Source organism: Mustelus asterias, chromosome 24 (assembly GCF_964213995.1).
Source record: "Mustelus asterias chromosome 24, sMusAst1.hap1.1, whole genome shotgun sequence".
NCBI classification, from domain to species: Eukaryota; Metazoa; Chordata; class Chondrichthyes; order Carcharhiniformes; family Triakidae; genus Mustelus; species Mustelus asterias.
Window position 1 is genome coordinate 40,301,442 of NC_135824.1, and position 128,483 is coordinate 40,429,924.

The 128,483-nt window shown below is 45.8% G+C and overlaps 1 protein-coding gene across 1 annotated transcript; it reads left to right on the forward strand.

Moving 5' to 3' along the window:
• Positions 1–24,648: 24,648 nt before the first annotated feature.
• Positions 24,649–116,726, forward strand: LOC144511329 (uncharacterized). Its single transcript, XM_078241597.1, has 6 exons — positions 24,649–24,699; positions 24,914–25,039; positions 25,595–25,714; positions 106,630–106,734; positions 112,523–112,621; positions 114,579–116,726. Exons 1-6 carry the CDS (start codon positions 24,691–24,693, stop codon positions 115,761–115,763), a joined length of 1,644 nt encoding a protein of 547 aa, XP_078097723.1. The 5' UTR covers positions 24,649–24,690; the 3' UTR covers positions 115,764–116,726.
• The last annotated feature ends 11,757 nt before the right edge of the window (positions 116,727–128,483 follow it).

Sequence of the window (128,483 nt, forward strand, 5' to 3'; positions counted from 1 at the left end):
CATGGCGAATTCATGTTGGTGTCCAAATCACCAACAGACTGTCCTGGTCCCTCCATGCCAAAACTAAAGTTAAGAAAGCCCAACAACGCCTCTACTTTCTCAGGAGGCTAAGGAAATTTGGCATGTCCACTACGACTCTCATCAATGTTTATAGATGCACCATGTAAGGCATTGTTTCTGGGTGTATCACTGCTTGGTATGGTTCTTGCTCTGTCTAAGACCGCAAAAAACTACAAAGGGTTGTGAACAAAGCTCAGTCCATCACGCAAACCAGCCTCCCATCCATTGACTCTGTCTACACTACGCGCTGCCTCAGAAAAGCAGCCAGCATAATCGTAAAATCCCTACAGTGCAGAAAGAAGCCATTTGGCCCATCGAGTCTGCACTGACCACAATCCCATCCAGGCACTATTCCCTTAACCCCACCTTTTACCCTGCTAATCCCCTGACATTAGGATCAATTTAGCATAGCCAATCCACCTAACCCGTACATCTTTGGAGTGTGGGAGGAAACAGGATCACCCAGAGGAAACCCACGCAGACACGGGGAGAATGTTCAAATTCCACACAGACAGTGACCCAAGGCCAGAATTGAACCCGGGTCCTTGGCGCTATGAGACAGCAGTGCTAACCACTATGCCACCGTGCCACCCCAATGCAAGGACCCAACGCACCTTGGACATACTCTCTTCCACCTTTTTCCGTCAAAAAAAAAGATACAAAAGTCTGAGGTCACATACCAACAGACTCAAGAACAGCTTCTTCCCTGCTGCTATCAGGCTTTCGAATGGACCTACCTTGCATTAAGTTGATCTTTCTCTACACCCTAGCTATGACTGTAACACTACATTCTGCACTCTCTCCTTTCCTTCTCTATGCACAGTATGCTTTGTCTGTATCGCGCGCAAGAAGCAATACTTTTTACTGTATACTAATACATGTGACAATAATAAATCAAATCAAATCACAATTACTTTAGTACTTTCCAATTTATTCCCACGTATATCTCCATGTGATTGCATTAACTCTCTCAGGAAATTTTGATTTTCTTCAGGAAATTAACTTAGTAATTAATCCCAATTTCTGATTACTTCCTCATTATCCAATCTAATTTGATGAATGTCATTTTCAGAATCATCTGGATTTGTTTCTCCACTCTGAGTTGCAACAACTAACACATCTTCCTTCTGTTTTTCTTCCCTATCAAATACCGTTTTAATATATTAACATGGTGTGAGTTTTCCTTCTATCTGATTCTTATCAAATAATTCACCTCACTCAAGTTTCTTTTGATTTAATAAGGCCCACTAAGCCTTACTTTTAATGGTTCACTACCATTGGTATTAATACTCATACTTTATCCATACCAGCAAAACTACAAATTTTTGATTTCTTATTTGATTTTTTAAAATCGTATGCTTGTGCCACTTTTAAATAATGCTTAGTGAATTCACCAATCCTAGTTAATCTCTCCCCAAAATTTGACACACAATCCAACAATGTAGTCTCAGAACACTGACTCCCCAATTTCTCCTTGATCAGTTTAAGTGGTCTTTTTAACGCTCTTTTTGGCTAACCAAATAAACTAAATCAAATTAACAAAGGGACAAATTAAAAGGGGCAGCTCCCAAAAGGAGGGGAACCGCCCGAAACATAAGACAAAGTAGAGAGGAAACTAAAACATCAAATCAAAATGTGATCAAAGGGGTCAATAATGCACCCCAGTCCCTGCGGTGCCCAGTGGGCATGGAAGGCATTAACAGAGCCCTTGGACAATGCAATGCTCCCTCTCCAGGGACACCTGGCCGCGAATGTAGCTGCGGTACAGAGGCAGACAGTCAGCTCGGTCGCCCGCTGCCTGAACCTGTTTATGGCAAATTTTGCCAGGCCCAGGAATAGGTTCACGAAGAGGTCCTCTGCCTTCCGTGTCCCCCTCTGCACCGGGTATCCGTAGATCAGGAACGTGGGACTGAAGTGCAAACAAAACATCCACAGAAGGGTTTTGATAAAACAAAAAAGGTTGTGCAGTCTATAACATGAAACATAGACGTGGTCCATGGGTTCCACAAGATTACAAAAAGGGCAAGTCTCTTGGGAGCCTGTGAACCAGTGCCACCTATGATTGCATGGTACTGCTGCATGCACCACCCTCCACCCCAGGTCCCCAAGATAGTGGGGGAGGATCCTTCCATGGAGGGACCTCCACTGGGGAGCTCCGCTGCCCGGCGACATCAGGGCCCGCCAAGGTGCGTCTGGGCGACAGGCGAGGATGCGGTAGTGGAAGGTATGCGGCAGCAGACAGTATAGGAAACGCCTCTGTGCAGTGATAAAGGACACGGAGGGCATTTCCTTGAGGTGGCTCAAGCTGTGGGGTGCCTGACCCAGGAGGTGAGGCCTAGGCTTGGGGCCAATGTAGAATTCTGTCCGAGCAGGGGTATACTCGGGCAGGATCCCACCGCACAGTTGCACCTCCTCGAGAGCACGTATGCCTTCGGGTCCGAGCATAACCATCCTAAGGCCTTGGACAGCATTGGCTACACGCTGGACGTCCATCCCCGTGCGCTTGGCGAGCTCATGGGGCGTCATCCAGCCCACTCCTCCGCCACCCAGCACGTCCCCGATCCTGGTCACCCCGGCATTCCTCTCCGCCAGCCACCGGAAGTTATAAAAGGTGGAGGAGCTGATTCCTGAGCAGGGGTTCTCAAACGATAGCCACTACTCCAGACGGGGGAGGGCTATAGCGCGAGCCGAACGTGTTCCAGACTTTGAGAAGGTCCTGGTAAAAGACGGGCAATGTCTGCCAGGAGGTCCGAAGATCCTCCAGACTTATGGACAGGAGCTGCACGTCATAATTCAGGCCATGCACCTGGCAGAAGAAATACGTCGCCAGGGCACACCATCATGGGGGAGGCTCGACGTAAAGCTCTGAAGGCGGAAAGTCACAACCTGGGTGCGGAGTGGTCCTCTTACTTCATGAGCAAAAATCAATTCAAAGGGACTAATTTAGTTGATTCATTAGGGGCATTTGTAATTGTAAAAAGTACAAATGGAGTTCCTTTATGCCAATCCTCTGGATCATTCTGATTATAGGCTCTCAACATTGTCATATTGCGCAGAAAAGGCCCTTCACCCATTGAGTCTGCACCAACACTAACTCCCACTATAGGCATGCTAATCCCATTTGCCTGCACTTGTCCCATATCCTTTAAAGTTATATTTCATCCAAATATTTTTAAAATGTTATAGGTTTTCTCGCCTCCACTACCTTCCCAGGCGGTGCATTCCAGATTCCCACCGCCCTCTGAATGAAAAATGTTTTTTTCAGATCCCCTCTGAATCTCCTGCCCCTTACCCTAAAACTATGCCCCCTTGAGAACCTTAAAGAGAAAATGCTCAAAAAATCTCAGCAGGTCTGGCAGCATCTGTAAAGGAGAGAAAAGAGCTAACGTTTCGAGTCCAGATGACCCTGTGTCAAAGCTAAAAGGCAGAGAAAGTGGGAGATATTTATACTGTAGGGTGGGGGAATGAAAGATGAGTCATAGCTACAGAAACCAGGGGAAAAGGCTACTAATGGCAGGCTACTAATGGCAGCCCATAGAGAGCATAGAAGGTGTGAAAGGCCAAACGGCAGAGAAGCTAAAATCAGAGAGTAAACTGTGACAGATGAAGATGTGGGGGTAGGGGGGGAATGGGTGGGAGAGAGATAAAATTGAGAGAAAGGGGGAATTCCCCCTCATGATTGACCAAAGAAAAGCCAGGCAGCGTGCCTTAATGACTATCGTCCAGTGGCACTGACATCCAACATTATGAAGTGTTTTGAAAAGTTAGTCATGGCACAAGTCAATTCCTGCCTCCCAGACTGCCTAGATCCACAACAGTTTGCCTATCGCCACAATAGGTCCACACCAGAAGCCATCTCCCTGGCCCTACACTCAACCTTGGAACACCTAGGCAACAAAGACACCTATGTCAGACTTCTATTCATAGACTGCAGCTCAGCCTTTAACACCATTATTCTACGAGACTCATCTCCAAACTTCATGGCCAGGGGCTCAACTCCTCCCTCTGTAACTGGATCCTCGACTTCCTAACTCACAGACTGCAGTCAATAAGGATAGGCAATAACACCTCCTCTACGATCATCCTCAACACAACCCTACAAGGCCGTGTCCTCAGTTCCTTATACACCTTTGTGTGGCCAAATTCCCCTCCAACTTGATTTCCAAGTTTGCTGATGACACGACTGTTGTGGGTCAGATCTCAAACAATAACGAGACACAGTACAGGAAAGAGATAGAGAATCTGGTGAACTGGTGCGACAACAATAATCTCTCCCTCAATATCAACAAAACGAAGGAGATAGTAATCGACTCCAGGAAGCACAGTGGAGGGCATGCCTCTGTCTACATCAATAGGGACGAAGTAGAAATGGTCAAGAGCTTCAGGTTTTTAGGTGTCCAGATCACCAACAACCTGTCCTGGTGGCTCCATGCTGATGCTATAGTTAAGAAAGACCATATCACCTCTACTTTCTCAAAAGACTAAGGAAATTTGGCATGCCCGCAACAACAATGGCAGAACTCTTAAGAGTATGTGAGCAGTTTTGGACCCCGTATCTAAGGAAAGATGTGCTGGCCTTGGAAAGGGTCCAGAGGAGGTTCACAAGAATGATCCCTGGAATGAAGAGCTTGTCCTATGCGTATTTGCGTGGGTTTCCTTCGGGTGCTCCGGTTTCCTCCCACAGTCCAACGATGTGTGAGTTAGGTTGATTGGCCATGCTAAATTGCCCCTTAGTGTCCTGAGATGTTTAGGTTAGAGGGAGTAGCAGGGTAAATACGTGGGGTTATGGGGATAGGGCCTGGGTGGGATTGTTGTTGGTGCAGACTCGATGGGCCGAATGGTCTCCTTCTGCACTATAGGGTTTCTATGATTCTATGAACGGTTGAGGACTCTGGGCCTGTACTCGTTGGAGTGTAGAAGGAAGAGGGGGAGATCTTATTGAAACTTACAGGATACTGCGAGGCCTGGATAGAGTGGACGTGGAGACGATGTTTCCACCAGTAGGAAAAACTAGAACCAGAGGCACAACCTCAGGCTGAAGGGATGATCCTTTAAAACAGAGATGAGGAGGAATTTCTTCAGCCAGAGAGTGGTGAAACTGTGGAACTCTTTGCCGCAGAAGGCTGTGGAGGCCGGGTCATTGAGTGTCTTTAAGACAGGGATAGATAGGTTCTTGATTGATAAGGGAATCAGGGGCTATGGGGAAAAGGCAGGAGAGTGGGGATGAGAAAAAAATCAGCCATGATTGAATGGCAGAGCAGACTCGATGGGCCGAGTGGCCTAATTCTGCTCCTATGTCTTATGGTCTTACGGTCTTATAGTATTGACAGGCAGAGAGATCTGGGTGTACAGGTATACTGGTCACTGAAAGTGGCAACGTAGGTGGAGAAGGTAGTCAAGAAGGCATATGGCATGCTTGCCTTCATCGGCTGGAGCATTGAGTTTAAAAATTGGTAAGTCAAGTTGCAGATTTATAGAACCTTAGTTAGGCCGCACTCGGAATATAGTGTTCAATTTTGGTTGCCGTGCTACCAGAAAGATGTGGAGGCTTTGGAGAGGGTACAGAAAAGATTTACCAGGATGTTGCCTGGTATGGAGGGTATTAGCTATGAGGAGAGGTTGGAGAAACTTGGTTTGTTCTCACTGGAACGACGGAGGTTGAGGGGAGACCTGATAGCAGTCTACAAGATTATGAGGGACATGGTCAGAGTGGATAGTCAGAAGCTTTTTCCCCAGGGTGGAAGAGTCAAATACTAAGGTGCTAGGGGCAAGGTTTAAAGGAGATGTACGAGGCAAGTTTTTTACACAGAGGGTGGTGGGTGCCTGGAACTTGCTACCAGGGGAGGTAGTGGAAGCAGATACAATCGACACTTTTAAGAGGCATCTTGACAAATACATGAATATAATGGGAATGGAGGGATATGGTCCCCGGAAGGGTAGGGGGTTTTAGTTCAGTTGGGCAGTATGATCAGTGCAGACTTGGAGGGCTGAAGGGCCTGTTTCTTTGTTCTTTGAACTCTCACCAACTTTTACAGATGCACCAAAGAAAGCATTCTTTCTGGTTGAATCACAGCTTGGTATGGCTCCTGCTCTGCCCAAGACTGCAAGAAACAACAAAAGGTCGTGATTGAAGCCCTCACTCAAACCAGCCTCCCACCCATTGACACTATCTACACTTCCCGCTGTCTTGGAAAAGCAGCCAGCAAAATCAAGGACCTCATGCACCCTGGACATACTCTGTTCCATCTTAATCGGTTGGGAATAAGATACAAAAGTCTGAGGTCACATATCAATCAACTCAAGAACAGCTTCTTCCCTGCTGCCATCAGACTTTTGAGTGGACTTACCTTGCATTAAGTTGATCTTTCTCTACACCCTAGCTATGACTGTAACACTACATTCTGCACTCTCTTGTTTACTTATCTATGAACGGTAAGCTTTGTCTGTTTAGTGTGCAAGAAACAATACTCACTGTATACTAATACATGTGACAATAATAAATCAAATTAAATCAAAATCTCTCCTTTTAGCTCAAACGCTCTGTCACAGAAACATCTTGGTGAACCTCCTCTGTACCCGATCTCGTGCTTCTGGTAGTGAGGTGACCAGGACTGCACACAGTACTCCATCTATGGCTCTGCACAACTCCAACATTACTTCCTTGTTCTTATACTCTATGCCACGACTGATAAAGGCAAGTGTCCCATATGTCTCCTCAATTATCCTTTTCATGTGTTCCTCCAAATTCAGGGATCTGTGAATAAGTACCCCAAGGTCCATCTGATCGTCTGAGCTCCTCCGTGTCCTGCCATCCATTAAATACTCCCTGATTTTGTTTCTTCTTCCAAAGTGCATCACCTTGCACTTATGAGGGTTAAATACTATCTGCCACTGCTCTGCCCATCTGACCAACCCGTCTATATCTTCCTGTAAACTTCAACCATCCATCTTCTTCACTATTAACCATCCGACCAATCTCAGTGTTGTCTGCAAACTTGCTTAACATTCCCTCCTATTAATAAATCAGCTTCTGATCCATCTCGTCAAGTTTCCCTGAATTCCACTTGCTTTAACCTTCTCGAACAGTTTCCCATGAGACCTTGTCAAAAACTTTGCTGAAATCCAGATCAACTACATCAATTGCGCTTCCCTCATCCACTCACTTGACCACATTTTTGAAAAATTCAATCAAATTTGCTAGTATGACCTCTCTGTAACAAAGCCATTTTGACTATCCCCAATTAATCCATGGAGAACAACTGGAGATTAATTCTTTCCTTCAGGAGTTTCTCCAATAGTTTCCCTACCACTGCTGATGTGAGACTCACCTGTCTTGAAAAGTAGAACCACATTAGCTGCTCTCCATTCCTTTGGCACTTCCCCTCTGGCCAGAGAGGAACTAAAATTTGCATCAGAACCCTTGCAATTTCCTGCTTCACCTCCCACAGCAGCCTGAAATTCAATTCATCCAGGCCTTGGGATTTGTACATTCTGAAGTCTGTCAGAGCCTCCCAATACCTCCCCATTTCCCGTGTCAAACTACAAGTTCCTCATAGTCCCTTTTCCTGAATTCTGTACCTATGTTCTCCTTTTCCTGAGTGAAGATCGAAGAGAAGTATTCATTCAACACCCTTCCAATTTCCTGTGACTTCACAAACAGACTGCCCCCTACTCTTTCCCTTGTTAACCTCTTCCCTTTAACATATTTATAAAATATCTTAGAATTCTCCCTAATCCTGCTTGAAAGTCCTTTCTCATGCCTCCAAATTGCTCTTCTCAGTGCTTTCTGAAGTTCCCTCTTGCAATTGCTCCTTTTGGACTTGCTAACAGTCTTTCTCTTCTTCCTCATCCAGTCCTAAATAGTCCTAGACACCCAGGGTTCCCTGAACTTATTGGTCCTACATTTGCCCCTAAAGGGTTTGGATTTGTACTCTCCTCAGTTCCTTTTTGAATGTCCCCCACTGCTCGGCTGTAGATTTACCGCAAGGAGCTCTTCCCCGTCAATTTTGGTCAAACTCTGTCTTATTTTAATAAAATCTGCCTTCCCCCCCAAATCAAAAGCCATCTTTTGTAGGCCGTATTTCTCCTTGGCCATAACAAACTTGAACTTGTGGTCGCTATCTCAAAAATGCTTCCCCACTGCTACATTAAACACTTTTCCACTTTCGTTCCCCAGAACCAGATCCAGCTCTGCGCCATCCCTTGTGGGGCCTTCCAATTGATAGTGATACAAAAAGCTCCCCTGGATACACTTCAGGAAATCCACCCTGTCTAAACCCTTAACACTATGACTATCCCAACTTACATTGGGAAAGTTGATTACCCGATTGTTACTCTTACACACACACCTCTGTGAACTGTCTGCATATTTGCTCCTCTATTTCCCACTGACTCTTTGGGAGCCTATAACACACTCCCACTAATGTGACTGCCCCTTTAGCATTCCTAAGTTCTACCCACAAAGCCTCATTTGAAGATCCTTCCAAGATATCATCTCTCCTTATTGTAGTAATTGACTCCTTAATTAATAGTGCTACACCATCTCCCTTTTAACACCCTCCTCTGTCTCACCTAAAGATCCTATAGCCTGGAATGTTGAGTTGCCAGTCCTGCCTTTCCTTCGACCATGATTCTGTGATGGCAAAAATATCACACTTCTATGTATCAATCCACACTTTTAACTCATCAGTCTTACCTATCACACTCCTAGCATTAAAGACCATCCAGTCTTGTCTTACTCGCTTGACACTCAACATAAAGGAATTCACTCTGACTTGCTTCCTTTGCTGTAGCATGATGTGTCTCGATTTTACTAATGTTCTGTGTTCCCTCCCCTTGTGGAGATGCCGGCGTTGGACTGGGGTAAACACAGTAAGAAGTTTGACAACACCAGGTTAAAGTCCAACAGGTTTATTTGGTAGCAAAAGCCACACAAGCCTTCGGAGCCTTAAGCCCCTTCTTCAGGTGAGAATCTCTCACCTGAAGAAGGGGCTTAAGGCTCCGAAAGCTTGTGTGGCTTTTGCTACCAAATAAACCTGTTGGACTTTAACCTGGTGTTGTTAAACTTCTTACTGTGTTCCCTCCCCTTGTCAGGCTAGTTTAAACTCCTCCCAACAGCATTAACAAATCTACTTGCAAGGATTTTGGCCCCAATGTGGTTCAGATGTAGACCATCCCACTTACATATGTCCCACCTTCCCCAGAAAGGGTCCCAGTGATCCAGGAATCTAAAACCCTCCCTCCTGCACCAACTCTTGAGCCCCCATTCATCTATCCTATTTTCCTATTTCTTTACTCTCTAGCACGTGGCACCGGGAATAATCCAGAGATTACAACCACTGAGTCCCTGCTTTTTAATCTGCTGCCTCGTTCCCTGAATTCTTGATGCAAGACCGCATTTCTCACTTTGCCCATATTATTGGCACCAACATGTACCACAACCTCTAACTCATCACCCTCCCCTTTCAGGATGCCCTGCAGCCATTCAGTGACATCTCTGACCCTGGCACCAGGGAGGCAACACACCATCCTGGAGTCATGACTTCGGCTGCAGAAATGCCTGCTTGCTCCCCTGACTAAAACATTCCCCTATTACTCTTCCTTTCTTCTCTCCCCCCTCGTGATTGACCCCTCAGCCAAGGGGAGCAGCTGCTCCCTACGCACCCTGTCCATACCCTTCATAATCTTATACACCTCAATCATGTCTCCCCTCAGTCTTGTCTGCTCTAAAGAAAACAATCCAAGCCTATCCAATCTATCCTAATAGCTCAAATGCTCTATCACAGAAACATCCTGGTGAACCTCCTCTGTACGCCCTCTAGTGCTTCCTATAGTAAGGTGACCAGAACGGCACATATACTTCAGCTGTGGCTTTGTACAACTCAACATTACCTCCTTGTTCTTATACTCTATGCCACGATTGATAGAAGCAAGTGTCCCATATACTCCTCAATTATCCTATTCATGTGTTCCTCCAAATTCAGGGATCTGTAAATAAGTACCCCAAGGTCCATCTGATTTCTGAGCTTTCTCAGTGTCCCGCCATCCATTAAATACTCCCTTGTTTTGTTTCTTTGTAATCCAGCGATTACAACCATTGAGTTTCTGCTTTTTAATCTGCTGCCTACTCCCTGAATTCTTGCCCCCACCTCCCGTACACTCAAGCTGGTGCCAGAAGCTTGGCTCTGACTGCACTCCTCTGAGGTCACCAGCATCCTCATCAGCTTCTGAATGGAATACTGGCGAGTGAGCATGACAGCGCAGAATCGCTGAGCAGAAACTGATAGCCAGGTTCCGCACACATGAGGACAGCCTAAACCGGGATGTTGGATTTATGTCACATTATCAGTAAGCCCCACAGCTTGCCCCTGGTCTTGCTGGCTGTCCTGTCCGGAGACAATACACATCTCTTTAACCTGTGCTTAATGCTCCCTCCACTCACATTGTCTGTATCTTTAAGATCTGATTGGTTGTAGGGATTCGCATTCTAATCAGTATTCTGTAACTTGATTTTGTGTCTCTGTGCCCTGTTTGAGAGCAGATTTCCACTCCATCTGACGAAGGAGCAGCGCTCCGAGAGCTAATGGTATTCGCTACCAAATAAACCTGTTGGACTTTAACCTGGTGTTGTTAAAACTCTTACTGTATTTACCCCAGTCCAACGCCGGCATCTCCACATAGTGAGCAGGACCCTGGGTGATTCCTGCACTATCTGCCTGTTCTTTCTGATTGTCTGGTGGTCATGCATTCCCTCCTTTCCTCTAATCCCTTGAGCTGTGATGTCAGCACCTCTCTAAACATGCTATCCTCGTAACCCTCAGCCTTGCGGATGCGCCACAGTGTCTCCAGCCGCTGCTCAAGCTCTGAAACTCGGAGCTCCAGCTTCTGCAGTTGGGAGCACTTTGTCACATGTGGTCATCTACTCGTAGCATCCAGGAATCCACACATAAGACAAGCTACACATTCTACTCGGCTGTCCTCACATGACATGTCTTAAATTTACAATTAACGACTTAGACAATAATAAATCTAGTTAGAGATAATATGTAACACATTCCCAATAAATTATGGGCAGAATTCTCCGGCCATGCTGGTGTAAAAGCTGGAAATTCCTGCCTGACCATCAATGGCGTTTCACATTCTCTGCTACCCACCCGCTAAAATTCCAGTGGCGGATGGGATGTGAGAATTCCAGCCAAAATGTTTCTTTTAGCTTCAGCTATTTAAACACAATCCCTAATATCAGTTACTCACATGATCTTCAAAGTTTGATGCCACCGTTCCAATGCTCCCTGCGATTCTGGATGGTATACAGTTGATTAAAATTGCTTTACTCCTAAGCTATCCATAACTTTCCTGAATAACTTTGATGTCAAATTTGATCCCTGAGCTGATTGTATTTCTGTGGGCTGGGCAATCCGTATCAGGGAAAATATTTAATCCTTTTAGCATAATGGAATGGCCTCCGGAAATCTAGTAGACACATCCATTATAGTCAACAAATACTGATTCCCACTTTTTGTTTTAGGGAGGGATCCTACACAATCACTTAGGACACCCGTAAAAGGTTCCTCCAATGCTGGAGTGGATATGAAGGGTATTGGTTTGATTACCGCTTGAGGTTTTCCTATTACTTGACATGTGTGACATCTATGACAAAATTCAACTATATCTTCATGCAGTCCAGGCCAATAAAAAGGTTTTTGTGTTTTTGCTCGAGTCTTCCTTATCCCTAAATGACCTCCTACTGGAACCTCTTGCACTACCCGCAATACCTCCTTTCTATAATCCACCAGAAATACAACAGTGGTTAGCACTACTGCCTCACAGCGCCAAGGACCCGGGTTCGATTCCCGGCTTAGGTCACTGTCGGTGTGGAGTCTGCACGTTTTCCCCGTGTCTGCGTGGGTTTCCTCCGGGTGCTTTGGTTTCGTCCCACAGTCTGAAAGACGTGCTGATTAGGTGCATTGACCCGAACAGGCGCCGGAGTGTGGTGACCTGGGGAATTTCACAGTAATTTCACTGCAGTGTTAATGTAAGCCTTACTTATGACTAATAAATAAACTTTGATTTGATAAACCTGCCCATTTTTCATCTGCCTGAATATGTAAAGGTCTCCACTTCCTCAATAAGACGTCATTAATGATAAAAAAACATAGAATCGTATAGAATAATAGAACGTAAAATATCATAGAATCATAGAATCTCTGCAGTGCAGAAGGAGGCTATTTGACCTATTGAGCCTGCACTGACAACAATTCCACCCAGACCCTATCCCTATTACGCCAGTATTTATCCTGCTAATCCCCCTGACACTAAGGGTTAATTTTAACGTGCCAATCAACCTAACCTGCACATCTTTGGACTGTGGGAGGAAACCAGTGCACCCGGAAAAAACCCACGCAGACACGGGCAGAATGTGCAAACTCCACACAGACAGTGACCCAAGGCTGGAATTGAACCTGGGTCCTTGGCGCTGTGGTGCAACAGTGCTAAACACTTTGCCACCACGACGCCTCCACCGGCTCTTGTTCTTTCTCACCCACCTGGTCAAAAATGGTTTCTGATAACTGAAGCTCAGTCTCATTACCTTTATTCTTTGATTTCTTCCCCTGTCCGAACCTATGGCTTTCTGATCTTACCACCACACAGTCAGGAAAAATCCCAGGATATTCTTTCTGCAACACATCAGTTGTTCGATTTTCCACTGGCTTTTGAACCAGCGTAGGCACCACTCCCTCCTGTGATCCAGCTATATCGTTACCCAGGATAATCTGTACCACTGAAAAAGGTAATTTCTCTATTACTCCTACCACCACTTCACTTTTCACTGGTTCTCCAACCTTACCTTACATAATGGAATATAACTCTTTTCATCCTGAATTCCACATACTATCATCCTTTCTGGCAAGACTCCTCCAAGCTAATCTCCTCATCTCTCACCATTAAAGATTGGCTTGCTCCCATATGTCTTAAAATCTTAATGTCTTTACCTTAATATCTTGGTATACATGCGTAAACTTTAACAACACAAGTAAATTCTTTCAAGAGACCTGGCTTATCAACCAACCCCTGAACATGCTGTACGTTCTCTTGCACCTCTTTAGCTTAACTATGGTTTCCTTTACTCCTTTAACAACCCCACTGGCTCATCCTGATTTACACTAAACTCTTTTAAAAAGTACCTGGATCTAAACCTTAAGTGTTATAAATTACAGGGCTATGGGCTGGGCGGGATTAGAAGATTATGGGAAGATGGGATTAGAAAGGGCACCTGGGTCACCTCAGGCTGGCATGGACAAGATGGACATAATGGCCTCCTTCTGTGCAGTAACTTTTCTGTGGTTCTATGGATTGAGACTACTTTCCCAATCACCACTCTTTCCGATTATCCTCCCCAAAACATCTCTCCTCTGTCCACACAACCTTCTCTACCCTTACCCCACCAACCACCCAAACCGCACCCCAATCACCAATTGACTTTCACAATCCACTCCAACCAACTAGCTCCCCCCTACCACCCCCCTCACACACACACACACGTATCTTACCCACTTAACTGACACACTTTTCTTCCTCCTGGCTCCTCCAAGTGACTGGACCTTTAAGTCAACCTGCCTTATGGCAACTAGTTCCATAAGGTGTCTTCCGTACCTGAAAGATGTCCAAATGGCTGTACTGCACTATTCTCACATTGCCAATGTTGGAAAGTCGGATGGAAAAGTTGTGATAAGTAAATAGGAGTGGAGTGGCAATCCCACTGTGATTGGGGATATACGTGATCATTCCCCAGGCTTGGAATTTGTAATGATACTGTGCCTTTAAGAAATGTATTTGAGTCATGTTTCTGTGAAGGTTTTTGTGTAACTCTGTTCTAACACTGGTGCCCCTGGGTCTGTATCCAGCAGCCCTGTATTACTGCAGCAGCATAATTGTTCCTAGTTGCTAGAATGTTTGTTTTAATCTGGACTAATGCTGTTCTGTTGTTTTAGTGTTTTCCCCTGAGGCTTTGCAAAGTAGGACTTGATTAGATTGATTGATAGAAAAACCTGGTGACTGGGTGGGAAAAGCCAGGCTTACACAGAGAAATAATGCTCAGTCTGCTGATTGGGATCTTTAGAGAGAAATTGTTTTCGCTGTATCTCTTTCTCCCTCTGGAGTTGGAGATTGGAATCTGCCAGGAAATAAGTCTCTTTCTCTCTTTCTCTGTGATTTTGCTGTTTGGGGGTTGATCTTTCTCAGGAACTTGTAGTATGAGAGTCAGAAGACAGGTGTCTATCTGTCTGGATCTCTGTCCAGCATCCAAGTGAGAATATCTGTTTTTGGTGCTAACTTGTTCTGAAGATGGGATTTGTGTCGATAGGGTACTGCTTACTTTCGAACTGTAGAGATAGCTAATTGTTAAGAATTATAGCTTGTCATGTTTAAGCATTTCCAACTGGTAAAAGTTATGCTGATTCTTTTTGTTATATCTTAACTGTTGGTAAAAATAAAGTTTGTTTTGATAAAAGCTTCATAGAGGGTCAATTGAATCATATCTGGAGTGAAACACCTTATGCTCATCCTAATGCCAAAATCAAAAAAAGGTGTGGTCTAGGTTAACTCCATAACATATCTTTGAGTTTCTGATCTAGTCCCTAATAAATAGGGAGCTCGTCCGGGATTAAAATCTATAATTCCTGTTTGGTTTAGGATTATTGGACGTAGACAGTGAATGGTGAGAATTTATAGTTTCCTCTCAGGTGTTGCATTCAGTCAGTTTGTCATAGAAATCATAGAAACCCTACAGTGCAGAAAGAGGCCATTCGGCCCATCGAGTCTGCACCAACCACAATCCCACCCAGGCCCCACCCCCATATCCCTACATATTTTACCCGCTAATCCCTCTAACCTACACATCTCAAGACACTAAGGGGCAATTTTAGCACGGCCAATCAACCTAATCTGCACATCTTTGGACTGTGCCTTACTAACCTTATTGAGTTTTTTGAGAAAGTGACCAAGGAGGTGGATGGGGGCAAGGCAGTGGACGTGGTATATATGGATTTTAGTAAGGCGTTTGATAAGGTTCACCATGGTAGGCTTCTGCAGAAAATGCAGATGTATGGGATTGGGGGTGATCTAGGAAATTGGATCAGGAATTGGGTAGCGGATAGGAAACAGAGGGTGGTGGTTGATAGTAAATATTCATCATGGAGTGCGGTTACAAGTGGTGTACCTCAGGGATCTGTTTTGGGGCCACTGCTGTTTGTAATATTTATTAATGATCTGGATGAGGGTATAGTTGGGTGGATTAGCAAATTTGCTGATGACACCAAAGTCGGTGGTGTGGTAGACAGTGAGGAAGGGTGTCGTAGTTTGCAGGAAGACTTAGACAGGTTGCAAAGTTGGGCCGAGAGGTGGCGGATGGAGTTTAATGCGGAGAAGTGTGAGGTAATTCACTTTGGTAGGAATAACAGATGTGTTGAGTATGGGAAAAGCCAGGCTTACAGTATAGGACTTTGAATAGTGTGGAGGAGCAGAGGGATCTAGGTGTATGTGTGCATAGATCCCTGAAAGTTGGGAATCAAGTAGATAAGGTTGTTAAGAAGGCATATGGTGTCTTGGCGTTTATTGGTAGGGGGATTGAATTCAGGAGTCGTAGCGTTATGTTGCAACTGTACACAACTCTGGTGCGGCCGCACTTGGAGTACTGTGTGCAGTTCTGGTCCCCACATTACAGGAAGGATGTGGAGGCTTTGGAGAGGGTGCAGAGGAGGTTTACCAGGATGTTGCCTGGTATGGAGGGGAGATCCTATGAGGAGAGGCTGAGGGATTTGGGATTGTTTTCGCTGGAAAGGCGGCGGCTAAGAGGGGATCTTATTGAAACATATAAGATGATTAGAGGTTTAGATAGGGTGGATAGTGATAGCCTTTTTCCTCTGATGGAGAAATCCAGCACGAGGGGGCATGGCTTTAAATTGAGGGGGGGTAGTTATAGAACCGATGTCAGGGGTAGGTTCTTTACCCAGAGGGTGGTGAGGGATTGGAATGCCCTGCCAGCATCAGTAGTAAATGCGCCTAGTTTGGGGGCGTTTAAGAGATCCGTAGATAGGTTCATGGACGAAAAGAAATTGGTTTAGGTTGGAGGGTCACAGTTTTTTTTTTTACTGGTCGGTGCAACATCGTGGGCCGAAGGGCCTGTTCTGCGCTGTAATGTTCTATGTTCTATGTTCTATGAAACTGGAGCACCCGGAGGAAACCCACGCAGACACGAGGAGAATGTGAAAACTCCACACAGACAGTGACCCAAACCGGGAATCGAACCCAGGTCCCTGGAGCTGTGGAGCACAGTAAGAAGTCTCACAACACCAGGTTAAAGTCCAACAGGTTTATTTGGTAGCAAATACCATAAGCTTTCGGAGCACAGCTCCTTCGTCAGATGGAGTGGATATCTGTTCTCCAACAGTGCACAGACACAGAAATCAAGTTACAGAATACTAATTAGAATGCAAATCTCTACAGCCAGCCAGGTCTTAAAGGTACAGATAATGTGGGTGGAGGGAGCATTCAACACAGGTTAAAGAGATGTGTATTGTCTCCAGACAGAACAGCTAGTGAGATTCTACAAGCCCAGGAGGCAAGCTGTGGGGGTTACTGATAATGTGACATAAATCCAACATCCCGGTTTAGGCCGTCCTCATGTGTGCGGAACTTGGCTATCAGTTTCTGCTCAGCGACTCTGCGCTGTCGTGTGTCGTGAAGGCCGCCTTGGAGAACGCTTACCTGAAGATCCAAGGCTGAATGCCCGTAACTGCTGAAGTGCTCCCCCACAGGAAGAGAACAGTCTTGCCTGGTGATTGTTGAGCGGTGTTCATTCGTCCGTTGTCGTAGCGTCTGCATGGTTTTCCCAATGTACCATGCCTCGGGACATCCTTTCCTGCAGCGTATCAGGTAGACAACGTTGGCCGAGTTGCAAGAGTAGGTACCGTGTACCTGGTAGATGGTGTTCTCACGTGAGATGATGGCATCCGTGTCGATGATCCGGCACGTCTTGCAGAGGTTGCTGTGACAGGGTTGTGTGGTGTCGTGGTCACTGTTCTCCTGAAGGCTGGGTAGTTTGCTGCGGACAATGGTCTGTTTGAGGTTGCGTGGTTGTTTGAAGGCAAGAAATGGGGGTGTGGGGATGGCCTTGGCTGTGGAGCAGCAGTGCTAACCACTGTGCTACCGAGTTTAAATAGGAAATGCCTTGTGGAATAATGGCTTTTTCATAGAAATCATAGAAACCCTACAGTGCAGAAGGAGGCCATTCGGCCCATCGAGTCTGCACCGACCACAATCCCACCCAGGCCCTATTCCCACATCCTATACATTTACCCGTTAATCCCTCTATCCTACTGTGGTTAAAGTTAGTGGCTAAAGTTTTCCTGGGAGAGGAGAGAATAAGTCGGTTAGGATTGTATTCACTGGAGTTTAGAAGAGTGAGAGGGGATCTCATAAAAACTTATAAAATTCTAACAAGGTTAGACAGGGTAGATTCAGAAAGAATGTTCCCGATGGTGGGGGAGTTCAGAACTAGGGGGGTCATAAGTTTGAGGATAAGGGGTAAACCTTTTAGGACTGAGGTGAGGAGAAATTTCTTCATCCAGAGAATGGTAAATTTGTGGAATTCAGTACCACAGAAAGTAGCTGAGGCCAAAAGATTGTATGATTTGAAGACAAAATTAGACATAGCTCTTGGCGCTAAAGGGATCAAGGGATATGGAGGAAGAAGGTATCAGGAAATTGAATTTGATGATCAGCCACCATCATAATGAATGGAGGAGCAGGCTTGAAGGGCCTACTCCTGCTTCTATTTTGAAGATTGCCCACATTGGCTTTGACCTGCATTCCTGTTCCTGCAAAGTTTGACCCAGTGTTCTCTAAGCCTGCAGGCTTTGCAAATGTCTATGTATGCAGGGAATGTACATGGATTGTCAGAGTGTCCATAGTCACTGCACAGCAAGATGTTCCAGACCCTTATGCTCACAAACACTGTCTGCCAGCCACAATGGCCTTGTGTCTGCGTACGTCCTATAGTATGCTCTCCGTGCTTTGTCCCTTCGGCTTCTACAGTAAGTTTCCCTGGAATGCCTTAATAGGAGTAGAAGTGATAACCAACTCCATAGTTCATTCTGATAGTTCAAGAAAAGAGAAGTCTTGGGCTGGAATTTTACTGGCCCGCCCGCCACGGGAATCAGAGCAGGCGAGGAGTGGACAATGAAAAGGTCCGTTGATCTTGGACGGATCCGTAAAATCCCATCCATTGTCTTTTATTTTCTCTGAATTGGTTAACAAAGTCATCCAAGCTCTCATCAGTTTTCTGTCTATAACAGAAGAGATCCTGGTGATGTACTCCGAAATTAACTTTAATTCTAAGCTGATTTTCTAATGTTGATCAGAGCTTTGATGGATGCCTTTGGTCAGCTACATTTAAATTGAGGTATGATTCTGTGCAGACCTTTGTTTCCTATGGCAATCTGTCATTTTATAGCCTGCTGTTGATAGTTTCAAAATCAATAGTTTTAGTGCGACAATCATTCTGTAGCCTGAATCAATATTTTATTTAGCGTAATAAACATAGCATTGTCAGAAGCCATTTTGAACTAACCTAGAAGACATTTTTAAAATAATGTTTTATTGAGAATTTCAACTTTATATTCAGTACGTTACACAACAAAATTCCCAGCATTCAGCACAGTATAGAACGATCACAGATACACAAAGAAAACTAGCTAAGATCAATACAAATAATTCAAAGAATCAGACATCATAATTCCTGCCATTATGGTCAGCACCTCCTTTTGTACAGATATTGAAAGGATAACAGAAAAAGTGTGGGTAATTGGGAGAACAGGAAAAGGCCATGAAAACATGGCACTTACATGGAGCAACAAAAAGTCTCCCAGGACAAGAAGCACTGGAAGGCACCATTGAGACTAGGGATACCCCTAAATGCAGCTCTCTACTCAAGGGGATGTCTGTACCTAGGGATCTAGGTGGGCTTTTTACAATCCAACATGTTCATGGGAACTTTCTTTAATGGTTTTTATTTGATTTGGTTTATTATTGTCACATATATTAGCATACAGTGAAAAGTATTATTTCTTGCGTGCTAACCAGACAAAGCATACCATTCATAGAGAAGGAAACGAGAGAGTGCAGAATGTAGTGTTACAGTCATAGCTAGGGTGTAGAGAAAGATCAACTTAATGCAAGGGAGGTCCATTCAAAAGTCTGAGGGCAGCAGAGAAGAAGCTGTTCTTGTGTCAGTTGATACCTGACCTCAGACTTCTCTATCTTTTTCCCAAAGGAAGAAGGCAGAAGAGAGAACGTCCGGGGTGCGTGGGGGCCTTAATTATGCTGGCTGCTTTGCCGAGGTAGTGGGAAGTGTAGACAGAGTCAATGGACAGGAGGCTGGTTTGCGTGATGGATTGGGCTACATTCACAACCTTTTGTTTCTTGCAGTCTTGGGCAGAGCAGGAGCCATACCAAGATGTGATACAACCAGAAAGAATGCTTTCTATGGTGCATCTGTAAAAGTTGGTGAGACTCATAGCTGACATGCCAAATTTCCTTAGTCTTCTGAGAAAGTAGAGGCATTGGTGGGCTTTCTTAACTATAGTGTCAGCATGGGGGGGACGAGGATAGGTTGTTGGTGATCTGGACACCTAAAAACTTGAAGCTCTCGATCCTTTCTACTTCGTCTCTGTTGATGTAGACAGGGGCATGATCTCCTCTACGCTTCCTGAAGTCGATGACAATCTCCTTCATTTTGTTGACATTGAGGGAGAGATTATTGTCACTGCACCAGTTCACCAGATTCTCTATCTCATTTCTGTACTCTATCTCATCATTGTTTGAGATCCGACCCACCACGGTGGTGTCATCAGCAAAGTTGAAAATCGAATTGGACGGGAATTTGGCCACACAGTCATAGGTGTATAAGGAGTATAGTAGGGGGCTGAGAACACAGCCTTGTGGGGCACCAGTGTTGAGGATGATCGTGGAAGAGGTGTTGTTGCCTATCCTTACTGATTGTGGTCTGTGAGTTAGGAAGTTCAGGGTCCAGTTGCAGAGGGAGGAGCCGAGGCTAGAGATGAGTTTCGTAGGAATAATGGTGTTGAAGGCTGAGCTATAGTCAATAAATAGGAGTCTGACATAGGTGCCTTTGTCATCTAGGTGTTCTAGGCTTGAACAGTAAGAAGTCTCACAACACCAGGTTAAAGTCCAACAGGTTTATTTGATAGCAAATACCATAAGCTATCAGAGCGCTGCCCCTTCGTCAGATGGAGTGAAAATCTGTTCTCCAACAGTGCATAGAGACACAGAAATCAAGTTACAGAATACTAAGAATGCAAATCTCTACAGCCAGCCAGGTCTTGGGCAAGGAAATGGCAGATGGAGTTCAATCCTGATAAATGCGAAGTGATGCATTTTGGTGGGAATAATGTAGGGAGGAGCTACACGATAAATGGAAGAACCATAAAGGGTGTAGAGACGCAGAGGGACCTGGGTGTGCAAGTCCACAGATCTTTGAAGGTGACGTCACAGGTGGAGAAGGTGGTGAAGAAGGCATATGGCATGCTTGCCTTTATAGGACGGGGCATAGAGTATAAGAGTTGGGGTCTGATGTTGCAGATGTATAGAACGTTGGTTCGCCCGCATTTGGAATACTGCGTCCAGTTCTGGTCGCCACACTACCAGAAGGACGTGGAGGCTTTGGAGAGAGTACAGAGGAGGTTTACCAGGATGTTGCCTGGTATGGAGGGGCTTGGTTATGAGGAGAGATTGGGGAAACTGGGGTTGTTCTCCTTGGAAAGACGGAGGATGAGGGGAGACTTAATAGAGGTGTATAAAATTATGAAAGGCATAGATAGGGTGAACGGTGGGAAGCTTTTCCCCGAGTCGGTGGTGACGTTCACGAGGGGTCATAGGTTCAAGGTGAAGGGGGGGAGGTTTAACACAGATATCAGAAGGACATATTTCACACAGAGGGTCGTGGGGGCCTGGAATGTGTTGCCGGGCAAGGTGGTGGAGGCGGACACACTGGGAACGTTTAAGACTTATCTAGACAGCTATATGAACGGAGTGGGAATGGAGGGATACAAAAGAGTGGTCTAGTTTGGACCAGGGAGCGGCGCGGGCTAATTGTTCCTTGTTTCTCGTTTCAAGGCTTCATTCTATGATCATCTTGCTGGTGCCAGTACAGAGCGAGACTGCGGATAGTTGGGAACCTGTCTCGGGGGCAGGGAATTCATATGGTGTTCGTGGAAGTGGAACTAACTAGGGTTGGGAAGCATTTTCCGATCAGGGCCATTGTGATCTCCTGGACTCGTTTCGATCGCCTCAGGGGGTCGGAGAGGAATTTCCCAGAATTTTTTTCCCCATATTGGCCCTGGGGTTTTTCACTCTGGGTTTTCGCCTCTCCCTGGAGATCACATGGTCTGGAATGGGGGGGTGGGGGTGAGTTAATAGGTTGTAATGAACAAAGCATCGTAGCTGTGAGGGACAGCTCGGTGGATAGGATATTGGTATGTAGATAGGCTGGAAAATTGGGCGGGGATCCTGGATTCAGGATTCAATCCTGGACCGGGGAGCGGCGTGGGCTTGGAGGGCCGAAGGGCCTGTTCCTGTGCTGTATTGTTCTTTGTTCTTAAAGGTACAGATAATGTGGGTGGAGGGAACATTAAACACAGGTCAGAGAGAGGTGTATTGTCTCCAGACAGAACAGCTAGTAAGATTCTGCAAGATCAGGGGGGAAAGCTGTGGGGGTTACTGATAATGTGACATAAATCCAACATCCCGGTTTAGGCCGTCCTCATGTGTGTGAAACTTGGCTATCAGTTTCTGCTCAGCGACTCTGCGCTGTCGTGTGTCGTGAAGGCCGCCTTGGATAACGCTTACCTGAAGATCCAAGGCGGAATGCCCGTGACTGCTGAAGTGCTCCCCCACAGGAAGAGAACAGTCTTGCCTGGTGATTGTCGAGCAGTGTTCATTCATCCGTTGTCGTAGCGTCTGCATGGTTTCCCCAATGTACCATGCCTCGGGACATCCTTTCCTGCAGCGTATCAGGTAGACCACGTTGGCCGAGTTGCAAGAGTATGTACCGTGTACCTGGTAGATGGTGTTCTCACGTGAGATGATGGCATCCGTGTCGATGATCCGGCACGTCTTGCAGAGGTTGCTGTGGCAGGGTTGTGTGGTGTCATGGTCACTGTTCTCCTGAAGGCTGGGTAGTTTGCTGCGGACAATGGTCTGTTTGAGGTTGCGTGGTTGTTTGAAGGCAAGAAGTGGGGGTGTGGGGATGGCCTTGGCGAGATGTTTGTCTTCATCAATGACATGTTGAAGGCTCCGGTGGAGATGCCGTAGCTTCTCCGCTCCGGGGAAGTACTGGACGACGAAGGATACTCTGTCCACCGTGTCCCGTGTTTGTCTTCTGAGGAGGTCGGTGTGGTTTTTCGCTGTGGCGCGTCGGAACTGTTGATCGATGAGTCGAGCGCCATATCCTGTTCTTATGAGGGCATCTTTCTAGGGTTGAATACAGGGCTAGGGAGATGGCGTCTGCTGTGGACCTGTTGCGGCGGTAGGCGAACTGTAGTGGATCCAGCAGTCCGGGAGGCTGGAATTGATTTGTGCTTTCAGCTTTTTATCACATTTATTCAGTTTAAATGGAACAGAATTTACATTCTCAAACTGCCATGGTAGGATTTGAACATGTTCTCTGGATTTGGATGTGTTTTTTGGATTTTTAGTGAAGTATATAAACACTACACTGTTCTGAGCTTACCAACAAATTAATGATTCTTAAAAGTTTAGATTTGTCTTGTCTAGAAACACTGTGCAGAACGTGCACACTAGACTAGGTGCGTTTGCTTTGGCCAGCAGGGGTAAGAGTTCCCACTTCATCAGAGGGAAGATGCCTGGTTTAAACTATAGTTCACATTGTTTATCCACCGCCTGTTCACTCATTCATTCCATCAATCAGCTGATGCATCAATTCCTCCTTGGAGGTACTCTCCCTCCGGGTCTATCAATCCCATCGCTGAGGTACCTCTTCTTACTGGGTGTAATTGTCCAATTTCCAGCATTATCTCCTCCTCCCACTCCTGGGTCTACTTTATTCCCCTCCCATATCAACCATCTGTCCCCCCACTCTTTCTTCCAATCCTCCATATACCTCCACCCCAACAATTGTGTCTCCTCCCCCCAGCTGTAGCTAACCCCAGGTGTAAATAACCCCCCCCCCCCCCCCCCAGGTGTATTTCTCCACCCCCATGAATAATTATCTTCCCAGGTCTATTTCCCCACACCCCCGCCCCCAGAGGTAATTATCCCCTCAAGGTGTATTTCCCACTGCCAGGGTAACTAACCCACGAATGTAACTCCCACTCCCCAGGCGTATTTCCCCACCCCGACACTCCTGTGCATCTCTCCCCCACTCAGGCTTATCTTTCCCACCTATGTCTATCAGCTCCACCCTCGGGTGTTGAGCCCGATATCTCCCCTCATCTCGAGGGGTATCTCTCTGCCTCAGTTTATCCGGTTATCTCCCCTCCCCTCCCCACACCCCATCCCACCCCTGCCCCCCACCCTCTTCCCCCCGCCCCCCCCACTCCCATCCCCCCGCCCCCCCAATCTCTTGACCCCCGCCCCCCCACTCCCATCCCCCCCGCCGCCCCAATCTCTTGCCCCCCTCACCCATCCCCCTTCACCCATCCGCCCCACCACCCCATCCCCCCCCACCCATCCGCCCCACCACCCCCACATCCCCACACCCCCCTCCCCACACCCCATCCCACCCCTGCCCCCCACCCTCTTCCCCCTGCCCCCCCACTCCCATCCCCCCCCACCTCCCAATCTCTTGCCCCCCCGCCCCCCCACTCCCATCCCCCCCACCCCCCCACATCCCCACCCCTATCCCCATACCCCCCCACATCCCCACCCCTATCCCCATACCCCCCCCACATCCCCACCCCTATCCCCATACCCCCCCCACATCCCCACCCCTATCCCCATACCCCCCCCACATCCCCACCCCCCCATCCACCACCCCCACAACCCCCCACCCCCCCACCCCCCACATCCCCACCCCCCCACATCCCCCCACCCTCCCCACATCCCCACCCCCTCCCCACATCCCCACCCCTCACATCCCCCCACCCCCCCACATCCCCCCACCCCCACCCCTCACATCCCCCCCACCCCCCCACATCCCCACACCCCCACCCCTATCCCCATACCCCCCCACATCCCCTCCCCCACATCCCCACCACCCCCCTCCCCCACATCCCCACCACCCCCTCCCCCACATCCCCACCACCCCCTCCCCCACATCCCCACCCCCCCACCCTCCCCCCCATCCCCACCCTCCCCCCCATCCCCACCACCCCCCACCCCACCACCCTCCCCCACATCCCCACCCCCCCACCCCCACCCCATCCCCATCACCCCCCCACATCCCCCTCATCCCTATCCCCCCCACCTCCCCCTCCCAACCCCTCCCCCACATCCCCCTCCCCCGGGCTGTGACTCACGGGGAGGAAGCTCCGATTCCGCTCCCGCCTCTCACAGGATGCTGCTCTGGGCCGGAGCTCAGAGCGAGCGGCTGCCATGGGAGAGGTAGGGGTGGGGAGTGGGGAGCAGGGAGCAGGGACCCGGGGGGGTGGGGGGTGGGGGGCGGGGGGGGGGGGGGGGAGGAGAGGACCCTGGAGGGGGAGAAGGGACCCGGAGGGTGTGGGGTGGGGAGGGGACCCAGGGGGAGGGGGGTGGGTGAGGGGAAGGGGGGCTGGGACTGTCCGCCGGCACCCTCCCCTCACTCTGTCTCTTTCTCCAGGATGGCGGCAGTCCGCGCCAGGCCGGCTGGGTCCGAAAACACTGCGGCCGAACACTGCTCGGGGGCGGCTGGAAGGAGCGCTTCATCCGCCTGCAGAGAGGCCGCCTCCTCATCTTCACCCAGCAGGTAGCGGGGGAGGGGGATTGGGGGGGGGAGGGGGTAGGGTGGGGGAGGGGGGGAGGGGGTAGGGTGGGGGAGGAGGGGGGGAGGGGGTAGGGTGGGGGAGGAGGGAGGGGGGGGTGGGGCGGGGGAGGGGGTGGGGTGGAGGAGGGGAGGGGGGAGGGGGGTAGGGGGGGGAGGGGGGTAGGGGGGGGAGGGGGTAGGGGGAGGGGTTGGGGGCTGTGGGAAAGAGTACGAGATAGGATAGGGAAGATGGGGAGGAAGGTACGGGGAGGGTAGAGGCTGGGGTCCAGAGAGGAGAGGGGATTCGGAGTTGTGGAGTGGGGGAAGAGGGATGATGGGGCTGTTGGGCTGTAGGTGGGGTGATGGAGCAGAGGAGGGGTGATGAGACATAGGGAAGAAATGGTTGGAGGAAGATGATGATTGGGATGAAGAGAGTGAGGGAAATGTAGGGACTGGGAGGTTGGGGGAGACGTGGGAGTTGGGGGAGATGTGAGGTGGCTGATAGCAAGGGAGCTCAGGGAAGTTGGTCTCACAGAAGTAAATTTGCTGCTGTTTCAGGATGATGCCCAATGTGAGGAGAGCGTGGAGCTCGGGAAGTATCAGCGATGCCAGGAACAACGGGGATTTATGAAGAGGAACCAGTTTAGGCTGGTTCTAATCCGCCGGTCAGGTACAAAGGTGAGTAACTCGTTTAGAATGCTGCAGATTGAGCATGGTTGGTTCTCGAGTGGTAAGCTTTGTATCAGCAGTAGCAATGTAATTGCGTTTATTCACAATAGCAAGCTTTATTGTTGAGTAGTAATGGCAGAGCTGATCTGATCTCCAGTGTGAAAATCCTGTGCTGTGTGGGAACTCCAGGAAACTTCCTGTGTTTTGGACAACTATTTGTGCTGGAAGTGTCATGAGTTTGCACTCCAGCTTATGGATCTTGAGCAGCAGTTGACAACAGTGGCCATCTATGAGGTTGAGAGCTTTGTGGATTGCACGTTTATAAACGTGGTCACCCCACATCTTCACAGTATGCATGGTGAGTGGGAATGGGTGTCAACCATACTGTCAGAAGCAGGCAGATAGTGCAGGAGTCACCCGAATGCATCCCACTGTTCAACCAATTTCAGTTCTGAATACTGATGGAAAGGATGCTTCATCTGGAGAGCACATCCCAGCCAACTTGATGGCACCACAGGTGGCTCAGATGCAGAAAGAACACTGAAAGAGCAATAGTGATTCGATAGGGCAATAGACAGGCATTTCTGTGAGTGCAGATGTGTATGGAAGATAGTGTGCCAAGGACGTCACTGATTGCAGAGCACCCTGAAGGGGGAGTGAACAGCCAGTAGTTGTGGTCCATATTGTTACGATGTCAGAATTTAGGACAAGAGGTGGGAAATTAAGACCCGAAAAGCAGTAACCTCTGGATTACTCCTGGTGCCATGTACAAGTATATAAATAGGAAAATAAAACAGATGAATGTATGTCAGAAAGCATGGTGCATGAAGGAGGGTTTTAGATTCTGGTCAGACTCCATTTGGAATATTGTGAGCAGTTTTGAGCCCCATATCTAAAGAAGAGTGTGCTGGCCTTGGAAAGGGTCCAGAGGAGGTTCACAATAATGATCCCTGGAATGAAGAGCTTGTTGTATGAGGAACGGTTGAGGACTCTGGGTCTGTACTCATTGGAGTTTAGAAGGATAAGGGGTAACTTACAGGATACTGCGAGGCCTGGATAGAGTGGACGTGGAGAGGATGTTTCCACCAGTAGGAAAAACTAGAACCAGAGGCACAACCTCAGGCTGAAGGGATGGTCCTTTAAAACAGATGAGGAGGAATTTCTTCAGCCAGAGAGTGGCGAATCTGTGGAATTCTTTGCCGCAGAAGGCTATGGAGGCTAGGTTATTATCTCTGTCTTAAAGACACTCAGATAGGTTCTTGATTAATAAGGGGATCAGGGGTTATGGGGAAAAGGCAGGTGTGGGGATGGGAGAAATATTAGCCATGATTGAATGGTGGAGCAGACTCAATGGGCTGAGTGGCCTAATTCTGCTCCTATGTCTTATGGACATTGGGACTGACTCCAGGGAAGATGCAATCTGTACAGACTGAACAGGTGGCACTTGAACATAGTTGAGACTGAACTAGTGTTGTTGGAGAGAGTTTAAAGTACTAGACAGGTGTAGGAACCAGGAATATTAGAGATGAATACAAAAAAGGTACACAATATACTGAGAGAGTTAGGTAGCACTAGAATATGAAATAGTAAATTATTGAGTGGGCTCAGAGCAAGAGAGAAAACAATAAAGTCTAAATCTGGGTCAGCGTGCATCTATGTGAATGCATGGACTGTGGTAAATAAGAATAGTGAATTGCAGACACAGATTGCCATGTGGAAATTTGATGTTGCAACTCAAAAGGACAGGACATTAAATATTAAATATTCCTGGATACAAGATGCTTAATTAAGTTTGGAAAAGATAAGGGAGAGGGGTGACAGTATTGACTAATGTGAACATTGCATTTTTGGATGGAGATAATATCCCAGGGGGGTCCACAACAGAATCTATTTGGATTGAGCCAAGGAAGAACAAAGATGCAATTACATTGCTGCATGTAGGCCACTAACAGTGGAATAATGTAGAGGAATAAATTACAGACAGGTGCAAGAAATATAGAATATTTACAATGGAGGACTCTAATTGTCAGTATTGACTGGGATAATAGTGTAAAGGACAGAGGGGCAAGAGTTTCTTGTGTGTATTCAAGAACACTTTTATATGACGGTTTGCTTCTAGTGCTAGATCCTGGGATTGAGTTGGGCCAATCAAGTGTCAGTTAAAGATCATTGTATCATAAGGTTTAGGCTGACTGTGGAAAAGGACAAAGAACAGACCAGAGTAAGAATAATTAACTGGGAAAATGTTTCTAGCCAAGATAAATTGGAATCAAAGGCTGACAGTAACTAATTAATGGCCGGTATTTAAAGAAGCGATAGCTCAGACACGCTCCGGGTATATTCCCATGAAGGGGAAATATAGAACAAACAAATCCAGAGCTTCCTGAATGACAAAAAAAGTGGTGAAGGAGATGTGTGCTTGTGACAGATGCCAGGTGGGTAATATAACCCAGAACCAGGCTGGATATAGAAGGTCCAGAGTGAAAGTGATAAAGCAAATAAGAAAAACAACAAGTATGAGAAGAGACTAGCAACTAACAGGAAATCCAGAAATCTTCAATAGGCATAAAAGTGGGAAAAGGAAGAGTGGGGCTAAATAGGGACTAGAAAGACTTACTGATGGAAGCAGAGACATACTGAGCGAACGAATGAATACTTTTGTTTTAAAAAGATGTGCTACCTAGGACATGGTGAAAGTAATTCTGACACTTGGAGTTTAAAATTGATAAGCAGGAGTTATTGGATAGACTGTCTATACTTAAAAGTTGACAAGGCACTAGAACTGGGTGAGATTCATCCAAGGATACTGAGGGAAGTGAAAGTGGAAATTGTTATAATTTTCTCGTCTTTCTTAGACCCAGGCTGCTGCAGAGGACTGGAGAATTGCAAATGTTACACCTTTTCCAAAAAAGGGAGTAAAGATAAGCCCAGCAATGTAGACCACTCAGTTTAACTTTGGTGGTGGAAAAACGAGAAACAATACAAACACAAAATGCTGGAAAGTCTCAGTCAGCATTTTCTGTTTGATTCCAGCATCTGCAGTATTTTGCCTTTATTCTAGAAACAATAATTTGAGACAAAATTAATCACCACTTGTTAAAAGGAAAATCATGTTTCAGTAACTTGGTGAGTTTTTTTGAAGAGGTCACTTAGAGGGTTGAGGAGTGTAATGTCTGTTGATCATAGAATCCCCACAGTGCAGAAGGAGGCCATTCGGCCCATCAGGCCTGCACCGGCAACAATCCCACCCAGGCCCTATCCCCATGACCCCACATATTTATCTTGCTAATCCCCCTGACACTAAGGGGCAATTCAGCATGGCAAATCCACCTAACCGGCACTGGTTTCCTCCCACAGTTCAAAGATGTGTGGGTTAGGTAGATTGGCTATGCTAAAATTGCCCCTTAGTGTCAGGGGGACAAGCAGGGACAATGCATGGGGTTATGGGGATAGGGCCTGGGTGGGATTGTGGTCGGTGCAGACTCGATGGACTGAATGGCCTCCTCCTGCCATGATCTTTTGGAATGTGGGAGGAAACTGGAGCACCCAGAGGAAACCCACACAGTCATGGGGAGAATGTGAACACTCCATACAGACACCCAAGGCTGGAATTGAATCCGGGTCTCTGGCGCTGTGAGGCAGCAGTGCTAACCACTGTGCTGCCCAAATTGAAGTGGTATGCATGGACTTCCAAAAGACATTTGATATAGTGCTGCACAACATTCATGTGGACAAAGTTTATAGTTCCTGGAATAAAAGGAACAGTAGCAACACGGTTATGAAACTGGCTGAATAACAGGAAACAGAGTAGTGGTTAGTAGATGTTTAGTAGATGTTTTTTTGGGCTGGAGAAAGGTTTGTAATGGAGTTCTGCAGAATTTCAGAAGGACAAAACAAGTTGTTAGAATGGGTGGACAAAAGTGGCAGATGAAATGTGAAGTGATTCGTTTTGATAGGAAGAATGAGAAATGGTCCAATTCTAAAGAGGGTGCAGGAGCAAAGGGACCTTGGTGTGTGCATAGGCAATTGAAGATGGTAGATTTTTAAATGTTTTAATTGGATGTGGGTATCGCTGGATGGACCAGCATTTGTTGCCTATCCCTAATTGCCCTTGAACTGAGTGGCTTGCTCAGCCATCACAGAAGGTAGAGTCAACCACATTGCTGTAGGTCTGGAGTCACACGAGGACAGCAGATTTCTTCTACAATCAGAGAGTTTCATTGTCACAGTTACTGAGACTAGCTTTCAATTCCATATTTTATGAATCGAATTCAAATTCAATTGTCTGCCCTGGTGTGATTTGAACCCATGTCTCCAAATTGTCTCTGGATTACTAGTGACATTTACCACTATGCCACTAAGTCCTGAGGTTGAGAGTGTGGTTAATACAGCATAGCATATTCTAGGCTTCATTAATAAGTGCGTAATGTACAAGAGCAAGGAAGTTCTGTAAATGTATAAAACACTCACTTGGCCTTAGCTGGAGTATCACCTCCAATTCAGCAAAGATGTGAAGGCTTTAGAAAGGGTACAGAGATGGTACAGGTTATGTTGACAGATTGATGTTAGGACTGCTTTCCTTGAAGAGAAATCTTAGAGGAGATTTGTTAGAAGTATTCAACATCATGAGAGGTCTGGACAGAGTAGATGGGGTAAAAGACTTCCCACTGGTGGAAGGATCAAGATAATTTGCAAAAGCAGCAATGGAGACGCGAGGAGATATCTTCTATCAGAACGAGGGGTTGGAATCTGGAATGCACTGCCTGAAATTGATATGGAGGCAGATGAATCCAAAGATGTGTGGGTTAGGTTGATTGCCCCTGAATGTCAGGGGGACAAGGAGGGTAAATATGTGGGGTTACAGGGATAGGACCTGGGTGGGATCATTGTCAGTGCAGGCTCGATGGGCCAAGTTACCTTCTTCTGCACTGTAGATTTTATGATTTGAACTTGAGGGAAACATTATCAGAAGAAAGAAAGAATGTGTAGGATTACAGAGAAGGCAATGGCTCTCAGTTCATTGCTCCTTCAGAGAGTTAGCAAAGTACGAAGGCCAAATGCTCTCCTGTGGTGTCCTATAATTTTACTAGCCATCACTGTAAACTCCCCTCCTCCATGCACCTCACCCTTTACTCCTCAACCCTTCCCTTAGCCCTCCTCCGTACCTGTCCCTTAGATGCTCACTCAGGAAGGACCAGACTTATTAACATTGGAACCTCTGACCCAGATTCTGGTTTCACACCTCACAAGCTATCAATCACCACTTAGCCCCACTCTTGCTGACATTACACCCATTGCTCTGCAGTTTCTTTTGATTTGTCACCTCTAGGTCTCACTTATTCATAGTTCAGTTGCACCACTCAGCTTCACAAGTATTGTCATCAAGGATTCTTGGCAGAAAACACAAGAGCTAGGAGCAGGAGTATCATGAGTGATTTCTTTTCTCACCTCTACTTTCCTGTCCACTCTCGATATCCATGGATTTCCTGAGACCAAATATTTGCCTATCCCAGCTCCAGTCAAAGATGGAGCAGCCATAGCCTTCTGGTGTGGGGAATTCCAAAGATACACAACCCTTGAAGGAATTTCACCTAATCTCAGTCCCTTATCCTGAAACTGTATATATTCACCAGCTGATGGAAACATCCTTTCAGTATCTACCCTGTCAAGCCCCTTCAGAATCTTGTATGTTTCAGTGAGATTACCCGTCATTCACACCAGAGTGAAAGGGCCCCAATTTACTCAGCCTTCAATCATAGGACAACTCCCTCATCCCAGGGAACAATCTAGTGAACTTTCCCTGTACCACCCCTCTAATGCAAGTACATCCTTACTTAAATGTGGAGACCAAAACTGCACACAGTATTCCAGTTGTGGTCTCAAAGCCCAGTATTACTGCAATAGGAACTATTATACTCCAATCCCCTTGCAATAAAGGCCAACATATCATTTGCCTTCCTAATTGTTTGCTGTCCCTGCATGCTAACTTTGAGTTCCTTGTATGAGTACACCCAAGTTTCAGCAAATATCAGTATTTATATGTTTCACACCTTAAAAAAATTCTCCTTTTGTATTTCTACAATCAGTGAATACAGACTTATACATGTTACATTCTACCACCATGTGTGCATTCAACTAATCTATATTTCTTTACAGCCACTCTGTGTCCTCCTCACAACTTAAAATTCCACTTAGCTATGTGTCATTCTGAAACTTAAATATGTTAGTCTCTATCTCTTCATCTAAATTATCAATATTCATAGAATCCTGTGTTTCTTCAGAAGGGACTCTTCAAAATGCAGCTAATGAAAATATAACAAAACTTACTTCAACTTATAAATCAAAGAAAGGATTTAATAAAGAAACATCATTACTCCAAACCTGGGGCCTTGTCACTCCAAGCTCTTCACAATTCTACATAGTTCCTTATTTATAGTGAATCAGCTGGTCAGCTGACTATTACATCACTCTGTAATTGGTTCCATGATTTACTGGGTCAGCTGACCTTTACATCTTGTTCTCATTGGTCATGTCTTTTCACACCAACCAAGTAAACGAACTCAAATTAACTTAGGGACAAATGAAAAGGGGCAGCTCCCCAAAAGGAAGGGGGAACAGCCCGAACCAAAAACAAAGTCGAAAGGAAACTTAAAACATCAAACCAAAAGGTGATTATCGGGGTCGATAATACACCCCAGCCCCTGCGGTGCCCAGCGGTCGCGGAACCCATTGGTCACATTATATCCAATACAAAGTTGTCACCGATTACATTCTAACATCCTGTAGTGTGGAAGGAGGCCATCTGGCCCATCAAGTCTGCACCGACCACAAGCCCACCCAGGCCCTATCCCCATAACCCCATGCATTTACCCTAGCTAGTCCCCCTGACACTAAGGGGCAATTTAGCATAGCCAATCCACCTAACCTGCATATCTTTGGACTGTGGGGGGGAACCAGAACACCCAGAGAAAACCCACGCAGACAGGGGAAGAATGTGCAAACTTCACACAGACAGTGACCCGAATGCAAGTCCCGGGTGCTGTGAGGCAGCAGTGCTGCCACCCCAGATTGCCAATAGCTGAGGCCCCAACACTGATCATTGTGGCACACCATTGGACACAGCCTGTCAACTTCAAAATGCCCTAATTAATCCGACATTTGTTTCCTGTCTTTGAACCAGTTCTCTATCCATGCACAATACACCAGCTTCATGCCCCTTATCTTTCCTATTAACCTCTTGTGTTGCATCTTATTGAATGCGTTTTGGAAATGCAGGTATATTACATCTAGTTGTTCACTTTTATTTACCTTACTAATTATACCTTAAAAAACTCTAATAAATATAATATCCATAGGAACACACCTCATATTTTTGTCTATCGATGAGTGTACAATAGGACAGTTTTCTGGAATTTCCTATTTAACACCATCATGGATACCAGCACCATTGGGCGGCACAGTAGCACAGTGGTTAGCACTGCTGCTTCACAGCTCCAGGGACCTGGGTTCGATTCCCGGCTTGGGTCACTGTCTGTGTGGAGTTTGCACATTCTCCTCGTGTCTGCATGGGTTTCCTTCGGGTGCTCCGGTTTCCTCCCACAGTCCAAAGATGTACTACCAGCAACTTCTCGAGATGACTCAGGTTAAGCAATGCTGTGACATTACCACATCGCCAAGAACAAATATACAAAACAATGCTATTCACGCTAGCCTCTCATCCTCTGCCTTTTAGAAACTCCAGCTTTCTCAGCAGCCAGCCACCTGTATCCTGTCTTGCACAGTCCCCTCTGTGGCAAGTTGGTGCTATTCTGCATGGCTTTGGCACATTCTGCAGACACTTCAACCTCTTCTAGGCCTCCTAGCACTGTTTGAGCCTTTGCCCCACTGTTGCTCTTTGACTATTTCTGTCTTATTTCTCAGTACCCCTGTCCTTTATGGACTACTGTGAACCCCCACCACAACTTACAGAGAGCTTTCCAATTAGTCCCACTCGCTCTCCCTTTCTCCAGAACTGGCACATTTTCCCCCATTAAGCATTTGTCCAATTCTCTCCTGAAAGTTACCATTGAATACAAACCTATATTTTCTGGTTCGTGCCCCTTCTGTTGTAGCAGTTTCTTCTTAAGTGCTCTATGGAAACCCTTCATGATTGCGAACACATCAAAACAACCCTCAAGTCTTCTCTGCTGTAAGGAGAACAACCCCAGTTTCCTCAGCCTCTCTCTAGTTGAAGTCATCCTAAAAAGAGGTCTCTAGTTGAAGTCTTTCATTCCAGAAAATCTTGCAAGCTCACCAAGGCCTTGTCAATATTCCTAAAATGTGGTCCCAGAATTGGATATAATACTCTAGCTGAGAGTGAGCCTGTTTTACAAAGGTTTACAATCACTTCCTTGCTTTTGTACTCTGTGCCTCTGTTTTAAATCTCAGGGTCCAGTCTGCTTTTTTTAAAGTCGTCTCAACTTGTCCTACTCCCTTCAACCCCCGAGAACCTCTATTCCGAGGTACTTCCTTTAAAATTTATCATTTAGTTCACATGCCTCTCATTCTTCCATTCTTCCAATCATAATTCAGTTCATCTTCTTCAGAATTAAGTGTCATATGCTGTGTTTCTGCTCACATCACCAGTCTATTTACATCCTCCTAATCTCTGATGCTAGCCTCCACACTGTTTACCATAGAATGTGGTAAACTTTGAAACTATGATCTGTATATCCAACTCCTGGTCAGTAATATGTACCTTCAGTCTGAAATACAAGAATTCACCATTCAACTGTCTCAGCTAGGTTTGTATGCATGCTCTTGTTGCCCCTTTTATCCCATGAGTTTCAATTTTGCGGACAAGCCCATATGTCATACTTTGTCAAATACCTTTAGAAAAAACCTATTTACACGTCATCAACTATACTGCCCTCATCAATCCTCTGGGTTACTTTATTAAAGAACTCAGATCAAGTTTGTCACACAGGATTTGCCTTTAACAAATCTGTACGGATCTTCACTTACTAACCCATATTAAATGGATTAGGTTCCTTTTCAACTCACTGAAATTAGTGCTTCTTCAGTTGAGAATTCTGCTGAAAACATTAAATGATTTACAGCACAGAAGGAACCATTCAGCCCATTCTGTCTGTGCTAGCTGAGAAAGAGCTATTCAATCTAATCACACTATCTCGCTCTTGATCTATAGTGCTGCAAGTTACAGTGCTGAAGTGCAAATGCAAGTGCTTTTTAAATGTGATGAGGGTTTTTGCTTCTACTATCCTTTCAAGCAGTGAGTTCCCAAGCACCCACAGTTAAAAAAAATTGCTCCTCAACTCCCCTCTAATTCTGCCAACAGTTACTGATTAATGACCTCTCAGCTAAAGGAAAAATGTCCTTCCTATCCATGCTATTGAATCCCCTCAAAATCATATGCACCTCAATTGAATCTTCCCTTAGCCTTCCCTGTTCCAGAGAAAGCAACCCCAACTTACTGAGCCCTTCCTCATTGCTAACATTCTCAGTTTCTTGCAACATCCTGGTGAATCCCTTCTATGTTCTCTCAACTACGATCACGCCCTTCCTGTAATGTGGTGAGCAGAACTGTATGATGCACTCTAGCTGTGATCTAACTAGAATTTTATGCAATTTAGGCATAACCTCCTTGCCTTTATACTTGAGGCTTCAGCTAATAAAGGGAATGATCCAGTATGCCTTCTTGACTATTTTATCGACCTGTCCTGCTGTATATGCACTCTGAAGTGCCTCAATCCTCCATGCCTATCAATATCCTACCATTTATTGTGCATTGCTTGCCTTGTTTGTCTTCCCAAAACTCAACTCCCACTCCTCTGGATTAAAACTCATTTGCCACTTTTCTATCCACCTGGTCAGCCTGCAGCTTTCTTTTTAATGCTCAACCATACAGCAAATTGTTGTATGCTCTGCATACTTCTCAATCATGCCTCTAACCTTTGAGTCTAGATTATTAGCAATCCAAATACAGCAAGGGGCCCAGTACTAAATCCTGTAGAACCCCACTGGAAACAGCCTTCAGTCTCAAGAATACTCGTTAACTTTCCCGTTTTTTTCCTGGCATTCAGCCCACTTGGATCCACTTGCTCCTTTCCCCAGGATACTATAAATGTATTTATCAATATACCATGTGGGTCTTTGTCAAAAGTCTTGTTAGAATCTATGTACTATATCAAATGCACTACCATCATCAACCCTCCTTGTTACTTCCTCAATAAACTCAGTCAGGTTAGTCATATGTGACCTTCCTTGAACAAATCCCTGCAGATAATCCTTGGATAATCCATGTTTCCTTAAGTGATGATTAATGCAGTCTCATTTTTTTCCAATAATTTGCCCACCACTAAGATTAGACTAACCGGCATATAACTCTCCCCATCCCTTCCTCCCTTAATGTACAATGTTAGCAGTCCTCAGGCCTGTAGCCAGTGAAGGTTGGAAAAAGATGGTCAGGATCATTGCTATTTCTTGCCTTGCTTCACTAAGCATCCTGGGATACATTCCATCCAGGCCTGGTGATTTATCCACTTTCAAAGATGCTAAACATTTTAATATTTGCTCCATCACTGCTTATCCTATCCAATATTTCACACTCTTCTTAGTCACATGTCTGCTTCATCCCCCATGAGATTAAGAACCACATCTTCTGTTTCCACACACAAGTTATCTTTTTTTGGTCTCTAATTAGCTCTACTCCTCCAGTTAGTCGCCAGTCTTCTCCATTGCTTGTGCTGGGGTCACTTTTGATATTTTACACCTCTCCCTGACGATTGCGCTTCTTTAGGTCTCATCAGAAGCAAAAATGACTAAACATGGAATCACTGGTCTGATTCCATTTCTTCTCAATTGGCCTTCGATCTCCGAGTGCTTTTTAAACTCTGCTCTGTTGGAGCTCCGTTGTCTCACATTAATTATTTCTTGATACTTTTCCACTTTAAACCTAACAATATTGTGATCAGTATTTCCAAATGCTTTCCCACTGTAACATGATCTACTTCATTTCTGGGAACTACATCCAGCACTGCTTCCTTCCATAGTAAGCTCACTGATCTAGAAACTTTTCCTGAACACATTCAGGAATTTTCCCCCTTTGTCCTTAACACTGTTATTTTCCCAGTCTGTATTAGGATAATTGAATTCTCCCATTATCATCCCTCTAAAGTTCTCGCTTCTTTCTCCAATTTGCCTGAAAATGCGTTTCTCTTTCTCCTTCCCACTGTTTGGTGGCCTCTGGTTCACACCCAACAGGTAATAGCTCCTCTATTTTTCTTAATTCTATATTCTGTCTTTGAGCCTTCAAATACTTCATCCTGTCCATTGCTTAACAGTATGTTTGACCAATACTGTCACTACTTTTCTCTTCCTTCCTTATCTTTCCTGAATATTTTATAACCAATTCCTCTCCACTCTTTGAGCCAGCTCTGTTATTTCCACTATAATATGGCAATTTACTTTTAATTACTGCATGCCATGCTTTTGTGTGCATGCACTTGAAACCCATCCACGTCTGCCTCGCATTTCCCCATAAGATACCTCTTATTGCTAGAATACTCCTGACTTAAATTTGGTTTTTCACCCCCAGTTGCAAACTTGGATGGATCATCCATTGGCACTTCTGGCTGAAGATTGCTGCGAATACTTCAGCCTTATCTTTTGCACTGATATGTTGGGTTCCTCTATCATTGAGCATAAGGATATTTGTGGAACCTTCTCCTCCAGTGAGTTCTTCAAGTGTCCACCACTGTTCACGGCTGAATGTAGCAGGACTGCAGAGCTTCGATCTGGGCGTCACGTGGCACAGTGGTTCGCACTGCTGCCTCACAGCACCAGGGGCCTGGGTTCAATTCCGGGCTTGGGCAACTGTGTGGAGTTTGCACATTCTCCCTGTGTCTGTGTGGGTTTCCTCTGGGTGCTTCAGTTTCCTCCCACAGTCCAAAGATATGCTGGGTTAGGTGGATTGGTCATGCTAAATTGCCCCTTAGTGTCCAAAGAGGTCAGGGGGATTAGTGGGGTAAATACATGGGGTTACAGCGATAGGGCCTGGGTAAGATGCTCTTTAGAGAGTCAGTGCAGACTTGATGGGCAAAATGGCCTCCTTCTGCGCTGTAGGGATTCTATGATCTGTTGCTAGTGGGATTGCTTAGTTCTTGTCTATCACTTGCTGCTTATGCTATTTGGCATACAAGTAGCCCTGTTTTGCAACTTCACAGGTTGACATATCATTTTTAGGTATGCCTGACGTTGCTCCTGACATGTTCTCCTGCACTTTTCATTGAACCAGCTTGGTGGTAATGGTAGAGTGGAAGATCAGTGCTTCCTCCAAGTAGTGTTCAACATGGAGGAGTACTGATTCATCAGCTGAAGTGGGACAGTACATAGAACATAGAACATTACAGCGCAGTACAGGCCCTTTGGCCCTTGATGTTGCGCCGACCTGTGAAACCAATCTAAAGCCCATCTAACCTACACTATTCCAATATCATCCATATGTTTATCCAATGACCATTTAAATGCCCTTAATGTTGGCGAGTCCACTACTGTTGCAGGCAGGGCATTCCACTCCCTCTGAGTAATGAACCTACCTCTGACGTCTGTCCTATATCTATCACCCTTCAATTTAAAGCTATGTCCCCTCGTGTTAGCCATCACCATCTGAGGAAAGAGGCTCTCACTGTCCACCCTATCTAATCCTCTGAATGGTAATCAGCAAGAGGTTTCCTTGTCCATATTGGACCCAATGCCATGAGACTTCATGAAGTCCAGAGCCAATGTTGAGGACTCCCAGGGCAACTCCCTCCAGACTGTACACCACTGCCACCGTCACCTCTGCTGGGTCTGTCCTTCTGGTGAGACAAGACATATCCAGGAATGATGATGGTGGTGTCTGGGACATTATCCGTAAGGTGTGATTCTATGTGTATGACTATGTCAGGCTGTTGTTTGACCTGTCTGTGAGACAGCTCGCCCAAGTTTGGCATAGCCTCCAGAAGTCAGTAAAGACCCTTTGCAAGGTCAACAGGGCTGGGTTTGGCTGGTGCCTAAGTAGATGCTGGGTAGTCTGTCCAGTTTCATTCCGTTTTATTGCCTTTGGAGCTGTTGAATACAACTGAGTGGCTTGTTAGACCATTTCAGAGGACGTTTAAGAGTCAACCACATTGCTGCGAATCTGGAATCAAATGTCGGCCATAGAACCATAGAAAATTACAGCTCAGAAACAGGCCTTTTGGCCCTCCTTGTCTGTGCCGAACCATTTTTTGCCTAGTCCCACTGACCTGCACTTGGACCATATCCCTCCACACCCCTCTCATCCATGAACCCGTCCAAGTTTTTCTTAAATGTTAAAAGTGACCCCGCATTTACCACTTTATCCGGCAGCTCATTCCACACTCCCACCACTCTGCGTGAAGAAGCCCCCCCTAATATTCCCTTTAAACTTTTCTCCTTTCACCCTTAACCCATGCCCTCTGGTTTTTTTCTCCCCGAGCCTCAGCGGAAAAAGCCTGCTTGCATTCACTCTATCTATACCCATCAAAATCTTATACACCTCTATCAAATCTCCCCTCAATCTTCTACGCTCCAGGGAATAAAGTCCCAACCTATTCAATCTCTCTCTGTAACTCAGCTTCTCAAGTCCCGGCAACATCCTTGTGAACCTTCTCTGCACTCTTTCAATCTTATTTACATCCTTCCTGTAACTGGGTGACCAAAACTGTACATAATACTCCAAATTCGGCCTCACCAATGCCTTATATAACCTTACCATAACACTCCAACTTTTATACTCGGTACTCCGATTTATAAAGGCCAATGTACCAAAGGCACTCTTTACGACCCTATCCACCTGTGACGTCACTTTTAGGGAATTCTGTACCTGTATTCTCAGATCCCTCTGTTCAACTGCACTCTTCAGAGTCCTACCATTTACCCTGTACGTTCTTCTTTGGTTTGTCCTTCCAATGTGCAATATCTCACACTTGTCTGCGTTAAATTCCATTTGCCATTTTACAGCCCATTTTTCTAGTTGGTCCAAATCCCTCTGCAAGCTTTGAAAACCTTCCTCACTGTCCACTACACCTCCAATCTTTGTATCATCAGCAAACTTGCTGATCCAATTTACCACATTATCATCCAGATCATTGATATAGATGACAACAAATTTCCTCCCCAAAAGGGCGTTAGTGAACCAGATGGGTTTTTACAATTGAAATTGCTTCTGCGGTCATCATTAGTCTTTTAATAGATTTTAAATTCTATCACCTGCTTTGGTGGTATTTGAACTTAGGTCACCAGAGAAGTACTCTAAGTCTCTGTATTACTCATCAAGTGCAAGTCCACTGCATCACTATCTCCCCCTTTATGCCCCCTTAATAAAGCCAAGAATACGATATGCTTCATTAACTGCTCTCTTCGCCTGCTCTGCCACCTTCAATGATCTATGCACATAAATGCCCTCTGCTCCTGCACCTCTTAAGAATTGTACCCCTTACTTTATAATGTCTCTCCTTGTTTTTTGATTTGATTTATTATTGTCACATACAGTGAAAAGTACTGTTTCTTATGCGCTATACAGACAAAGCATACTGTACATAGAGAAGGAAAGGAGAGAGTGCAGAATGTAGTGTTATAGTTATAGCTAGGTTATAAAAATTAACTTAATGCAAGGTAGGTCCATTCAAAAGTCTGATGACAGCAGGAAAGAAGCTGTTCTTGACTCTGTTTTGTATGTGACCTCAGTCTTTTGTATCTTTTTCCCAACTGAAGAAGGTGGAAGAGAGCATCTCCTCGCATGCGATCCTTAATTATGCTGGCTGCTTTGCCGAGGCAGTGGGAAGTGTAGACTGAGTCAATGGATGGGAGGCTGGTTTTGCGTGATGGATTGGGCTACATTCACAACCCATTGTAGCTTCTTGCGGTCTTGCGCAGAGCAGGAGCTATACTAAGCTGTGATACAACCAGAAAAAATGCTCTCTATGGTGCGTCTGTAAAAGTTGGTGAAATCTCCAGTCCCGAGACTGCAGTACCGGATGCAGGTCACATGTGGGTGGCTGGTCCAGGCCAATTTCAGGTCGGGTGTCTCCAGAGTCCTAAAGGTCAGCATATCTGCAAGAGATTGAATTAGAGCATTGCTAGAGAGTTTAAAAGAGTTAGAATGAAGTTTTAGAAGCACTGAACGAGAGTAAAAGATAGAATTGGAAAGTATGCTGGGCACAGCTTGCAAGTCGCCTCGCTCTGGCGCCATCTTGGAATCCTGAGTTTTTCCAACCAAAGTGCATCACCTCACACTTCTCCACATTGAATCCCCGTCTTTGATTCAGTATTAGTTTCCATGGGGATTACCAGCATGCTGACCTCTTCCTCTACTGTAAATACAGTATGTGAAGAGCAAGAGGATAAGACGTGAAAGAATAGGACCTATCAAGTGTGACGGTGGGAAAGTTTGTATGGAACCGGAAGAAATAGCAGAGGTACTTAATGAATTCTTTACTTCAGTATGTACTAGGGAAAAGGATCTTGATGGTTGTAGGGCAGACTTGCAGCGGACTGAAAAGCTTGAGCATGTAGATATTAAGAGGATGTGTTGGAGCTTTTGAAAAGCATCAAGTTAGATAAGTCGCCGGGACCGGATGGGATGTAACCCAGGCTACTGTGGGAGGCGAGGGAGGAGATTGCTGAGCCTCTGGCGATGATCTTTGCATCATCAATGGAGACGGGAGAGGTTCCGGAGGATTGTGGATGTTGTTCCTTTATTCAAGAAAGGGAGTGGAGATAGCCCTGTTAATTATAGACCAGTGAGTCTAACCTCAGTGGTTGGTAAGTTGATGGGGAAGATTCTGAGAGGCAGGATTTATGAACATTTGGAGAGATATAATATGATTAAGAATAGTCAGCATGGCTTTGTCAAAGGCAGATCATGCCTTACGAGCCTGATTGAATTTTTTGAGGATGTGACTAAACACATTGATGAAGGAAGAGCAGTAGATGTAGTATATATGGACTTCAGCAAGGCATTTGATAAGGTGCCCCATACAAGGCTTATTGAGAAAGTGAGGGGGCATGGGATCCAAGGGGACATTGCTTTGTGGATCCAGAACTGGCTTGCCCACAGAAGGCAAAGAGTGGTTATAGAAGGGTCATATTCTTCATGGAGGTCGGTAATCAGTGGAGTGCCCCAGGGATCTGTTCTGGGACCCTTACTCTTTGTGATTTTTATAAATGACCTGGATGAGGAAGTGGAGGGATGGGTTGGTAAGTTTGCTGATGACACAAAGGTTGGAGGTGTTGTGGATAGTGTGGAGGGATGTCCGAAGTTGCAGTGAGACATTGATAGGATGCAAGACTGGGCGGAGAAGTGGCAGATGGAGTTCAACCCAGATAAGTGTGAGGTGGCTCATTTTGGCAGGTCAAATAGGATGGCGGAATATAATATTAATGGTAGAACTCTTGGCAGAGTGGAAGATCAGAAGGATCTAGGGGTCCGAGTTCATAGGACGCTCAAAGCAGCTGTGCAGGTTCAGGCTGTGGTTAAGAAGGCGTATGGTGTACTGGCCTTCATCAATCGAGGAATTGAGTTTAGGAGTCGTGAGATAATGTTGCAGCTATATAAGACCCTGTCAGACCACACTTGGAGTACTGTGCTCAGTTCTGGTCGCCTTATTACAGGAAGGATGTGGAAGCCATAGAAAGGGTGCAGAGGAGATTTACAAGGATGTTGCCTGGGTTGGGGAGCATGCCTTATGAGGATAGGTTGAGTGAGCTCAGCCTTTTCTCCTTGGAGAGACGAAGGATGAGGGGTGACCTGTTAGAGGTGAATAAGATGTTGAGAGGTATTGATTGAGTGGATAGTCAGAGGCTTTTTCCCAGGGCTGAAATGGTTGCCACAAGAGGACACAGGTTTAAGGTGCTGGGGAGCAGGTACAGAGGAGATGTCAGGGGTAAGTTTTTCACTCAGAGGGTGGTGGGTGCGTGGAATGGGCTGCCAGCAACGGTGGTGGAGGCGGATTTGATAGGGTCTTTTAAGAGACTTTTAGATAAGTACATGGAACTTAGTAAGATAGAGGGTTATAGGTAAGCCTAGTAATCGCTAAGGTCGGGACATGTTCGGCACAACTTTGTGGGCTGAAGGGCCTGTATTGTGCTGTAGTTTTTCTATGTTTCTATGCAAAGTCTTCTATCCTTTACTGTTTCTTAATTCTACATTTTTTGTATTCATTCGTGGGACATGGGCATCACTGGCTGGCCAGCATTTATTGCCCATCCCTAGTTGCTCTTGAGAAGGTGGTGGTGAGCTGCTGCCTTGAATCGCTGCAGTCCATGTGCTGTGGGTTGACCCACAATGCCATTAGGGAGGGAATTCCAGGATTTTGACCCAGTGACTGCGAAGGAATGGCGATATATTTCCAAGTCAGGATGGTGAGTGGCTTGGAGGGGAACTTGCAGGTGGTGGTGTTCCCATGTATCTGTTGCCCTTGTCCTTTAGATGGGAGTGGTTGTGAGTTTGGAAGGTGCTGTCTAAGGATCTTTGGTGAATTACTGCAGTGCATCTTGTAGATAGTACACACGCTGCTACTGAGCGTCGGTGGTGGAGGGAGTGGATGTTTGTAGATGTGGTGCCAATCAAGCGGCTGCTTTGTCCTGGATGGTGTCGAGCTTCTTGAGTGTTGTTGGAGCTGCACCCATCAGGCAAGTGGGGAGTATTCCATCGCACTCCTGACTTGTGCCTTGTAGATGGTGGACAGGCTCTGGGGAGTCAGGAGGTGAGTTACTCGCCACAGTATTCCTAGCCTCTGACCTGCTCTTGTAGCCACTGTGTTTATGTGATGAGTCTAGTTGAGTTTCTGGTCAATGATAACCCCAAGATGTTGACAGTGGGAGATTCAGTGATGGTTACACCATTGAATGTCAAAGGGCGGTGGTTAGAGTGTCTCTTATTGGTGATGGTCATTGCCTGGCATTTGTGTGGCGCGAATGTTATTTGCCATCTGTCAGCCCAAGCCTGGATATTGTCCGGATCTTGTTGCATTTGAACATGGACTGCTTCAGTGTCTGCGGAGTTGCGAATGGTGCATATTGCCTTATTGATATCTTACCAGCTGTTGTAATAGCATCTTTAGCAATATTGTGATTGCCCCTCTTTTTCCAATTTCACTCTCCCGTCTAAAAACCTTCTTATTGGTTACTTCTATGAGTGACTCTGTGAATCAACATATTAGATTTTTTGATTTGATTTATTATTGTCACATGTACTGGGATACAGTGAGAAATATTGCTTCTTGCGCTATACAGACAAATAAAGTACTTCATAAAGTAAATGGGAGAAAAGGATAGGGTGCAGAATATAGTGTTGCAGTTACAGGTAGGGTGAAGAAAAAGATCAGCTTAATATATGATAGGACCATTCAAAAGTCTGATGACAGCAGGGAAGAAGCTGTTCTTGAATCTGTCCGTATGTGTTTTCAGACTTTTGCATCTTTTTCCTGATGGTAGAAGGTGGAGGAGAGTATGTCTGGGGTGCGTGGGGTCCTTGATTATGCTGGCTGCTTTTCCAAGGCAGCAGGAAGTGTAGCGAGTCAATAAATGGGAGACTGGTTTACGAGATGGACTGGGCTTCGTTCACAACCCTTTGTAGTTTCTTGCGGTCTTGGTCAGAGCAGCAGCCATACTAAATGTGATACATCCGGATAGGATACTTTCTATGGTACGTCTGTAAACATTGTTGAGAGTTGTACTGGACCTGCTGAATTCCCTTAGCCTTCTGAGAAAGTAGAGGCATTGATGAGCTTTCTTAACTGTAGGGTCTAGGACAGGTTGTTGGTGATCTGAACACCTAGAAACATGAAGCTTTCGACCATCTCCACATCAGCACCGGGGTATGTCCTTCACTTCGCTTCCTGAAGTCAGTGACTAGTTCCTTCATTTTACTGACATTGAGGGAGAGATTATTGTCGTCGCAACAGTTCACCAGATTCTCTATCCCTTTCCTGTACTCAGTCTCATTGTTGTTTGAGATCCAACCCAGTACGGTGGTGTCAGCAAACTTGAAAATAGAGTTGCAGGGGAAGTTGGTCACACAGTCATCAGTGTATAAGGAGTATAGTAAGGAGCTGAGTACACAGCTTTGCAGGGCACCAGTGTAAAGGATGATCAGGGAGGAGATGTTGTTGCCTACCCTTACTGATTGCAGTCTATGGGTTAGAAAGTTGAGGATCAAGTCACAGAGGGAGGAGCCGAGCCCTAGGCCACTTCTAGCCCTAGTAGTTCGGAAATAGTTTTGTTGGCATTATGATATTGAAGGCTGAGCTGTAGTCAATAAACAGGAGTTTGACATAGGTGTCCCAGAGTTAAGTGTAGGGCCAAGGAGATAGAACATAGAACATAGAACATTACAGCGCAGAACAGGCCCTTCGGCCCACGATGTTGCACCGACCAGTTAAAAAAAAAACTGTGACCCTCCAACCTAAACCAATTTCTTTTCGTCCATGAACCTATCTACGGATCTCTTAAACGCCCCCAAACTAGGCGCATTTACTACTGATGCTGGCAGGGCATTCCAATCCCTCACCACCCTCTGGGTAAAGAACCTACCCCTGACATCGGTTCTATAACTACCCCCCCTCAATTTAAAGCCATGCCCCCTCGTGCTGGATTTCTCCATCAGAGGAAAAAGGCTATCACTATCCACCCTATCTAAACCTCTAATCATCTTATATGTTTCAATAAGATCCCCTCTTAGCCGCCGCCTTTCCAGCGAAAACAATCCCAAATCCCTCAGCCTCTCCTCATAGGATCTCCCCTCCATACCAGGCAACATCCTGGTAAACCTCCTCTGCACCCTCTCCAAAGCCTCCACATCCTTCCTGTAATGTGGGGACCAGAACTGCACACAGTACTCCAAGTGCGGCCGCACCAGAGTTGTGTACAGTTGCAACATAACGCTACGACTCCTAAATTCAATCCCCCTACCAATAAACGCCAAGACACCATATGCCTTCTTAACAACCTTATCTACTTGATTCCCAACTTTCAGGGATCTATGCACACATACACCTAGATCCCTCTGCTCCTCCACACTATTCAAAGTCCTCCCGTTAGCCCTATACTCAACACATCTGTTATTCCTACCAAAGTGAATTACCTCACACTTCTCCGCATTAAACTCCATCCGCCACCTCTCGGCCCAACTTTGCAACCTGTCTAAGTCTTCCTGCAAACTACGACACCCTTCCTCACTGTCTACCACACCACCGACTTTGGTGTCATCAGCAAATTTGCTAATCCACCCAACTATACCCTCATCCAGATCATTAATAAATATTACAAACAGCAGTGGCCCCAAAACAGATCCCTGAGGTACACCACTTGTAACCGCACTCCATGATGAATATTTACTATCAACCACCACCCTCTGTTTCCTATCCGCTAGCCAATTCCTGATCCAATTTCCTAGATCACCTCCAATCCCATACATCTGCATTTTCTGCAGAAGCCTACCATGGTGAACCTTATCAAACGCCTTACTAAAATCCATATATACCACGTCCACTGCCTTGCCCCCATCCACCTCCTTGGTCACTTTCTCAAAAAACTCAATAAGGTTAGTAAGGCACGACCTACCTGCCACAAAACCATGCTGACTATCACCTATCAATTCATTACTCTCCAAATAACTATAAATCCTATCCTTTATAATTTTTTCCAACATCTTGCCGACAACAGAAGTGAGACTCACCGGTCTATAATTCCCGGGGAAGTCTCTGTTCCCCTTCTTAAACAATGGGACAACATTCGCTAACCTCCAATCTTCTGGTACTATACCAGAGGCCAACGACGACCTGAAGATCAGAGCCAGAGGCTCTGCAATCACTTCTCTGATGGTGTCTGATGGTGTCTGTTGTGGACCCGTTGTGGCGATTGGCACCTTGAGTCCAGATAATCTGGAAGACTGGAGTTGATGTGTGCCATGACTAACTTTTCAAAGCACTTCATAATGATGAATGTCAGAGCCACCGGGCGGTAGTCATTAAGGCACGCTGCCTGGCTTTTAACATAGAACATAGAAAGCCACAGCACAAACAGGCCCTTCGGCCCACAAGTTGCGCCGATCACATCCCCACCTCTAGGCCTATCTATAGCCCTCAATCCCATTAAATCCCATGTACTCATCCAGAAGTCTCTTAAAAGACCCCAACGAGTTTGCCTCCACCACCACCGACGTCAGCCGATTCCACTCACCCACCACCCTCTGAGTGAAAAACTTACCCCTGACATCTCCTCTGTACCTACCCCCCAGCACCTTAAACCTGTGTCCTCTCGTAGCAACCATTTCAGCCCTTGGAAATAGCCTCTGGGAGTCTACCCTATCCAGACCTCTCAACATCTTGTGAACCTCTATCAGGTCACCTCTCATCCTTCGTCTCTCCAGGGAGAAGAGACCAAGCTCCCTCAACCTATCCTCATAAGGCATGCCCCCCAATCCAGGCAACATCCTTGTAAATCTCCTCTGCACCCTTTCAATGGCTTCAACATCTTTCCTGTAATGAGGTGACCAGAACTGCGCGCAGTACTCCAAGTGGGGTCTAACCAGGGTCCTATAAAGCTGCAGCATTATCTCCCGACTCCTAAACTCAATCCCTCGATTAATGAAGGCCAGTACGCCGTACGCCTTCTTGACCGCATCCTCCACTTGCGAGGCCGATTTAAGAGTCCTATGGACCCGGACCCCAAGGTCCTTCTGATCCTCTACACTGCTAAGAATGGTACCCTTCATATTATACTGCTGCTTCATCCCATTGGATCTGCCAAAATGGATCACCACACACTTATCCGGGTTGAAGTCCATCTGCCACTTCTCCGCCCAGTCTTGCATTCTATCTATGTCTCGCTGCAACTTCTGACATCCCTCCAAACTATCCACAACACCACCTACCTTGGTGTCGTCAGCAAACTTACCAACCCATCCCTCCACTTCCTCATCCAGGTCATTTATGAAAATGACAAACAGCAAGGGTCCCAGAACAGATCCCTGGGGCACTCCACTGGTCACTGACCTCCATGCAGAGAAAGACCCCTCCACAGCCACTCTCTGCCTTCTGCAGGCAAGCCAGTTCTGGATCCACAAGGCAACAGCCCCTTGGATCCCATGCCCTCTCACTTTCTCAAGTGTAGGGTTTTCTTAGGTATAGGGATGATGGTGGTCTTCTTGAAGCAGGTAGGAACCTCAAATTGGAGTAAGGAGAGGTTAAAGATGTCTGCAAATACCCCCGCCAGCTGGTCCGCGCAGGATCTAAGTGCTCGGTCGGGAACACCATCTGGGCCAGTTGCTTTCCGTGGGTTAACTTTCAAGCTGGCCGATCTGTGATGGTGACCCTGGATACTGGAGCGACTGAGGCTGTCAGGGCAGATGACGTCCTCCCACTGACCTCCTGCTCAAAACAAGCATAGAATGCATTGAGCTCATTGGTGAGCGATGCAATGTTGCCTGCGATTCTACTCGTCTTCACCTTGTAACCTGTTATATCATGTAGGCCTTGCCACAATCGATGGGCATTTGTGTGGCTAGCCTGGGGGATTCGAGCTTGGTCCGGTGCTGTCACTCAGCATCTCTGATGGATTTCCATAGATCATATCTGGCTTTCTTGTATAGACAGTAAGAAGTTTAACAACACCGTTGTTAAACTTCTTACTGTGTTTACCCCAGTCCAACGCCGGCATCTCCACATCATGACTTTCTTGTATAGGCCAGGGTCGCCTGACTTGAACGCCTCAGACCTAGACTTCGGTAAGCAATGGATATCCCAGTTCATTCATGGTTTCCAGTTGGGAAACACTCAGATTAGCTTCTTCGGCACACAATATTTTACGCACTTACTAATCAAGCCTGTTACTGTAATGGCGTACTCATTAAGGTTGGTCTCTTAGTTCTTGGATATTGAACAGTCCACCGACTCGAAGCAACTGTAGGAGATCATCTGTTGCCTCAGACCAACATTGCATAAAATCCAATAGAATCCCTACAGTACAGAAGGAGGCCATTCGGCCCATTGAGTCTGCACTGACCACAATCCCACCCAGGCCCTATTCTCGTAGCCCCACATATTTACCCTGATAATCCCCTGACACTTAAGGGTCAATTTAGCATGGCCAATCCACCGAACTCGCACATCTTTGGACTGTAGGAGGAAACCGGAGCACCCAGAGGAAACCCATGCAGACACGGGGAGAATGTGCAAATTCCACACAGACAGTGCCCCGAGGCCAGAATTGAACCCGGGTCCCTGGTGCTGTGAGGCAGCAGTGCTAATCACTGTGCCACCCTGGACTCTCCCGTTTGTTTTTGCTTGTAAGCGGGGAGCAGGAGTACAGCCTTGTGGTCTGATTTGCCAATGTGTGGACGGGCGATAGAGCAGGAGGTATGTATGATGTTTGTGTAGAGTGGTCAAGGATGTTTGAGTGTCTTGTGGGACAGGAGACGTGTTGATGGTATCTTGGTAGGACACTCTTAAGATTGGCCTGGTTGAAGCCACCGGCCATGATTAACAAGGCCTTGGGATGTTTTGTCTCAAGGCTATTTGTGGTGGTATATATTTAATCAAGCACAGTCTTCACGTCCGCATGGGGTGGGATGTAAACTGCTGTCAGGATAACAGGTGAACTCCTGAGGCAGGTAATAGGGGCGACATTTCAGTGTCAGGTATTCTAGGTCTGGGGAGCAGAAACTCGCCAGTGTTGCCACATCTGGCCACCAAGAGGTGTTGATTAGAAGACAGACCCCACCTCCTCTTGCCTTGCCTGAGGACGTGGCACGGTCGGAAGCTGGTGTGTGGGTAAAGGTTTTGTTGCTTTGGTCGCGGTTCCTGTGTAGGCAGTCAGGTCTATGTGCTCAGGCGTTCCCGGTCGCTGTCGAGCTGTGGTTTGACTTTGGAGGATGTCTAGATCACTCGCCGGCGCGAATGGGTCAGTAAGTGAATGAGGTCTCTGATGTCGCGGATGAGCTGATGGCCGGGTCCACGTGTTTGTGTTTTCCGGGTCACCGCCAGGTCGCCATCTACCTTCAGAGATCGGAGGATCTCTTGACCTGTAAGTGGATTTAAAAGAGCATTATTAGTAATGGAGTCAGATTGAGTTTTAGGAGTGTGGGGCAGTTATACGAGGTGGGAGTATAGGGAATGCTTAGGGCCTGCAAAAAGATGCGATGCTCCAAGTTGGATGGGTTGGTGGCTGGTGAGATAAAGGCCCTGTCTCTGCTGCTGTGCCAGCCGTCTGGCCCACGTGGTCGTCCATTCAGGTCACTTACAAGTCAGGAGTCTTCAGAGGCCAGAGGATCGCCAGATCTGTAAGTGAATTCAAAAGAGAATTATTAGACAGTTTAAAAGACTTAGAATTCAGTTTTAGAAGCAAAGAACGGTCATAAAAGATGAAGTTAGAGGGTATGCTGGGGACAGCTCGCAAGAAGCTGCTTTGCTCCAGCGCCATCTTTTTTTAAAACTTGAGGTCATACAAAACTGGCGCCTGTGTCTTAACTTGCAGCAAACCTCATGCCTCCACTCACCTGTCTGTTTGTTGACCGACAGTGGTTCTTGGTCTGGCAGTGTGTTGACTTCAAAATTCTTATTCTTGTTTTTAAATCCCCCATGGTTCCCCCTCCACCACTGTAATTCCCTTCAGTCCCACAACCCTCTGACACACCCGTGCTGCTCGAGCTCTTGCCTCTTTTGCAACCCCAATTTTAATAGCTGTATCTTGAGCAGCCCGGACTCCAAGCTCTTGAATTTCCTCTCCCCACCCTCCCTCTTCTCGTCTGGGATGCCTCATAATCTTTAAGGTGCTATATAAATGCAAATTGTTGTTTGTTGTGTTGTGAAAAAAATCTGTCTTCACTGATGTGAACTGTACTCTGAAGTGCTTGCTGCTCTTGGCTAATATGAATAAATCCAGAGGCAATAAACAGCAAGAAACTGTTTGTCCAGAGTATACTGTTCCAGGTTATTTTGCCACAAGTCCTCCTTTAGTATCGGTTTCTTTAGGGGAGCTGGTTTTTTTGTATGGGCCACAAGAAGTATTTTTAGCCAGCGCTTCCTTCCATTGGTATCAGTATGATTTGGCTGGTTCAGACTGTTTTGCCTACAAGTGTTTTGACCTTCGGCTGTTTGATGATATACGACATCTCCCTTTGCCTTATATTCTGTGCATCAAACAATAGTGGATATATTGTGAAATGATGAAGAAACACATTGAGTATTGAGCTGGTAATTTCTTCCAATATCAAACTCTGGCCTCCATGCTAATCCTGTTTGATACCATGTATTGATCCTGGAGACCAGACACTCCCAGTACTCGGGCATTATTGAACAGATGTTTTCACAGAGATTAGCCTTTGGAGGATTTAATTAGCTTCTCTGCAGTGTGAGCTGTTATATTTCTGTGGTTCAGGACAAATAATACTTAACTATTACAGATGCATTCCTATCCTTACAACAATGAAACAGTCACGTATAATGAATGTAGTGAACTGTGAGGAGGAGTGTAACCTTGATGACTTGTACACTTCAGGTGGCTGACGACATTGCCACTGCCAGTCTGAACCTGCTGCTCCTGATGCTGAGGGAAGAGATGTACTGACCATAAATACCAATTTCACCTGACCCGTCTTTCTCCATTCCCCCTCGCGCTCTCCCCCGCGTGTGGGGTGTGCGAGGTGCGCCGTGCGGGGTGTGCGTGGGCTGTCTGGGTCAGCAGCAATGCTGAGTTTATTTAGGGACGGTCGTATTTATATAAAGAAATCCTGCGTTGTGAAGCTGTGTTCACAGTTAGGCTGCAGATTGCAGGGTTCATGGCCTGTCCATGTGCAGCAATTAGTTCTCAGTTAAATGATCTTTGTGCCTCATATTCTGCTGTTTGCTCCTTAAGTTTAGGACCAAGTCTGCAGTATTTCTCAGTCACTAGATTTTCCAGGCTAACTTGGGTTGTGTATTTCACTGGAGGTAAAGGAGTTGGAACGAAAATGAGGAACCTTCTCTTTAGGAGAAGCGTGCTTAATTGTCACAATCACCAGTACTCCACAATATGGAAACATTGATTATAGAGAGAATCTGAAATGAGACTGACTGATGACCACACAGCAGAATCATCAGCATCTATAAAAATACCAACTGAAGAGCAGACTCGTGGTCAAGACTGAACTCATGATTTGAGCAAACTAACTATTTTAGAAGCAGCATGTTCATTTACGGCGTTTGAAACATTTAGTTTTTGGTTTTGACTCTGCGTTGATGGATTTCTATTGGCAAATGAACAAGAGACAAAAGATCCTTCACTCAGTAAGTGTCGCTGATGTGAAATATCCTGCCTGAACTGCAATGGTGGGCTGGATAGCTTCTTTCTGTGTTTTACAATTCTAAACATTCAGTAGCCCATTCTGTTTAAGTTAACATTGTTCCATCATGTATTGCTGTGCTCACAATTTCTTTCGGTATTACATCTCAAATCTTTTTACCATAACCTAAATCCATGATGCACATCCCCTCCCTTCCTGCCGCAGGTTTATTTTGAAGGACACACACCGGCCGAGAGCGAGAATTATTGGTAACACTCGATTCCCAAAACACCCTGGCAGTGAACAGAGGCTGAATCCCACTTATCTCATTGGACGAATCTATTCTCAAGTTGGGGTCAAATACTGCCTGGAAATTCCCCGTCCCACTCTCCGCGGGCATTGTAGCAGGCAGGACAGAAAATTTGGTATTTAAAGGTCCGTTGACCTCGGGGTATGCAGGGCCAGAAAATCCTGCCCATTGCCTCTGAACCATGCAGCCTCATGGGTTGAGATGACCACCCCCATCTCTGATGGGAAATTCATTAATCAGTTTCTTCAAGGCATCTGCAAAGAGGGCTTCTAGTATAACATGGAGAAGGTTTGTCTTTTGATATTCTCCAGACTATGTTGCTGCTATGTGAAGGCCCACATATATATATCCTCGGGTGGATGGAGCTATTACAAGGGGGCATAACTATAGGGTTCATGGTGGGAGATATAGGAAGGATATCAGAGGTAGGTTCTTTACGCAGAGAGTGGTTGGGGTGTGGAATGGACTGCCTGCAGTGATGGTGGAGTCAGACACTTTAGGAACATTTAAGCGGTTATTGGATAGGCACATGGAGCACACCAGGATGATAGGGAGTGGGATAGCTTGATCTTGGTTTCAGATAAAGCTCGGCACAACATCGTGGGCCGAAGGGCCTGTTCTGTGCTGTACTGTTCTATGTGGCGGCATGGTAGCACAGTGGTTAGCACTGCTGCTTCACAGCTCCAGGGGTCCCGGGTTCGATTCCCGGCTCGGGTCACTGTCTGTGTGGAGTTTGCACATTCTCCTCGTGTCTGCGTGGGTTTCCTCCGGGTGCTCCGGTTTCCTCCCACAGTCCAAAGATGTGCGGGTTAGGTTGATTGGCCAGGTTAAAAAAAAAAATTGCCCCTATTCTGAGATGCGTAGGTTAGCGGGATTAGCGGGTAAATATGTGGGGGTAGGGCCTGGGTGGGATTGTGGTCGGTGCAGACTCGATGGGCCGAATGGCCTCCTTCTGCACTGTCGGGTTTCTATGATTCTATGTTCTAGGTTCTATGTTCTATATTCTCCAGTATCTGCCAGGCTTTCTGTGGGTTTATTCTGACTTGGTCATTTGGGAATTACGTATCGCTGACTCTTACAGATTATGAGCTGGTTGAAAGTAAAATGTCTTCTTGGTTCCCCATTATAATCTTTGGACCAATGAAGGAATCTACTTTTATCTTTGTTTTCTATATGAACCCGGAATTCAGATGGTTTGTGGGACACATTCTGGTGTGCTGGTTTTCCTTTGGGTCAGGAAATTGTCTCATTGTTCCATCACTCTCAGACTAAAAGTAACTTCAGAGATGTAGAATCGACCCATTCTACATCATGTCTTTCTTCGGAGGTTTAGGCTGTGACTGGTGTTTCTGGTTTCCTGTATGAAGCAGTCCAGTGAAAACGGGTGAATAGGAGATGATTCGGAGCCACATATGTTACTCCATTTTGTTCTGTTTGAAAGGGGCTTTTACATCTGTTTTGTTATTCCGTCCTGCTTATCCTACAACTGGGTTATAATTCATGGCACACAGCAATATTTGCACATTTAGTTGTAACTGGAGCAGAGTATCTTGACAGATATTGGTACAGCTTGTATGCAGTATCATTCTGATTTCGTACAACTTCATTCTGCTCCTAAGGAGTTTGGCAAATGCAGAGGGAAAAAAATCTCTTTCCTAACTTGAGTTTGATTTTCATTCTAATGGAAAGCAACCAACAACTCTTCCCATGGTGTCTGTTCGTAATCTAGAGGAGGGGCCTTTTTCATTTTGGGGTGGGTGGTGGAGGCGGTACCTGATCAAAAAGGTGGGAGTAACCCAGTACAAAGACCCAAGGCTTCTTACAACCCACCCCAAATAGAAACTATAAAACCTTCCTGCGGGCCTCTCCAGCCCAGTGTTCAGCCTTTACCCAGACTACAAGCTACAGACAAATTTATTGGAGCTTAATGACGATAAACAATGAATGCTGAGTATCAAGAATGTATTTAAAACTATAAATGCTATTTCCTTCAGTCTAAGCTAAACACATTCTCATTTTTATCAGATCTATTTACCTGTTAACATTTGGGTTTGTGTCTACAAGTTCCAGCAGTTTAGTTCCAAGCGATGAAGTTAGATCTCTGGTTTTTCCTCAGTAAAAAGTCTCACAACACCAGGTTAAAGTCCAACAGGTTTATTTAGTAGCAAAAGCCACTAGCTTTCGGAGCGCTGCTCCTTCATCAGATGAGTGGGATTTCAGTTCACAAACAGGGCATATAAAGACACAAACTCAATTTACAAAATAATGGTTGGAATGCGAGTCTTTACAGGTAATCAAGTCTTAAAGGTACAGACAATGTGAGTGAAGAGAGGGTTAAGCACAGGTTAAAGAGATGTGTATTGTCTCCAGCCAGGACAGTTAGTGAGATTTTACAAGCCCAGGCAAGTCATGGGAGTGACAGATAGTGTGACATGAACCCAAGATCCCAGTTGAGGCCGTCCTCATGTGTGCGGAACTTGGCTATCAGTCTCTGCTCAGCGACTCTGCGTTGTCGTGTGTCGTGAAGGCCGCCTTGGAGAACGCTTACCTGAAGATCCAAGGCTGAATGTCCGTGACCGCTGAAGTGCTCCCCCACAGGAAGAGAACAGTCTTGCCTGGTGATTGTCGAGCGGTGTTCATTCATCCGTTGTCGTAGCGTCTGCATGGTTTCCCCAATGTACCATGCCTCGGGACATCCTTTCCTGCAGCGTATCAGGTAGACAACGTTGGCCGAGTTGCAAGTGTATGTACCGTGTACCTGGTGGATGGTGTTCTCACGTGAGATGATGGCATCCGTGTCGATGATCTGGCACGTCTTGCAGAGGTTGTTGTGGCAGGGTTGCGTGGTGTCGTGGTCACTGTTCTCCTGAAGGCTGGGTAGTTTGCTGTGGACAATGGTCTGTTTGAGGTTGTGTGGTTGTTTGAAGGCAAGAAGTGGGGGTGTGGGGATGGCCTTGGCGAGATGTTCGTCTTCATCAATGACATGTTGAAGGCTCCGGAGGAGATGTCGTAGCTTCTCCGCTCCGGGGAAGTACTGGACGACGAAGGGTACTCTGTCCGGCGTGTCCCGTGTACCTGACAAAGGAGCAGTGAGCGCTCCAAAAGCTAGTGGCTTTTGCTACCAAATAAACCTGTTGGACTTTAACCTGGTGTTGTGAGACTTCTTACTGTGTTTACCCCAGTCCAACGCCGGCATCTCCACATCATGGTTTTCCTCAGTACCCAGAGCTATGTTTAATTAATTGCAATACCTCTTAGGGTGCTGGTTGTAAATACTATTTATACTGGGCTGAGTTATTCAGGATATTATAGGAATATGTAAATAACAGATAGTAACCACCCACTAGCAGAAGGATGTGCATATTTTACCAATCCTTAACTCAACAGGAAACGTTCAAAAGACTGTCAGCAAAGCATATTAGGTACTTTTCTTTGTAAAGAATGCAAGAAAGCTATGTTAAACTTTTACACACCTTTGGTTAGACCTCAGTTGGGGTATTGTGGACAATTCTGGGCACCATATTCAAGAAGGATATCAGGGTCAAGGAAAGGATACTAGGATGATATCAGAGTTATTGGAGTTCTGTTATATGGAGAGTTTGGATCAGCTGGTATTGTTCTGCTTGGAGCAATGAAGTTTAAGCAGAGAGCCAGGAGAGGTGCAAATGGGGAGGAACTCTTTCTCTCTCACAAGGGGATCGACAATCAGAAATCAGCAATTTAAAATAATTGGTGACAGAAGGGAAAGGAGGGAAAAAGAATAAGAGGAGGGTTGAGATCTGAAACATGCTACCTGAAATCAGATTCCATAGGAATTTTCAGAAGGCAAATTGGACTTCTTTTGAAAGATAACTTCGAAATAATGGGGAAAAAACTGGAATGTGGGACTAATTGGAACAACCCTATGGGAAAACCCTGCACAAACTGAATGATCTTTCGACCTGTAGGATTCTATGGTTCTAATTTGGGACAATGGATTTTGGAGTAACTTGCATAGGCTTCTTGTGGACACAGGGAATGATTAGCATATGTTTCATATCCAGACCTCTAAGTTTGGAAATTCAAGCTCAGAATTCCAGTACCAGTAATAGGAATGGAAGCCAACAACATTGCAACATCTACATGAATCAAGTCCATCCAGACTAGCATTCATCGCTTTAAGCTACAACAGATCCGCATAATTAAAATCATATTTTGTCAACAGCCTGTACAAAGTGCATCAGTAATTGAAAAACATTTAACTATTGACTTGCCAGAGATCAGTAAATAGTGTAGCTGGGAGAAGACAGTTGCAAAACTGTGGCAGTCATAGAAATCATAGAAACCCTACAGTACAGAAAGAGGCCATTCGGCCCATCGAGTCTGCACCGACCACAATCCCACCCAGGCCCTACCCCCATATCCCTACATATTTTACCCACTGACCCCTCTAACCTACGCATCTCAGGACACTAAGGGGCAATTTTAGCATGGCCAATCAACCTAACCTAACAGTCGGTTCAGAACAATGTCTTCTGCTTTAGGATAAATTGGAATCTTTTGCAAATGTTAAGAACTGTGGGAAGCAGAAATTTATGGCTCCAAGTACAATTGATAAAAAGAGAAAATGTAGAACATCAGAGTAAACTAGAAAGGAATGTGAAAAAAAACATTTTCAGAGCTTTTGTAAATAAATAAAAAGGGAGAGAATAGCTAAAGTAAACATTGGCCCCTTAGTAGCAGAGGCAAGAGAAATTATAATGGGGAATGAGGAAATGGCATTGAACAAATATTTTTGTGTTTGTATGACACAAGTTTCATACCAGAAATAGATCATAACCTAGGGGGTAAAAATTGAGGAAATTAGGGAAATTAATATTCGCAGAGATCAAGTCTGGAGAAATTTGAGGGATGATAATCTGACTAATCCCTGGAACCTGATGGTCTACTCTCTAGGATTCTAAAAGAGAAAACTGCAGAGATAGTGAATATGCTGGCCATGATTTCCCCAAATTCCTTCAATTCAGGAACAGTCCCACTGGAGTGAAAGTTAGCAAATCTTACACAGTTTTTTTAAAAAGGAGGGAGAGAAAACAGTGAACTACAGGCCAATTAGCCTAACGTCAGTTGTTGCTAGAATTTATTATTCAAGAAGCATTAATAATGCACTTAGAAAAGTATATAATGACTAGAACAAGTCAGCATAGTTTTACAAAGGGAAATAATGTTTGACTTATGAATTTTTTTGAGGGTATAACTAATAGGATAGATAAAGGAAACATAGAAACTAGAAGCAGGAGGAGGCCATTCAGCCCTTCGAGCCTGCTCCGCCATTCATTTTGATCATGGCTGATCGTCAAATTCAATATCCTGATCCCCCCTTCCCCCATATCTCTTGATCCCTTTAGCCCCAAGAGCTATATCTAATTTCTTCTTGATATCACACAACGTTTTGGCCTCAACTACTTTCTGTGGTAGTGAATTCCATACATTTACCACTCCCTAGGTGAAGAAATTTCTCCTCACCTTAGTTCTAAAAGATTTACCCCTTATTCTCAAACTATGATCCCTCGTTCTGGACTTCCCCAACATAGGGTAGATTCAGAAAGAATGTTCCCAATCTAACCCTTTTAGAGTTTTATAAGTTTCTATGAAATCCCCTCTCACTCTTCTAAACTCCAGTGAATATAATCCTAACCGACTTAGTCTCTCCTCATATGACAGACCTGCCATCCCAGGAATCAGCCTGGTAAACCTTTGCTGTACTACTTCTATCGTAAAGACATCCTTCCTCAGATAAGGACACCAAAATTGCACGCAATACTCCAGGTTGGCTTCATCAACACCCTATACAATTGCAGCAAAACATCCCTATCCCTATACTCAAATCCTCTCGCTATGAAGACCAACATAGCATTTGCCTTCTTTACTGCCTGCTGTACCTGCGCACTTTCAGCGACTGATGCACGAGGACACCACGGTCTCGCTGAGTTTCTACCTCTCTCAATTTACACCCATTCAAGTAATAATCTGTCTTCCTATTATTGATACCAAAATGGATAACCTCACATTTATCCACATTATACTGCATCTGCAATGTATATGTCCACACATTCATCCTGTCCAAATCACACTGAAGCATCTCTGCATCCTCTTCACAGCTCACCCTCCCACCCAACTTTGTATCATTTGCAAATTTGGAGATAATACATTTAGTTCTCTCTTCCAAATTATTAATATATAATGTGAACAGTTGAGGTCCGAGCACAGATCCCACTAGTCACTGACTGCTAATCTGAAAAAGACCCATTTATGCCAACACTTTGCTACCTATCTGTTAACCAGCTTTCTATCAGCAATAGAACCATCGATGTAGTATATCTGGATTTCCAGAATGCATTCACTAGAGTGCCACACCCAAGGTTAATAGGCAAGATCAGGGCCCATGGAGTTGGAGATAATATAGTAGCATACATGTACAATCGGTTAACAGATAGAAAACAGAGAATGGCCATAAATGGGGCTAATTCAAGATGGCAGGCAGTGAATAGTGCTCTGTCACAATGATCAGTGCTGGGGCATCAGCTATTTACAGTCTGCACCCATGGTGCTATTAGGGAGGGAGTTCCTAGATTTTGACCCCAGCGACAGTGAATGAATGGCAATATATTTCCAAGTCAGGATGGTGTTGGCTGAGAGGGGAATTTGCAGGTGGCGGTTTTCCCAAGTACCTGCTGTTCTTGTCCTTTTTTAAAGTTTATTTATTTATTACTCACAAGTAGGCTCACATTAACACTGCAATGAAGTTACTGTGAAAATTCCCTGATCGCCACACTCCAGCGCCTGTTCGGGTACACTGAGGGAGAATTTAGCATAGCCAGTGCGCCTAACCAGATGTCTTTCGGAGTGTGGGAGGAAACCAGAGCATCCGGAGGAAACCCACACAGACACAGGGAGAACGTGCAGACTCCGCACAGACAGTGACCCAAGCTGGGAATCAAACCTGGGTCCCTGGCACCGTGAGGCAGTAGTGCTAGCCACTGTGCCGCCCCGCCTTCCAGCTGCTAGAAATCACAGGTTTGGAAGGTGCTGTCGAAGGAGTCTTGGTGAGTTGCTGCAGTGCATCTTATAGATGGTACACACTGCTGCTACTGTACATTGGTGGTTGAGGAAGTGGATGTTGAAGGTGGAGGATGGGGTGTCAATCAACATGCTGCTTTGTCCTGGATGGTGTTGAGATTCTTGAGTGTTGCTGGAGCTGCACTCATCAGGAAAGTGGGGAATATTCTATCACACCCCTGTCTTGTGCATTGTAAGTGGTAGACAGGCTTTGGGAGTCAGGAGATGAGTTGCTCTACACAGAATTTCCAGCCTCTGACCTGTTCTTGTAGCCACAGTTTTTATATGGCTAGGCCAGTTCAATTTCTGGTCAGTGGTAACCCCCAAGGTTTTGATAGTGGGGGATTTGGTGATGGTAACGCTATCGAATGTCAGGACGACATTCTCTCTTGTTGGAGATGGTCACTGCCTGGCAGTTATGTGTTGCAAATGTTGCTTGCCACTTATCAGCTCAAACCTGAATGTTGTCCAGGTCTTGCTGCATTTGGACAAAATCTGCTTTAGTATCTGAACCATTGTGAATGGTGCTGCACATTATGTAATCATTCGCGAATATTCTCATTTCTGCCCTTGTACTGGAAGGAAGGTTACTGATGAAGCAGCTGAAGGTGGTTGGGCCCAGGACACTACCCTGAGAAACTCCTGCTGTGATGTTTCAGGGCTGAGATAATTGACCTCTACCAATCACAAACATCTTTGGGTGGAGCAGTGGTTAGTACTGCTGCCTCACAATGCCAGGGACCCGCGTTTGATTCAGGTCTTGAGTGACTGTATGGAGTTTGCACGTTCCCCCTGTGTCTGTATGGATTTCCTCTGGGTGCCCCAGTTTCTTCCCACAGTCTAAAGATGTGCAGGTTCGATGGATTGGTTATTTGCATCTTAGTGTCTGAAGATGCATAGTTTAAGTGGATTGGTAAGGATAAATGCGTGGGGTTATGGGGATCGGGTGGAGAGGAGGGTCGAGGGATGCTCTTTTGGAGAGCTGATGCGGATCCGATGGGCTGAATGGCCTCTTTCTGCAATGTAGGGATTCTATGGTTCCTTTGTGCTAGATAGGACTCCAGCCAGTGGAGAGTTTCCCCCCTGATTTCCATTGACTCCAGCTAATGACTTCGATGAAGAGACAGAATAATTTACCTAAATTTGTGGATGAAACCAAACTAGGTGGGAAGGTAAGGAGCGGGGAGGTCTCAGAGGGGCTGCCAAAAGAGGTTAAGTTAGTGGCAACAGATTGGCAGATGGAATATAATGTAGGGAAGTGTGACATTATTCACTCTGATAATTAAAAAGCAGAATATTTTTTTAAAGGTGGGAAAGTTGTAAGTGTTGATGTTCAGACAGACTTAGGTGTATTTGTAGAAGGAACACAGTAAGTTATCATGTAGGTACAGCAAGCAATTAGAAAGGTTGGTCTTTATTGCAATGGGATTGGGATATAGGAATAAAGAAGTCTTGCTGCAATTGTACAGGGTTTTGGTGAGACCACATCTGGAATACTGGCTGGGATTCGCTGGCCCCATTTGCCGCTAGCCAGCATCACGACAACACGCTGAATCAGGTGTTGGGGCTAATTCAGGATTCGCACAGGGCGAATTCACCCGACGGCGCCCTGCTGGCCCCAGTCAGGTTCCCATCCAGAGTGATTATTATTCAAAAGTTGTAATTTGAATGTAATTAGTGGGCTTGAAGTCTGATACAAAGCCCTCCTGCTATTCACCTGCCTCCCCAACAGGGACTGCACTGGGTGGGCTTTGGTGCTGGTCAGTCATGGGCATCGTTGACCTGGCACGTTGGACCCCAAGAGGGTGTTCAAGGAGGTAAGTGCAGTGTCCCTCTGCTGCTGCCAGGCTGCAGCGGAAGGGACCCCCAAGGGATGTGGTGGTTGGGTGGGCTTGGCTAAGGGCTCACAATTGCAGGCAACTTCAAAGTAGCTAAGTGCTCTCAGTTGGTCTTTTGTATAAACAATAAGGGCGGCACGGTAGCACAGTGGTTAGCACTGCTGCTTCACAGCTCCAGAGACCTGGGTTCGATTCCCGGCTTGGGTCACTGTCTGTGTGGAGTTTGCACATTCTCCTTGTGTCTGCGTGGGTTTCCTCCGGGTGCTCCGGTTTCCTCCCACAGTCCAAAGATGTGTGGGTTAGGTTGATTGGCCATGCTAAAATTGCCTCTTAGTGTCCTGAGATGCGTAGGTTAGAGGGATTAGTGGGTAAAATATGTAGGGATATGGGGGTAGGGCCTGGGTGGGATTGTGGTCGGTGCAGACTCGATGGACCGAATGGCCTCTTTCTGTACTGTAGGGTTTCTATGTTTCTATGTTAGGAACAGTGGGGGGGTTATTCAGATGCATTCAACCGTGAAGGGAAAGATAAACATTGCATGCTATTTGAAACAATAAGAACAATAAGAACAAAGTCTCTCAACACCTGGTTAAAATGCTGTTTGAAAGCCATTAAGCTGTCAATCAAAGGCTTGTTAGCCTGCACGATGAAACTGAATGAAAGCAAAGGTTTTCTGGGAAAAGCAAAGTACTTCAAAGGATTTCCAAGGATTTCCAAGGACTTCAAAGACTTTCCAAGGATTTATGCTTTCTAGAAAGGCTCAAAGACTAGGAATAAAAGCATTGTTAAAAAAATCGGCAGAGTAAGCAGTTGTGGAGAAGGGATTCCCCCAGTGAAAGTGACTTCTCCTATCAGCTAAAGGACTTGAAAGGGGTCGTCTCACACCTGCAGCTTCTGAGAGAGAAAAGGGAATCCTTTCTATGGAATGGAGTGCTGCTGGAATTTGGAAATCTGCTAGCTGTCCAGGGGATGTGGAGATTAAAGTGACCAGCCCACTTCAAAGGGGGAGGGGGAGGGGGGGGGGGCTCACCCTCATGCCTGTGGAGTGTGGGGGGGGTGGATGATGCCCCTCTAATGAGTTGCTTGTACTCCCCTGGGCACCGGAGCCATTGTGGGGGTTAGGGGAGCCTATCTGTCAGCACAGAGATCAGAGTGCCTTTCAAAAATGGTGCCTGGATCTCTGGACAGCCAGGCTGGCGAAGATGTTTTCCGCGATGCATAAGTTTGCATCGTTCAAGTGGGAGAATCCCACCTCAGCTGCCGCTAACGCCAGCGGGAAATATTCTGGTGCTCCTGCTGGCATGGGAACTTGGATCAAAATCGCATGCACTGCGTGCAGTTTTGGTCTCCACATTTAAGAAGTGATGCACTTGTATCGGAGGTGGTACGGTGAAGGATCACTAGATTGGTCCCTGGGAGCAGAGGCGGAGTAAATTGGGGCGATACACTCTGGTGTTCTCACCAGAGAGTATCGGCCCAACAGATATTCTCTGGTGAGAATGAGAGGCGATCTGATTGAAATTTATAAAATTCTAAAGGGGTTTGATAGGGTGGATGCTGAGTGATTGTTTCAATTGGTTGGGGAATCTAAAACACAGACACTCAGTCTCAGGATCAGAAGAAATCTCTTCACTCAAAACTCCAGAAGGTGGAATACAATCAAGGCTGGGATTGACGGAATTTTGGAATCTCAGGGAATGAAAGGATGTGGGCAGCGGGTGTCAGAATGAAATTAAAACTGAAGATCAGCCATGATCTTACGGAATAGTGGAGTAGCCTCTAAGAGCCATGTGGTCTACTCCTCCCATTTCTTGTGTTCTTTTAGAAAAACTACAGCACAATACAGGCCCTTCAACCCACAAAGTTGTGCCGAACATGTCCCTACCTTAGCGATTACTAGGCTTACCTATAGCCCTCTATCTTACTAAGTTCCATGTACTTATCTAAAAGTCTCTTAAAAGACCCTATCGAATCTGCCTCCACCACCGTTGCTGGCAGCCCATTCCACGCACCCCCCACCCTTTGAGTGAAAAACTTACCCCTGACATCTCCTCTGTACCTACTCCACAGCACCTTAAATCTGTGTCCTCTTGTGGCAACCATTTCAGCCCTGGGAAAAAGTCTCTGACTATCCACTCGATCAATACCTCTCAACATCTTATACACCTCTATCAGGTCACCCCTCATCCTTCGTCTCTCCAAGGAGAAAAGGCCGAGCTCACTCAACCTATCCTCATAAGGCATGCTCCCCAACCCAGGCAACATCCTTGTAAATCTCCTCTGCACCCTTTCTATGGCTTCCACATCCTTCCTGTAATAAGGCGACCAGAACTGAGCACAGTACTCCAAGTGTGGTCTGACCAGGCTCTTATATAGTTGCAACATTATCTCACAACTCCTGAACTCAATTCCTCGATTGATGAAGACCAGTACACCATACGCCTTCTTAACCACAGCCTGAACCTGCACAGCTGCTTTGAGCGTCCTATGAACTCGGACCCCAAGATCCTTCTGATCTTTCACTCTGCCAAGAGTCCTACCATTAATATTATATTCCGCCATCCCATTTGACCTACCAAAATGAACCACCTCACACTTATCTGGGTTGAACTCCATCTGCCACTTCTCTGCCCAGTCTTGCATCCTATCAATGTCTCGCTGCAACTTCTGACATCCCTCCACACTATCCACAACACCTCCAACCTTTGTGTCATCAGCAAACTTACCAACCCATCCCTCCACTTCCTCATCCAGGTCATTTATAAAAATCACAAAGAGTAAGGGTCCCAGAACAGATCCCTGGGGCACTCCATTGGTGACCGACCTCCATGCAGAATATGACCCATCTATAACCACTCTTTGCCTTCTGTGGGCAAGCCAGTTCTGGATCCACAAAGCAATGTCCCGTTGAATCCCACGCCCCCTCACTTTCTCAATAAGCCTTGCATGGGGCACCTTATCAAATGCCTTGCTGAAGTCCATATATACTACATCTACTGCTCTTCCTTCATCAATGTGTTTAGTCACATCCTCAAAAAATTCAATCAGGCTCGTAAGGCATGATCTGCCTTTGACAAAGCCATGCTGACTATTCTTAATCATATTATATCTCTCCAAATGTTCATAAATCCTGCCTCTCAGGATCTTCTCCATCAACTTACCAACCACTGAGGTTAGACTCACTGGTCTATAATTTCCAGGGCTATCTCTACTCCCTTTCTTGAATAAAGGAACAACATCCGCAATCCTCCGGAACTCCTCCCGTCTCCATTGATGATGTAAAGATCATCGCCAGAGGCTCAGCAATCTCCTCCCTCGCCTCCCACAGTAGCCTGGGGTACATCTCATCTGGTCCCGGCGACTTATCTAACTTGATGCTTTTCAAAAGCTCCAACACATCCTCTTTCTTAATATCTACATGCTCAAGCTTTTCAGTCCGCTGCAAGTCTGCACTACAACCACCAAGATCCTTTTCCATAGTGAACACTGAAGTAAAGTATTCATTAAGTACCTCTGCTATTTCTTCCGGTTCCATACAAACTTTCCCACCATCACACTTGATAGGTCCTATTCTTTCACGTCTTATCCTCTTGCTCTTTTATGTTCTTACAGAAATCACTAAAAACTAGTGGACAGGTACAAAACAAAATTAAAAAGGCTGGTGGAATGTTAGCCCCATTTCTCAAGGTGACTGGAAAACTAAAAGTAAGATTATAAGAACAAAGAACAATACAGCACAGGAACAGGCCCTTCAGCCCTCCAAGCCCGCACTGTTCCCAGGTCCAAACTAGACCATTCTTTTGTATCCCTCCATTCCCACTCCATTCATGTGACTATCTAGATAAGTCTTAAACATTCCCAGTGTGTCCGCCTCCACCACCTTGCCCGGCAGCGCATTCCAGGCCCCCACCACCCTCTGTGTAAAATACGTCCTTCTGATATCCGTGTTAAACCTCCCCCCCTTCACCTTGAACCTATGACCCCTCGTGAACGTCACCACCGACCTGGGAAAAAGCTTCCCACCGTTCACCCTATCTATGCCTTTCATAATTTTATACACCTCTATTAGGTCACCTCTCATCCTCCGTCTTTCCAGTGAGAACAACCCCAGTTTACCCAATCTCTCCTCATAACTAAGCCCTTCCATACCAGACAACATCCTGGTAAACCTCCTCTGTACTCTCTCTAAAGCCTCCACGCCCTTCCGGTAGTGTGGCGACCAGAACTGGGCGCGGTATTCCAAATACGGCCGAACCAACGTTCTATACAACTGCAACATCAGACCCCAACTTTTATACTTTTATACTGGGGTGTATTGTGGGAAGGGGGCGGTTGTGGGGGTTATTGTGGGTGGGGGAACACTGTGTGGGGGGTTCTCAGGGTGGGGAGGCTATTGTGGGGGGCTGGGAGGGGGGTTTGTGTCGGGGAAGTGGGGTGGTGGAGTGCAATGCAGAATCACCAAATCATACCAGGGTTAAATGCATTTAATGATGTGGACAGGTTGCAGAGACTAAGTTTGCATATAGAAGATTAAGGGTGATCCAGTTCATGTGTTTTAAGATGATTAAAGGATTTGATAGGGTAGATAGAGAGAAATTATTTCCTCTGATGTGGAGTCTGCAACAAGGAAACATTGCCTGAAAATCAGAGCTGGGCTGTTCAGGGACAATATCAGGAACCATTTCTTCACACAAAGTGTAAACCTGCAGCTTTCTCACCCAAAAAGCTGTTGAGACTGGGGTCAGTTGACCATTTTAAAACGTGAGAATATTGAATTTCTAACTAAGATTCAGAACCATGGTGGGTAATTGGGGTAAATTTACAGATCAGCCATGATGTGATAGAATGATGGAGTAGGCTGGAGGAAATGAATGGCCTCCTCCTGTATTGTCATAGAGTCATACGCGGATCGGTCCATCAAGTCTGCATTGACAAGAACTACCACTAAAGACGTGCAAATCCCATTTTCCTGCACTTGTCCCATAATCTTGAATGTTATGATAAGGTTGTAAGGTTTCCTGCCTCCACTATCTTACCAGGCAGTGCACTCTAGATCCCACTGCCCTCTGAGTGAAAATGTTTTTTCTTCAAATCCCCTCTGAATCTGTTGCGCCTTACCCTAAAACTATGCCCCCTTGTGATTGACCCCTCAACCAAGGGGAACAGCTGCACCCTTCTCACCCTGTCTATACCCTTCATAATCTTATACAGCTCAATCATGTCCCCCCCTCAGCCTTCTCTGCTCTAAAGAAAATAATCCAAGCCTACCCAGTCTCTCCTTATTACTCAAATGCTCCATTCCAGGCAACATCCGGTGAACCTCTTTTGTACCCCCTTTAGTGCTATCACATCCTTGCTATAGTGAGGTGACCAGAACTGCTCACAGTACCCCAGCTGTGGCCCAACCAATGCTCTGCACAACTCCAACATTACCTCCTTCTTTTACTCTATGCACGAGTGATGAAAGCAAGTGTACGTATGCCTACTTAACTATCCTATTCACGTGCTCTGCTGACTTCAGAAACATGTGAAGATGTACTCCAAATTCCAGTACTGATCCTTGTAGTACACCACTGGACACCGGTCTCCAGTTACTCGAACAACCTTCTACCACTACTCCTTGTGCCCTATTGCTAAGCCAGTTTCTGATCCATCTTGCCGGGTTTCCCTGAATTCCATGTGCTTTAACCTTCTCAATCAGTCTCCCATGTGGAATGTTGTCCAAGGCTTTGCTAAAATCCATATCAACTACATCACCTGAACTTCCCTCATCCACACACTTGATTACATTTTCAAATGATTTGAAATTTCTTCGGCATGATCTCTCTCTGACAAAGCCATGTTGACTATCCCTAATTAACCATGCCTTTCCAAGTAGATATTAAGTTTCTCCTTCAGAATTTTCTCCAATAGTTTCCCTCCCACTGATGTGAGACTCATAAATCTGTAAATTCCTGGTTCACCTCAACCACCCTTCTTGTGAAGTGGAACCACATTAGCCGTCCTCCATTCGTCTGGCCAGAGAGGAATTAAAAGTTTGTGTCAGAGCCCCTGCAATGTCCTGCCTCACCTCCCACAAGCAGCCTGGGTTGCAATTCATCCGATCCTAGGGATTTTGTCCATTTTTAAACCCGAGACAGTCTCCAATACTTCCCCATTTCCTACGTCAAACTTTGCAAGTTCCTCATAGTCCCTTTTCCTGAAATCTGTATCTACGTTCTCCTTTGCCAGAGTGAATTTCATAGAATTTCATTGAATCCCTACAGTGCAGAAGAAGGTCATTCGGCCCATCAAGTCTGCACCGACCATAATCCCACCCCGGCCTATTCCCGTAACTCCACATATTTATCCTGCTAACCCCCTGAAACTAGGGTCAATTTAGCATGGCCTATCGACCTAACCCGCACATCTTTGTATCATGGGAGGAAACCGGAGCACCAAGTATTCATTTAACACCCGCCCAATGTCCTGCGGCCACTGCCATGCTGAGCACTTGTCCAGCTTCATTCTCCAGAACCAGATTCAACACTGCCATCCCTTGTTGGGCCTTCCACAGATTGATACAAAGGACTTCCCTGGATACGTTCTTCATGTTCTTACTGTGTACATGAAGATTGCAATGCCGCTGTATTAATTGGCACACAGTGTACATGAAGCTCTTAGATTAATATCCATGGATGGGTTTTGGAAAATCATTTTGCTTCTTATAATGGTCCAGGCATGCCAGGGTTCGAAGGGAGCCTTGTTGGGATGGAGGTTTTGATGATTAGCGGAAGCCTTTCCTCCTAAGAAGTCTGATCCTTGCTAAGGCTCCAGCTAATAAAGAGGACAATTTATGTTTGAGGAAACAAGAAAATTATCTTAACTGGAGAATTCAGTCAACCAAATATAAACAGGAGAAAAGCCAGTGGTTTGGCAATGTGTTTTGGCTTGACATGTATGTTGTTAGTTCAGTGTTTGGGAATGCCTTCGAGGAACCGCTCATCTCGATCTGACATTTGTTAATGACCCAGAAAATGTGCAGGAAATGGAAAGTTAGAGCATCCCTGGAGCAGGGGCTTCGAAGAGGAGAAGCTAGAAATCAAGTTTCTGGGAGACAGTGAGACTGAAGACGAGGGGGCAGCTTTAAAATGTAGAACAACTGGGCAACTTGTTTCCTGCGGAAAACTTTTAAAAGTAATGCTGGCAATGCAGGATAACTGTCTCTCAAATTAACAAGACACGAAAAGTGGCCTGGAATTGATTAACAAAGGAATTGGAATTGAGATAAAGAGGAGAGATGGCCTGTCTAAGACCTGTAGGGAGAAATGAGGTGAATATAAAACACAGAAACATTGAATGCTTGGTCACCAGGCACAGACAGACCTGGAAAAGACAGCAGCTAAGGCTAAACATAACAGTAAAAATAATATTGTAACTCCTGCCACTAAGTGGAAGGGTGGCAGAAAGAGTTACACATGTGTACCCCATCCCCACTGCTCACTTGATAGTTAATGGGACTCTCAGCCCAACGATCATAGGTTCAATCCCACAATGGGTAATGAGCTTTTTCTGAAATATTTTACATTTTTTTTAATTGCTCTGGCAGTTGATGCTTGATCAGTTGCTCGCTTTAAATCGGAGAAACCTTATTAATAAAAAGTGAAGCTGTGTGGTGGTGTTCAGAGTGAACCCCAGAAATTGATAAGCTGACTGAAGCATGGAAATTATTATTTGGTAGAAGAGTTATGGTAATGAGGGAAATAGTAAGTAGGATACCCTGTGGATGTTAGACTGAGGAAAGTCAATGTCAACTAAATGATCAAATAGCAGAAATAGGGAAATCTGTGGTTTCATTCCTGTGTTACTTCCTATGTCTTCAAGATTCAATATGGAGCTGGAATTCTGTCAGTCGATGAACATAGTCCTGAAAATTTCATCCTGAAAGTTGGAGAAATGTACAATTCCCTTTCTAATTTACAGGAATGACTTAGCTTCAAAACCTCTGTGCAAAAGGTCAGATTTGCAGGTGATAAACTAAGGGGAGTACATTTAGAGAAGGAAACTCGGAAACTGCAGAGTGAGTCAGGCAAGATATGTGATTGAAAAGAATAACAGATGTAATTCTGTGAAGACAAGCCTGATTAGCTGTACATAAGGAGGAATATAGACCTCATGTGTACTTTGGGATGTTGCAGCTGCACAGGCGAATCATGAGTCTGGACCCAAAACTCAACCTGTCTGTCATGTTCAGGCGAGCGTTCATTGTGACCAGACGTCTAAGCCATGCCTGTGTTTCTTGATTCCATAAATCAAATGGATTTAACATAATTTGCTGAGGAGCCGGGGCAGATGAGGACAGTGCTTTTTAAATATATCTTTGTTGTCTCCAGTGCCATTATTTTCATGGTCACCTCTCACCGTGCTCTCCCTAGAAAATTCAGCTAATCTAAAATCATGCTGCCGTTATTCTAACTTGCACCATGTTCTGTTCAACCATCACCCCTGTGACAATATAAAATAAACTGTACAATTCTAGGGGGTGCAAGAGCAGAGGGACCTGAGTGCATGAATCGTTGAAGGTGGCAGGACAGGTGGAGAGAGTGGTTAATAAAGCATAAATAATGCTGGACTTTATGAATAGGGGCATAGAGCACAAGAGCAAGGAGATTATGTTAAACCTGTTCAAAACACTGGTGCAGGCTCCTTTGGATTATTGCATCCAGTTCTGGGCACTACACTTTAACAAGGGTGTGAAGACATTAGTGAGGGTGCAAAAAGATTCCCAAGAATTATTCCAGAATGAGGAATTCCAGTTGCATAAATTGGAGAAGTTTGGATTGTTCTTCTTGTGATGAGAAGGCTGAGAGGAGATTTGATAGAGGTACTCAAAATGTTGAGAGGTCTAGACAGAGTGGGTGGGGAACAAATGTTCCCATTTGTGGAAGGATCAAGAACCAGTCAGAACAGATTAAGGTAATTAAAACAGCAATGGTGACATGAGGAAAAACTTCCTTATGTGGTGAAGATCTGGAATGTACTGCCTGGGAATGTGGTGGATACAGATTCAATCAAGACATTCAAGAAGAAAGTGGGTTATTATCTCGAAGGGATGAATGTGTAGGGCTTCAGTGAGAAGGCAGGGGAATAGCACTAGTTGGATTGCTCTTCTGAAAGCCAGCACACACACGATGAGTAGAATGGCCTATCATTAATCTAGCGCCTTAACCCTCTTAGTCCCTTCTCCCTCCCATGTTTGTCCAGTTTTCTCTTAAGTGCATCTATACTATTTACTTCAATTGCTCCCTGTGACGAGTTCCACATCCTCACCACAGTGTGTTCTGAGTTCCTTCCTCCTTTTGGTACAGAAACCAAAACAGTACACAGTACTCCAGAATGGTCTCACTATGTAATTGCAGCAAGACTTCCTTACTGTTGTATTCCAACTCCTTTGCAATAAATGCTAACATGAGATTTGCCTTTTGAATTGCTTGCGATACCTGCTTTCTGTGTTCTGTGTATAACTGCATCCAAAATCGTCTGGTACCAACAATACTGTTTAAAAATATCAGCTTTTTTTCCCTGTCAAAACCTCTCATCCCCATGTTATATTCAATATAACGCCTTCTTGTCCATTCACATAAATTAGTTTTATTCTTTGCAAAATCTTTACATAATCCTCACAATTTACTTTCCCACCTAGTTTTTTATTTTCAACAAACCTGGGTACATTACACTCGGTCCCTTCATCTGAGTCATTAGTGTATATTGTGAATAGCTGAGAACGTAAGGAATAGGTGTAGGAGTAGACCATGAGACTTGTATCATCAGAAAACTCGGGGCACGTTATTCTTGGTCTCTTTGTGTAGTCATTCTATTAGATTGTAAATAGCTGAAGCCCAGCACTGATCTTTCTGGTACTTGCTAGTTAGAGCGTGCCAGCTATTACGCCCAGTTTGTATATTACTACCGTCTAGAAGAGTGGGTGAAAAGAGGACCCCGAGGCAGTAACCACCGCCTAGAAGAGTGGGTAAATCCAATGCAATCCAGTCTGTCGCTCCAGAGTGGATCAGCTGCACTCCACTTAGCTGGGAGTGGGAAAGGCAGTGGATTATTCAGCCCCTTGGAACTGACCCGCGCTGAGTTCAAAACAACTAGCCACATCACAGGAAAACCGTAAACTCAGGACAGCATGGTGGCACAGTGGTTAGCACTGCTGCCTCACAGTGCCAGGGACCCGGGTTCGATTCCCGGCTCGGGTCACTGTCTGTGTGGAATTTGCACATTCTCCCCATGTCATGGAGAGGGGCCATGTTTTTGAGGAAGAGAAGGTGTTACAGGCTAATAGGCTGGAGGAAATAGATGTTCGGAGGGAGGATGTCCTGGCAGTTTTGAATAAACTGAAGGTCGATAAGTCCCCTGGGCCTGATGAAATGTATCCTAGGATTCTTTGGGAGGCAAGGGATGAGATTGCAGAGCCTTTGGCTTTGATCTTTGGGTCCTCGCTGTCCACGGGGAGGGTGCCAGAGGACTGGAGAATGGCGAATGTTGTTCCTCTGTTTAAGAAAGGGAATAGAAATGACCCTGGTAATTATAGACCGGCTAGTCTTACTTCGGTGGTTGGTAAATTGATGGACAAGGTCCTTAGAGATGGGATTTACGACCATTTAGAAAGATGCGGATTAATCCGGGATAGTCAGCACGGATTCGTGAAGGGCAAGTCGTGCCTCACAAATTTAATAGAATGTTTTGAGGAGGTAACTATGTGTGTTGATGAAGGTAGGGCAGTTGATGTCATATACATGGATTTTAGTAAGGCGTTTGATAAGGTCCCCCATGGTCGGCTTATGATGAAAGTGAGGAGGTGTGGGATAGAGGGAAAGTTGGCCGATTGGATAGGTAACTGGCTGTCTGATCGAAGACAGAGGGTGGTGGTGGATGGAAAATTTTCGGATTGGAGGCAGGTTGCTAGCGGAGTGCCGCAGGGATCAGTGCTTGGTCCTCTGCTCTTTGTGATTTTTATTAATGACTTAGAGGAGGGGGCTGAAGGGTGGATCAGTAAATTTGCTGATGACACCAAGATTGGTGGAGTAGTGGATGAGGTGGAGGGCTGTTGTAGGCTGCAAAGAGACATAGATAGGATGCAAAGCTGGGCTGAAAAATGGCAAATGGAGTTTAACCCTGATAAATGTGAGGTGATTCATTTTGGTAGGACTAATTTAAATGTGGATTACAGGGTCAAAGGTAGGGTTCTGAAGACTGTGGAGGAACAGAGAGATCTTGGGGTCCATATCCACAGATCTCTAAAGGTTGCCACTCAAGTGGATAGAGCTGTGAAGAAGGCCTATAGTGTGTTAGCTTTTATTAACAGGGGGTTGGAGTTTAAGAGCCGTGGGGTTATGCTGCAACTGTACAGGACCTTGGTGAGACCACATTTGGAATATTGTGTGCAGTTCTGGTCACCTCACTATAGGAAGGATGTGGAAGTGCTGGAAAGAGTGCAGAGGAGATTTACCAGGATGCTGCCTGGTTTGGAGGGTAGGTCTTATGAGGAAAGGTTGAGGGAGCTAGGGCTGTTCTCTCTGGAGCGGAGGAGGCTGAGGGAGACTTAATAGAGGTTTATAAAATGATGAAGGGGATAGATAGAGTGAACGTTCAAAGACTATTTCCTCGGGTGGATGGAGCTATTGCAAGGGGCCATAACTATAGGGTTCGTGGTGGGAGATACAGGAAGGATATAGAACATAGAAAGCCACAGCACAAACAGGCCCTTCGGCCCACAAGTTGCGCTGATCATATCCCTACCTCTAGGCCTATCTATAGCCCTCAATCCCATTAAATCCCATGTACTCATCCAGAAGTCTCTTAAAAGACCCCAACGAGTTTGCCTCCACCACCACCGACGTCAGCCGATTCCACTCACCCACCACCCTCTGAGTGAAAAACTTACCCCTGACATCTCCTCTGTACCTACCCCCCAGCACCTTAAACCTGTGTCCTCTCGTAGCAACCATTTCAGCCCTTGGAAATAGCCTCTGAGAGTCTACCCTATCCAGACCTCTCAACATCTTGTAAACCTCTATCAGGTCACCTCTCATCCTTCGTCTCTCCAGGGAGAAGAGACCAAGCTCCCTCAACCTATCCTCATAAGGCATGCCCCCCAATCCAGGCAACATCCTTGTAAATCTCCTCTGCACCCTTTCAATGGCTTCAACATCTTTCCTGTAATGAGGTGACCAGAACTGCGCGCAGTACTCCAAGTGGGGTCTAACCAGGGTCCTATAAAGAATCATAGAATCATAGAAACCCTACAGTGCAGAAGGAGGCCATTCGGCCCATCGAGTCTGCACCGACCACAATCCCACCCAGGCCCTACCCCCACATATTTACCCGCTAATCCCTCTAACCTACGCATCCCAGGACTCTAAGGGGCAATTTTTAACCTGGCCAATCAACCTAACCCGCACATCTTTGGACTGTGGGAGGAAACCGGAGCACCCGGAGTAAACCCACGCAGACACGAGGAGAATGTGCAAACTCCACACAGACAGTGACCCGAGCCGGGAATCGAACCCGGGACCCTGGAGCTGTGAAGCAGCAGTGCTAACCACTGTGCTACCGTGCCGCCCATAAAGCTGCAGCATTATCTCCCGACTCCTAAACTCAATCCCTCGATTAATGAAGGCTAGTACGCCGTACGCCTTCTTGACCGCATCCTCCACCTGCGAGGCCGATTTAAGAGTCCTATGGACCCGGAGCCCAAGGTCCTTCTGATCCTCTACACTGCTAAGAATGGTACCCTTCATATTATACTGCTGCTTCATCCCATTGGATCTGCCAAAATGGATCACTACACACTTATCCGGGTTGAAGTCCATCTGCCACTTCTCCGCCCAGTCTTGCATTCTATCTATGTCTCGCTGCAACTTCTGACATCCCTCCAAACTATCCACAACACCACCTACCTTGGTGTCGTCAGCAAACTTACCAACCCATCCCTCCACTTCCTCATCCAGGTCATTTATGAAAATGACAAACAGCAAGGGTCCCAGAACAGATCCCTGGGGCACTCCACTGGTCACTGACCTCCATGCAGAGAAAGACCCCTCCACAGCCACTCTCTGCCTTCTGCAGGCAAGCCAGTTCTGGATCCACAAGGCAACAGCCCCTTGGATCCCATGCCCTCTCACTTTCTCAAGAAGTCTTGCATGGGGGACCTTATCGAACGCCTTGCTGAAGTCCATATAGACCACATCCACCGCTCTTCCTTCGTCAATGTGTTTGGTCACATTTTCAAAGAACTCAACCAGGCTCGTAAGGCACGACCTGCCCTTGACAAAGCCGTGCTGACTACTTTTGATCATACTAAACTTCTCTAGATGATCATAAATCCTGTCTCTCAGGATCCTCTCCATCAACTTACCAACCACTGAGGTTAGACTCACCGGTCGGTAATTTCCCGGGCTGTCCCTGTTCCCTTTCTTGAATATAGGGACCACATCTGCAATCCTCCAATCCTCCGGAACCTCTCCCGTCTCCATCGACGATGCAAAGATCATCGCCAAAGGCTCCGCAATCTCCTCCCTCGCCTCCCACAGTAACCTGGGGTACATCCCATCCGGTCCCGGCGACTTACCAACCTTGATGCCATTCAATAGTTCCAACACATCCTCTTTCTTTATGTCCACATGCTCGATCCTTTCTGTCCACCGCAAACCAGCAGTACAACCACCCAGATCCCTTTCCACCGTGAATACCGAGGTAAAGTATTCATTAAGCACCTCCGCCATTTCTAACGGTTCCGCACAAACTTTTCCCCCTTCACCTTTTAAGGGTCCTATGCCTTCACATCTCATCCTTTTACTCTTGACATATTTGTAGAAAGCCTTGGGATTCTCCTTAATCTTACCCGCCAAGGTCTTCTCATGACCCCTTCTCGCTCTCCTAATTTCCTTCTTAAGCTCCTTCCTACATCCCGTATACTCCTCTAAATCCTTAACACCTCCTAGCTCTCTGAACCTTCTGTACGCCTCTCTTTTCTTATTCACCAGGTTCATCACAACCTTCGTGCAGCATGGTTCCCGTACCCTACCAACACCCCCCTGTCTCATCGGAACGTTGTCATGCAGAGCTCCAGACAAACATTCCTTGAAAATCCTCCACTTTCCTTCGGTACTTTTCCCCAAGAATGCCTCCTTCCAATTTACCCGTCTAATTTCCTCCCTGATGACACTGTATTTCCCTTTACTCCAGAGAAACACTTTCCTAGCCTGCCTGATCCTATCTCTTTCCAATGCTATCGTGAAGGAGATAGAATTATGATCGCTATCCCCAAGATGCTCACCCACCGAGAGATCCTCCACCTGTCCAGGTTCATTAGCCAGCACCAGATCAAGTACAGCCTCTCCTCTAGTAGGCTTATCCACATACTGTGTCAGAGGTAGGTTCTTAACGCAGAGAGTGGTTGGGGTGTGGAATGGACTGCCTGCAGTGATAGTGGAGTCAGACACTTTAGGAACATTTAAGCGGTTATTGGATAGGCACATGGAGCACACCAGGATGATAGGGAGGGGATAGTTTGATCTTGGTTTCAGATAAAGCTCGGCACAGCATCGTGGGTCGAAGGGCCTGTTCTGTGCTGTACTGTTCTATGTTCTATGTCAGCGTGGGTTTCCTCTTGTCGCTCCGCTTTCCTCCCACAGTCCAAAAATGTGAGGATTAGGTGGATTGGCCATGCTAAATTGACCCAGGGGGACTAGCTAGGGTAAATGTATGGAGTTATGGAGATAAGGCCTGGGTGGGATTGTAGTCGGTGCAGACTCGATGGGCCGAATGGCCTCCTTCTGCACTGTATGATTCTATTCTATTCTATTCATTGGTCAGTAAGAAACTGTAGTTGGGAATGTCTTTAAATTGCTGCAAATTAGAAAAGTGCATTATTTTTAAAGAAGTAGCAATGAGAAAATGAGAAATACCAGGAGTAAGAAAAAGTCCGCGTCAGTATTACAAAGCAATGTAAGTAATCCAAAGTAAATTGAAGTTAATGTAAGGGAATAAAGTTAAGATATGAAAGAGGCAGCTCGGTCAAGTGGTATGCATTCTAATATGCGGGAGGTTACGGTCGCCACCAGTTTCCAAGAAGACCACGTGCCGGAAGTGTGACCAGCTGCAGAAACTTGAGCTCTGGGTTTAAGAGTTTGATCAGTGGCTGGAGTCACTGTGGTGCATCCATGAAGCTGAGAATTTCACGGATACATGTTCAGAGAGGTGAACACACCACAGCTTAGGAGCCTGGAGGCAGAGAGGGAAAGGGTGACCACCAGGCAGTCCGAGAGAACTAGGCAAGTAGTGCAGGAGACCCCACTCATAAATTGTCTTTCTGTTTCGGAAGCTGGTGAGGGCGCCAAGGGCAGAGAGTGAAGCTAAAGCCGGGTTTCATAGAAATCATAGAAACCCTACAGTGCAGAAAGAGGCCATTTGGCCCATCGAGTCTGCACCGACCACAATCCCACCCAGGCCCTACCCGCATATCCCTACATATTTACCCGCTAATCCCTCTAACCTACGCATCTCAGGACACTAAGGGGCAATTTTAGCATGGCCAATCAACCTAACCCGCACATCTTTGGACAGTAGGGGGAAACTGGAGCACCCGGAGGAAACCCACGCAGACACGGGGAGAATGTGCAAACTCCACACAGACAGTGACCCAAGCCGGGAATCAAACCCAGGTCCCTGGAGCTGTGAAGCAGCAGTGCTAACCACTGTGCCACCATGCCGCCCCATGTGGCCCCATGAGCAACTCGACAGTACAGGAGGGGAGGAAGAAGAAAGGAAGAACAATATATAGGGGCTTCATTAGATCAGGGAACAGACAGGCATTTTGATTTGATTTGATTGATTATTATCACGTATTAGTATACAGTGAAAAGTATTGTTTCTTGTGCGCTATACAGACAAGCATACCGTTCATAGAGAAGGAAATGAGAGAGTGCAGAATGTAGTGTTACAGTCATAGCTAGGATATAGAGAAAAATCAACTTAGTGCGAAGTAGGTCCATTCAGAAGTCTGATGGCAGCAGGAAAGAAGCTGTTCTTGAGTCGGTTGGTACGTGACCTCAGACTTTTGGTGGGGTTTCTTAACTATAGTGTCGACATGGGAGGACCAGGACAGGTTGTTGGTGATCAGGACACCAAAAAACTTGAAGCTCTCGACCATTTCTACTTCATCGACCATCATCCAGGTACCTAAGAAAAGCCAAGCAGCGTGTCTTAATGACTATTGTCTGGTGGCTCTGATATCCATCATTATGAAGCACTTCGAAAGGTTAGTCATGGCACGAATCAATTCCAGCCTCCCGGACTGGCTGGATCTACTATAGTTTGCCTACTGCCGCAATAGGTCCAGAGCAACGCCATCTCCCTGGCCTTGTACTCAACCCTGGAACACCAGGATAACAAAGACACCTATGTCAGACTCCTATTTATTGACTAAAGCTCAGCCTTCAACACCATTATTCTTACGAAACTCATCTCGGATTCTATAGGGTCTTTTAAGAGACTTTTAGATAAGTACATGGAACTTAGTAAGATAGAGGGTTATAGGTAAGCCTAGTAATCGCTAAGGTGGGGACATGTTCGGCACAACTTTGTGGGCTGAAGGGCTTGTGTTGTGCTGTAATTTTTCTATGTTCTATGTCCTATCTCCAAACTCCGTGACCTGGGCCTCGGCTCCTCCCTCTGTGACTGGATCCTGAACTTCCTAACCCACAGAACACAATCAGTAAGGATAGGCAACAACACCTCCTCCACGATCATCCTCAACACCGGTGCCTCACAAGGCTGTGTTCTCAGCCCCCTACTATACTCCTTATACACCTATGACTGTGTGGCCAAATTCCCCTCCAACTCGATTTTCAAGTTTGCTGACGACAACACCGTAGTGGGTCGGATCTCAAACAATGATGAGACAGAGTACAGGAATGAGATAGAGAATCTGGTGAACTGGTGCGGCAACAATAATCTCTCCCTCAATGTCAACAAAATGGAAGAGATAGTCATCGACTTCAGGAAGCGTAGAGGAGATCATGCCCCTGTCTACATCAACAGGGATGAAGTAGGAAGGGTCGTGAGCTTCAAGTTTTTAGGTGTCCAGATCACCAACAACCTGTCCTGCTTCCCCCCATGCCGACACTATAGTTAAGAAAGCCCACGAACACTTCTACTTTAGAACATAGAAACCCTACAGTGCAGAAGGAGGCCATTCGGCCCATCGAGTCTGCACCGACCACAATCCCACCCAGGCCCTATCCCCACATATTTTTTACCCGCTAATTCCTCTAACCTACACATCCCAGGACTCTAAGGGGCAATTTTTTTTTAACCTGGCCAATCAACCTAACCCGCACATCTTTGGACTGTGGGAGGAAACCGGAGCACCCGGAGGAAACCCACGCAGACACGAGGAGAATGTGCAAACTCCACACAGACAGTGACCCGAGCCGGGAATCGAACCCAGGACCCTGGAGCTGTGAAGCAGCAGTGCTAACCACTGTGCTACCGTGCCGCCATACTCAGAAGACTAAGAAATTTGGCATGTCCGCTACGACTCTCACCAACTTTTACAGATGCACCATAGAAAGCATTCTTTCTGGTTGTATCACAGCTTGGTATGGCTCCTGCTCTGCCCAAGACCGCAAGAAATTACAAAAGATTGTGAATGTAGCCCAATGCATCACACAAACCAGCTTCCCATCCATTGACTCTGTCTACACTTCCCGCTGCCTCGGCAAAGCAGCCAGCATAATTAAGGACCCCACACACCTCGGACATTCTCTCTTCCACCGTCTTCCATCGGGAAAAAGATACAAAATTCTGAGGTCACGTACCAACTGACTCAAGAATAGCTTCTTCCCTGCTGCCATCAGACTTTTGAATGGACCTACTTTGCAATAGTTGATCTTTCTCTACACCCTAGCTATGACTGTAACACTACATTCTGCACTCTCTCGTTTCCTTCTCTATGAACTGTATGCTCTGTCTGTATAGCACGCAAGAAACAATATTTTTCACTGTATGTTAATACATGTGACAATAATAAATCAAATCTCTATCAATGTAGACGGGCATGTTCTCCACTACATTTTCTGAAGTCGATGACAATCTCCTTCGTTTTGTTGACACTGAGGGAGAGAGATTATTGTCGTCGCACCAGTTCACTAGATTTTCTACCTCATTCCTGTCACTGAAAATGACTATGCAGGTGGAGAAGGTAGTCAAGAAGACATACGGCATGCTTGCCTTCATCGACCGGGACACTGAGTTTAAAAATTGGCAAGTCATCTTGCAGCTTTATAGAACCTTAGTTAGGCCGCACTTGGAATATAGTGTTCAATTCTGGTCACCACACTACCAGAAGGATGTGGAGGCTTTTGACAGGGTACAGAAACGATTTACCAGGATTTGTCCTTTGAGGGCATTAGCTATGAGGAGAGGTTGGAGAAACTTGGTTCGTTTTCAGTGGAACGACAGAGGTTGAGGGGTGACCTGATAGAAGTCTACAAGATTATGAGCGGCATAGACAGAGTGGATAGTCAGAAGCTTTTTCCCAGGGTGGAATTACTCGGAGGCATAAGTTTAAGATGCAAGGGGCAAGGTTTGAAAGAGATGTAAGAGGCAAGTTTTTTGCACAGAGGGTAGTAGGTGCCTGGAACTCGTTGCCGGGGGAGGTAGTGGAAGCAGATGTAATAGCGACTTTTAAGGGGCATCTTGACAAGTACATGAATAGGATGGGAATAGAGGGATATGGTCCCCGGAAGGTTAGGGGGTTTTAGTTCACATGGGTACCATGGTCGGTGCAAGCTTGGAGGGCTGAAGGGCCTGTTGCTGTGCTGTAATTTTCTTTGTTCTTTGTACCCTGTGTCATTGTTTGAGATCTGACTCACTACAGTGGTATCATCAGCTAACTTGAAAATCGAGTTGGAGGGGAATTTGGCCACACAGTCATAGGTGTATAAGGAGTATAAGGGGCTGAGGACACAGCCTTGTGGGGCACCGGTGTTGAGGATGATCGTGGAGGAGGTGTTGTTGCCTATCCTTACTGATTGTGTTCTGTGGGTTAGGAAGTTCAGGATCCAGTCGCAGATGGAGGAGCAGAGGCCCAGGCCACGGTGTTTGGAGATGAGTTTCGCAGGAATAATGGTGTTGAGGGCTGAACAGTAGTCAATAAATAGGAGTCCGTAGCCGTGGACAGGACTCCAGGCTGGTATGTTGCCTCCCTGGTGCTAGGTAAAGGATGTCATTGAACAGCTGCAGGACTTTCTTCTGGTGGAGGGTGAACAGTCAAAGAGCGTGGTCCACATTGGTAATAATGATTTAGGTAGGAAGTGGATGTGGTTCTCCAATCCGAATTTAGGGAACTTGGTAGAAAATTAGCAAGCAGGACCTCAAATGTAGTAATTTCCCAGTGCCGTGTGCAAGTACGTACAAAAATAGGATAAGCAGATGAATACATGGCTGGAAAGATAGTGCAGGATGGAGGGCTTTAGATTCCTGGCACACTGGGATTGTCTGTGGGGAGATGGCACCTGTACAAGCTGGACAGGTACACCTGAACAGAGCTGAGACTGAGTTCCTTCTGGGGCAGTTTGCTAATGCTTTTGGGAGGGATTTAAACTTAACTCGGCAGGAGTGTGGGAACTAAGAGAAAATATTAGAGAAGAATATTAGGATGCACAAAATACTGGGAGGAACAGAAAGCACGAGTATAGAGAACAGCAAGTTAATCGGTGGAATCAGAATAAGGGAGAAAGTAATGATATCTAAATCAGGGTTACCGTGAATGAATGTGAGAAAAGTTTTTGCACATGGAATAAAAGAAACAGTAGCAACATAGATAAAAAATTGACTGAATAATAGGAAGCAGAGAATAATGGTCAATGGATATTTTTAGGCTGGAAGAAGGTTTGTCGTGATGTTCCCCAGGGGTCGGTTTGGGATCCTTACTTTTCGTGAAGGATATTAATCATCTATATCTTGGTGTGCAGAGGACAATTTCAAAGTTTGCGGAAGACACATCTGACCACATTTGATGATTACTTGAATAAAAACAGTGTGTAGGGATACAGGAAAAGGCAGGGGAATGGCACCAAGTCATAATGCTCGTTTGGAGAGCTGGTGGTGGACACGATGGGCTGAATGGCCTCCTTCTGCCTCAAAACAATTCTGTGATTCATCCGTGACCTTTTGTATAGCATCTTGTTGAATGTACCTGTTGAACATAAGTTTGCAACATCCGTTAGTTCCCCTTTATCTACCCTACTGGCAACATCTTAAAAAAACTCCAAATTTGTCACGCATGATTTCCCTTTTGACTTCGTGTTTTGACTTTGACCATTCCATGATTTTCTAAGTACATTGTCATCCTAGCACATTCTGGTCTAGTGATGTCAAGGCTGCTCCAACATTTGTTCTGATCAATGCAGATCTTCGGCTTCAACAGCACTTTCCGAACAACTTTTCATTTCCCCGTGATTCCTTGAGAGTCACAAATCTATCTGTCTGAGCCTTAAATATATTCAAAAGTGCAATGATGGAGCATCTATCAGCCTCTGGGGTAGTGAATTTCAAAGATTCACAAGTGTGGAAATTTGTCATCTTACTCATAGAGACATAGAGGTTTACAGCATGGAAACAGGCCCTTCGGCCCAACTTGTCCATGCCGCCCTTTCTTTTTTAAAACCCTAAGCTAATCCCAATTGCCCGCATTTGGCCCATATCCCTCTATACCCATCGTACCCATGTAACTATCTAAATGCTTTTTAAAAGATAGAATTGTACCCGCCTCTACTACTACCTCTGGCAGCTTGTTCCAGACACTCACCACCCTCTGTGTGAAAAAATTGCACCTCTGGACACTTTTGTATCTCTCCCCTCTCACCTTAAACCTATGCCCTGTAGTTTTAGACTCCCCTACCTTTGGGAAAAGATATTGACTATCTAGCTGATCTGTGCCCCTCATTATTTTATAAGGTCACCCCTCAGCCTCCTACGCTCCAGAGAAAAAAGTCCCAGTCTATTCAGCCTCTCCTTATAACTCGATCCATCAAGTCCCGGTAGCATCCTAGTAAATCTTTTCTGCACTCTTTCTAGTTTAATAATATCTTTTCTATAATAGGGTGACCAGAACTGTACACAGTATTTCAAGTGTGGCCTTACCAATGTCTTGTACAACTTCAACAAGACATCCCAACTCCTGTATTCAATGTTCTGAGCGATGAAACCAAGCATGCCGAATGCCTTCTTCACCACTGAACCAGCGAGTTCAGTATCTATCTTGCGAGCTTTCCACTGATCCTGTGTGACTTCACCTTTCATATCAGTCTACCATGAGGCACCGTGTCAAAGGCTTTTCTGAAGTCCATGTATACCACAGCCACTGCCTTTCCCTCATCTATCATCTTCGTCACTTCCTTGAAAAACTTGATCAAGTTAATGAGGCATGACATCCCCTTCACAAAAACAAAGCCTATCCTTAATAAGTCCATTTGTTTCCAAATGTGAGTATATCCTGTCCCTTAGAATCTTTTCCAATAATTTCCCTACCACTGATGTAAGGCTCACCAGCCTATAATTTCCTGGATTATCCCTGCTGCCCTTCTTAAACGATGGAACAACATTGGCTATCCTCCAGTCCTCTGGAACTTCACCTGTAGCCAATGAGGATACAAAGATTTCGGTCACGGCCCCAGTAATTTCCGTCCTTGCCTCCCTCAGTATTCTGGGGTAGATCCCATCAGGCGCTGGGGACTTAACTACTTTCATGCTTTTTCAGACGCCCAGCACCTTTTTGATATCGACATGACCCAGAATATCTACACACCCTACCCTCAGCTCCTCATCCATCAAGTCCCTCTCTTTGATGAATACTGAGGCAAAGTATTCATTTAGCATCTCGCCCATTTCCTCTGGTTCCACGCATAGATTCCCTCCACTATCCTTGAGTGGAACAAACCTTTCCTTGGCTACCCTCTTGCTCTTTACAAATGTATAAAATGCCGTAGGATTTTCCTTAATACTGTTTAGAACATAGAACATAGAAAAACTACAGCACAAAACAGGCCCTTCGGCCCCACAAGTTGTGCCGAACATATCCCGACCTTTTAGGCCTACCTATAACCCTCCATCCTATTAAGTCCCATGTACTCATCCAGGAGTTTGCTTCCACCACCAGTGACGGCAGCCGATTCCACTCACCCACCACCCTCTGTGTGAAAAACTTCCCCCTAACATTTCCCCTGTACCTCCCTCCCAGCACCTTAAACCTGTGTCCTCTCGTAGCAGCCATTTCCACCCTGGGAAAAAGCCTCTGAGAGTCCACCCGATCTATGCCTCTCAACATCTTATATACCTCTATTAGGTCTCCTCTCATCCTACATCTCTCCAAGGAGAAAAGACCGAGCTCCCTCAGCCTATCCTCATAAGGCATGCCACTCAATCCAGGCAACATCCTTGTAAATCTCCTCTGCGCCCTTTCAATCTTTTCCACATTCTTCCTGTAATGAGGCGACCAGAACTGAGCACAGTACTCCAAGTGGGGTCTGACGAGGGTCTTATATAGCTGCATCATTATCCCCGGACTCCTGAACTCAATCCCTCGATTGATAAAGGCCAGCACACCATACGCCTTCTGAACCACCTCCTCCACCTGCGGGGCTGATTTTAGAGTCCTATGGACCCGGACCCCAAGGTCCTTCTGATCCTCTACACTATTGAGAGTCTTTCCCTTTATATTGTACTCCTTCATAGAAACCCTACAGTGCAGAAGGAGGCCATTCGGCCCATCGAGTCTGTACCGACCACAATCCCACCCAGGCCCACCCCCACATATTTTAACCGCTAATCCCTCTAACCTACGCATCCCAGGACTCCTAAGGGGCAATTTTTTTAACCTGGCCAATCAACCTCACCCGCACATCTTTGGACTGTGGGAGGAAACCGGAGCACCCGGAGGAAACCCACGCAGACACGAGGAGAATGTGCAAACTCCACTCCCATTTGGCCTGCCAAAATGGACCACTACGCATTTATCTGGGTTGAAGTCCATCTGCCACTTCTCCGCCCAGTCTTGCATCCTATCTATGTCCCTCTGTAACTTCTGACATCCCTCCAGACTATCCACAACCCCACCAACCTTCGTGTCATCGGCAAACTTACCAACCCATCCCTCCACTTCCTCATCCAAGTCATTTATGAAAATGACAAACAGCAAGGGTCCCAGAACAGATCCCTGGGGCACACCACTGGTGACCAACCTCCATTTAGAAAAAGACCCATCTATACCCACTCTCTGCCTCCTTTGGGCAAGCCAGTTCGGGATCCACAGGGCAACAGCCCTTTGGATCCCATGCCCTCTCACTTTTTCTAGAAGCCTTGCATGGAGGACCTTATCTTAGGCCTTGCTAAAATCCATATAAACCACATCTACCGCTTTTCCTTCGTCAATGTGTTTAGTCACATTTTCGAAGAACTCCACCAGGCTCGTAAGGCACGATCTGCCTTTGACAAAGCCATGCTGAGTATTCTTGAGCATACTAAACCTCTCTAAATGCTCATAAATCTTGTCCCTCAGGATCTTCTCCATCAGCTTATCAACCACTGAGGTTAGACTCACCGGTCGGTAATTTCCTGGGCTATCCCTATTCCCCTTCTTGAAAATAGGAACCACATCCGCAATCCTCCAATCCTCCAGCACCTCCCCCCGTCTCCATCGACGATGCAAAGATCATCGCCAGAGGCTCTGCAGTCTCTTCCCTCGCCTTCCGCAGTAACCTGGGGTACATCCCATCCGGACCTGGCGACTTATCCATCTCGATGCCATTCAAAGATTCCAGCACAACCTCTTTGTTAAAGTCCACATACTCAATCTTTTCAGTCCACCGCAAGCCCGCAGTACATCCACCCATGTCCTTCTCCTCTGTGAAAACCGAGGCAAATACTCATTAAGTACCTCTGCCATTTCTACTGGTTCCGTACAGATTTTCCCGCCTTCACCTTTTATAGGCCCTATTCCTTCACGTCTCATCCTTTTACTCTTCACATATTTATAGAACGCCTTAGGGTTTTCCTTAATCCTACCTGCCAAGGTCTTCTCGTGACCCCTTCTGGCTCTCCTAATTTCCTTCTTTAGTCCCTTCCTACAAGCCGTATACTCATCGAGATCCCTATCTTTGCCAAGCTCTCTGAACCTTTTGTACGCTTTCCTTTTCTTCTCGGCTAGGTCCCGCACAGCTTTCCTGCACCACGGTTCCTTTAACCTACCAACTCCTCCCTGTCTGCTCGGAACGTTGTCCTGTGGAACTCTAGACAGACATTCCTTGAAAAACTGCCACCTCTCTTCAGTACATTTCCCCGAGAATACCTCCTTCCAATTTACTCCTCTAATTTGCTGCCTTATGGCTTCATATTTCCCCATACTCCATCTAAACGCTTTCCTAGCTTGCCTGATCCTCTCTTTTTCCAATGCAAACATAAGTGAGATAGAGTTATGATCGCTATCCCCAAGATGCTCTCCCACTGAGAGATCTGACACCTGTCCAGGTTCATTGGTCAGTATCAGATCAAGTACAGCCTCTCCTCTTGTAGGCTTGCCCACATGCTGTGTCAGGAAACCCTCCTGAACACACCTAACGAACTCCTCCCCATCCAATCCCCTTACCCTAGGGATATTCCAATCTATGTTTGGGAAATTAAAGTCTCCCATCACAACAACTCTGCTTTTATTGCAACTCTCCAGGATCTGTTTCCCTATCTGCTCCTCCACCTCCCTGTTACTATTGGGCGGCCTATAGTAAACTCCCAGCAAAGTGATTGACCCCTTCCCACTCTGAACTTCCACCCACAGAGACTCTGTAGACAATCCCTCCACAGCATACACCTTCTCGACAGCTGTGACACTATTCCTGATCAGCAGTGCCACTCCACCCGCTCTCTTGTCTCCCTCCCTGTCCTTCCTGAAACATCTGAATCCCGGCACCTGGAGTATCCAGTCCTGTCCCTGAGACATCCAAGTCTCCGTAAAGGCCACCACATCACACTTCCAGGCATCGATCCACGCTCTGAGCTCATCCCCTTTATTCACTATAATCCTGGCATTAAAGTAAACACATCTCAATCCTTTGGTCTGAGCTCTCCCCTTCTCTATCCCCTGTCCATCCGCCCTCTTGAACTGCCTATAACCCATCTCTGTTTGTGAGCTAACTTCCTCGCTCCCAGTCACCTCATCTCGATCCCCTCCCCCCAACCTATCTAGTTTGCTAAGGACTTTTCATGACCCCTTTTAGTCCTCCTAACTCCTTCCTTAAGTTTCTTCCTACGTTCTTTATATTCTTCAAGGGCTCCATCTGTCCTAAACATTTCAGACCTTACAAATGCTTCCTTTTGCTTTTTGACAAGGTTCATAATATCCCTCATTGTCCAGAGTTCCCGATACTTGCCACACTTATCCTTCATCCTCGCAGATACATGCCAGTCCTGAATTCCAATCAACTGACATTTGAAAGATTCCCACGTGTCTAATGATGAGGATTTACCCTCAAACAGCTTCCCTCAATCTACCCTCTCCAGATCCTGCCTAATGTTGTTGTAGTTAGTCTTCCCCCAATTTAACACCTTCGCTCGAGGATCACGCTTGTCCTTATCCACAAGCACCTTAAAACTTACAGAATTATGATCACTGTTCCCGAAATGCTCTCTGACTGAAACTTTGATCACCTGGCCTGGCTCATTCCCCAATACCAGGCCTAATATGGCTCCTTCCCTAGTTGGGCTATTCACATGCTGTTTCAAGAAATCATCCTGGTTGCTGCTTACAAATTCTGCTGCATCCAAGCCTCTAGCAGTAAGTTAGTCAATATAGGGAAAGTTAAAATCACCACCACAACAACCCTGTTGTTTTTGCATCTTTCCAAAACAAAGATTGGGTTGATTGGCTATGCTAAATTGCACCTGGAATTGCCCCGGAAAAAGACCCTTCCACTACCACCCTCTGTCTTCTGTGACCAAGCCAGTTCTCCACCCATCTAGCCACCTCCCCCTTTATCCCATGAGATCCAACCTTTTTCACCAACCTACCATGAGGGACTTTGTCAAACGCTTTACTAAAGTCCATATAGACGACATCCATGGCCCTTCCCTCGTCAACCATTCTGGTCACTTCTTCAAAAAACTCCACCAGGTTAGTGAGGCATGACCTCCCTCTCACAAAACCATGCTGACTATCGTTAATGAGTTTATTCCTTTCTAAATGCACATACATCTAGCAGTAAGTTAGTCAATATAGGGAAAGTTAAAATCACCACCGCAACAACCCTGTTATTTTTGCATCTTTCCAAAATAAAGATTGGGTTGATTGGCCATGCTAAATTGCCCCCGAGTGTCAGGAGGCTAGTAGGGTAAATGGGTGGGTTTGTGGGGTAGGGCCTGGGTGGGATTGTGATCGGTGCAGACTCGATGGGCCGAATGGTCTACTGCTGCACTGTAGAGATTCTATGAAACCATGTTGACTTTATCAAATCACATTATGATTTTCTCAGCACCTTGTCACTCATTACTTCTTTAACAATGGATACCTGCATTTTTCTACAAACAGATGTCCAGCCTGTAGTTCCCTGTTTTCTCTCTTTCCTCATTTGATTAACAATAATACATCTGCTACTTTCCTATCCACTGGGACCATTCCAGAGTGTATAGACTTCTGGAAGATCACAGCCAATATATCCACTATCTCCACAGCCCCTTTTTAGAAGTTTAGGGCGTAGACTGTCACGCCCAGGAGGGTGGCATGGTGGCACAGTGGTTAGCGCTGCTATCTCACAGCGCCAGGGACTCGGGTTCAATTCCCAGCTTGGGTCACTCAGTGTGGAGTTTGCACGTTCTCCCCGTGTTTGCGTGGGTTTCCTCCGGGTGCTCCGGTTTCCTCCCACAGTCCAAAGATGTCGGGTTAGGTGGATTGGCCATGCTAAATTGACCCTAGGGTCAGTGGGACTTGCTAGTGTAAATACATGGGGTTGTGGGGATAGGGCCTGTGTGGGATTGTGGTTGGTACAGACTCGATGGGCTGAATGGTCTCCTTCTGCACTGTAGGGATTCTATGATTTGCCATTTTTTAGTCCAATTCATTTCCCCGTACTTTTCTTTAATATTAGCTCCTCACTCTCAGTAGACTCTTAGTTTCTCACTATTTCTAAAATATTTTTTGTTACTTCTATCGTGAATATAGATGTTAAAAAAATTGTTTAAAATCTGTCCTATTTCCTTATTCCCCAGTATAAATCCTCCTAATCCAGCCTACAGGAGACTTATGTTTACTATTTAAATAATAGTCCATTTTGCTGTTGTTCCCACCAAAATGGATGACCTCACATTTACCAACATTGTACTCCATCTGCCAGACCCTTGTCCACTCACTTAGACTATATCCCTTTTCAGACTTTCAGTGTCTTCTGCACACTTTGCTCTGCCACTCATCTTAGTGTCATCTGCGAATTTTGAAACACTACACTTGGTCCCCAACTCCAAATCATCGATGTAAATCGTAAACAATTGCAGTCCCAACACTGATCCCTGAGGCACACCACTAGTCACTGATCGCCAACCAGGAAAACGCCCATTTACCCCCACTCTTTGCTTTCTGTTAGTTAACCAATCCTCTATCCATGCTAATACATTACCCGTAACACCGTGTACCTTTATCTTATGTAGCAGTCTTTGGTGCGGCACCTTCTGGAAATCCAGATACACCACATCCACAGGTTCCCCATTGTCCACCGCACACACAATGTCCTCAAAGAATTCCACCAAATTATTCAAACATGACTTGTCCTTCATGAATCCATGCTGCGTCTTCCCAATGGAACAATTTATATCCAGATGTCTCGCTATTTCTTCCTTGATGATAGATTCAAGCATTTTTCCTACTACAGAAGTTAAGCTAACCAGCCTATAGTTACCCACCTTTTGTCTACCTCCTTTTTTAAACAGTGGCATCACATTTGCTGTTTTCCAATCTGTGGGAACCACCCCAGAGTCTAGTAAATTTTGGTAAATTACCACTAGTGCATTTGCTATTTCCTCCGCCATATTTTTTAATTCCCTGGGATACATTCCATCAGGGCCAGGAGACTTGTCCACCTTTAACCCCATTAGCTTGCCCAACACTACCTCTTGCGTGATAATGATAGTTTCTCGGTCCTCACCGGCCATAGCCTTGTCATCAATTTTTGGCATGTTATTTGATCCTTCCACTGTGAAGACTGACGAAAAGTACCTGTTCAATGCCTCGGTCATTTCCTCATTTCCAGTTTTACATCCCTCTTCTCATTCTCTAAAGGACCAATGTTTACTTTAGCCACTCTTTCGTTTTATATATTTGTTGAAACTTTCACTACTCCCTTCCTTTTTACATACTTGTGGGAACTCTTACAACCTGTTTTAGATTTCCAGCTATTTTACTCTCATTCTGTTTTCTTCAGGTAGCATGTTTTTGGTAATCCTTTGCAATCTTCAGGATTTCTACTCTTTAATATTATAAGCCTCTTTTAACCTAATACTATCCTAACCACTTCAGTTATCCATAGTGGATCTCTTTTCCTATGGAGTCTTTATTTTTCATTGGGATGAAGATTTATTGGGAATTAAGCAATATTTCTTTTAAATTTTAATTTTATAAAGATATTGAAGAGATATATGGATAGTACAGGATAATAACATTGAGGTAGAAAACCAGCCACTGTCTAGTAGAATGGCCCGGCAGCCTCGAGGGGACAAATGGCGGGGCAGCCTCGAGGGGACAAATGGTGGGGCTGCCTGGAGAGGACAAATGGCGGGGCAGCCTCAAGGTGCCGAATGGCGGGGCAGCCTCGAGGGGCCGAATGGCGGGGCAGCCTCGAGGGGCCGAATGGCGGGGCAGCCTCAAGGGGACGAATGGCGGGGCAGCCTCAAGGGGACGAATGGCGGGGCAGCCTCAAGGGGACGAATGGCGGGGCAGCCTCAAGGGGACGAATGGCGGGGCAGCCTCAAGCAGCCAAATGGCGGAGCAGCCTCGAGGAAACGAATGGAGGGACAGCCTCGAGGGGGTGAATGGCGAGGCATCCTTGAGGGGGCGAATGGTGGAGCAGCCTTGAGGGGGCGAATGGTGGGGAAGACTCATGTCAGCTACGACTCTCACCAACCTTTACAGATGCACCATAGAAAGCGTTCTTTCTGGTTGTATCACAGCTTGGTATGGCTCCTGCTCTGCTCAAGATCGCAAGGAACTACAAAAGGTCGTGAATGTAGCCCAATCCATCACGCAAACCAGCCTCCCATCCATTGACTCTGTCTACACTTCCCGCTGCCTCGGCAAAGCAGCCAGCATAATTAAGGACCCCACACACTCCGGACATTTTCTCTTCCACCTCCTTCCGTCGGGAAAAAGATACAAAAGTCTGAGGACACATACCAACCGACTCAATAACAGCTTCTTCCCTGCTGCTGTCAGACTTTGGAATGGACCTATCTCGCATTAAGTTGATCTTTCTCTACACCCTAGCTATGACCGTAACACTACATTCTACACTCTCTCATTTCTTTCTCTATGAACGGTATGCTCCATCTGTATAGTGTGCAAGAAACAATACGTTTCACTGTATACTAATACATGTGACAATAATAAATCAAATGAAATCAGACTCGAGGGGACGAATGGCCTACCCCTGCACCTATTTTTCCTATGTTTCTCAAAATCTTCCTTGGGCAGCTCAGAGTCATAGAGGTTTACAGCATGGAAACAGGCCCTTCGGCCCAACTTGTCCATACCGCCCTTTTATTTTAACCACTAAGCTAGTCCCAATTGCCCGCGTTTGGCCCTTATCCCACTATACCCATCTTACCCATGTAACTGTCTAAATGCTTTTTAAAAGACAAAATTGTACCCACCTCTACCACTACCTCTGGCAGCTCGTTCCAGGCACTCACCACCTGTATCTGTCTTTACTATTACCTGTGGCAACTTGTTTCAGACACTCACCACCCTGTGTGTGAAAAAATTGCCCCTCTGGACCCTTTTGTATCTCTCCCCTCTCACCTTAAACCTATGCCCTCTAGTTTTAGACTCCCCTACCTTTGGGAAAAGAAGTTGACTATCTCGCTGATCTATGCTCCTCATTATTTTATAGACCTCTATAAGATCACCCCTAAGTCTCCTACACTCCAGGGAGAAGAGTCCCAGTCTATCCAGCCTCTCTTTTTCACTCAAACCATTAAGTCCCGGTAGCAGCCTAGTAAATCTTTTCTGCACTCTTTCTAGTTTAATATCCTCTCTATAATAGGGTGACCAGAACTGTACACAGTATTCCAGGTGTGGCCTTACCAATGTCCTGTACAACTTCAACAAGACGTCCCAACACCTGTATTCAATGTTCTGAAAAATGAAACCAAGCACGCTGAATGCCTTCTTCACCACTCTGTCCACCTGTGACTCCACTTTCAATGAGCTATGAACCTGTACCCCTGGATCTCTTTGTTTTATAACTCTCCCCAACACCCTACTATTGACTGAGTAGGTTTGAGTAAATCTACCAAAATGCATCAACTCGTATTTATCTAAATTAAACTCCCATCTGCCATTCATCAGCCCACTGGCCCAATTGATCAAGATTCCATTGCAATCCTAGATAACCTACTATGCCACCAATCTTGGTGTCATCTGCAAACTTACTAACCATGCCTCCTAAATTCTCATCTAAATCATTAATATAAATGCAAATAACAGTGGAACCAGCACTGATCCCTGAGACACACCGCTGGTCACAAGCCTCCAGTTTGAAAATCAACCCTCTACAACCACCCTCTGTCTTCTGTCATCAAGCCAATTTTGTATCCATTTGCTACCTCACTCTGGATCCCATGAGATTTATCATAGGTTATCATAGAATTCTGCAGTGCAGAAGGAGGCCATTCGGCCCATCAAATCTGCACTGACCACAATCCCACCCAGGCCATACCCCCATACATTTACCCTAGCTAGTCCCCCTGACACTAAGGGGCAATTTAGCATGGCCAATCCAACTAACCCGCACATCTTTGGACTGTGGGAGGAAACCGGAGCACCCAGAGGAAACCCACACAGACACTGGGAAAATGTGCAAACTCAACACAGACAGTGACCCAAGCCAGGAATCCAACCCGAGTCCCAGGCGCCGTGAAGCAACAGTGCTAACCACTGTGCCACCGTGTCGCCCTTGACCTTATTTAATCTTATGCAATAACCTACCTTGTCAAAGGCAACATCAACTCACCGCCTCATACCTGTATAATTGACTTTATTTAAGTTCAGTACTGTTAGTTTTGGAAATGGGTACAACACTCTCAAACTCAATGTGAATTTCTATTGTATTATGATCATCCTTTCCCAGAAGTTCCCTAACTATGAGATTGCTCTTCAGCCCTATCTCATCATACAAGACAAAATCTCAAATAGCTTGTTAAGAGACCAATAAACTATCAGTGTTTTCTGTCCCTTGTTTTTTTTAAAATTTCCACACAGGGTGGTTCAACTTCAGTTCTTCTGAGCAAAGAGTCTTCTTGCCGACTGTCCTTATGCCATCCTCTATTACAGCCCATTTCCATTTTGTCTCTTTTAAAAATGTCAGGTATTTAGCTTCCTTCCATACCTCAGGCTCCAATACATTTAACTGCAGAGATAGTGGCTGCACTGCTTGTGGTTTTCCAAAACTCCCTAGATTCTAGAACAGTTTCAGCAGTTTGGAAGTTGGAAAATGTAACTCAGCTTCTCAAGAAATGGAGAGAGCAAACAGGGAAGTCCAGGCTTGTTAGCTTAGAATCTATTATTAAGGACGTCTTAATAGTGCACCTAGAGATTCATAGTATGATCAAAGTCAACCTTATTTTATTTAAGAGAAATTGTGTTTGACGAATTTGTTAGTGTTTTTTGAGGATGTTGCTAATAAGGTAGACAAAGGGGAGCCAGTCGATGTAGTATACTCGGAGTTTCAAAACGCATTCAATATGTCGCCACTTAAAAGGTCAAAATAAGGTCTGATGGGGTTGAGATAATATTTTAGCATGGATGGGAGATTGGTTAACAATGCAGAGAATAGGGATAAAAGGAGAATTTTCAAATAAGTTAAGGGCTTCTACCTACACCAAGAAACCAGGTAGTGAACCCAAACACACACCACCCTCTGGGTGAAAAATATTTTCCCAATCACCCCTCAAATCTTTCTACCAATCATCCTAAATCTGTGCTCCTGGTAATTGACCACTCTGCTAGCAGAAACAGGGCATCCTTCTCCACTGAATCGAGGCCCTCATAATCTTGTACACCTCAGTCAGGTCACCCCTCAGTCTCAGTTCCAAGGAAAATAATCCCAGCCTATCCAATCTTTTCTCATTGCTGCAATTTTCAAGGCCTGGCAACATTCTTGTAAATCTCCCCTGTACTCTCTCCAGAGCAGTCATGTCCTGTGACTGGAACTGTACACAAATTCCCAGCTGTGGCCTAATCGGCATTTTATACAGCTCCATCATTACATCCCAACTTTTGTATTCAGTACCTCATCCAAAAAAGGAAAGCATTCAGTATGTGTTCTTGACCACTTTATCCATCTGTTCTGCTACCTTCAGGAACCTATAGAAATGCAGTCAAAGATCTCTCATTTCCTCTACCCCTCACAATATCCTCCTATTTATTGTGTGTTCCCTATTGCAAAATTTCCCAATCATGCCACCCTCCATTTAAGTACAAATCAATATATACAACAAACAGCAAGGGTCCCAACACTAAGCCCTGTGGAACACCACTGAAAACTTTTTCCATTCACAGAAACATCCTCCAACCATTACCCTTTTTTTCCTGTCACTGAGCCAATCTTGGATCCAAAACATCGCATTCCTTTGTATTTATATATATGTCATCCGCTTCTGTTTCTGGTTTTTTAAACTTCATTTATGGGATGTGAGCATCACTGGCTAAACCAGCATTTACTGGTCGTCTCCAGTTGCCCTTGAGAAGGTGATGATAGAGTTTGTTTGGATTTAATCTCAGTTTGTTTGGGTTTAATCTCAGTTTGTTTGGATTTAATCTCAGTTTGTTTGGATTTAATCTCAGTTGTTTGGATTTAATCTCAGTTTGTTTGGGTTTAATCTCAGTTTGTTTGGATTTAATCTCAGTTTGTTTGGATTTAATCTCAGTTGTTTGGGTTTAATCTCAGTTTGTTTGGGTTTAATCTCAGTTTGTTTGGGTTTAATCTCAGTTTGTTTATGTTTAATCTCAGTCTGTTTGGGTTTAATCTCAGTTTAGAGTCTCCCACCCTCCCCCTCCTCTAACCTAAAAAAAAGGACTCGGAGTGAGAGCAGGTAAGCTTTTTTCATTTCTCTCTTTCATTTCTCAGTAAGGGAAGTTAGCAGGGATGTCAGTGCAGGCAGTGCAATGTTCCTCCTGTGGGATGTTTGAGGTGAGGGTCACCAGTAGTGTCCCAGCTGAGTACACCTGCAGGAAGTGCATCCAATTCCAGCTCCTTGAAGACCGTGTTAGGGATCTGGAGCTGGATGAACTTCGGATCATTCGGGAGGCAGAGGTGGTCATAGATAGAAGCTTCAGGGATGTAGTTACTCCGAAGAATGAAGATAGATGGGTGACGGTGAGAGGGGCTGGGAGGAAGCAGTCAGTGCAGGGATCCCCTGTGGTCGTTCCCCTCGGCAACAAGTATACCGCTTTGGATACTGTTGAGGGGGACGACCTACCAGTGGTAAGCCGCGGTGACCGGATCTCCAGCACTGAGTCCGTCCCTGTGGCTCAGAAGGGAAGGGGGGAGAGCAGGAGAACAATAGTTATTGGGGACTCGATACTTAGAGGGACAGATAGGAGATTCTGTGGGAACGAGAGGGACTCACGGATGGTGTGTTGCCTCCCGGGTGCCAGGGTCCGTGACGTCTCGGACCGTGTTTTCAGGATCCTTAAGGGGGAGGGGGAACAGTCACAAGTCGTGGTACACATCGGTACCAACGACATAAGTAAGAGAAGGGACGGGGATTTAAAACAGGAATTTAGGGAGCTAGGATGGAAGCTGAGAGCCAAGACAAACCATGTTGTCATCTCTGGTTTGTTGCCGGTGCCACGTGTTAGCGAGTTGAGGAACAGGGAGAGAGTGCAGATAAACACGTGGCTGCAGGGATGGTATAGGAGGGAGGGTTTCAGTTACATGGATAATTGGAGCACATTCTGGGGAAGGTGGGACCTGTACAAACAGGACGGGGTGCACCTGAACCAGAGGAGCACCAATATCCTGGGAGGGAAATTTGCTACGGCTCTTCGGGGGGGTTTAAATTAATTTGTCAGGGGGATGGGAAAACGAGCTGTAGTCCAGAAGCCAGTGTTGAGTTTAGTGAGGTACTGAGGAGGGTATCAAGGTCGCAGGAGTGTACCGGCAGACAGGAAGGTGGGTTAAAGTGTGTCTACTTCAATGCAAGGAGCATCCAGAATAAGGGAGGTGAACTTGGAGCGTGGATCGGTACTTGGGACTACGATGTTGTGGCCATTATGAAGAGACATGGTTAGAACATGGACAGGAATGGTTGTTGGAAGTTCCGGGATATAGATGTTTCAGTAAGAGTAGGGAAGGTGGTAAAAGAGGTGGAGGAGTAGCATTGTTAATCAAGGATAGTTTAACGGCTGCTGAAAGGCAGTTCGAGGGGGATCTGCCTACTGAGGTAATATGGGCTGAAGTTAGAAATAGGGAAGGAGCAGTCACGTTGTTAGGAGTTTACTATAGGCCCCCAAATAGTAATAGAGATGTGGAGGAAGAAATTGCAAAGCAGATTATGGATAGGTGTGGAGGTCACAGGGTAGTTGTCATGGGTGACTTTAACTTTCCAAATATTGATTGGAACCTTTATAGGACGAATAGTTCGGATGGGGCAGTTTTTGTACAGTGTGTGCAGGAGGGTTTCCTGACACAACATGTGGATAGGCCGACAAGAGGTGGGGCCACATTGGACTTGGTACTGGGTAATGAACCGGGCCAAGTGTTAGATTTGTTTGTGGGAGAGCACTTTGGAGAAGTGACCACAATTTGGTGTCTTTCATTATTGCAATTGAGAGGGATAGGGCCTTACGGCAGGGCAAGGTTTATAATTGGGGGAGGGGTAATTATGATGCGATTAGGCAAGAATTAGGGAGCATAAGATGGGAACAGAAACTGTCAGGGAAAGGCACAAATGAAAAGTGGAGCTTGTTAAGGGAACAAATACTGCGTGTCCTTGATACGCAGTATTTGCAGGAAGGAAATGGCTGAGTGAGGGAACCATGGTTCACAAAAGAGGTGGAATGTCTTGTCAAGAGGAAGAAGGAAGCGTATGTAAGGATGAGAAAACAAGGTTCAGTTGGGTCGCTTGAGGGTTACAAGGTAGCAAAGAATGAGCTAGAAAAAGGGCTTAGGAGAGCTAGGAGGGGACATGAGAAGTCCTTGGCGGGTCGGTTCAAGGAAAACCCCAAGGCTTTTTACTCTTATGTGAGAAATAAAAGAATGACCAGGGTGAGGTTAGTGCCAGTCAAGGATAGTAGTGGGAACTTGTGCATGGAGTCAGAAGAGATAGGAGAGGCGATGAATGAATACTTTTCTTCAGTGTTCACCAAGGAGAGGGACCATGTTTTTAAGGATGAGAGTGGGATACAGGCTGATAGGCTGGAGGAGGTAGATGTTCTGTGGGAAGGTGTATTAGCAATTTTGAAAAACCTGAGGGCCGATAAGTCCCCTGGGCCAGATGGGATATATCCTAGGATTCTTTGGGAGGCAAGGGATGAGATTGCAGAGCCTTTGGCTTTGATCTTTGGGTCCTCACTGTCCACGGGGATAGTGCCAGAGGACTGGAGAGTGGCGAATGTTGTTCCTCTGTTCAAGAAAGGAAATAGGAATGACCTGGTAATTATAGGCTGGTTAGTCTCACTTCGGTGGTCGGTAAGTTAATGGAAAAGGTCCTGAGGGATAGGATTTATGACTATTTGGAAAGATGCAGCTTAATCCGTGATAGTCAGCACGGATTCGTGAAGGGTAAGTCTTGCCTCACAAATTTGATTGAATTCTTTGAGGAGGTAACTAAGTGTGTAGATGAAGGTAGAGCAGTTGATGTCGTATACATGGATTTTAGTAAAGCATTTGATAAGGTTCCCCATGGTAGGCTCATGAAGAAAGTAAGGAGGTGTGGGAAACAGGGAAATTTGGCCGATTGGATAAATAACTGGCTATCTCATAGAAGATAGAGGGTGGCGGTGGATGGAAAATTTTCAGACTGGAGACCAGTTACCAGCGGTGTACCACAGGGATCAGTGCTGGGTCCTCTACTATTTGTGATTTTTATCAATGACTTGGAGGAAGGGGCTGAAGGGTGGGTCAGTAAATTTGCTGATGACACCAAGATTGGTGGAGTAGTGGAAGAGGTGGAGGGCTGTTGTAGGCTGCAAAGAGACATTGATAGGATGCAGAGCTGGGCCGAAAAATGGCAGATGGAGTTTAACACTGATAAGTGCGAGGTGATTCATTTTGGTAGGACAAATTTGAATGCGGATTACAGGGTCAATGGCAAGGTTCTGAGGAATGTAGAGGAACAGAGAGATCTTGGGGTTCATATCCACAGATCTCTGAAGGTTGCCACTCAAGTGGATAGAGCCATGAAGAAAGCCTACAGTGTGTTAGCGTTTATTAACAGGGGGTTTGAGTTTAAGAGCCGTGGGGTTATGCTGCAACTGTACAGGACCTTGGTGAGACCACATTTGGAATATTGTGTGCAGTTCTGGTCAGCTCACTATAAGAAGGATGTGGAAGCATTGGAGAGAGTGCAGAGGAGATTTACCAGGATGCTGCCTGGTTTGGAGGGTAGGTCTTATGAGGAAAGGTTGAGGGAGCTAGGGCTTTTCTCTTTAGAGCAGAGGAGGATGAGAGGCGACTTAATAGAGGTTTATAAGATGATGGGGATAGGGTGGACGTTCAGAGACTATTTCCTTGGGTGGATATAGCTGTTACTAGGTGGCATAACTATAGGGTTCATGGTGGGAGATACAGGAAGGATGTCCGAGGTAGGTTCTTTACTCAGAGAGTGGTTGGGGTGTGGAATGGACTGCCTGCTGTGATAGTGGAATCAGACACTTTAGGAACATTTAAGCGGTTATTGGATAGGCACATGGAGCACACCAGAATGATAGGGAGTGGGATAGCTTGATCTTGGTTTCGGACAAAGCTCGGCACAATATCGAGGGCCGAAGGGCCTGTACTGTGCTGTACTGTTCTATGTTCTATGGTGAGCTGCCTTCCTGATCTGCTGCAGTCCCTGAGATGTAGGTATATCCACAGGGACGGTGTTCCAGGATTTTGACCCAGCGACAGTGAAGGAATGGCAGTATATTTCCAAGTCAAGATAGTGAGTGATATGGGGGGAAAACCTGCTGGTGGTGTTCCCAGGTATCTGCCACTCTTGTCCTTGTAGATGGTAGTGGTTGTGGGTTTAGAAGGTGCTGTCTAAGGAACCTTGGTGAGTTCCTGCACTGCATCTGGTAGATGGTGCACACACGGCTGCCACTGTTGGAGGTGTGGAAGGACTGTCAATCACACAGGCTGCTTTTTCTTGGATGGTGTTGAGCCTCTGGAGGTTGTTGGAGCTGCACTCATCCAGGCAAGTGGGGAGTATCACATCTCACTCCTGACTTGTGCCTTGCAGGCGATGCACAGGCTTTGAGGAGACATTTGCTTTGGGAGATGAGTTACTTTCGGCAGAATTCCTGCTTCTGATCTGCTCTTGTCATCACAGTATTTATATGGCTGGGTCCAGTTCAGTTTCTGGTCAGTGGTAACCCCCAGGATGTTGGCAGTGAGGGATTCAGTGATGGTAATTAGCAGTAGGGAAGTTCCAAAGAAAATGAAAGAGGAATTGTGCAGTGGAATGATGACACACTGCGGGTTGCGTAAGGAAGCTATAGTGAAAAAAAAATCAGGGCTGTGGTTTGGTTAGTTTTAGTTTGAGTGAATGGAAAGAAAATATGTAGTGAGCAGTTTTCCTTGTGCCAGGTTAGGGATGTGACAGATGAAAGGGATGGGCAAGCTCAGGTAGCTGGAGAGGAGCCTTTCCTCCACCTGGGAATAGAAACGGGTAAGTTTGAGATACATATAGTCAGAGCAGGGTGGTCCTTGCATGTCCTTAATACGAATAATGAATTCATGAGTAAAGTTAGACGGGCCAGTAGAGGGGTTTTAATTGTTACTGATTGAATAGTTTAATTAAAAATGCTACAGATTCAGGGATTCTGAAATAAAGAGAATGCTGGAAACACTGAGGACATCAGACAGCATCTGGGGAGAATGGAAGAGCTGAAGGTTTAGGTACGGCCCCTTCTGCAGAATTGAATAAATTACAGGTAACCCGCAGTTCAAATGTTACTGACATGGAGAATGAAAGATCAAAATACAGGAGAGAAGAAATTGATTCTGTTTTGTTTCTCTGTCAGTTTGTGTGTCTCCTCCTCACCCCTTGTTCTATTTTTTATAATATAAACAGCCAGAGGGGACAACACAGTACCGCTGTGCCAGATCATGTGGATCTCCAGTGGAATCAGTCAGACTGACTGGATCTCCAGTGGAATCAGTCAGACTGACCGGATCTCCAGTGGAGTCAGCCAGAGCAGGTGGGTCCTTCAGTGGAGTCAGCCAGAGGAGATGGGTTCTCCAGTGGAGTCAGCCAGAGGAGATGGGTTCTCCAGTGGAGTCAGCCAGAGGAGATGGGTTCTCCAGTGGAGTCAGCCAGAGCAGTGATATGGGGGGAAATCCTGCTGGTGGTGTTCCCAGGTATCTGCCACTCTTGTCCTTGTAGATGGTAGTGGTTGTGGGTTTCTCCAGTGGAGTCAGCCATAGGAGGTGGGTTCTCCAGTGGAGTCGGCCGGAACAGGTGGGTTCTCATTCTGACCCATATATTGCCTTTGGTGAAATCATCTGAAAAGATATTGGTTTTCTCAGGTACACTGACAAGACCCACCTCAACTTCACCATAGTCTCTCAACACCTCTACTGCCTCCAAGTTGTCAAACTTCTTGTGCAACACCCAGTACTTGCTAAGTCTAAATTTCCTCCAATTAAATATGGGAAAACCAAAGCCATTGTTTTTGAACCCCACTCCAGACTCCGTTCCATAGTTACTAACTCCATCCCTCTCCCTGACAACAGTCTCTGAGACTGAACCAGTCTGTTTGCAACCTTGGTATCAGGTTTAACCCCGAGATTAGCTACTAACTAATATTCACGCCATTACTAAGACTTCCTGTTTAACTCTGTAACATCACCTGATATTGTAAGAAGTCTCACAACACCAGATTAAAGTCCAACACTGCTGATGAAGTCCAACCTGATGAAGGGGCAGCTCTCCGAAAGTTCATGATTTCAAATAGACCTGTTGGACTTTAACCTGGTGTTGTGAGACTTATTACTGTGCCCACCCCAGTCCAATGCTGGCATCTCCACATCATGGTCACCTGATATTGTACTGTTTCAGCTCATCCTCTGCTGAAAGCCTCATCTAATCCTTTGTTACCTTTAGACTCAACTATTCCAACACAGCCCTGGCTTGTCTCCCCTTTGCAAACTTGAGGTCATCTAAAACTCTGCTGTCTTAACTGGTACCCAAGCTCCAATCACTCATCATTCCTCTGCTCTTCAGTGCTGACCTATATTGCCTCCTGGTTAAACAATGCATTGATTCTCACCCTTGTTTTCAAAACCCTCCATGGTCTTAACCCACCCAACCTCTCTGATCTTCTCCGTCTCCCCAAATTCCAAGATAACTGTTATCTTCTCATTGTGACATTTGCCTGGTCATCTCTGAGTTTAATCATCCCATAATTGGCGGCCGTGCCTTCAGCTGCCTCGGCCCTAAGCTCTGGAATTACCTCTCTAAACCTCTCCATTTCCCCACCTCCCTCTTCTTCCTTTAAGACAGTCCTTAAAATCTAACTGACCAAATCTTTGGCCACCTGACCGAATAGCTCTTATGTGTTTCAATGTCATATCTTGTGTTATAATGCTTTGTGCAGCACCTTGTTACATTGAATCTGTTATATCTAACTCTGGAGAGGGTTCCCACTGTCATGATGTAACTCCTACAGTGATTTCCTACATTTATACAGAATAACACTCCTGAGTACGAACTATTTCAGTTGTGAAGACTTTGGGCCTGATTTTACCATTTTCATTCTAAGTGCTGAATCTGGGCTTAATTCAGATCCGACTTGGAGATCTACTTTCTGGCGCCCCCTTACGCACTCAGGCTAAAAAAAAAATTGCGGGTCCCATTCGCACTGTGGGCGGGGCTTAGCGCGGCTGAAACGATCGGAGTTCTGAACTGCGCATGCGCAGTTGGAAAACAATTTGAAAAAGCGCGCCCGTGTCAGATCGCTCCGGGGCCGCAGAAAGCGGAGAAAGCGGCCCAGGAGTGAATAGTGGGAGCGATGGCCCCCACAGACATCGCTGTCCCCCTTATCCACCCACCACCCCGCTACCCAGACCGATCGTGACTCCCTGCCCCCTTCCCCCCCCAACCGATCGCCCGCAGAGTGGCCCCCCTGCCACACCCCTCTGTCCCACCCCACCCCACCACCAGTGAGCGATCGGGCCTCCCCCCCCCCCCCCCCCCCCACATCTTACCCGCCTCCCTCCTCCTCCCCCCCACCCCCCCACCCCCAACCCCCCAGAGAACGATCTGGCCTCACTCACCTCCCCCCGCCACCAAGGGGAACATCTGACCCGCCTCCTCCTCCCTCCCCACCAGGCAACGATCAGCCCTACCTCCCCCCCCACCCCCCCCCCACCACCACCAGACAACGATCTGGCCTCACTCCCCTCCCCCACCCTGAACCAGAGATGATCTGACCCGCCTCCCTCCTTCCCCCCCGCCACTGATCTGAGTCAGAGAGCCTTTGGAAACTCTGAACTCGTTCTTCAGCAGCTGGAGCGCCCGATTCAGACTTTTATTCAGCAGGTTCATTTTGGCGTGATTCTGGATGGGCGAACGCGGTGGTAAAGGGGGAAATGCTGGTAAAGTTGGGCGGGCAGTTCATTAATTCAATTGAAATACATGCAAATGCATTTAAATCGCCGTTGCGCCCGTTTCGGGCGCGAATCGGATTGCAGCCATTCCCAGGTTTCAGTAAAGTAGCCATCTGCGTGGACGCGGGTGCGGATCACGTTAATGGCCTCACACCCGACTTTATCACGTTTTTGCGCCCGAAAACGGGCGCGACGCAATGGTAAAATCGGGCCCATTGTTTCACATTAAGCTCTCTCATACTTTGTTCAGATTTTCCTTTGTTTTTCTCCTGCATCGGGTTTAAACCAAGGGATGGGAACCAATGCAGAGTTAGAGGAGGGGGAAACAAGGATAAGAGCAAAATACAGAAAGGGGAATAAGAAAAGTGATAGGCAGAGAAATCAAGGGCCAGAATCAAATAGGACCACAGTAAAAAAAAATGGAAATGGGACAAGGAATTAAGAGTAGGAATTAATGGGTGCTTTTTAGTTTGGCAGGCAGTAACTAATGGGGTGCCACAGGGATCAGTGCTCGGACTCAGCTATTCACAATATATATTAATGATTTGGATGAGGGAACAAAATGTAACATCTCAAAGTTTGCAGATGATACCAAGTTGGGTGGGAGGAAGAACTGTGACGAGGATGCAGAGATCCTTCAGCATGATCTGGACAAGTTGGGTGAGTGGGCTAATCAATGGCAGATGCAGTATAATTTGGATAAATGTGAGGTTATTGACTTTGGAAGCAAAAACAAGAAGGCAGATTACTACCTGAATGGCTGTAAATTGGGAGAGGGGAGTGTGCAGTGGGACCTGGGTGTCCTTGTGTACCAGTCACTGAAGGTAAGCATGCAGGTGCAGCAGGCAGTAAAGAAGGCAAATGGTGCGTTGGCTTTCATTGCGAGAGGTTTCGAGTACAGGAGCAGGGATGTGTTGTTGCAATTATACAGGGCCTTGGTGAGGCCACACCTAGAGTATTGTGTGCAGTTTTGGTCTCTTTTGCTGAGGAAGGACGTTTTTGCTCTCGAGGGAGTGCAGCGAAGGTTTACCAGGCTGATTCCGGGGATGGCGGGACTGATGTATGAGGAAAGATTGACTAGGTTAGGATTGTTTTCGCTGGAGTTCAGACGAATGAGGGGGGATCTCAGAGAGACTTATAAAATTCTAACAGGTCTAGACAGGATAGATGCAGGGAGGATGTTCCCGATGGTGAGGGAGTCCATAACCGGGGTCACAGTCTGAGGATTCAGGGTAGACGATTTAGGACGGAGGTGAGGAGACATTTCTTCACCCAAAGAGTGGTGAGCCTGTGGAATTCATTACCACAGGAAGTAGTTGATGCCAAAACATTGAATGCATTCAAGAGGCGGCTGGATATAGCACTTGGGGCAAATGATCAAAGGTTATGGGGAAAAAGCAGGATTAGGCTATTGAGTTGGATGATCAGCCATGATCTTAATGAATGGTGGAGCAGGCTCGAAGGGCCAAAGGCCTCCTCCTGCTCCTATCTTCTATGTTTCCATGAATGTTAAAAAAACAAGCCTGAAGACTTTGTGCCTTAATACACAATAAAGTGAATGAATTAATGAATGAATCAATCAATCGCGCAAATAGATGTAAATGAGTATGATATAGTCGGGATTGTGGAGAAATGGCTGCAGGGTGACCAGGGATGGGAACTGAACATCCATGGATATTCAAGATTTAGGAAGTACAGATAAAAAGGAAAAGGTGATGAGGTTGCATTGCTGATTGAAGAGGAATTTAAAACAATAATGAGGAACGATATTATTTCTGTGGAATCTGTGTGGGTGGAATTGAGAAACACAAAGGGGTAAAAAATATTAGTGGGGGTTGTATATAGACCCCCAAACTGTAGTAGTGATGTTGGGAATGGCAGTGAATTGGAAATTAGAGACACGTGCGATAAAGGAACATCTGTAATTATGGGTGACTTCAATCTGTACATAGATTGGACAAATCAAATTAGTCACAATATTGTAGAGGAGGAATTCCTGGAGGGTGTTTGAGATGGTTTTCTGGACCAAAACATTGAGAAACCAATTCGAGAACAGGCTTTTCCTAAACTGAGTGTTTTGTAATAAGAACGGAATAACTGGCAATCTATTTGTGCGAGGCCTTGGGGATGAGTGAATGTAATATGATAGAATTCTTATCAAGATGGAGAGTGATGTATTTTATTCTGGAACTAAGGTTCTGAATCTAAATAAAACTGTATGAGGTGTGAGTTGGCTACGATGAATTAGGGAGCGATGACAGCGGATAGGCAATGGTAAACATTCAAAGAGCGCATGGTTGAACTGCAACAATTGTTCATTCCTGCCTGGTACAAAAATAAAACGGGAAAGATGCCCAAACCATGAATCTAAATGTCGGTCCCTTGGAGTTAGAAATGGGAATTTATAATGGGAAACAAGAAATGGCTGACCAACTAAATACATACTTTTGTTCTGTCTTCACAAAGAAGGACACAAATAACATGGGGTTTAGTGAGAGGGAGTAACTGAAGGAAATCAGCATTAGTAGGGAAAGGGTTTGGGGGAAATGATGGGATTGAAGGCCGATAAACCCCCAGAACCTGATAATCTACATTCCAGAGTATTTAAGGAAGTGCCCTAGGAATGGTCGATCCATTTGTGGTCATCTGCCAGAATTCTATTGACTCTGCAATAGTTCCTATGGATTGGAGGGTAGCTCATGTAATCCCACAATTTAAAAAGGGAGGTAGAGAGAAATGTTGGTCGTGGGGAAAATGCTAGAGTCCATTATAAAAGATTTAATAGCAGAACAACAGCAGGATCGGACAGAGTCTGCAAAGATTTATGAAAGAGAAATCATGTTTGACAAATCCACTGGAATTCTTTGGGGATGTAACTAGTAGAGTTGATGAGGGGGAGCCTGTGGGTGTGGTTTATTTGGACTTTCAAAAGTCTTTTGACATAGCCCAGTCAAGAAATTAGCATGTAAAATTAAAGTGCAAGGGATTGGGGGTAATGTATTGAGATGGATAGGAAACTAATTGGCAAACAGGAAACAAAGGGTAGGAATAAACAGGTCTTTTTCCAAGTGGCAGGCAATGACTAGTGGGTTACTGCAGGGACCAGTGCTACGATCCCAGCTATTCACAATATATATTAATTTAGATGAGGGAACTAAATGTAATATCTCCAGATTTGTAGATGTCACAGAGCTGGGTGGGAGGGTGAGCTGTGAAGAGGATGCAGAGATGCTTCATTGTGATTTGGACAAGTTGAAAAAAACAGCAAGGCAGATTATTATTTGGATGGTATAGATTGGGAGAGAGGAATATGCAATGAGACCCGGGTATCCTTGTACAACAGTCGCTGGAAGTATGCATGCAGGTGCAGCAGGCGGTGAAGAAGGCAAAATGGTATGTTGGCCTTCATAGCAGAGGATTTAAGTACAGGAACAGGGATGTTTTGTGCAGTTATACAGGGCCTTGATGAGGCCACAACTGGAATACTGTGTGCAGTTTTGGTCTCCTTATCTGAGGATGGATGTTTTTGCTCTGGAGGGAATGCAGCAAAGGGTTTACCAGACTCCTGGGATGGTTGGACTTTTGTATGAGGAGAGATTGAGTCAGTTAGGATTATATTCAGTAGAGTTTAGAAGTATGAAACCTACAGAAAGCTATAAAATTCTTAATAAGACTAGACAGTGTAATTACAGGAAGCAGGGGTCACAGGGTAAAGGGTAAACTTTTCAGGACTGAGGTGTAGAGAAATCTCTTCATCCAGTGAGTGGTGAGTCTGTGGAATTCACTAGAGAAAGCAGTTGAGGCCAAAACATTGTATATTTTCAAGAAGACCTTAGATATAGTGCTTGGAGTAAAGGGGATCAAAAGATATGAGGGGAAAGTGAGAACAAGTTACTGCACTGGATGAGCAGCTATGATCATAATGAATGGTGGAGCAGGCTCAAAGGGCTGATTGGCTTACTCTTGCTTTTATTTTCTATGTTCCGATGTCCATATTTTGGGAATTCAGTGACATATTTGGAATATTGGGGTTGTAAATGGGAACACGGGGTCTGGTTTGCATACCGCTTCATCTTACAACCCTTTTCCAGTTGCAGGTACTGGAACTGCAACTGAAACTTGATAATTTACTGATTGCGATTTATCCCTTGAATCTGTACTTGGAGTTAAAACCCAGGTGGGGTCATTGGGAGAGGGACTGCTACATGAGCTCAGATGTTCCAATTCTTGTGTTGCAGGTGCCTGAACTAAAATTTCAAGTTAATGATGCTGAGGAACAAGATTCGTGGCTCAGAACCCTGAATGAAGAGATTGGAAAAGCCAATAATAAAGAGTTTGATCAGGTGATTGTTTTCTATGTCATTGTGCGACGGTACACTAACCAGAGAGAGGTTGCTTCATTTAACATCATGATGGAAATAGGCGGCACGGTAGCACAGTGGTTAGCACTGCTGCTTCACAGCTCCAGGGTTCCGGGTTCGATTCCCAGCTCGGGTCACTGTCTGTGTGGAGTTTGCACATTCTCCTCGTGTCTGCGTGAGTTTCCTCCGGGTGCTCCGGTTTCCTCCCACAGTCCAAAGATGTGCGGGTTAGGTTGATTGGCCAGGTTAAAAAAAAAAATTGCCCCTTAGAATCCTAAGATGCGTGGATTAGCGGGTAAATATGGGGGGGTAGGGCCTGGGTGGGATTGTGGTTGGTGCAGACTCGATGGGCTGAATGGCCTCCTTCTGCACTGTAGGGTTTCTATGATTCTATGGGGAAGCTTTAGAAACAATAATCAGGAAAAATCAGCAGGCACTTGGAGTGGTTTGAGTTAATCAAGGATAGCCTGGATTTGTCAAAGGCAGATTGTGCTTGACTAATCTAATTGCATTTTTTGATGAAGTAACAGAGAAGATTGATGATGGGAATGCAAGTGATGTTGTCCGTAAGGCTGGTTAACAAAGTAGTGGCCATGGAATCAGAAATTCAGTGATAGTTTGGATAAAAAACAATGACTTAGGAAAGGAAGTGAGTGGAAGTGGTTGTTTTTCAGACTGGAGGATGGTAGACAGTGGCGTTTCCCAAAGGTCAGTGCTAGGACCACTGTTCTTGATTTATGTATAAATAACTAGGGTATTTGAGTAGAGAGTAAAATTTCAAAATTTACCCATGATTCCAGACTTGGCAATGTGGATGATACCAATCAACTGCAACAAGACATAGGCTAGCAGAATGGGCAGAAATTAGCAGATGAATTTAATGTAAAGAGGTGGAAGGTGATACAATTTGGTAGAAGACATGGGGAGAAGCAATATAGAAGTAATGGCACAATTCTAAAGAGTGTCTCGGGTCAAAGGACCTCAGGATGCATGTGAATTGGTCTATGAAAGTGACATGGTATATTGAAAGAATGGTTCGGAAAGCAGACAGGATCTTGAACTTCATAAAAAGAGGCATTGAGTACAAAAGCAACAAAGTTATGCTAAACCCTAATAAAGCTCTGCTTAGGGCACAACTTGAGACTTGTGTCCAGTTACAGTCAACACACTTTAGGAAGGATGTGAGGACCCTTGATGAGGTGTAGAGGGATTTGTGAGAATGGTTCTCGGGATAAGGGATTTTAGCTAGAAGGAAATAGATGGAGAAACTTGGATTGTTTACCTTGGAGCAAAGGAGGTTTGAGGGGATTTGATTGGCCGGGGGGTGGGTGGGGGGGGGGGGGGGGGTTTATGACTGGTTTCCCTAGATAGACAAGAAATATTCTTCAATTAGCTGATGGTACAAGGACCAGGAGATTTTAAATTTTGGACAGGGGATAGAAGGGGAATGTGAGGAAGAATTACACGCTGCCCTTGAGGGTGTTGGAACTGGAAACGATCAATTACTTTTAAAACGCATTGAATGAGTGCTTGAAGGAAATCACTCTGGAAGGCTTCTGGGATTGAACAGGAGTGTGGGACTGACTGGGTAGTCCCTGTAGAGCCAGCGTGGATTTGATGGTCTGAATATTCTCCTTCAGTTCCACAAATGACTCTGTGACTTTCAGGTGGAGAAATCAGCTTGGGGTTCAGTTATAGTAGAATCCCGCAGATACTGCTGAGCTCTGTATTATCCTCAGTTCAGACTAAACCAGCTCTTTCTACTAGAAGTGTTAGTGTTACTGAGATGATCCATATGACAACCAAATCTTTGCTGCTAATTTTGTATTAGTTAAGAACTTAACAGAGAAGATCTTACTGACTGACCTGAGATTGTTGTAGACTTCATGAGTCACTGCAGTTTGTGAAAATGGAGAATGACAGTGTGCTGTGATTCCAGCTTCACTTCCTGGTGAAATTTGGAAGCCACTGTTTCTAAGACATCACTGCAGAAGTTCCTCAAGGAACTCATTAGGCCCAATCACCTTCAGCTGCTTTATCAATGACCTGCCTTCCATCATAAGGTCAAAAGTGGGGATGTTCACTGATGACTGCACAATGTTCACCGCCATTTGCAACTCCTCAGATACTGAAGTAGTTCATGTCCAAATGCAGCAAGACCAACACAATATCTCAGCTTGGACTGACAAGTGGCAAGTAACATTCACACCACACAAGTGTCAGGCAATGACCATCTCCAACAAGAGAAGATCTAACCATCAACCCCATGACATTCAATGGCATTACCATTGCTGAAACCCCCACTAGCAAAATGCTGGGGGTTACCATTGACCAGAAACTGAACTGGACCAACCAAATAAACCAAATAAATACTGTGGCTACAGAGGCAGGTCAGAGGCCACGAATCCTACAGTGAGTAACTCGCTTCCTGACACCCAAAGCCTGTCCACCATCCACAAGGCACAAGTCAGGAGTGTAATGGAATACTCTCCATTTGCCTGGATTAGGACAGCTCCAACAATACTCGAGAAGCTTGACACCATCCAAGACAAAGCAGCCCGCTTGATTTCTACCCATTCCACAAACATTCACTCCCTCCACCACCAACAAACAGTGGCAGCTATGTGTACATTTACAAGATGCAGTACAGGAACTCACCAAGGTTCCTTAGAGAGTACCTTCCAAACCTACAACCACTACCCTCTAGAAGGATATTGGTAGCAGGTACCTGGGAACATCACCACCTGGAGGTTCCCCGTCAAGTCACTCATGGTCCTGACTTGGAAATACATCGCCATTCCTTCACTCTTGTTGGAATTCCCTCTCTAACAGCTCTGTGGGTGTATCTACACCCCAGGAACTGCAGTGGTTCAAGATGGTAGCTCACCACCACCTTCTCGAGAGCAACTTGGGAGGGACAATAATTGCTGGTCTAGCCAGCGATGCTCACATCCTGTAAGTGAATTTTTAAAAATTCTGTTAAAAAGTCTGTATGGAAGATGGGAGGAAAAAAGAAAACTAGGGAGAGAAGACCGAGTACCATACTAGCATTTTAGCCTTGGGCAGAGGTAATTATACAGGTCTGAGGAAAGAGTTGGCCCAGGTAGACTGGGCACAAGTAATTGAGGTAGGGCAGTTGAGGAACAATGGTGGATGTTCAGGGCGATATTGAATACTTCCCTGGCAGGAAGAGGAATTGTAAAAGGAAGAAAAATGTTCCATGGCTAAACAAGGAAGGCAAAAACTAGAGCATACCATACTGCGAAAGCTAGTGGTAAGCTGGAGGATTGGGAGAACTTTAAGATTCAGCAAAAGGCTACTAAAAATAAAATCAAAAGTGCTAAGATGAAAGGAAACTAGCAGAAAACCTAAACACTGATAACAAAAACTTCTCCAAGTGTGTAAAGAGGAAGAGAATAGCTGAAATGTTGACCTGTTAGAAGATGATCCTGGTGAGGTTATAATGGGGCACACAGGAGTGGCAGAGACACTAAACCAATGTTTTGCCTCTGTCTTTACAATAGAGAATAAAGAAGATTTTCCAAAAACTGCAGTTAATGCAGAGGAACTTGGTGCAATAACCATCACTAGGGCAAAGGTACTGAATAAACGAATGGAATTAAAGGCAGATAAGACTCTGGGACCTGATGGCCTGCACGCTAGGGTATTAAAGGAGGAGGCAGCAGAGATAGTGGATACATTGGTTGTGATATTTCAAAATTCCTTGGATTCTGGAAAGATCCCGGTGGATTGGAAACACACTAATGTGACGCCCCTATTCAAAAAAGGAGAGAGACAGAAAGTAGGAAATATAGGCCGGTTAGCTTGGCCTCTGTGGTGGGGAAGTTGCTGGAATCAATCATTAAGGAGATGACTGAGCATTTGGAAAGACAAAACTCAATCCACCATTGCCAGCATGGTTTTATGAAGGGAAAGTCGTGCTTGACAAACTTGCTTGAATTCTTTGAGGACAAAACCAGCAAGGTGGATAATGGGGAACCTGTGGATGAGGTACATCTAGACTTCCAGAAGGCGTTTGACAAGGTGCCCCAGAAAAGACTGATCCAGAAGGTGAGATCTCAGGGGATTAGGGGTAGAGAACTAGATTGGATTGAGGATTAGCTGACTGACAGAAAGCAGAGGATCTGGCTGGTGAGTTGTAACTAGCGGGTGCTGCAGGGGTCAGTCTTCGGACCTCAACTGTTTACAATCTATATCAATGATCTGCAAGCAGGGGCAGAGTGTAACAGAGCAAAATTTGAGGATGATCCTAAAATAGGTCGAAAAGCAGGCAGTGAAGAGGAGATAAAGATTTTACAGATGGATATAGATAGGTTAGGAGAATGGGCCAAAATTTGGCAGATGGAGTCTAATGTGGATAAGTGTGAGGTTGTCCATTTTGGCAGAAAAAATAGAAAGGCAAATTATTACCTAAATGGAAAGTAGATTCAAAATGCGTCCGGGCAGAGGGATCTGGGTGTCATTGTTCATGAACCACAGAAAGTCGAGATGCAGGTACAGCATGTAATAAAAAAGGCAAATGAGATGTTGGCATTTATTGCAAAAGGACTGGAGTATGAAAGTAGAGAAGTGTTGTTGCAATTGTATAGGGTGTTGGTGAAGCCACATCTGGAGTATTGTGTCCAGTTTTGGTCGCCTTATTGAGGAAAGATGTGGTGGCATTGGAGGCAGTTCAGAGGAGGTTCACCAGATTGATTCCGGGAGTGAAAGGGTTGATGCATGAGGAGAGATTAAATAGTTTGGGCTTGTACTCGCTGGAGTTTAGAAGGGTGAGAGGGGATCTGATCGAGGTGTATAAAATACTAAAAAAAAGTACTAAAGTAAATGTAGACCAAATGTTTCCTCTTGTGGGGCAATGTAGAACAAGAGGTCACAGGTATTGGTTGAGAGGTGGTTGATTTAAAACTGAGATGAGGAGGAACTATTTCTCGCAGAGGGTGGTGAATTTGTGGAACTCAATGCCCCATAGCGCGGTGGAATCTGAATCATTGAATGGTTTCAAGAAAGAGAAAGATATATTTCTGATTTTAAAAATGGGTTAAAGGGACATGGGGAACAGGTGGGGAGGTGGATTTGAGATCAGGGAGAGATGAGCTATGATCTCTGATTGAATGGCGGAGCAGGCTCGAAGGGCTACTTCTGCTCCTAATTCCTATGTTCCTATGAAAGATATAACTGCTGACTACATAATCATCCCAGGCAGCTGCTGTTCTTTTGCTGATGTTGAACTCCTAATTTGACCCATGCTTTTTCTTGGATATTTTCAACAATTTTTGCAGCAAAGAATCATAAACCCTGAAGTGCACTGATACGTAAAGCAGCTCAGTGCAGGGAATTGTGCCTGTGGTTTTCCAGGCAATGGATCACATATCACATCTGTTAGTCAGAACTGTTCTGCCAACCACCTGAATAATAACAGGTTTAAGGTACTGGGGGGTAGGTACAGGGGAGATGTTAGGGGGAAGTGTTTCACACAGAGGGTGGTGGGCGAGTGGAATCGGCTGCCGTCAGTGGTGTTGGTGGTGGAGGCAAACTCAATAGGGTCTTTTAAGAGACTCCTGGATGAGTACATGGGACTTAATAGGATGGAGGGTTATAGGTAGGCCTAAAAGGTAGGGATATGTTCGGCACAACTTGTGGGGCCGAAGGGCCTGTTTTGTGCTGTAGTTTTCTATGTTTCTATGTTTCTAATTTACTATAATGTAAGTCAACTTGAGGGTTAACAGTTAAGCAATGTGTTTGCGCCTAGGTTACGGTGGATGAAAAGAATTCTCTGGATCACTTAACACGCAACCGAGTAAAAATAAACCACAACCGAAGACCACCAACCAGGCAGCATCGGAAGGAAGTAAGTCAGCCAGGCATCAGCTATAAAATTAGATAGCTCCATGTTTTAAATCTGTAGCCAGAGCTGTGTCCCTCTCACTAGGAGATGGCGGTGAGCAAGTTGTGGGCCCCTACCCAGTGAGGGCTAAAGCCAAGTCCCCCATCCACTGGAGTTGTGGGAGGGGAGGGGGAGGGGATGGGATGGAAGCCAAGCGCAATTCACTGGAGTGGGGTGGGTGTAGGTAGAGGAAAAAACTTGCGTTAATTGATCAGAAATGGTGTACTCCATCCCTGTGCTTCTACTACTAAGGAGAAATCAAACATTTCCCTAGATTTGATCTTGGAATCGCAGATGACCCAAAACGTGCTTGGGGTGGTTTCAGAAGCGATAGCTTAGAATGTGCAAGTTAAATAGACAAGAATGACATACGACCCTTAACAGATCAAATAATGATTTACTGGTCCCAAATCCAGAACGGCACGGTGGCACAGTGGTTAGCACTGCTGCTTCACAGCTCCAGGGACCTGGGTTCAATTCCTGGCTTGGATCACTGTCTGTGTGGAGTTTGCACATTCTCCCCGTGTCTGCATGGGTTTCTCCGGGTGCTCCAGTTTCCTCCCACAGTCCAAAGATGTGCAGGTTAGGTGGAATGACCATGCTAAATTGCTCCCTAGTATTAGGGGGATAATGGGCTAAACGTGTGGGGTTGTGGGGATAGGGCAGGCTTGGGTAAGATGCTCAGTCGAAGAGACCTGATGGGCCAAAGGGCTTCTTTCTGCACTGTAGCGATTCTATGGAAATCAGACGAAAGGTGGAAGAAGTGGACTGACAGTGTCAGTCTTTTCTATCCTGTCTTTTTCAGCTTACCAAAATGTTAGTTGAAGCCAGCATGATTCCATTTTGAAAAACGTTCTGTTGTGTCTCCTTTTCTTACTCTTCTTCCAAAGCATGGAGCTGAATATTGAAGGTGTTTTCTTCAGTTTTAATTTAGTTTTGTTGCCATATTTGTGGCTTCCCCTGCTCAGCAACCCCATGATATGAACCGGGTATTTGGTGTGTTGCAATATGAATATTTTGGACCAGGTCTTCGTCATGTTGTTAAATTTCTTTGGAGAGATGGGAGGAGGTTAAGTTTTTTTGTTAGAAGTGAGAATTTTGCACAGATGCCTGAGATACTTTACACTGAACCGACAGATTTAATGTGGAACTAAGAATTTGTAATTCCGCACCTGCTATCCTAGTCAGTCACCACTTTGACTGCTACAGAAGTTCAAACATTTTGCACATGCACAGTAATTTACCTTTTAGCTAAACAAGTGCTTCCTCCAATTTCCTGTTCCTTGCTTTGAGCCGGTTATTTTTGAGCCTCTGGCTTTCCTGCTGTGTTTCTATACTGTCCTTTAGGGTGAATGAAAGGGAATGTAGAATATGTACTATATGCAGCAAGTACACTTGTAAACTGGCTAACTGTATACTGAACGTTGCTGCAGCAGCTGCCGTGGTCGTAATGTCTTTGAGCTAGTAATTCAGGGGCCCAGGCTCATGCTGTGGGACATGGGTTCAAATCCCACTACAGCAGCTGTTGAAATATAAAGTTAGTGTGTGTGTTAGACAGCAGTTAGTGTTATTTCATCAATTATTTATTATTCTGCCATATCCCTGATGGAGCCTGGAGTCCCAACCCTCTTCACCCTCCCATGAGCATGTGGTTATGGGGAATTCAGCTGTCAGCGTCTGCGCAATGCTGGCTGACGTTACAGGACTGCATTGCTGCTATTAAAATTCTTCAGGTCAGGGAGCATCTATCAATCCACATTTGAAACACTAACTCCCTGCTTCTCACCACAGATGCTGCCTTACTTGCTGATTTATTTTGCTTTCCGTGCTGCTTTTGTCATGTTGCTGTTGTTTTTCTTGTACTTAAGTGTCATAAGGTTAAAGAATATCAAGGTGATTAAAGGTTATCTTTGTATCCTAGGTAGCCATTGCGGTGTCTGGTGGAATGCAGAGACTAGAGCTCGGAGCTCAGAATCTTACTGTTGAAGATTCAACAAGTGAAGAGCAGTCAAAGGAAAAGCCCAGTAACCAACCCAACAAGAACAGACCTATTCTTATGCCTAAAATCAAACCCAGGTTGGAAAAGAAAGGAGAGGGTCCATTGACCGAGGAAGGAGAGGGTCCATTGACTGAGGAGGGAGAGGGTCCATTGACTGAGGAAGGAAAGGGACTATTGGCCAAGGAGGGAGAGGGTCCATTGACCGAGGAGGGAAAGGGTCCATTGACTGAGGATGGAGAGGGTCCATTGACTGAACAGGGAGAGAGTCCATTGACCGAACAGGGAGAGGGTCCATTGACCGAGGAGGGAGAGGGCCCATTGACCAAACAGGGAGAGGAGCCATTGACCAAACAGGGAGAGGGCCCGTTGACCAAACAGGGAGAGGGCCCATTGACCAAACAGGGAGAGGGGCCTTTGACCAAGGAGGGAGAGGGTCCACCGGCCGTGGAGGGAGAGGGTCCACCGGCCATGGAGGGAGAGGGTTCACCGGCCATGGAGGGAGAGGGTCCACCGGCAATGGAGGGAGAGGGTCCACCAGCCGAGGAGGGTGAGGAGATGTCAGATCTATCTTGTGCCATAGAAACTGTTGCTGATTGCCAAGAAAGTAAAGGTGAATCTGATTTCCAAACAGAAGTATCTTCAGATGCAAAGGTAACAGAGAAACAGTCATCTAAAATAAACAGTAACAGCTCACTAAACGGAGCAAATCTAACCAGAGTGAAATGTGCTTCCTTGGGAGATATCTTATCAGAATCTAAACAACAAACAATATGGAAGCAATTTGATTCTCATTGCGACCATCGCAAGAAGAAGAATGTGGAAAAATTGGAAGGTGAAATAGCTTTTCAGCTAAAAGTAACAGAGGAACTTCTCCAACAAGCAGCTGGTGAGCAACATCATCAGAGCAATATCACCAAGGACAGCTGGTCAGCCAGGAGTGCGGCACACTTTCTGAATGAAGCCATGGCTAAATGGTCTGAAGCTGACAAAGTCTTGCAAGAACTTAAAGGTTTAAAGGAATTATGCAACAAACCCGAGACTCTCACTTTGGAGGAAAGAGAAAGACGTAAAAATCTGTTGACTGTGTACAGAAGGAGCGTGCCTTAGCCTGATTGTGTAACTAGGGAATGGCGATACAAACTGGGTGCTTGGTGAGTTGCAATATGAATATTTTGGACCAGGTTTCCTGTATTCTGTTAAAATGCTTCGGAGAGATGGGAGGGAGGGTCTATTTTTGTTAAAGGTGAGAATTTTGCACAGATACCTGAGATGTTTTACAATGAAGGAACAAGATTTTTGAAAAAAAGCAGTTTTTCAATGTGGAACTAAGAATTTGTAATTCCGCGCCCGCTACCCTAGTCAGTCACTAGCTTGACTACTACAGAAAGTCAAACATTTTGCACATGCACAGTAATTTGCCTTTTAGCTAAACAAGTGCTTCCTCCAATTTCCTGTTCCTTGCTTTGAGCCGGTTATTTTCGAGCCTCTGGCTTTCCTGCTGTGTTTCTATACTGTCCTTTAGGGTGAATGAAAGGGAATGTAGAATATGTACTATATGCAGCAAGTACACTTGTAAACTGGCTAACTGCATACTGAACGTTGCTGCAGCAGGTGCTGAAGGTGAAGCTGTCCAGGTCAGTGAGAGAGGAGAATCTTGTGTAGTAGGTAGGCAACAATGATCAGGCTCATCCACAATTAGAAGGAAATTAATTGCAACATTCTGTAACATTGAAATGTGAATGTAGAATCACTGATTTGTTTTTACCATTCAGTATTTGAGTTGCCACAAATATTCACTGTATTTAGATTAACTGCATCGTCCAAATACAACATTTGTACTTCTGTGAACTCCTGTTAAAATAATTTTTACTGCCAGTATTAATATTTATGCAAAAAAAATGACTTTGCCTTAGTATTTACCCAGTGGAATGTTTTTATATCCTGCCTATTAACACAGGCTTATTGCTTTATTTATACTTTAACCATGTTTATATTTTTCTGTAACAAAGGATTCATGCCATGGAATAGTACAAAGCACTTCACAATAAAATGGCATTCTGGTCTCCTGTGAAATCAATCTCTGTTACATTTATTCCACTCACTGACTTACCATATGTAGAATTTTATAGGTTTCATGCGGCTGAAATGTGATGTAAATTATTCATTGTTTAGTCACTTTGTTTTGACCCCACTTGGCCCCACTCGCCACCACCTGTTCCCCTTCTACATACCCTGGCCAGAGATATTTGAGTCTCTGCGGTCAGGTTACAATTGTCTATAAACTAATTGTAGAAACAGTCATGTTCCCACCAGCTTGCATCCTCTGGGACAAAAAAAAACAAAGCTAGCTTCTCAACTTCTTTCAGGCTTGCTGTGTGAGTGGGATATTATTTGTTGTTCACTAATATCTCTCACAGCTCTGGTAAGCTCTGGGTACAGAGTAAAGCTCCTCTTACTCTGTCCCAGTAATATCACCTCTCATTCATAACTCACAATTGCATTTGTGTGAGTGTTTCCACAAGCCTTGCTTGTGTCCTAAATTCCTTCTGATGTTTCTGGCCTCTTTCCCTCATCCTCCAAATCAGCAGCACCATCCACGCCTACTTCCGTGACGCTACAGTATTCACGTCTCAATAGTTTATTGCCCCCTTCACAACATAGAATCATACGGTACAGAAGAGGCCCTTTGGCTCATTGAGTCTGCACTGACACGCGAGAAACACCTGACCTCCCACCCAATCCCATTTAGTAGAATTTGGCCCATAGCCTTGAATGTTATGATGTGCCAAGCGCTCATCCAAGTACTTATTAAAGGATGTGGGCAACCCGCCTCCACCACCCTCCCAGGCAGCGCACTCCAGACCCTCACCACCCTCTGGGTAAAAAGCTTTATCCTCACATCCCACCAAGATATTTTATAAGTATATTATGGGTAACCTGGGAAAGAGTAGGGCCCATTAGAGACCAAGGGGACAATCTGTGTGTGACGCCACAGGACATTGGAAGGGTGTTAAATGAATACTTCTCATTGGTCTTCATTCAGGAATACAAGAATGTAGCAACAGAATTCAGGAAAAGAGACTGTGAGGAACTTGCAGAGTTTGACGTAGGAAATGGGGGAGGTATTGGAGGCTCTGACGGGCTCAAAACTGGACAAATCCCCAGGTCCGGATGAATTGCATTCCAGGCTGCTTGGAAGGCGAGGCAGGGAATTGCACAAATTTTTAATTCCTCTCTGGCCACAGGGGAAGTCATGATGTGGAGATGCCGGCGTTGGACTGGGGTAAATGCAGTAAGAAGTCTCACAACACCAGGCTAAAGTCCAACAGGTTTATTTGGTAGCAAAAGCCACTAGCTTTCGGAGCGCTGCCCCTTTGTCAGGTAAGAAACATAGAAATATAGAAAAACTACAGCACAAAACAGGCCCTTCGGCCCCACAAGTTGTGCCGAACATATCCCTACCTTTTAGGCCTACCTATAACCCTCCATCCTATTAAGTCCCATGTACTCATCCAGGAGTCTCTTAAAAGACCCTACTGAGTTTGCCTCCACCACCACTGACGGCAGCCGATTCCACTCGCCCACCACCCTCTGTGTGAAAAACTTCCCCCTAACATTTCCCCTGTACCTACCCCCCAGCACCTTAAACCTGTGTCCTCTCGTAGCAACCATTTCCACCCTGGGAAAAAGCCTCTGAGAGTCCACCCGATCTATGCCTCTCAACATCTTATATGCCTTTATTAGGTCTCCTCTCATCCTACGTCTCTCCAAGGAGAAAAGACCGAGCTCCCTCAGCCTATCCTCATAAGGCATGCCACTCAATCCAGGCAACATCCTTGTAAATCTCCTCTGCACCCTTTCAATCGTTTCCACATCCTTCCTGTAATGAGGCGACCAGAACTGAGCACAGTACTCCAAGTGGGGTCTGACGAGGGTCTTATACAGCTGCATCATTATCCCCGGACTCCTAAACTCAATCCCTCGATTGATAAAGGCCAGCACACCATACGCCTTCTCAACCACCTCCTCCACCTGCGGGGCTGATTTTAGAGTCCTATGGACCCAGACCCCAAGGTCCTTCTGATCCTCTACAGTACTGAGAGTCTTTCCCTTTATATTGTACTCCTTCATCCCATTTGACCTGCCAAAATGGACCACTACGCATTTATCTGGGTTGAAGTCCATCTGCCACTTCTCCGCCCAGTCTTGCATCCTATCTATGTCCCTCTGTAACTTCTGACATCCCTCCAGACCATCCACAACCCCACCAACCTTCGTGTCGTCAGCAAACTTACCAACCCATCCCTCCACTTCCTCATCCAGGTCATTTATGAAAATGACAAACAGCAAGGATCCCAGAACAGATCCCTGGGGCACACCACTGGTGACCGACCTCCATTTAGAAAAAGACTCATCTATACCCACTCTCTGCCTCCTTTGGGCAAGCCAGTTCGGGATCCACAAGAAGAGAACACTTTTGCCTCGTGATTGGTGAGCGGTGTTCATTCATCCGTTGTTGTAGCGTCTGCATGGTTTCCTCAATGTACCATGCCTCGGGACATCCTTTCCTGCAGCGTATCAGGTAGACAATGTTGACCGAGTTGCAAGAGTATGTACTGTGTACCTGGTAGATGGTGTTCTCACGTGAGATGATGGCATCCGTGTCGATGATCCGGCATGTCTTGCAGAGGTTGCTGTGGCAGGGTTGTGTGGTGTCATGGTCACTGTTCTGCTGAAGGCTGGGTAGTTTTCCTGTTGGGGAACACTTCCTGTTGGAGAACACTTCAGCGGTCATGGGCATTCGGCCTCTGATCTTCGAGTAAGCGTTCTCCAAGGCGGCCTTCACGACACACGACAACGCAGAGTCGCTGAGCAGAGACTGATAGCCAAGTTCCGCACACATGAGGACGGCCTCAACCGGGATCTTGGGTTCATGTCACACTATCTGTAACCCCCATGACTTGCCTGGGCTTGCAAAATCTCACTAACTGTCCCGGCTGGAGACAATATATATCTCTTTAACCTGTGCTTAACCCTCTCTCCACTCACATTGTCTGTACCTTTAAGACTTGATTACCTGTAAAGACTCGCATTCCAACCATTATTTTGTAAATTGAGTTTGTGTCTTTATACGCCCTGTTTGTGAACAGAACTCCCACTCACCTGACGAAGAAGCAGCGCTCCGAAAGCTAGTGGCTTTTGCTACCAAATAAACCTGTTGGACTTTAACCTAGTGTTGTGAGACTTCTTACTGCACAGGGGAAGTGCCAGAGGACTGGAGGGCAGATCAAGTGGTTCCACTTTTCAAGAAGGGTGGTAGAGATGAAGCAGGAAACTACAGACTGATGGTCTCACGTCAATGGTAGGGAAACTATTGGAGAAAATACTGAAGGAGAGAATTAATCTCCACCTGGAGAGAGATGGGTTAATTCGGGATAGTTAGCATGGCTTTGTCAGAGGGAAGGTCATGCCTAACAAATTTGATAGAATTTTTCAAAAAAGTGATTGTGTATGTGGATGAGGGAAGTTCAGTTGATGTCGTTTATGTGGATTTTAGCAAAGTCTTTGACACGGTCCCACATGGGAGACTGATTGAGAAGTTAAAGCACATGGGATTCAGGGAAACTTGGCGAGATGGATCAGAAACTGGCTTAGAATTAGGACACAAAGGGTGGTGGTAGAAAGCTGTTTGAGTGACTGGAGGCCGGTGTCCAGCAGTGCACCACAAGGTTCAGTTCTGGGACCCTTATTGTTTGTTATGTATATAGATATAGATGAGAATGTGGGGGAATGATAAGTAAGTTTAGATAACACCATGATTGGTAAGGTGGTTAATAGTGAAGAAGAGGGTCGTGGGTTACAGGAAGATATAGATGGATTGGTCAGATGGACAGAGCAGTGGTAGATGGTATTTAACCGTGATAAATGCAAGGTATGCACTTTGGAAGAAATAACAAGACAAGGGAGTATTTAATGAATGGCAGGACACCAGGAAGCTCAGAGGAACAGATGGATCTTGGGGTACTCTTTCACCAATCCCTGAAGGTGGCAGAACAGGATAGTTGACAAGATTTATGGGACACCTTTATTAGTCATGGCACAGAGTACAAGAGCGAAAAGGTAATGTTGGAGCTGGAGCATTGGTTAGGCCACAGCTGGATTACTGTGTGCTGTTCTGGTCACCTCATTATAGGAAGGACGTAATAGCACGAGAGAGGATACAGAGGAGGTTCACCAAGATGTTTGATTTATTATTGTCACAAGTATTAGGATACAGTGAAAAGTATTGTTTTTTGCACGCTATACAGACAGAGCATACCGTTCATAGAGAAGGAAAGGAGTGCAGAATGTAGTGTTACAGTCATAGCTAGGATGTAGAGAAAGATCAACTTAGTGTGAGGTAGGTCCATTCAAAAGTCAGATGGCAGCAGGGAATGTCCAGGCATGTTGCCTGGAATGGAGCATATGAGCAACTGGGAAAGACTGGATAGGCTTGGATTGTTCTCTTTAGAGCAGAGAAGGCTGAGGGGGGGCATGATTGAGGTGCATCAGATTATGAGGGGTATGGACAGGGTTAATAGGGAGCAGCTGTTCCCCTTGGTTGAGAGGTCAATCATAAGGGCGCATAGTTTTAGGGTGAGGGGCAGGAGATTCAGAAGGGATTTGAGAAAACATGTTCACTCAGAGGGTGGTGGGAATCTGGACAGCACTGCGTTCACCCGTTGCCTGTGCAGGAAACCTTCCTTGGTTCCCTTACCAGTGCTCTCTTAATTCAGTTGCATATCTTCTACCATCCCTTCCTCCACTGACCCACTCAATAGCTGTCAGTTCTGCTTTCATTCAACCTCACTTGATTGTGCATCAGAAAGAATGGAGGAAATACAGCAGAGGATGGGAGGGCAGAAAGCACAGGATTGAAGTACAAGGGCAGATGTGGGAAATTAGGGAGCAATCTAGTCTTTTTGACAGCTTTGTCTGCAGGAAGTGTGTCCAGTTGCAGCTCCTCACAGACCGCACTGTTCAGTTGGAGCGGCAGGTGGATGCACTGCGGAGCATACAGGAGGCAGAGAGTGTGATAGACACTAGTTACAGGGAGGTTGTCACACCACAGGTTCAGACAGGCAGATGGGTGACTGCCAGGAGAGGCAGGCAGGTAGTGCAGGAGTCTCCTGTGCCTATTCCCCTTTCAAACAGGTATATCGTTTTGGATACTGTTGTGGGGGGATAGCCTGTCGGGGAGAGACCAGCAGCAGCCAGGCCTGTGGCACCACACCTGGTTCTGCTGTAGAGCAGGGTCAGGCAAAGAGCAAGCGAGCAGTAATAATGGGGGACTCGCTAGTTAGAGGCACAGACAGGTGTTTCTGTCGCCGTGATCGAGACTCCAGGATGGTGTGTTGCCTCCCTGTTGCCAGGGTCAAGGACGTACTGGGACCTCTGCTATTTGTGATATATATAAATGATTTGGAAGGTGTAACTGGTGTAATCAGCAAGTTTGCGGATGACACGAAGATGGCTGGACTTGCGGATAGCGAAGAGCATTGTCGGGCAATACAGCAGGATATAAATAGGCTGGAAAATTGGGCGGAGAGGTGGCAGATGGAGTTTAATCCGGATAAATGCGAAGTGATGCATTTTGGAAGAAATATTGTAGGGAGGAGTTATACAATAAATGGCAGAGTCATCAGGAGTATAGAAACACAGAGGGACCTAGGTGTGCAAGTCCACAAATCCTTGAAGGTGGCAACACAGGTGGAGAAGGTGGTGAAGAAGGCATATGGTATGCTTGCCTTTATAGGACGGGGTATAGAGTATAAAAGCTGGAGTCTGATGATGCAGCTGTATAGAACATTGGTTAGGCCACATTTGGAGTACTGCGTCCAGTTCTGGTCGCCGCACTACCAGAAGGACGTGGAGGCGTTAGAGAGAGTGCAGAGAAGGTTTACCAGGATGTTGCCTGGTATGGAGGGTCTTAGCTATGAGGAGAGATTGGATAGACTGGGGTTGTTCTCCTTGGAAAGACGGAGAATGAGGGGAGATCTAATAGAGGTGTATAAGATTATGAAGGGTATAGAAAGGGTGAACAGTGGGAAGCTTTTTCCCAGGTCGGAGGTGACGATCACGAGGGGTCACGGGCTCAAGGTGAGAGGGGCGAAGTATAACTCAGATATCAGAGGGACGTTTTTTACACAGAGGGTGGTGGGGGCCTGGAATGCGCTGCCAAGTAGGGTGGTGGAGGCAGGCACGCTGACATCGTTTAAGACTTACCTGGATAGTCACATGAGCAGCCTGGGAATGGAGGGATACAAACGATTGGTCTAGTTGGACCAAGGAGCGGCACAGGCTTTGAGGGCCGAAGGACCTGTTTCCTGTGCTGTACTGTTCTTTGTTCTTTGTCTCTGAGCGGTTGCAGGACATTCTTAAGGGGGAGGATGAGCAACCAGAGTACATTTTGGTACCAACGACATAGGTAGGAAAAGGAATGAGGTCCTGAAGTGTGAATATAGAGAGTTAGGCAGAAGGCTAAAGTGCAGGACCTCGAAGGTAGTAATTTCTGGACTATTACCGGTGCCACGTGCTAGTGAGAGTATGAATAGGAGGATTAGGCAGATGAATGCGTGGCTTGAGAGCTGGTGCAGGGGGCAGGGATTTAGATTTTTGGATCATTGGGATCTTTTCTGGGGCAGGGGTGAACTGTTCAAGAGGGATGGATTACATCTGAACTGGAGGGGGACTAACAATCTGGCAGGGAGATTTGCTAGAGCCATTCAGGAGGGTTTAAACTAGTTTGGCAGGGGGGTGGGATCCAAAGCAGTAGGGAGACAGAAGAAAAGGTTGAGGACAGCACAGAAGTTAAGGAGAGCACATTAACTAGTAAAGGCAGTGTCGGTAATCCTAGTACCAGACAGATCAGGCAAAAGCAAGACAGAGAGCAAGGGAAGTCCAGATTAAGCTGCATTTATTTCAATGCAAGAGGCCTGACGGGCAAGGCAGATGAACTCAGGGCATGGATGGGTACGTGGGACTGGGATATTAAAGCAATTACTGAAACATGGCTCAGGGACGGACAGAACTGGCAGCTCAATGTTCCAGGGTACAGATGCTGTAGGAAAGATAGAACAGGAGGTAAAAGAGGAGGGGGAGTTGCATTTTTGATCAGGGAAAACATCACGACACTATCTATTGAGAGGGGATATATCCAAGGGTTCGGTCAGAGTCCATATGGGTAGAACTGAGAAATAAGGAGGGGGAAATCACTTTGATAGGGCTATATTATAGGCCTCCAAATAGTCAGCGGGAAATTGAGGAGCAAATATGTAAGGAGATTACAGATAGCTCCAAGAAAAATAGGGTGGTAATAGTAGGGGATTTTAACTTTCCCAACATTGACTGGGAGAGCCATAGTGTTAGAGGGCTGGATGGAGAGAAATTTGTTGAGTGTATTCAGGAGGAATTTCTCATTCAGTATGTGGATGGCCCGACTAGAGAGGGAGCAAAACTTGACCTCCTCTTGGGTAATAAGGAAGGGCAGGTGACAGAAGTGTTAGTGAGGGATCACTTTGGGACCAGTGACCATAATTCCATTAGTTTTAAGATAGCTATGGAGAATGATAGGTCTGGCCCAAAAGTTAAAATTCTAAATTGGGGCCAGGCCAATTTTGATGGTATCAGGCAGGAACTTTCAAAAGTCAATTGGGGGAGTCTGTGGGAAGGTAAAGGGAGGTCTGGTAAGTGGGAGCTTTCAAAAGTGTGTTAACCAGGGTACAGGGTAAGCACATTCCTCTTAGAGTGAAGGGCAAGGCTGGCAGAAGTAGGGAAGCCTGGATGACTCGGGATATTGAGGCTCTGGTCAAGAAGAAGAAGGAGGCACATGACATACATAGTCAGCTGGGATCACTCAAAGAGTATAGGGGGGATGTAGGAGTAGAGTTAAGAGAGAAATCAGGAGGGCAAAAAGGGACACAAGATTGTTTAGACAGATAAGGGAAAGGAGAATCCAAAGAACTTCTACAATTACATAAAGGACAAAAGAGTAACAAGGGAGAGAGTAGGGCCTCTTCAGGATCAACAGGGTCATCCATGTGCGGATCCACAAGAGATGGGTGAGATCCTAAATGAATATTTCTCATCAGTATTCACTGTTGAGAAAAGCATGGATGTTAGGGAACTTGGGAAAATAAATAGTGATGTCTTGAGGAGTGTGGAAGTCTTAAAATGCATTAAGGTAGATAAATCCCCAGGACCTGATGAAGTGTATCCCAGGACATTGTGGGAGGCCAGGGAGGAAATTGCGGGTCTCCTAACAGAGATATTTGAATCATCAATAGCCATAGAACCATAGAAAATTACAGCTCAGAAACAGGCCTTTTGGCCCTTCTTGTCTGTGCCGAACCATTTTATGCCTAGTCCCACTGACCTGCACTTGGACCATATTCCTCCACACCCCTCTCATCCATGAACCCGTCGAAGCCATAGGTGAGGTGCCTGAAGATTGGTGGGTGGCAAATGTTGTGCCTTTGTTTAAAAAGGGTTGCAGGGAAGAGCCTGGGAACTACAGGCCAGTGAGCCTCACATCTGTGGTGGGTAAATTGTTGGAAGGTATCTACAGGCACTTAGAGATGCAATGACTGATTAGGGACAGTCAGCATGGCTTTGTGAGTGGAAAATCATGTCTCACAAATTTGATTGAGTTTTTTGAAGGGGTAACCAAGAAGGTAGATGAGGGCAGTGCTGTTGAAGTTGTCTACATGGACTTTAGCAAGGCCTTTGACAAGGTACTGCATGGTAGGTTGTTGCACAAGGTTAAATATCACGGGATCCAGGGTGAGGTAGCTAAATTGATACAAAATTGGCTCCTTGACAGAAGCTAGAGGGTGGTTGTAGAGGATTGTTTTTCAAACTGGAGGCTTGTGACCAGCGGTGTGCCTCAGGGATCAGTGCTGGGTCCACTGTTATTTGTCATTTAATGATTTGGATGAGAATATAGGAGGCATGGTTAGTAAGTTTGCAGATGACACTACGATTGGTGGCATAGTGGACAGTGAAGAAAGTTATCTCCAATTGCAACGGGATCTTGATCAATTGGGCCAGTGGGCTGATGAATGGCAGATGAAGTTTAATTTAGATAAATGCGAGGTGATGCATTTTGGTAGATTGAACCAGGGCAGGACTTACTCAGTTAATGGTGGGGCGTTGGGGAGAGTTACAGAACAAAGAGATCTAGGGGTACATGTTCATAGCTCCTTGAAAGTGGAGTCACAGGTGGACAGAGTGGTGAAGAAGGCATTCAGCATGCTTGGTTTCATTGGTCAGAACATTGAATACAGGAGTTGGGACGTCTTGGTGAAGTTATACAAGACATTGGTAAGGCCACACTTGGAATACTGTGTGCAATTCTGGTCACCCTATTATGGAAAGGATATTATTAAACTAGAAAGAGTGCAGAAAAGATTTACTTGGATGCCACCGGAACTTGATGGTTTGATTTATAAGGAGAGGCTGGATAGACTGGGACTTTTTTCTTTGGAGCGTGGGAGGCTGAGGGGTGATCTTATAGAGGTCTATAAAATAATGAGGGGCACATGTCAGTGAGATAGTCAATATCTTTTCCCAAAGGTAGGGGAGTCTAAAACTAGAGGGCATAGGTTTACGGTGAGAGGGGAGAGATACAAAAGTGTCCAGAGGGGCGATTTTTTACACAGAGGGTGGTGAGTGTCTGGAACAAGCTGCCAGAGGTAGTAGTAGAGGCGGGTACAATTTTGTCTTTTAAAAAACATTTAGGTAGTTACATTGGTAAAATGGGTATAGAGGGATATGGGCCAAATGCGGGCAATTGGGATTAGCTTAGGGGTTTAAAAAAAAGGGCGGCATGGACAAGTTGGGCCGAAGACCTGTTTCCATGCTGTAAACCTCTATGATTCTATGATTCTATAATAGAAATATGCATCATGTGGTGTTCCATAAGGAACTCTCTTCTGGGCTGCTCTTGTTTATTAAAAACAGAAATGATCTCAATGTAGCAGTCGAAGGACAATATTGCTGATGACCAAGTGAATTGGATTGAGGGTTGTAAGAGACTGCAGGTTGGTGGGGAGAGACTGGAAAAGCAGCTGGGAGAGTGATGAGGTTCGATGCGAGCAAGAAGGGTAGCGAGAAGGTTAGCAGGAAGTGGACATGCTAATGTCGGGAAAGGGAAGAGCAGCAAGGGCATAGGGGAGTCTGGTTAATGCTCATCACAGCTGACCCTCAATTTGACGATGGCATCTTTAAAGTTTATTTGTTATTGTCACAAGTAGGCTTCACTGCAATGAAGTTACTGTGAAATTCCCCTAGCCGCCACACTGCGGCGCCTGTTCGGGTACACTGAGGAAGAATTTAGCATGGCCAATGCACCTAACTAGCATGTCTTTCGGAGTGTGGGAGGAAACCCACACAGACACGGGGAGAATGTGAAGACTCCACAATCACCCAAGCCAGGATTCGAACCCAGGTCCCTGGCTCTATGAGGCAGCGGTGCTAACCGCTGTGCCACAATGCTGCCCCAACTCAGGGCTCTGAGCTTCTGCCATGTGCAGATATATTAATATCAGGAGCATCAGAATACTGATGTAACTATGTTGCAATGTCACATAAGTAACTGAGTTCTGGAGGAAAGAAGTGGTACAATCTCATGGAGGCTTCCTGAGTGGTAAATAGACCCGTTAAGAAAAAAAATGTTTTTTTACGAAATAAAAATAGCTTTCTTAGGGAGGAAACCCCTTCTAGATGATGAACTCAAGATGGAACGTGGTGGTAGAGGATAAAGGAACTCCCAGATGAAGCATGCAGGCCTGAAAGTCCGACAAATCATTGGAAAAAGAGAAAGAAGAGAAAAACTTGAAGACTCACCTGAAAACGGGAACACTGGGATACAGCAGGTACGAGCTGACTCACAGACCCAGATGCAGACAGCAGTGAGTGGAGGTCACAGCCTGCAATCTAAACTGCTGAAGTTACAACAGATCCAGAGCTTAGGGTAAGCAGGGAGTTAACATCATCACTCCCAGAACCTTTCCAAAGCACTGTAGGCTTGCAACAGGCTCAACATTGGGATAATTAGAGGAAGAGTTTTCTAGATGCATTGAATCATAGAATCCCTACAATGCAGAAGGAGGCCATTTGGCCCATCGAGCCTGCACCAAAAACAATCCTAACTCAAGCCCTATCCCACATATTTATCCTGCTAATCCCCCTGACATTAAGGGTCAATTTTAGTGTGGCCAATCCACCTAACCTGCATACCTTTACATTGCGGGAGGAAACTGGAGAACCCGGAGGAAACCCACACAGATACAGGGAGAATGTGCAAACTGAAGTCGCATGGGATCAGAGGTGAACTGGCAAGATGGAGATAGAACTGGCTCGGTCATAGAAGACACAGGTTAGCAGTGGAAGGGTGCATTTCTGAATGGAGGGTGACTAGTGGCGTTCCTCAGGGATCAGTCATAGAGTCATAGAGGTTTACAGCATGGAAACAGGCCCTTCGGCCCAACTTGTCCATGCCGCCCTTTTTTAAAACCCCTAAGCTAATCCCAATTGGCCACATTTGGAACATATCCCTCTATACCCATCTTACCCATGTAACTGTCTAAATGCTTTTTAAAAGACAAAATTGTACCCGCCTCTACTACCACTTCTGCCGGCTTGTTCCAGACACTCACCACCCTCTGTGTGAAAAAATTGCCCCTCTGGACACTTTTGTATCTCTCCCCTCTCACCTTAAACCTATGCCCTCTAGTTTTAGACTCCCCTACCTTTGGGAAAAGATATTGGACATCTAGCTGATCTGTG

What these genes read in the sequence shown, in the direction of transcription:
- LOC144511329 (XM_078241597.1), top strand. An exon ending in TCCGCCGGTCAGGTACAAAG is followed by an intron (nt 25,715 to 106,629) that starts GTGAGTAACTCG and finishes CTTGTGTTGCAG; the next exon opens with GTGCCTGAACTAAAATTTCA. An exon ending in ATAATAAAGAGTTTGATCAG is followed by an intron (nt 106,735 to 112,522) that starts GTGATTGTTTTC and finishes GTTTGCGCCTAG; the next exon opens with GTTACGGTGGATGAAAAGAA.